The 143529-nt window shown below is 48.4% G+C and overlaps 1 protein-coding gene and 1 non-coding gene across 2 annotated transcripts; one reads left to right on the top strand and one right to left on the bottom strand.

The window, feature by feature from the left end:
• Positions 1-27440: 27440 nt before the first annotated feature.
• SIAH3 (siah E3 ubiquitin protein ligase family member 3) lies at positions 27441-94674 on the bottom strand. The gene is made up of 2 exons (XM_047080431.1): positions 94531-94674; positions 27441-28109 (listed from the first exon to the last, which is right to left on the bottom strand). Exons 1-2 carry the CDS (start codon positions 94663-94665, stop codon positions 27441-27443), a joined length of 804 nt encoding a protein of 267 aa, XP_046936387.1. The 5' UTR covers positions 94666-94674.
• Positions 94675-127038: 32364 nt separating this feature from the next.
• On the top strand, positions 127039-127123 carry TRNAR-UCG (transfer RNA arginine (anticodon UCG)). The gene has a single exon. It is a non-coding gene; the product is annotated as a tRNA-Arg (tRNA).
• The last annotated feature ends 16406 nt before the right edge of the window (positions 127124-143529 follow it).

The raw sequence follows: 143529 nt of genomic DNA, 5'->3' as shown, positions 1-143529 counted from the left end.
TTCCCAAAACACTGACATTTGAAAACCATTGATGGAACGTCCACACGTGAAATGATTCCTAAACTCCATCCTCACACCTTTTAAGGATTATGAAAACTGGAGGAGGAATGTTCCAGAGCCTAACTGTCGGCAGGGAACTTCCTGAAACCCAAGCAGTTATCCGCTTCTCCCCATTTCCTACTCACATCCCCAGGAAATGGGCTCAGTAAGAGACCGTTTGCTGGGGATTTTCCTACTTTTATTTTACATTATTGATATTCTTGTGACATTTCACAGATTGCTCCTTAAGTTTTCACAGCTTCTGTCTTGCCCTTTTGACTATAGATGGCTCTCTTGGCTGTGTTTTGTGTTCCCTTTTGACTATAGATGGCTCTCTTGGCTGTGTCGTGTGTTCCCCTTTGTGTTCCCTTCTGTGCCCGGCGCATCATCTGTGCCCTATAGATATCTATAAATTCATTGATTTGGGCGCAGCTCAGGTGTCACTTCAGCTGGGGGGTTAAAGATACCCTGAAGGGAACGTCTGCATCTGAGTCTCCTGCTGCATCCCTCATGTGCTTGGAACAGAGCTACCACATGGCGGGTGCCCAGCAAATTGCACACTGATTGATTGACCTTGGACTTGCCATCTTATTTTGACCAATGCCTGCATATCTTTTGGAAAATCGGCTCCTGTTAGCAGTCACCTGTGACCATCCAGGCGCCACTCCAGAAATGGCTGCTTCTCAGACAGCTACTCCGGAAGTTAATGCTAACACCCTCCAACTGCCTACTTGACATCCCCTCCTGGCTGTCTAGCGGACATCTCTAACATCGTACACCCGAAACCGAACCCCTCGTCCTCTCTCCGTTCTGCTCCATTCCCAATCTTCACCGTCTTGGGCAATGGCAACCCCATGCTTCCAGATGCTCAGGTCCAAACCTTTGGAGTCACCTTTCATGCCGCTCTTCCTCTTACGTCCCATATCCCATCTGCAGTAAATGCTGCTCTATCTTCAAGATTCGTTGAGGATCTGACCGCATCGCAGCACCTGCACTGTTACCTCCCTGGTCTCAGCCCCCATCATCTGTCCCCGTCGGTTCTGTAATGGTCCCCTTGGTCCCATCCTCACCTCCCCCTGGTTTACTCTCAATATAGCTGCCAGGGTATACATTTAAATCCTCTGGAAAGTTAAGTTAGATAGTGTGATTCTGCTGCTACAGACCCTACAATTCCTTCTCCCATTTCTCCTAGAATAAAATCCAAATCCATAGTACGGGCCCTTCCGTATCTCCGTGGCCTCGTTTGTAATCACATCTTGCTCAGTCTGCTTCAGTGACACTGCTGTTTGGCAATCCTGCCAGGCACCCCCGCCCCTCACCAGGAGGTGGCTGTTCTCTCTTAATGTGCCCCGTGGAGAACTCCCCCGTTTCATTCACATCTTCGCTCAGATGCCATCTTCACAGTGATTCTGTCCCTCACCACTCAGTTTAAAACTTCACCATCCCGTCAGCACACGTAATCTTCTAACCCGGCCCTAATTTTCCCATTGCATTTACCACATTTCCACACAATGTACACATTACTTGATTATTGTGCTTGTTGGTCATGTATTTTCCCAACCAGCGTGAAACCTGGGCGGGGCTTTTGTCTGTTTTGTTCCCTAATGTTTCCCTAGTGCCTAGACTATCTAGTAAATTGTTAAGCAGGAAGGGAAGGAGGGAAGGGAGGACTAAAGGGAGGGAAGAGGGGAAAGAGGAAGGAAGGAAGGACGGACGGACTCCATTTTGTTGGAAGACCTCAATATGAAAAACTTACAGTGGTGAAGGCAAAATCAACGTAAATCCACATTGAACGGAGAGAAGAGCACCACATTTTTGAGAACTAGCAGAGGAGGCATTTCTCACATGTCAGTTGTTTCTGATTGAACTCTGAGTGGTCTGCAGCACCTGCTCGGATTGATTAAATGGCTCCCTGTCTAATCAACTCTCCATCAGTTATTATCTGTGCTCTCACTGTCGGCCATATTGAATGGTGAATGGCTTCCTCTGGCTCTTTGTCAGGCTTCCAAAGCTATGGGGTTCGTGACGTAAGGTTCTGAGGAGGGTGGAAGAAGTCCCCAGGCTAAACAGAGGTTGAGAGCATCTCCCCGGGGGGTAGTCAGAGGTCCCCACTGTAAGTGCCCCTTGGGAACCAAGGCTTTTGTGAGGACACTGGCTTCTGTGAGCCCGAAGCGGAAGCTTCATCCCTTTGCATTTGATCTAGGAGCTGCTGCTGCCTGTGGGGAGGAGGCGGATCCAAGAAAGGTGTGGATAGGTCAAAAACCATTTCTGGGGGTGCCTGGGTGGCGCAGTCGGTTAAGCGTCCAACTTCAGCCAGGTCACGATCTCGCGGTCCGTGAGTTCGAGCCCCGCGTCAGGCTCTGGGCTGATGGCTCGGAGCCTGGAGCCTGTTTCCGATTCTGTGTCTCCCTCTCTCTCTGCCCCTCCCCCGTTCATGCTCTGTCTCTCTCTGTCCCAAAAATAAATAAACGTTGAAAAAAAAATTAAAAAAAACCATTTCTGCTCATTAGCAATACCCTCTGTTAGCATTCAACAGCAGCACTGGTGTTAATGGGGCTTGTCAGTTCCATGATTCCTTACGAATATGGTCCTGGGGACACTCCCACAGGTGGGGTGGAGGTGAGCTCACCCTACTGCTATCTTCCAGCCACTCAGCAACTCACCCGAGTACACCTGTGTTGTACTGGTTGCGGTCCTCATGGGTTGAGTTATCAAAAGGCTTCCGTGTGGGTCCCCAAGGCCAGGACCGCATATGAGGGTGGTTCGTCCGGGTGAGAGTGGCGATTTTAAAATGTGGTCGCAAGTTCTTTGACACGTCTTGCGTTGAGAGGTTGGGGTCAACGTCCTTCAGTCCGGGTGGGTTCTGTGATTACGACGTACCAACAGAGAAAGGTGAAGTGATGCTACGTGACTTCCAAAGTTAGGTCATTAAATGTCATGCCGCCTCCACCTTTTTTTGTGGAAACACTCGCTCTTGGAGCCCCAATCCACCGTGTAAAGAGTCTGACCATGCTGAGGCTGTCGTGCTGGAGAGGCCACAGGGAGAGACTCCAATTGACAATCCCAGCTGAGCAATCTCATCCTTACTCCTTCCTGACCCACACACCAGACCCGTGAGTAAAGAAGGTTCTTCAAGATTGGGTTCTGCAGGCATCGTGGAGCAGCTGTGCCCTCTCCCAATTTCTGACCTATAGACCCCTCGAGCACAATCAGATAGGTGCTGTTTTATGCCACTAAATTTTGGGGTCGTTCTGCAGCCATACCTAACCGGAACAGCAGCATATGGGGAAGATACCAGTTTTGGAATCAGTGATAGGTCAGTTCGAATGTCGGCTCCTACTTGGCCAGTTCTGTGACATTGGACGGGGTCTGATGCAGCTTTCGAGTGGGGAAAATATCACCTGTGTTTCAGGTTGCTGTAAGGGTTAAATGAGGTAATAGATGTGCAAGGCTTATCAGGTAGTAGGCATTTGAAAAAAATCTTAGCTTCCCTTTTCTTCCCTTCCCTCCCACCTTAGGAAAAAGAAAACAATCTCCTGGCTGTGTCCGTATTGGAAGTGTGAGTAGGGCCAATGCATCCCGTGGTCCCAGGGTGGGCACTCTGTGTTAGAGCTTTCAGCTCGCTTGTCCCAGGGTCTCACCCGTTTGCCCCAGCTCCGTTAAGCAGGGCCTGGTCTCCACGAACTTAGAGCTTAGCACAGGGTCTGGGCCAAAGTAGTTGCTCCAGAAGTGTTGTTCAATAAATAATGTGTTAAGAAGTGTATGCAAGCAGAAATCTGAACCTGTAGGTATGGCTTCATAGTGACTAGGGGTGTACAAAGAGTTATAGCTCTAAGAATTGAACCTGATTTTTAGAAGTCAGCTGTCAAAGAGATCCAGACTCTGGCACTTAACTGCCAAGGGTCAAATCCTGGCTCTATTCCTTATTGGCTGTGTGACCTTAGGCTAGTTACATACCCTCTCTGTTTCTCCGTCTACAAAAGGGGAGACAAGGGATGGTACCTACCTAAGCGGTTTGTTGTAACAAGAAAACACTGTGTGTAAAGCACCTATAACAGGACCTAGCTCATGGTCACCTTATCGTGTTTCTCAAAGTAAGGTGCATAGGACCAGGGACATCCATATCACCTATGAACTTGTTAGTGTTGCAAGAATCTCAGGCCACACCCCGGACAAATCCGATCAGGATTTGTGTTTTAACGAGATCCACAGGTGATTCATATGCCCGTTAAAACTCGAGAACTGCTAGGGCACCTGGGCGGTGCAGTCGGTCGAGTGGCTCTTGATTTCAGCTCAGGTCATGATCTCACGGTTTGGTTTCTCACGGAACTTCTGAGATCTCACGGATCTCGCAGGGATCGAGCCCTGTGTGTGAGACTGCGCCGACAGCACGGAGCCTGCTTGGGATTCTCTCTGTCTTTCTCTCTCCCCATCTCTCTCTCTCTCTCTCAAAATAAATAAGACATATAAGCTTTAAGAAAAATAGAACTTGGGAACCACTGCTCTAATAAGCTCAGGTAGATTTACGATGTAAAGGAGAACTGTCCTGCATTTGGGAAAACATCTTCCTAAAAATTTTGTGCGGCCCCAACAGGCAGGGTTTTACAAAATGGGGTGGCCTGGGGATTAGGCCAAAGGAGGGGCCGTGCCAAGGGCCACCACGCACCCGTCCAGCAGCGTCCTCCTCCTCTCCTCCTGCCACTCTGCTTCAAGCTTCAGCGTTTCTTCTTTCTTGCCCGTAGGCAAGTGCACGCCTTGCCAGGGGTCTCGTGCTTTATTCCTGGGCCTGATCATTCCCTGTGGTTCCACTGTGGTTCACTGTCCGGGGCTTAGTCCAGGTCAAGGGACACGGTGTCATCTGCGGTGTCCCATGCCATGGAAGGTGGCTCTCCATTTGTCAGAGGCCTCCTCTTGTGTTACACGGGTAAGTGCCCCTGTAATTTTGCCTCAGACTAAGAACACGTTAGAAAAGCGTATGCCTTTGTGCAAAGCCTTAGCTTCCCAGTTAACCCCTCTGCCGCTCTTATGCAAAAATAACCGTTGTGGCCTATTTGTGGCCCGGTTCTTTTAGTAATAATATACCTCTGTGACCGCGTGCATCACTGCGGAGACGGCTCTTCAGAAACGGTTTTCGGAATAAAGATAATCATTACTTTTAAAATTACTGCAGTCTGACTTCTCATTAAAATTTCATTAATGCCTTTCCCGGGTGTATTAAATCGGACACTTTTAAAAGCATATCACTCTATCATATTTCCATTAATATTGCCCACCATTTTCATAGCCCTGGAATGCGTTAATACCTCTGTGCGCTTAACGCAAGAAAAGCAATGTAGAATGACCGAACTAGAGTCAACATCCTTACACAGTGTTCGGCCCAGCCCTGTTTCACTCCCGCACCTCTGTAGAACCGCCTCGATAGAACTCAGCAATCAAAGTAGCAGTTCTAGGAAGATGTCAGTTAGGAAATGAGTGGATTCTGCACTAGGGGTCCTTGGGCCCCTGCGTTGTGATTTGAGCGATAAGGGCCCCCCAGGGCTGGGAATGCAGTTTTTCAGTGGCGTGCCGGCAACAGATGGGTCTACTGCGGCCACGACACAGCTCTCCGGACTCCGTGCCCGGGTTGGGGGGGCATCTTCCCCTTCTGCTTCGAGGTACTCCAACCCCCCCCCCCCACCTCCTCTGCCTCACACAGCCATAGCCTCTCCGATCACGCCGCAGACGCCAGATATGAAATGGCTCGGAACAAAAAGGGAGGAAAAAGCCATCGCCTCACCGAGGCGCCCGTGTCCATGCCGCCTCCTGCTGTGGTTTAATGATTCAGTTGTGGGCGAGGAAAGCGGCATGCCTTTATGTCCCCAAAGGGAGTCACTCAAATTTGCAAAGCCTCCATCCCAACCTGCAGGAGCCCAAAGGTTTTCTGGACCAAATGATCTCTCCCAGTACAGATGTTATTGTTTTAATATAATGAAAAATGCAGTGACATCAAGGGCTTACAATAGCCCCCATCCTTCATCCTTTCAAGCCATACAAGTATATTGAGTGAACGGATGGAGTAATCAGGGAGCACAAGGCAGGCTGATCTATTATTCAGGTTATTACGGAATCGGCAATGTTTACTTTCTTATTATAGTTTTCCAATTAGCGGGAGAGCAATGGCAGTAGCCCAGCTTGGGGTCTCCAGGGAGATGCCTGAAATTTTATGTGCAACTTAAAGGGAATAGAAGAAGTTATCAGGGCTGCGACTTGGGCTAATCTTTGCTTTTCACCGAGGGATTAGGTGGAGGGCTGCGGATTTGCAGTTTTAATCAGAGGAACTGCTGGAGCTTTCATCACGGCCTCTGAAGGATGCCCGTGGCTCCTTCCACCTCTGATGGAGCAGGTCACTGGATCCTTTGTGTGCAAGAATTATCAGGGCTTTTTGGAATTGGCAGCCGTGTGGTCAGCTGTTTCGGGCTCGATTCCTGGGTGCGCCCCTGTCCGTTGGCCATGAGTGCGGTTGAGGATGCCATACTTAGATGGGCATTTCTCCTGTTCTGCCCCCTCCCCCCCTTCACCAGTGCCCATGGCCTTTCCTGGAATGCTCTCCTCCCTTCTCTCGGGCCAGCACACCCCCGAGGACAGCATTCTGCGTACATGTCCTTCCTCTTAAGGCTCTACTGGTCTGTAAATAGGCCCTTCCTCCTTAAAAACATATACTATGCAGGGGCGCCTGGGTGGCTCAGTCGGTTGAGTGACCGACTTTGGCTCAGGTCATGATCTCACAGTTGTGAGTTCGAGCCCCGCGTCGGGCTCTGTGCTGACCGCTCAGAGCCCGGAGCCTGCTTCGGATTCTGTGTCTCCCTCTCTTTCTGCCCCTCCCCCACTCATGCTTTCTCTGTCTCAGAAATAAATAAATATTTAAAAAAATTAAAAAAAATACATACCAAAAATCTAATTCTAAGAGCAGCTCGTTTTAGAAACTGTTGATAATAAAGAATGTAACATAAAGTGACATCTAATCCCACTGCCCCGAAAGGTAATCATTTTTAGCTTCTTAGCGATGATTTTTATGGTTACACACTCAGTTACTTTTGTCACTTGACAGTGTGTCGTGAGCGCTTTCTCATGCCAGTGACAATTTTTCTAACAGTGTCATTTTAAATGACAGAATAGTAGTTTATTTAAAGAGGTATCTTGTGTTCAAAAACAACTCCTATATTTTTGGCCATTTAAGTGGTTTCTAAAATTTCTCTCACGTAAACCGTGCCGTGATGAATGTGTCTGTGCACATCTGTTATTATTGCCTTAAGATATGTTCCTAGAAGTGAGATTGCCGAATTAAAGCGTATACGCCGGCTTGAAGGGTTTGACCAATACTGACATTTTATTCGCCGTAAATATTGTTCCAACTTCTTTTGGCCCAGCAAGCAAGTGTATTGTTAAAGACTGCTTCCTTGTTTGACGGGGGTGGGGGGGCGCGGGGGTAAACGTGTAAGTTCCCGAAGGGTGGGAAGCACATCTCCTCACTTTGTCCCTATACCAAATACGGGGGATGAAGTCTCTTATCCATGGCCAGCTCACCAAGGCTGAATCAGGTGAGAAGCTCACACTCAGGGTTGTGCCGAGTACAGGGTCAGATCGGGTCTTTATTTACAATTCTGGATTTGTTGGCACCCATCTTTTAAAAAATATTGCCAGAAAACATTTATTTTCATCCTTGACTTGGGGGCCCCTTCTTCAATCTTACACCTGAAGTGAATGCCTCGCTGTCCTCACCCTACCCCTGGCCCTGTGCCAGCTTCTCTAACCCACTGCGGCCTGCCCTGAGGGGCCTGGCCCGTGTGGCCCGTGTCCCATCCCTTGTTGATGCAGGCAATCGAAATGATGGCTCTGAGGTTGAGGTCACCCTTTTCCCCATGTGTTGTTTCCCTGGGGGTGGCTGAGGCTTGAGGAGGAGGAATAACAGATTCAGGGCCAGAGAACGGGGCGGGGGCGGGGGTGGGGCCGTGCTTCCCCGTCCAGGGCTTTCCAGGATCAGAGGTTTAATTCTGGCCAGGAGGTTCTGCAGCCGCCCTGTAATCCTCCCTTCGTCCTCCCACTTTCTACATCCCAAGCGTTTCCTGCCTCACGGTCTTAACAATTTAATGGTCATAATAATAGACTCTGTTATCATGTCCTTACTGTTTGCCCAAGAGAACGCAGCCGGGAGGAGATGGAATCCTCACGTAAGCTCCCGTCACCCGGCCAAGGCAACGCGCTTACGAGCTGTGGCTCAGCGTCCAGCCCTACTGCTTTCAAAGTCTAGTTTGGCCGTTTTCAAACTGGGCGACTGGGCAAAATCCTTAAGCCTCCCTACGTAAGCCTCAGTTTCTTCAGCTGTGATGTGGGACTAACAGGGGTGGCCGTTTTGTAGGTAATGCGTTGCTACCCCGTGCTTTGTACGGGTAAAGTGGAAAGCCCGGTGCTCAGCGCGCAGTCAGTGATGCTTCAGCGTTAGCGTGGCGGAGGCCCAGAAGCTGTTCTCTGCTGCTCCTATGGCACTAGAAGCTCCCGGGCTTTCTGGGCTTAGGGTCATACGGAGTATTGACTCTTCTTCCCAGCCTGCACGAGGCAAGGAGCTCACCGAGGCCCAGCCCTACAGAGGATCATAGGCTGAGCCCGTGTCGAAGGGGGTCTTGGAGATCATCTCATCCTTTATTACACAGTGTGTGGCCTGACGTCCAGCAGCATGGCTGTCCCTGAGGCCTTGTCAGGAGCACAGAATCTGAGACTCCACCCAGCCCTGTGGAGTCGAGCCTGAATTTTTCCAAGACTCCGCAGGTGATGCCCAGGTACCCTAAGGTTTGAGAGCGCTGATCTGGTCTAATTCTCAACTCCGCCTCTCCTTCCTCAGGTCTCCCCCTCTTCCATCTAGCCTGTCGTGCCCCTGCCGGGGCTCGGAGTGTTGATAGTGGGGACTGTTCCTCCCTCTCCTTTCTCTCTGGCACCCCCCTCCCGCCATGGGGCAGAGAAATAGGACAACTTGATTCCGCGCATGCTTGCAAAGTCCCTCTCCTTCTACTCTAGGCTCTCCAGATGCTCCTGCTTTGCCTCACGTTCTGGATGTCCCCAGTCGGTCAGGCTTGACTGTGACTTATAGAGGCATGGTGACAGCGTGTGTAGAGCCACCGTTACCAGCTTCTGTGGTGACTGCAGCATTCCCAAACCTGCGTGAGTAGGGAGCATGCCCCTGATAGGCCCTGGAGGGAGTTATTGTCAGCATGGGTGGTGCGTCTGGGGGTAAGCACGGACAGGGAGCACAGTGAACCAAAGAGCTAGGATAGTTGAGTGACAACACAATTGCACCGGTGTCACACCCGCCAATCCTCCAATCTGCTGACCGGGACCCAGTGTCAGAAAGCCCAGGCGGTGACTCACGGGGAATTAGCTTTTCCGGGTTTGCAAAAGTTGCGTGGCTCTTTGCTCTCTGTATTTCTCGGGACTTGCCTTTTGGCAAGCTAGCCTTCACATTCAGCTTTGTCAAAAGTAGCAAAAGGACACTTATTGAGCTCCTACTCTACGTTGGGCCTCGTGCAGGGGTTGAGGAAGTGGTGGTCCTTGCCTTGCTGTTAAGACATGGAGACGGAGACATTTGTGAATAACTGGAATCCAAGAGCAGCTGGCTGGAGCTATGATACAGACGCAGAACTGACAGGAGAGGAGTCCGGCATGGGGGAGGGGCAGACACCCTGACTGTCGAGCCAAAGGCCATCAGTCTTACTTCCTCCCAGCTACAGTCACCCTAACTTCATGACCCCCCCCCTTGTTGGGGGACCATGGGCTTCAAGGGAACTGGGTCTTATGTAACTTTGACAACCGACACAGATTAACGAAGAGCGGGAGGATTTTATCTTTTTCAAAAGCATCATCATTGGAAGCGATCACATCCCTCTGATACGCGTTTATGTCTTCTTAAAATGTGTCTCCTTCCACTGTAATAACGTGAGGCCCTTGACACCAGAGATTCTGCCTCCTTGTTCAGGGCTCTCTTCCAGCGCTTGGGGAACAGTGTCAGGCAGTGGTAGACATTCACATGAAATATACAGACCCACCCAGGCAGGCAGCTCGTTTGGATTCAACAAAGAGTGATGGACTTTTCTCTAGTGGGCCAGACCCTGTGTTGGGACTCAGGGACGCTATGAACAGACACAGATCAGGGAGGAGACGCAAAACAAGGTACTGCGAGCGCGATGTGTATCATACAGCAGAGGGGTTTAAAGCAGGGCGGGCCTTGCGTTAAAGCGGGGGTGTCAAGAAAGAACGCCCCCACCCCGAGGCCCGGGAAGGAGAGTTACCCAGACAGGGGTGGGTGGTGAGCGGGAGGGAGAGCATTCCGGGCAGAGGCAGTAGCACGGGGACCCTGAAGAGCGAGGGTGCCGCACACGTCCTGGGAGAACAGCGTGCAGGAAGGTGGGCGAATGAGGCTGATGAGAAAGCGGGATCTGAGCAGGACAGAGCTGACAGACAGAAGCGACCGTAGGCTGGGGGAGCGCCCAGGCCAGGATTCAGACCGGGGTTGGGGGGCCGTGGAGGCCCACAAAGGGGGGAATGGCGGTGTATGTGCGGGGCACTGCCGAGGCGCCTGAGTCATTCCTGGTGACAGCTGACTGTGGCGAGCATTTTCCCCAGGGACACCCAGGTCCCTAACCCCCCTGCTGACTGAGTTCTGTGGATCCCACTCTTAGCCCGACGAACATTGGCAGTAGAGTCACCCCGACTCTGACAGGACCCCTGGGAGGGACCACGAGGGCAGAAATGGGGGTGGGGGTGGGGTGGCTATGGAGCAGCGCTCTGGAAATCAACTTGGCATTACAACATGGCCTCTTAGGAAGGTGATACGTTTATTCTTCCTTGTTTTACTGATGTGCGCTTTTAATTTCTGTTAAAATAACAGAATGGAAATGTCTGCAGCCTCTCCTGGGGGAACTCTAAGCCCTGAATTTAGCTCCATTAATAAGGCTATCAAGACTTCCCTTCCCTTGGGCTCACCCAACTGGTCTTTTCCCAGAACTATTTTGAGCTTAGCAGGATTTGCTGTTTCAACTCCAATCAGCAAGCATTTCTTGAGCAGGCACTGTGTCAAAGTGCTCGGCACTGAGGGGGATCCAGAGGTAAACGGAACAGTCCTGGCTCAGAGGACACACACATTAGGGGAGAGGCACATAAACAGCTAAACTATGGTACGAGGAGGGATGAACCGGGCCCTTGAATGGCGTTTGAATAAAGCATTCAAGGAGTAGGGGATCTGGGGGCAGGGAGGAGTCACTGAGGGCTGACTGAAGCTTGCAGGCTTCATAGGAGAGAAAGGGAGTTCAAGGGTAGGAAACAGCGTAGAGCAAAGGGCTAGAGGAGTAAACTCATCCCATGTACTGATGCGTAGGATGTGTGATGGACACGTGGAAGAGAAGTTTGAAAGATAGCAGGAACCCACTTGCGACGGTTTTACATGCCACACTCAAGCGTTAGAATTGCCTCTCACAACGGTGGGGACCCTGAAGGAGGAGAGGGACACGGCCTGATGTGTGCTGTATAAAGATCATCTTTCTGGCGGTGCAAAGGACAGATTGGAGAGACAAGCAGTCGGACCCACAGGGAGTGGAGTAGGGAAGGGACGATAATTTTAGTATCCAGGTAAGAACTTGGAAAGAAGTGGTGGGCCTGGAAAGGAAACCTTAAGCACAAGCTCTAAGGGAGCGGTATTTTTCAACCCCGTCTGAAATGAAGTTCATAAATAATATAACCAACCTCCTCTCATGACTTCAGAAATTATCAGACACTAAGTATAATATAAAGGAGAAACAGCAAGAAATTTCTTTACAGTCAAAGAACGTGCATTTCAGTATGAACTGGTCAGATATTTTCACCCGTACTAAGACCTCTGTGAAGGCGCCACCTGAAAAATAGAACTTGACATAGTGTGTGGAGCATCTTACGTAGCAGTCTGAGTCTCTTGAGCGATACCGCCATTTGTGATGTAATTTTCTGAAAGGTGGGATGAGACGTGGGGAGCCAGTGGTATAGGGGAAGGATCAAGGGGATGCCGAGGTGGACTGGAAAAGCCAGCTGAGGAAAAGGGAAGGGTTTAAGATGCCCCCGGGGCTTCTAGACCAGGTAACTGAGAGGAGAGTGTGGCCTTTCCCAAGGCAGGGAACTGAAGGAGGAGGCAAGGTTTGTTAGGGGTGGCCCCTGGCAGGCAGAGGCTTCAGGTCCGTGTCGACCTGGGTAAACTGAGTTTCAGGCGCCTAGCGGAGCTCTCTGTGTGGTGTTTAGGAATTTCCTGGAAGTCCACGGCATCAAACGTGGCGGAGAGTTTGGGGGACGACGAAGTCTGGAAAGCGGCTACTGTATCTGGCAATAAGGCGGTAGCTTGTGACTTGAGAAAGCTGAGGCGGTAGTTGTGAGGGATGAAGCTGAAACACGGAAAGGAAGACACTGGAAGTGAATGAAGTAGAAGCAGCAGACTTCAAGAGTCTGGACTGTTGGAAGGAGGGGGGGGTGGGAGATGCGTGTGCACGCAGGCTGTGTGTGTGCGTGCACGCACGGGCACACGCACAGAGAAATGGATGGGGAGAGCCAGGGATAGAAGAGAGTGAGGTACGAAGCATTTGGCTTGAGTTCTACCTAGAACTTAAGAATTAGAGCAACAAAACTGGTTGGATTAATAAAAGCGCTATCCAGGTTTTGTTTGGTTTTGTTTTTTTAAAGAAATTTACAAGGCATGTAGCCCAGTGTTCCTGGTACGCATCGTGGCCACTTTAATCTTTCAGTCAAATCTAGGAGTTGGTTGGCCTTCCAGTAAAATGGAGGCAAGCTCATTAAAGGATTCAGTGGCAATTTAATTCTTGTTTTCTGACAACCAGGCCAAAGGATCTGGTGGCAGAGGAGGCCTCTCTTGGGCTAAGGCTCCTAGAGGAGGCAGTGGGCAGATTGCAAATATCGTGTCTCCATTTGGATATGGACAAAGAAAAATGTTGTTTTTTTTAAAAAAAAAGGTCCATCACAGGGTACCAGCATGGAGACCCATGTGGGGGTGAGCCCTGAGATTCAGATACTTACAGGCTCCCATCCTGAGCTCAGTCACGGGCAGCGTAGCCCCTCAGTCCCTCCCTTGGGCCCACTGTGGAGAAATTCATCTAATTCCATTTTACATCTCTGACCTGCAGGGCTTATTACATCACCTTTCCTCCATTCACCCAGTTGTCTCGTGCAACTGAATCAAGCTGACATTTTGATAGGAAACTCCAAGATGGGGTGAGTCTCAAATTTGGTGTCTTTTCCCCTAACATGGTTTTCATTGATTCCGAGAGTTACTCTTTCACAATTCCCAGGCAGGGACTGAGGCGTTCTTCTTGGCGAGCAGGTGTGTGTGTGGGTTGGGGGCGGGGGAGGGGGGGCGGTGGAGGGGGGGGGTAGTGGTGGGGAGCACTCTCTTTGTACCAAGATGGCTTAGATTTCTTCCCAGCTTCCTCTCCTGCAACAGCTCAGGAAGCATAAATGGGTTGGGGGATGGGCGGTGTGTCGAATGGAAACGTTTTGTAATTTCAAAGCAACCAAACAAAATAGGTCCTTCAGAATGGTTTTATTTTCTGTGGCGACATAGTCGTGGGCACAGAAATCTCCTCCTCTTCTTTAACCTGCGTCCGCAGCCTTTTGCATTACCTAGTCAATAGCAGAAAATAGGATTTCTCACCTACAGATGGTGAAGAGAGAAGAGGCTAGCCTGAACATTAGGTAGAAATTACTTGTCAAGTTTGATCAATTCAGAGAAAATCCAAATCCCCTTTGAAAGGGCACCGTTGATGTTCCAAGATTAGTGGGCATGTCCTTATAGATCTATTGTTTGGCTAAATTGTCTGCATATGCAGCGTGTTTGCTAAATGAATGATACATTTGCATCTAAATGGTCCATAAATAATTTCATTCTGCTGCAGACAGGATAATAAACAAGCCCCCTCCCCACTGTTGGACTGGTGAGTTGCCTGTGAGTGTGGACTTCTCTCTTACTGCTTTGCGCTATTATTTGACAAGGCACCGGGGAAGGAGTGCACCAATCTATTAACGAGCACCAATCTCCATCATGAGCTGAGGTCTGAGTGAGCCGGCAGCAAAATCTTTCATAATGTGCAGCTTTTGGCCTCCAGCTTCATGGGCAAAAATTTTTAAAAAGAAATCAGAAATCAGAGCCGCTGCCACTGTAGAAATTCTGCTTTGCGCATTGGGGACGGTGTGAGGCATTAATTACCATCTGCAAGCTGCTTTTTACGAGAGCATTAAGCACCTATGCCTCCTATCCAACACGCCGGTATTTATAGCACACATGCGGATGTGGGGCCCGAGATCTACATTCGAGTTGGTACTCGGAGCATTTTAGCTACTAAGTGGACACGGCCAGGTATTAAGGTCGTGCCGAGCTCTCCCTCCGTGTCCAAGCTGATGAGTTCCAGCTCTTAATTTGGGAGACAGGGAGCTTACGATGGCATTGACAGTTGCCAGTTTCCAGCTGCCATTATGTCATGCCTGTTATGTCAAAACCGTGACTTTTTATGGCCTCCTTTCATGAGATTTGTGATGTTCCGTTCTTTTAAAGGCTCCAAGGGGATGGTATACCTTGATTTAAGAAAGCTCAATATATTAAATCTAGCTTCACGCGAAAGAAATATAGAAGCACAGTTATTCACTTTGCAAAAGGATTCACAATGGGATTCTTTCAGTAATAAATATCATATGCGGCACTTAGAATGTGATTTCGTTCATTGTTTCAGGAATGGGTCTATTGGCAAAATGCAGCCTACTTAAAGGATTTTGGTGCTTTTTACTTCAGGTTATTAACCCTCTGTTCCCCAGACCCCACCGGCATTGGGAACAATCTAGAGCTCAGGTGGCATTTCCAGGGGTAGCCGCTTCTCATCACCAGTTTTGTTCCTGGAGCTCTGTTGTGCTTTACCACAACTCCACGAAAGCTTAAGTGGACTTGCTTAGGGCAGATGGCAGTCCCCTTTCAGTTTGCCCTCTTGACCAAATCTAAGACTGAAACGCTAAGTAACACCTGTACTTTGCAGTTTCCCTGGCATTTAAGGCTCTTCATATAATTTAGGGACTTGATTTTTAGGCACGCGTGGTGGATGGGACATCTGGCTTTTGTAGGGGAAGAGAGATCATTTGCCCTCTACCCTTAGGAGTTCTTATCTGAGACCCATAGAATAAGAGATGAACAAGAGAAAAAGTTTATTAATAGGTACACCTCCTGGGTACCTGGGACACACGGGAGAAATGAGTAAGCTGAAGAAGGACTTGAGAATTCAGGATTAAATACCATCTTAATGGGAGAGGGGGAAAGGAGGGATTTAGGCCTCTCAGGGGAGAGTAACTGATTTTTCAGAAAGGTGAAGGAGCCATTAGAAAAACAGGAGGGAGGTATAGTTTGTGACAAAGTTTGTCTGAGTGTGATGTTGCCTTGAAGTCTCCTCTCCATGGTCAAAGTCAGTCTGCCCCCATTGATGACATTCTGGGGGGGGGGCATTTATGACAACCGAGTTCCTGTTGGAGGACGTATCTTTAGACAGATCAAGGGAGTTCAGAGAAAGCCTCTCCCTGCGTTTGCTCTTTTTTGAGCACCTACAGCTCAAAATGTCAGTATATCAAAGTGGCATATTTTGGGGGGGGGTGCTTCTCCTGAACTCCCACAGCATGTTTTGCTACCCTTCCTTCTTCCGGGGCAGCTGTGATAGAGTTTCCGAGCCTAGTGTTTGGTCTCTGGCATCAAGGTGTCAAGCAGCAGAAGGCAACAACAGTGGTATTTCTTCCAGAAGAATGCTGTACATAGCCGAGAGTTTTCTCTGGCTGGCTCTGTTTCTGACTATATGACTCTTTGGATCTCCTGTGAATTTCCTAATACACTTCTGTTTAAACTAGCTCACGGAGATTTTATAGTCTACAACTCGGCTGATGTACCCTCCCTTCCCTGTGTGCCCTGGGTGGTTCACACTCAAGGCTACTGTGTACAGCTGTTCAGATTGTGCACTGCACAACTCCAGAGGGCACCATTCACATAGGCTGAACAACTTTGCGTTATGAATTGCTGTCTTCTTGAAAGCCTGTTGCCTGTCCCTGAACTCTGCAGCTCCCGCTGCCTCAGTTTGGATCTCACTCCACAACTTGTGCATTAGCTGCCTCCCCAGCGTGAAGGGAGAATTCTCTATAGAGATCACAACTCTCTCAGCCCACATGACCTTCTTCAAGAGATTAAAACTCTTTTAGGCTGGACATATTAATCATGTTCTGGTTTTTTTTGCAATTTATGATGCCTTGAGGCCTTGACCACCTGGTGAGGGACTGTTCCTCCCCACGTTAGCTAATTCCTAGAGATAGCAAACAACTTGCCTAGGAACACGCCTTCGACATGCAAACCTGCCAATCCTGAATCCACACCCCTATGCTATTTCTTTTATCTGGCACTTTCAGTCTAGCACTGTCTCCCTGCCCTAAATCGCCCCAGTGCCAAGTACCAGATAAATTCAAGACCACCTTGGGAGCATAGGGCCCGCTGAAGTGATTCAAACTATCCAGTTCTATACCTGCTCCAATGTTTACTCGGCCACACCCATTCATTTCCCTTAAAACCACATTAAAAGCTTTTGCCCATGCTTTCCCTAATCCTTCTGCCTCCTGGTCAACCCTGGTGCCACCTTGTGCGACCCTGCATGGCCTGGTGTGCCCCCTTCTCTTGGGAATTGTGAGTAATAATTTTTTCTTTCAAAGGAAGTTGTTCCCATGCTGTTACTTTACCATACCCAATTAACAAAAAATCCTGGTACATCTTTAAAAACTGGGAAAGAGGATATTTGAGCAGTACTACATACTATAATATTTCATACTCTTTTCTTTTATGATGAACTGGATTTCCCAAGACAGAACCTTTGTATTTTGACTGATTTCTGCTTCGGGGAAGTTCCTTGCAGAAGTATCCGTCCATGCAGTCCCCCTCATTGTTAGAATGAAGCCGAATCCCAGTGTTAGGGACAGATTACTGACCATCATATTCAAAGTCTCGTTTGTCACTTATTTCAGGGAACCCAGCAGCTATCATATCATATGAGCAAGGCTGCCTGTGGCTTTCTAGAATCTTCTAGGTCTTCTAGAATCTTAGAGATGAATATATATATACAGATTCTAACAGCTCTCTAACTTTATCCTTACATTTGGAAGAAAGCTCAAAACGCCTGTATAGTTTCTAGTTATTCTACCAAATCCCCAAACAGGGAATTGCTGAGTGATAAAGAACCCTACGAGTTACTTTATGTGCTTATTTCCTCTACTATTCTTTTCCTCATTCAGTACTTCATCCAACTCTTTTCCCTTTGAATGAATCCCTTCTACCATTTCCAACAATTGATCATCCCACTGCATCTGTCTGAATGTTAATTGTCGTGTGTTCTCGTGTAGAAATCAACAGACCATAGCCCCTGGGACAAAGTCATTCTGCTGCCTGTTTTTGTAAATAAAGTTTTATTAGAACACAGCCACACTCAGTTGTTTAGGTATTGTCTGTGGCTGCTTTCACATTACGATGGCAGAATTGAATAGTTGCAGTAGAGGGTATATGGTGTGCGAAACCTGAAATATCTGTTATTTGGCCCTTTCTAGAAAGAGTTTGCCAACCCTTTTTTCTGGTAGATAAAATGGGCTGGTGGTCTTGGATATTAGCTATAAGTTCTTCAGGGACTGTTTCAAGTTCTTTTTCCACGAAGCATTCTTTAATCATTTTAGCTGCCATCAAACTCTTCCTCAAACCACACCAGTTTAAACCTTAATCATTTCATTGACTCTTCATTATATAAAGCTGCGTGTTGCTGTTGGTAAACTGTCTATGAATCTCTCGTGTTTTTACAAGTCTAGGTGTGAACAACCAATTTGCTCCAGAACCGTCTTTTCAGGAATTTCAGTAAAGCATGGAGAGAGGAACTCCTTCTAGAGCAAATTTGTTTACATTCCTGGATAGTAAAGAAAGAGGTATTCCCTTCTAAGAGAGATTTGCTTGCATTCCAGGGTAATGCAAATAATCTCTCTCTCCAGAGGGGAGGATGGTCTCCTAATCTCAGGGTTTCTCTCCTATGATGTACCCACCACTCTGTGTGCAGGCAACACCTGGCCCTCATTGCACCGTCTTTTTGGAATTTGGTCAGGGAACCTGGACCAAAAGGTTGCTATTGCTGTGAATAATAAACTGTCCAAACCCAGCCCTGTGGCCAGAGAGAATTGGTCACAGACTTGACTCCCCAGATCAGGGGCAAAGTTACCAAAGGGAACCCTCCCTCCCGAGTGCTTGCTGTAGATACCATCCTCCCCCCAGAAAAAAATGCATGCCGTTGATTCAGGAGGGCTCTTTCCCTCCTAGGCTGGCCGGACTTAGCAAATAAAAATCCAGGCCACCCAGTTATATTTGATTTTCAGATAAACAACAAGGACTTTTTTAGTATAAGTATGTACATCATATGTTGCGAGGATTCTAAAAGAGATACTAAATTGTTTTGTCGCTGTTGTTTATCTGGAATTCAAATGTAACTGGGTGGTCTGTATTTTATTAAACAGCCCTACTCTCTGCTGTCTCCCCACTGGAGCCCATTCTGCAACCCAGCCTCTTCCTCAGGGTGTGGCCCCTTCTCTAAACCAGCCCCAGTGATCAGAGTTTTTCTGAGTCTCCTTATCTACAGAGCGACTTTCCTGGGTTGGTGAATACGCAGAGCTGGACGGTTAGGGAAAGAACCAGCCTTTGGGTTTTGCCCGGCAGCCTGGTCCTCCTGTCACTGTTTGCAGAAAGCAGGACCACGGGGTGGCAGGTGGCCTTGCCTTTCGAATGATCTGGAAGCATTTCGATATTTTGGGGGTGCTTGATTTCCTGTTTGATTGTTTCATTTTTAACCTCTGTCATCCCCAGAATTGTCTGTCGGGTCCAGTGTGAAAAAATCACAATGTGTCCCTCTGCTGTGTATTAATGAAAGCTGAACTGGGGCCCTGGAGGGGGCAGAGAGAGTGGGAGATACACTCACCCCCCAGACGGGTGGTAATCCACACCCCCAACTCTGATCCTTAATAGAGGCTTTTCCCATCGACTCCCCTGGAGAGGGCGTGCAGAGTATATCTTGTCTTGCTCTAGGCTAATAAGAAACCAGTTCAGTGATTTCCTTTTCTCTCACCCCACAGGCAAGGCTTACATGGGGCTTAGCTCTGAGCTGCCCCAGAAAGCGTCCCGATAATCCACATTCCCCCGGGAGGACCCTGAAATGGTGACCCTTCTCTGGCATGTTGGGGAGATTTGCAGGATAAATAAACGCCTCCCTGGGGATTTGCTAGGTAACTCCCTGTCAGCGCTGGGGGCAGAGATTTAAAAATGAGTTACCATTCCAACCTGGCAGGGATTCACAGATGAGCCCCTTCGGTGTTCATGGGAAGATGTGCACAGTCCTTTCACCGGGCGCCACGCTGCGGGGGTTGTCGCTGGGTGCCCCTCAGCGCTAGGGATCGGTCTGCGCTGGCTTCCAGCAGCGGCCCTGGCCATGGGTGATGGCTGGGGAGCTCTGGTGTCTGTGGCACAGCTGCTTCTCTCCCTCCTCTGTCCCCGCAGCCCCCTGTTTCCATCCCAGAGTGATAGAAGAGTAGTTCCCTCTACTACTTGCTTACAGGGAACTCCTACCTAATTCTCTTCTCATATCCTTTTTGATCTCCACTTTGTGTTTCCTTGCTTCTCCATCCAAATGGAACTGTGGCCACTTCCCCAGCACCTCTTTTCCTGCCTTCCTCCTTTTTGTTTCCCCAATAAAAATTTTTTTTAGTGTTTGTTTATTTTTGAGAGAAAGAGCACAAGTGGGGAAGGGCCAGAGAGAGGAGAGGGAGACACAGAATCCAAGGCAGGCTCCCGGCTCTGAGCTGTCAGCACAGAGCCGGATGCGGGGCTTGAACCCATGAACAGGGAGATCGTGCCCTGAGCTGAAGGCGGACGCTTGACTGACTGAGCCGCCCAGGTGCCCGCTGCCTTCCTCCTTCTTACAGAAGGACCAGCTTCTTCAGGTCACTTCATCTGCTCCTTTGTTTTCTGTGGCTCTCTTTCTCACCAGTGAGCTCTGCTCTGGATTTGAGAACTGAATGATCAGCCACTCCCTTCACCGAATCCCATGGAAGAGAGTGTTAAAAAAAACAGAATCCTGGGGCACCTGGGTGGCTCAGTCAGTTAAGCGTCCAACTCTTGATTCCAGTTTGGGTAATTGTCTCCCAGTTCATGGGTTCGGGCTCCACGTGGGGCTCCATTCTGACATGGAGACCCTGCTTGGGATTCTCTCTCCCTCCCTCTGTCCCTCCCTCTCTACCCCTCCCCTACACACTCTCTCTATCAAAATAAAGGAACTTAAAAAAAAAAAAAATCAGAATCCTCGGCTTCACTCTGGACCTTTCTAATCAGAATCTCTGGTTCTGGGGCCCAGAAATTAAGTTCTCCAGATTATTTCCTGAGGACGCTGAAGTTTGGGAATTAAAACTCCAGATCCCAGAGTGGGGCCAGGGTTGGGCCTGTCGGATCTCCCCACAATGCCAGAGCAGGGTCACCATTTCAGGGTCCTCCCTGGGGAATGTGGATTATCGGGACGCCTTCTGGGGCAGCTCAGAGCTCAGATGCATGGAAGCCTTGTCTGTGGGGTGAGAGCAAAGGCCAGGTGGCTGAGCTTCTCCTTCCTTTTGGTGGAGTCTCGCCCTAGCACTGAGAAAACTTACTGCATATGGCTTTGAGGGTATTTGGAGGGAAGGGGCAAACATCTGGGACACCGTGGGATGCGGGAATGTCCCAAGAGGGGACGTGACCTGAGATGAATTAGGGCCTGGCTTCTGAATATTCATGCTGGCCACGGGGTCAGTTTGATCACTTAGATCAATCAAGGCGGTGTCTGTAAGCCCATGTGGGAGCAGGAAACAGGTTCTGGGAATAAGGAGGTAGGGAAGAAGATAGAAGTTAACATGAATTGACAGGCAATAGGATTAGTACTCTTGCTCAATCCTGATCTTGGGAGTAACTAACAGTGGCCTGAAATTAAAGAATCAAACCCCGAAGGCTCCCTTGACAACCGATCTGATAGGCCCAGAAGTAAATTTCAGGAACACTGTTGTCAGGCAGAAGGAGGGAAGAGCTAAGAGAAGGGGCCCTGGGTGGAAGGGAAGGGGAGTGAAAGCCTGTCTCTTTCTTTGGAGTCCAGTGAGGGAGGCTTTGGTCCACCTCAGGGCTGCCCGATACATTGAAATAGCATTGGGGGCAACTTTGTTGCCAGGGCTTTTATTCACCTCTAGTAGCGCTGTCTTCCTTACATCCAATTATGACTTTAAAATCGAGGCAAAAATGAAAAGGGGGGGGGAGATCATGAAACATAAGTCAAATATGGCAGCTGGTGAATTTCTGATAATTACTTTCCCTTGTAGCATTTCGTTTCTGTCCCCGCATGTTGCACAGTAGCCTGTGGGGAGAGAAAAAAAAAAACAAAAAAACAACCCACCACCACCAACAAAAAACAACTCCAAAGGATCAAGGAAACAGTATCAAATGCAATTTAATGACACGTTTCATGGGAGACAGGGTAGAGATAAAGTAACGTTCATTCTACGTTTGCTTCTTGCTGTCTTTAACACCATAAGAAAGCCTAGAAAAGTATATGTATACATCCATTCAGGATAAGTAAAATGATTCTCAATTTCTCTTTCTTATCTCAATGCCTTAAAAAAAGGTTAAAAAAAAAGAGAGGGAAGTGTGTATTGTATAGTACTCAAGGTAAAATATTTTCATACAGTATTGGAAAAGACAAACTCTAACCCATGTAGATAACCCATGTGATAACCTGATGTGGGAAGGAATATAAAATCAATGCTTATCTACAACAGATGTCTTGGATCTCTTTTCAGTGAGGTTTTTCTTGGCTGGCCATTCTCCAGGTGAGCACAACAGAGAACTCACTAGTTCTTGGAGCAGATCTTCAGAACAAATAATCTGAAATCCTAGCAATCATTGGGAGACTCTACTTTCGATGCTATTTGTAGCTGACCTTTTAATCGAAGCATAGTTTTGCGATGTTTGGTCCATAGTCCCTTCCCTTTCCACCAGAAGTTGGATCCAGGTGGAAGCTGCAGCAACCCTCATTTCTTCCATCCCTTACGCCGAAATCACTGGAATCAGTGTAACTGACTCCCTGTTGACCTTGACATTCTGCCTGCTTCCAGACACTCAGCCTGGAGTTCCCTGTGACTTTTATCCTAGCGGGAACCATGCCTTTAATTTGGAAAGAGTATTGGTTAGAGTAGGCTGTAGATTGTGAACAGGATCCTTTGTTGGGATGCAGTGGAGAGAAACAGCCAGAGCAGGAAAGTAAGGTGCTGGGGGCTCTCTGTTCTTCACGTGGTATCCCTTGACTCGTTACCTTTTCTGTCTCTCAGCTTTGTGCTATGCTGTGCAAGGGTCCTATTTTGATGGGAACAGACTTTATGTGACGTTTGAAACCACTGCTCACGGTGCCCATCTCAGATGTGGGATATTTCCAATCACTCATTTCAATATGTGTGTGTGTGTGTGTGTGTGTGTGTGTGTGTGTGTGTGTGTTTCAAAGCAAACTATTGCTTTCGATGAGGTTTTAGTCTACAGGTAGAGATAAGAAACATGACCCGTAAGAACAAGCAACAGGATATCCCAGTCTCTTAGAGCTTGATTTCATTTTGCAGATTGGGGCGGCCAATAGGCTAGTTCTGTGGAGCCATGACTTTTCCATGAAATTCATCAGGTAGGACTTCCTGCACCAAGAGCAATAGTGCAAGGTCTGGAGTAGGTAGGGCAGGGAATGTGCTTGAAGTTGCTTAGAAGCCCCAGACTCCCTTCTACAGAATATTTTGTGTTTTCCCAATAATTGGCTGTTCGGCTAGCTTGACCATAACCTGTGTCTCTGTCGGTGTGGCCAATAGGATTTTGCTTCTCCTTGCAAAGCCCCCTCTCCTCCACAATGCCGTGTGCACCCGAGATGTCTTGGCAGTGGTGGGCTGGTAAACGTTTAACGTCTAGTTCTCCTAGGGGGAAAGGTCCTGGCTTACAGCTCTTGACAGTTGCCAGTGGTGTAAACACTACCACCACGGCCAATTTCAAGCTATGGCTGTGACGTCACTTGGTTGAAGGGGGGTTGGTAGCCCGTCAGCGTGTACTGTGTTCACCATACAATTACGATAGATGTCAAGAATCTATACATCTACATATCTAAAGAGCGCAGAAAATAAGAGTCCTGAAATAATTAGGAAGTGCTGAGTTTTTAGTATTTGTTAACTTTTGTTTTTAATATAACCAATTATACGTTGACGATTTAATTTTTAGTAACGGCCGTGCTTAATCAGCTCGCAGAATTCCTAAAACGTGTAACAACTGGTATCCAAAGCAGCTCTAGCACACCAGCCTGTCTTGGGCTGGGAAAAGCAGGGGGGAAAAGGAGAAATCAAAGGGCACAATTAGTACTAAAAGGCCTCTCTGCCATTCAGAGTTTCTGACCCTTGGGTCCGAGAATTCCTAGAAATAACACAAGTTGTTATTGATCAGAAGCAGCCTGGACTTGGGAGCAAGACCCGTGGGCTCCAGACCCAGCTCTACCATTTGCTAGCCGTGTGGCCTTAAACAAGGTCCTAACTCTCTCAGCTTTAAATTTCTCATGGGTGCAATAACGGTACCCATTTCATAAGGCTGTTATGGGATGAAATGAGATACTATATTCAACATAGTCAACCTACTGGGTGACAAACCCCCAATAAATGGTAGCCATGGGTACTGTTATTGTTATTAACCTGGCCCCTTTCTAAAATATCCCAGGTAGGCGCCTGGGTGGCTCAGTCCGTTGAGCGTCCGGCTTCGGCTCAGGTCATGATCTCACAGTCTGTGGGTTCGAGCCCCGCCTCAGGCTCTGTGCTGACAGCTCAGAGCCTGGAGCCTGCTTCCGATTCTGTGTCTCCCTCTCTCTCTGTTCCTCCCCCGTTCATGCTCTGTCTCTCTCTCTCTCTCCTTCAAAAATAAATAAAAACATTTAAAATGTCCCAGGTAGCCATGGGTAGTGATGGGATCTATCTCAGTTGCAGGTTCAGGCAAAGACTGTGAAAGACAATCTGCTTTGTATGGCCTGACCTCCATTTCAGCATCCACCATTTATGTAGGCCTCCCTCAAGGGGAGGAATGTCCACACCTCCTGAAAAATATCATTCTCACAAATGCCTGAAATTGAAATACTGGTAACTCATTTCTCGCTGTAAGTGTGGCTTTCTCCCTAGGCTTTTAACATGCAGACACTCCTTAGCAGGTTGAGTCATTAAGTCAGCACCTGGGTGTCAATGAGGCAACGGGATCCCTGGGCTATTCACTGGACAGATTCCTGGAAATCCAAGAAAGAGGACCCTGGAGTAGGTAATGATCCCGAAGACTCCACAGCCAGTTCTCACTCCCACCACCCCATCCCCTGCTTCCAGGTTGACCACTTCTTCAAGTTGGGCTGCCATCTAAAAGCAAATCCACTCCAGTCTCTCTCTCTCCCTGATCCCTCAGGTATCCCAGAACCAAGACCCAGTTGACCCTCAGGCCCACAGTCCACTGATGAGGCGGGAATACTGCTGAATATTTGGGGTCGGTGTTCCTTTTTCAAGAATACCAAATCTGTAGGCAGTTGGCTAGGTTCTAGTCATGGTCCCACCCACTTGACGTGTGACCTTGGGAAGGTCATTTCGTGTCTCAGGATCTCTAATTTTTTCTAGTCTGTCAAGGATGCCAATAAGGATTAACCCGAGATTCAAACGAGGGGGCCCTTTGCGGTTATAAAGCTCAACACCACACACTTTGTTCGTATCGTTTTCAATTCTCTATTATCTTTTTGTTTGCTCTCTTTTCTTCAATTCCTCAACATCTGGATATGGAGAGGCAGGCCTTCTTGGGAGCACCATAGATGGATGCAGATAAAACATTTCTACCCTTAATTCTAAACATTCCTAGGAACCCAAATACCAGTTCCTATGTGGGGTCACTTATTCATAATACAGTCTTGTGTGCAGTAATAATCACCTGAAGTTATTCCTAGTCTGGCTCAGGTAACAGCACGACAAGAAGGCAGAGGTGATGTTTGCAGGAATCCTAAGGCCCCTGTGAACTGTAATTATATTCTTGTTGAGGTTTTGTTTGTTTGTGTACCTGGGGCACCTGTGAGGCTACAATAAATGTTTCAGAGTAGTTGACTATCGGAAACCCGGGGAGGGACCGTGGCTTCCCGAGGTGTCAAACTTACAGGCAAGGGGATCTGAGGTTTGGAGGAAGGACCTGGGAATAAAGGAAGGAGCCAAGCGGGCTAGTGTCTCCCAGCACCGGCCAACCAGTCTCAGCTTGATTCCTGGGCTGTGTGGCACGAGGGGAGAGCTGGTGTCCTGGGAGGATCTTCTGATAGAGCAAACAGGTTACAACCCTTTCCTTGGGACTGTGACCTGATGTTTGCCTCAGTCAGCGACATGATGTTTACGGGTCCCCTTAGGGTCTAACCTAACAAAAGTTTGGCCCCAGGGTCTGAGTGATTGCTGTGTGACTAGAGGGGGTTGCATTATGAAATCTGACCGGTGCTCGCGGTGTGGGTTGGCAGAATAGGTGACTGGAGGAATACCGACTTGGGGGGAGAAGGGTGTTGTGTCTCAGGATCCAACACTTTTGGTGAGGGAAAGAGTTGCTGATGCCAGGCCAAGCCGTCTGAAACTAAGGACTCGTTTGGAGGCCTGCTCGGATGCAGCCAAGACGCCGAGGGAATAGGGCAAAGAGCAACCTCTGGGCGGCCAAAGGCCCACTCAGTTCTAATGAGCGTTGTGTGGGGTTTGGGCGCCATGTTTTTCAGCGACTGGAGAGTAGCCAAGGAGAGAACAAAACAGCAAACAGCGGGGAGAAGAGGCCCACTGGGAAGGCTGAAAGGCATTCACCTTTGGACAGAAGAGACAAAGTCGATTAAACACGCGTACTTTCTTCAACTACACGAGAGAGACTTCCACAAGAAGGTGCTGAATTGCTGCGACAGCCAAATAAGAGAAAGCAGTCTACAAGCAAGCAAGAAGAGAAAGCAAATAAGAGAAAGCAAATAAGAGAAAGCAATAACAAGCAAGATGGATTTTGTCACCTTTTCATTCACGCTGCAACAGGGCGCTGAATAATAGTTGACCAGCGACAACGTTTGTGTGCTGAATGGGGCCCTCGGAGCACTTTGAAAGTAAGGAAAGAGGACCCCTTTCCCCCTGCCCTAGGTGTACGAGTGACCTCTGCCCCCCGGAAGTCAGAGGTCCCCTGCACACCCTCCAAATTCCTTATGGTTGATGCTAAGTCGTGGTTCCGCCTTACTATCAAGAGTCAAGTGGGTCCTTTGCACGACACCAAAGTGTTCTACCCTAGCGAAAGGATCCATGGATTTTACAATTTGATAATAAAACTCTCTACAGAGAGAACGCCCTCCCAGAGCTGGGAGATTAATTTTATCTTTTGTTTTCTCAGCTGCTTCCCTTCCCTTGCATCTCGCCTATTCTTCTTTCCTACTCGCTCCACAGAGGGCAAAGAGGTTTTCACGAAATCACAAAAAACAAGAGGACTTTGATTCCGGAGCAAGAAACCATGGCCCAGGCCGGCAGGAAGCCCACAGCAGCCCGCCCAACAGAGGGTTCAGCATCTGTGCACCCCCTCGAGCCCCAGGATCAAACCGGAGGGCTCATGGCGTCGTGGTACCTCCAGCCCGGGTTCCCTGGCCTTCAGAGGTGATGCCACGTCCTCGTGTGGCCTGACCCTAAGGTTCCTGGGAAGCTGTCAGAGTTGCGTCGGGTTGGTCTGGAATACACCTCAGAGCTGGCCGGGTCCCCTTCCCCAACCTGCTGTCCTCACACAGTTCAGGGTTGGCTTGGTCCGAAATAGACTGAAAAGAGAAGGAAGAAATGATTGGGACACCAAATCTCCTCTCAACCCCAACGGTCCGCTTTGCGGTCTCGGTGGCTCTCGCTCATTGGGGGAGCAGCGGAGGAGGGACCTGGGGGTGGCAGGAAATAACCCTCCCGATCAAAGTGGATTAGAAATGCTCTAGAAAACTCTACCGACAAATCAGGACAAACATCACACCAAGGTCTTGAATCACAGGATGTTTACCTACTAAAATGCCCATGGCAGACAAAGACTAAGTACCACAAAGTACCTGAGACAAAAAAAAGAAGGGAGGGAAGGAGGGAGAAGAATAAAAAGGAGCCTGGAGTCCCGGCAACCGGGGATCCCAGGGCCACAGGCGGAGTGTCTCGGCGGAGGGGGGCCGTGCGGGAACGTCCGTTGGCCTCTGGCTTCACACCTCGGCTTCTGCGGAGCAGACCTCGGCGGCGGTGATGGCGATGCCGATGGCGAGGCTGCCGTTGTCGGAGAAGAGCTGGGCCAGGGAGGTGTTGAGGACGAGGCAGTCCCCATCGGTGATCACCGAGTCCACGCACTCGAGAACGGACCGGGGGGTGGCCTCCCACTTGAGACGCCGGTGGTTTCTGTTGAGCTCCAGGCGGTAGGTGAAGCAGTCGGCCTGGGTGGGGGTCCCGATCAGCATCATGGTGGCAAAGAACTGGGGGTGCCCTTCGTGCCTCTCCTGTTTCCTGAGCACCAGCAGGAAGTGGTGGCCGAGGCAGGAGTGCACGATGATCCAGTCGGCTGGGGCGGGGAGGTGCATGTCCGTGGCCAGGAAGACTATCTCCGCTCCCTGGAGGATGTCAACCCTGTGCATCTGCCGCAGGTGGGGCACCACCACCTCCAGGTGGCCTTCCCACTGGCAGGAGAACAAGGGGCACGTGCAGGGTGTCCCCTGGGCGGCGTGCAGCCCCGCCTCCTGGTGGCGGAGGTGGTGGGGGCGGGCGTGGTGGCGGAGGTGGTGGTGGGGGCGGTGGGGGCGGTGGTGGTGGGTGAGGTGGTGAGGGGGGAAGCCGCCTTGCTCTGGTGCGCTCTGAGTGACGGCGCGTCGGCTGGACACATACTGCGGGAGAGAGGAGAGTGTTAGTGGCTGAGGCCAGTCCCTCAGCCTGGCTGAGACTCCCCAGGTGTGCCAAGAGTGGAAAGCAGGCGGCGAAAGCTTTGTTTCTTAAAAACAAAACAAAACCAAACCAAACCAAGGGGCCGGGGCTACCCGGGTGGCTCGGTCGGTCGAACATCCGACTCTTGATTTCGGCTCCGGTCACCATCTCACGGTTCGTGAGTTCGAGCCCCACGTTGGGCTGACCCGTGCAGCGCCTGCTGGGGATTCCCTGTCTCCCTCTCTGCATGCCTTCGCTGCTCCCCTGAGCACACCATGCGTTCTCTCTCTTTCTCTCTTTCTCTCTTTCTCAAAATAAATATTAAAGCCACCACCCCACCAGAAACGAGGGGAAACTGCCAGACTGTTCTCCAAAGTGGCAGCACCATTTTGTATTCCCGTCGGCCGGGTAAGAGGATTCCAGTGTCTCCCCGTCCTCGCCAACACTTGTGACTATCCGATTTGACAGATGCTTTCATGAGACACAATTAAATTGTCCTGAAGGTCTTGCCGGATCTAGGTGCTGAGACACTGTTAAATCTTCTCCACGTCATGTCATTTTGGTATAGGATCTAAATTGTGCCAATTAAAAACGGAAGCTCCTGCAAAAAATTCCTTTCGCGAAGAAGATATTTTCCAAAGCTAACAGCATGTTAAAAAAAAAACCCAAAAACAAACCCCTAAAAAAAATTGAGGTAGATGCCTTGGATGGTTGAGATTCTGAAACTTGAGTCCAAGAAAAGACAATATTTATGTCTTTCTGATTCCTTAACAAAATACTGAAACAAATAGGCAATTTCCCCCTTCAACGTGCATTATGATGGTCATTAGTCATAAAGACAAAAAGCAATTTTTTTTTTGCTTTTTTAATACCGCTAATATTTTTGTGCAGGCATTAGAAGCCAATGGAATTCCTCCCCTCCCTTTCTTATCATTGATATTATTATATTTTTTTACGTTTAATTATTTATTTTGAGAGAGAGAGAGAGCGCGAGAGAGAGAGGGAGAGAGACAATCCCAAGCGACTCCGCACTGTCAGCACAGAGCCCGACGCGGGGCTCGAACTCACAAACTGTGAGATCATGACCAGAGCTGAAATCAAGAGCCGGCCGCCTAACCGACTGAGCCACCCAGGCGACCCCACTGCTATTCTTATTAGAACAACGCTGCGGTAAGTGCCTGTTTGTCCTTCCAGTGCTGCCAGGGGTTGTGCCGTCTTGGGTGCCCTCCCCTGGGTCCTCAGGAGGGATGCAGAGCTGATGATGTGCAACTTGGGCCACAGTTCCCAGGCAGGGAGCCTCATCTGTGACTCCCGGGACTTCGCCCTTACCCCCGACCGCCCCCCCCCACCGGGCACATTTCTGCCCTGTTCCAGGCTCACTGCTCCAAAGCAGCTTCCCAGGGGCTCAATGAGAGGAAGCCTCCACCCTGAGACTCTCCCGATCCTTTGTTCCCCGTGGCAGTGTGTCCACAAACACCCCCCCCCCCCCCCCCGCCCCAGGAGCTGTGATGGCTCTTGCTGTCTCTGGCCCGGACCGTGAGGGTGCTTAGGGGGATCGGCTGTGAGCAGGATGAACCGTGTTTCTGGCTGTGGGTGGCACAGACATCAGCGTGCGCCTCATTAATTGTGATTTTTGCAAGGCTCCTCCCTGTGACCCGAGGACTACGGTTCCTATTTTTTCAGTTGAAGAAACAGGCTTCCGTGGTTGCGTGCCCAAGGTTACAAAGCTTGGCCGTTTTGACACCCCCCTGACTCTGAACACGGCAGCCCCGCTCCCCCCCTTCTCCCTCCCTGAAGCTCTCCCTGCCTCCAGTTCCTCCTCCATTCCTGGAGTTCCAGCTCGGGTTCCTTGAACTAGCCTTGTGGGACCGGGGCCGTGCAGTGAGGTGGCACCTCGCGGGGCGCTCGGGGCACGAGGCCATCCCGGGGCAGCCGGCCTCTGGGCGGAACTCAGGCACCGTGTCCCTTGTGCCCCGGCTCTCCAAGCCCTATCAGGACTGCAGGTGCCTTTGGACCCTTGCCTCCTCCTCTCGGTTCCTTTCGTCCCCAACGTGGAGAGTTTGAGGGTGAAGGTCTGCCTTCTGACTCGTGCCACTGTGGCTGCCAGGGTGCCCGTCTCCCTGGGCTCGAGGCTGGCTAATGGTGGAGGCCTGGCTGGCTTCCCTTTCTTTAGGGTATCCTGGGCCCCACCCCCCCCTCCGCTGCGTACACACCCCCCACATGGTGTGCGGGTCGCCCTGTGGCCCGGGTGACCTAGAGGCAGGCGGGCGTCGCACCAGCTCTGCTCTGGGGTTGTTCGCTCCAGGTGCCAGTTTCTGCGCCCTGCCCGGGGACGGCAGCCGACCTGGGGGGTGAGCCACAGGGGCCTTTCCGTGGTTCCTGCGCTGTTCCTGGGCGGAAGCGGAGGGGCAGCGTGCCGTCACCCATCCTGCACCCCTGCCAGGCCCATGAGGGAGGCTGTGTTCCAGAATCCTGCTAGTGATGGGTCTGACTTCCCCTCTCGTGTTAAATACAGGAAAGGGGACTGACTAGTAGGTAACCTCTGCTAGGAATTAGGCACTGTGGAAAGTTGGTATTACTTCATTTAATTTTTCACAGGAAAGATCAATTCCTCTTTATTTTTTTAACGTTTATTTATTTTTGAGACAGAGAGAGACAGAGCATGAACGGGGGAGGGGCAGAGAGAGAGGGAGACACAGAATCGGAAGCAGGCTCCAGGCTCTGAGCGGTCAGCACAGAGCCCGACGCGGGGCTCGAACTCACGGACCGTGAGATCGTGACCTGAGCCGAAGGTGGACGCTTAACCGACCGAGCCACCCAGGCGCCCGATCAATTCCTCTTTAAAAGACAGATGAAAAACTTAAATCTGGCTTAGCTCCTACCTGCCTGCTGGTGGCATGTACCATTCAGTCAGTGGGAGAGGGGGAGTTTCTCGTATCCCTTGGGAACGTACAAAAGCCCAGGGCTCGCACACTGTCGGCCACATGCCAGGGTCCCCCCACGTCTTTCCAACAGACTCAGGCCTGGCAGTGGGGTTCGTCTGCTGGGCTCAAGAGGACCGGTCTCGGCCTCTCACGGAAAGCCCCAAACGCGGTCCCCTCTCCCAGCCTCTGAGAAGCTCCTCTCTCTCACTTTGTCTTTACAACAATCACTAGAGAAACATATTATATTAGTCTTGCAGATGAAGAAACCTGGAGATGTTGAGTCCCTTGCCCAAGGTGACGTGGCTCATAAGGGGTGCCGCTGGGAACAGAGCCCAGATCAGTCAAAGGTGACAGAGATCAGAGTCTGTGATGATCACAGGCTGGATGTCTGCAGACTCTATTCTGTTTCACTGTTTATTTGTCCGTAGCCCTGATTAAGTCAGTTTCCCTATCAACAAAATACGTATCTCAAAGGGTTGTTTGGGGATCGAAGGAAATAATGCTTGTGAGACAGCTTTAATAACTACATCAAATTATTACAAGTATTGCAATACTTGTTAGTAAGTATTACATCAAGATGGCATTTCCCTTTAGATGTGGATTTGGGTGATTACTTCCGGTGGCCTTCTGCCTCAGTCCATGCCTGCCTGTGTCTGTCCTGGCCAGATGATCTTTGCACTTGGGCAGCACTCTGGACTGAACACAGGCCAACGTAAGGGCCTGGAAACCCCAGCATTGCACTTGGCCTGGGGCCTCCTGTCCCCACACAGACCCATGATGGCAGAACATCCTGAAATTCCCGTCGCAGAAATGGGTCTCTGGGGGTCCTGGTAGAGATGGAGAAGAGGTGGCAAGATATCACCGGTGCTCAGGGGAAGTCATTAAGGGGCCCAAGAGACACAGCTTCCTGCGGTAGAGCGAGCGCTCCTGCGCGCTCAGGATGGGGCCGGTGGTAAGTCCCACTCTTGTCCAACCAGGGGACCTTAGCAACGGCCCTTCCACCTTGCTTCCTTGCTTCCTTCGGCCTCATCTTCCACTAGCCTTTTCATTTTTTAATTGCTGCTGGGTGACAAAGCCCAGGGCACAATCTGAAGCCACTGAAGTGAATGACTATGCAAATAGAGCGGGACACTATCAACTCAGGGAGCCCCTGCGATCGCTGTGCCCCAAGAAGGCTCTAGGAATAAACCCAGCCTTAATTCTTCCCCTTCTTCCTGCTCCATTTTCTGATGCAAAATATGTTTCGTTTAGACGATCTTCGGGTGAGTGAGGTCACAGGGTTTCTGGCAGGGAGAAAGGATTCTTTTAATTGGCAAAATGCTAATCGTTTTGGAAAATGAATTCTAATCTTCCCATCTAATACAGCGGATGTGTGAGTAATTACTTTCCTTCACTAAACTGTTAATGCAACATTAGTGATTACGCTAATTAAAACTAATGAACTCTTACAGGCTGATAAACTCCTCAGTCAGTCAGCAGATGCCTTCCTCCCATTGGCTGTATTTAACTTCCCATTTGGAAGAGAGATCTTGAATTAACCTTTAGAATAATGTGCAAAATTGGGTTTAGAAGTGTTAGGCTTTATGGACTGGGTATAATTCTTTCCCCAAGCATTAGTGAGACCATTTCCACTGAGGGTGTAATTGAATTTAAAAAACGCCTTCCTTAATTTGATCAGCCACACTCCTATGGTTGGTAATGGCTCTCTCTCCAAATCCTGGCCTCCAAAGAGGACAACTGCCCCTGGAAAATCTCAGAAAAACCTTTCTGCTCTCTGTGGCCAGCAAGCCCTGCTTGCTACTGTATTTCAGCTGGGGGAGGGTTTGCACCCAATTTCAAATGATAGGCATTTGCTTAGACTTTGCTCACCCAAAGTCTCTTTAGTGAGAGCGACTTAAGGGGGGGTGTGGGGGAGGGGAGAGCAACATGCTTATCAGTGCATTTCACACCCAGGGCTGAAAAGCAGGTGGGGAGGGGGTAAAATTTCAGGGTAGGTGTCAGAGTTTGGGGATAACGTCAAGGCCTGCACCAAGTTTGTAATCAGGGCTGCTAAGAAGAGGGAATAATTGTTAGCTACCCTAGGTCCCACTCTGCGGTGCCTAAAAATTCTCACTCTTTCGAGGAGGGATGGTCAAGGCTGAAGGCTGAGCTTTGCCTGGTCTATTTTCCCCGGACACCTTGGCCCTTCCCCTCTTTTCGTCAAAACCTACCGTGACTGTAGACGTGCCCACAAAACCCAGGAGGACTCTGGAATGCCTTCCAAGCAGTCAAAAAATACGCTGAGAGCAGAAAACAACAGTGGGACTCTTGTCACCTGGGATAGAACATCTTCATTAGAGAATGTGTCCCATGCTCCATTTCCCCCAGACTTAGTTATACTTGGGACACAGATGGATGAGATCTTCCTGTGGACAGCATGGTAATGTCCATGATTTTCTTTGAAATATTTTAGTGGGAGGGATGTGGTATAAACGTGAACCTTTTTAACCAGACTGTAGAGGCTATCAGTTCCCTAATCAGAAGTCACTCTTTGAGGTGATTATCTGACACGTTAGCAGGAAGGCCACACTCCAGAGATGACAACTGCCATTGCCTCAGTATCCATATTTCTGATCCACACCAGATGCTGCTAATTAACATTTCGCAGAGGCTTTCGTTGGTGAAATTGGGGGTTAGTTAGTCAGAATAACGAAGGCTAGAAATGGACTTGCCTGTATGAAATTCATGGTTTTCAAGCCATGAAGATCGGTTTAAGTATTGCAGAGAGATCCTTCATTGTAGGGGTGGGCCTGGAAGCTTATTCCCCAAACATTGCTGTATCTGGCCACCGAGTCAAGGCCCATCTCTAAGAATACCAGATTCTTGCCTCCGTTACATCATTGCACACACAGTTTCTTTTACCGATGAGCAAAATTATGTAAATTCAGCAGGGAGATATGGGTTAGCAGACACACAGAAGGCTTGGGCCTTGGGATATATGTATGCCGTTAACTAATTGGAAAAGAGGACAATGAAAACGAAAATTTTGGTGAACCAAACTTTTTTTTTTTAATTTTTTTTTTTTTAACATTTATTTATTTTTGAGACAGAGAGAGACAGAGCATGAACGGGGGAGGGGCAGAGAGAGAGGGAGACACAGAATCTGAAACAGGCTCCAGGCTCTGAGCCGTCAGCACAGAGCCCGACGCGGGGCTGGAACCCACAGACCGCGAGATCATGACCTGAGCCGAAGTCGGACGCTCAACCAACTGAGCCACCCAGGCGCCCCTGAACCAAACTTTTTAAGAACCAAGATCCATGGGCAAAGAGCAGTGAGAGGAGTCCATACACGTGTCTGTACGCACACCAGTCCTATGATTTCGAAAGCCTCTTGACCCGCCTGGTCAGGTATACATCCAGGACAGTCTCACTCTGTGAGGAGCGGGCAAGGAATATGTGGGTGACATTCTGAGAACAAAACCTAGGACTCAGATCTTGAGCTCTCAGGGCCCTTGTTTAGTTCCTAGGCCCTGGCTCTTGGCTGCCCGGGGCTGGTTGATTTATACATAGTTTCCTGCCTTTTGAGAGCCTTCAGGATGGGGACTTGTTGCCCACACGTCCTCACTGCTCACATGGTGCCTGACACGCGATAGATGCTTGATACGTATTTGTGCCATCCATCGGGCTATTAGTGACACCTTCACGTATGAGGATCATGTTGGCTCTTGTCCTTTATAGCATTTAGGTGGCTCAGCCACAGTCCCGACTGATGTTGTCTGAGACCAATAAGCCTCCATAATATGGATGCCGCCTCTCTCTCTCTGCCCTGTGGAGTCAAACGGCAGTTAAGACCTGTCCGGCTCACGCTGAAATTACTAGCTCGCGGCCTTCTCTCCTCAGCTAGGGTGGACGCCATTGAGGGCAGGGGCCGTATTTAGTTTGCCCAGTGCCTAGCCCAGTGATGGGCAAATCCAGCACTTGGAAGAATCTGGCATCGGGTAAACTCTCCATCAGCTTTTGTTGCTGGAGTAAACGAATGCGTGAATGATGTATAAATGGAACCCTGTTCTGGACCGTATCCTTGGAAAGGCTGTTTGTTTTCAGGTGGAGGCCCTGTCCTGCGCCTTTTATTTTCGGCTGCTACATTCTCAGGAGTGCGTAGGGGTGTGTGTGTGTCCTTGTGAGTCCATGGCCGTGGGCTTATCAGGAAGGTCTCCTGGCAGCCCCTTACCCAGAACCCAGCGGTGATGGGACACAGAGTAGGCGCGGGGCTCTGGCCAGGAGGAGGACACCGAGGACAGTGCTCAGCTGCTGTCGTAGGCCATGAAATAAAAGCCTTGAGGAACAAACTTTTCATGTCAGAGGGGTACTTTATTTGCTTTTACTTTTTTTACAGAGGTTACTCTAAGCCTCAGACATTCCTTTTATTAATAGCAGATTGCTCTTTACAAGTTGTTTGAGAAGGACAGGCCGCTCGATCGACCCAGGAAATCTGTCCGCTTGCTAGACTGATCTAGACCCACTTTCCCCTCCCATACCTCGGCAAGACCGCTGACGTAGCAAAAGGCTGAATGCACCCATATACTCTTCTGGCTATACCCCTCCTCTTGAGGTGAGGCACTGATGGGTTGTGCCTGCCCGGAGCCCTTGAACCGACCCTTGGAGACCACATTCCAGATAACGGAGATCCTGTATTCCCTACCCAATGGCTCTAAGTCAACGTCCTGTAGCTGTGCTATTTCTGGGACCCAACATCCAGAAGGTGGACCATTAGACATGAGATATGGCCCATGGATGACTATTTTGGGGGGATATGCACAGAGTTGGGATGTGTGGCCTGTGGAGGTTCATTTGCCTTTGCCTGGGACCTGTCACAGTGCCAGACTAAGCCTCATGACGAAGAACGCAAGACAGGCCACTGGCTGGGGGTCGTGGCCATGCAGATCATTCCGGAAGGGGGAATTCCTAAAGGGGGAGGATAGAACATATTTTAAGAGTCTCTTACCTTGATTTGTACTCATAAGTATCTGAACTTGGAAGCGTGTGAACCTCCATCTGCAGTTTGGCCTTGAGCCCTGCAAACGTCAGGGGCGGGCCTGCAGTCCCACCACGTAGTCAGAGGAGTGCCTGTCCGTCTTCATTTACTCTCTGGCTCTGCCTTTCATCTGCGAGATTTTGAGCCTGCTGATGAGTATTATGAATCTTGCAGATGAAAGGACTTTTTCTTAAAAGCAACTTTTCGCGTACTGACATTTTTATATCTGCATTTGGCAAGCGAAACCCGGTGCCTGGGTGAGCCGTTCAAAGGTTAAAAATAGGGGCGCCTGGGTGGCTCAGTCGGTTAAGCGGCCGACTTCCGCTCAGGTCATGATCTCGCGGTTTGTGGGTTCGAGCCCCGCGTCGGGCTCTGTGCTGACAGCTCGGAGCCTGGAGCCTGCTTCCGATTCTGTGTCTCCCTCTCTCTCTGCCCGTCCCCTGCTCATGCTCTGTCTCTGTCGCAAAAATAAATAAACATTAAAATAATAATAATAAAAATAAAGGTTAAAAATAGATGAATCGAAGCCCCGTTAACGTGAGCATCTCCTTAGGAGGAAGGAGAGAGTGACGCAAGGGGGGTGTGCCCAGCCTGCTGCGAGAACCACCTCGCCCAGTCTGCACAGGCTCAGGCTGCGGGCCTCGGTGCCGCTCAGGGTTATGGGTACGGTAGGAGCCGGTGCCGGAACCTGGGACGGGGGCCTCTTGCTGAAAATGGCTACGTGCCCACAGGCCGACGTCACAAGTTGTGAGGGGCAGAGGTGTGTCCTCGGTGTTCTGGGACCTTCTGGTGGCCAGGCTGCTCCCCCGGTCTCCAGGGACTCCACAGATTCAGCCTGCTCTGCCAGAGCTCCGTACCTTCCTCAGCCTTTTCGCCTGGAGCACCCTTTGTCCTGGCTAAGTTGTATTCCTCCTCGGCGCGTTCCAAACTCTCAACGGGTTGGTCTGTGGCTGGTATATTTCCTTTGTAACACACAACACGCTTATTCGAGGTCCAGGTTTCCTGTTAGACCGTGAGGTGAGCTCCAGGTGGGCGAGCATTATATCTGTGTTAACCCCGCTGTATCCCCAGTGACAGTAGCGTAGGAACGTGGTAGGTTCCCCAGAAACATTTTTGGAGAAGACGAATGAACGACCCCTCCCCATTGACCTGTTATACTAGCATAATCTGACCACTTTTCACCGTCTGGCTGCTACTCCCCTAGGGCAAATCTCCCTCATCACCTCTCTGGGCTTTACCAGAGCCTCCTGACTAGTTGTCGTGGGGCTGAAAGGTGGACCCCCGAAATAGGTCAACCTCCTAAGTTCTGGAACCTGTGAATGTGACTTTATCTGAGCAAAAGGGGGCTTTGCTGATGTAAATAAGTTCAAGATCTTGAGATGAAATCATCCTCGATTATCCAGATAGGCCCTCAGTCTAACGGCAAGCATTCTTAGAAGCGACGGAAGAGGAGACATAGGCGGAAGAGAAAGCCGCAGAGGGGAAGACCATGTAAAGATCAAGGAAGAAGTTGGAATGATGTGGCCGCAAGTCAAGGAATGCCTGGAGCCACCAGAACCAGAAGAAGCAGTGAAGGATTTTCTCTTAGAGCCTTCAGAGAGGATGTGGCCCTTCAGAGGGGAAGTGACCAGGTCATTTCACCCAAAAGACCAAAACACCTTCCTTCAGAATTTTGGCCTCCAGAACGGTGTGAGAAATTTTCTGTTATTTTGAGCCATCAAGCCGGTGATAATTGTATGGTAGCCCTGGGAAACTAATACATGAGTCTCCCTGTGTCCGTTCTTGCCTCATACGGACTGTAATTTGTCTCACCAAGTATTTTAATGGATTTCCATCCCATTCCGAATAAAGCCAAAGATCCCTATCATGGCCACCAAGAGCTGACACACTCTGGCTCCCAGCTAACTCCCTGGCCTCGCCTTTTTTCCCACCCATATCCTCCTTGCTCCCTTTGCTCTAAAGAATTTACCACCTTTTGTGCGTTAAACGTGCTGTCTACACCTGTCGCAGGGCCTTTGCACGCTCTCTTTGCTTAGGACACTATCAGATACCCATGCTGGGTCTCTCTCCCACTTCATTTGCAGTGCTGCTTCGCAAATACCTTCAATCTGAGGCTGCCTTCCCTCCCCTTCACTTACAAAAAACCTCTCTCCATCCTCTTACTCTAATTTATTTTACTCCATGGCATTTATCGACACTATGGAACTATAATGTACATATAGTATATCTATGCATGTGTACTGTACTGTCTTCTCTACTGTAATGTAAGTTTCTTGGGACTAGGAACTTGGCTATCTTGGTTAACTACTGTATCTCTAGAACATTATCTGGTACCTAAAAGAGAACAGCGATTTTTTTTTTTTTTTTCAAATGAATGAATAATTTCCTCTTGGTCTTAAGCTCTTCCATCTTAGAGGACCCGAGCGAAGCGTCCCTGTCACTGGAATGTCGATGTGACTGTCCTCATTCCTGACACCCTGCCCCGGTCTCCCCATCAGAGTTTTGGGCAGCTGTGACTTGCTGGGTTTCTCCCAGCCTGTGACTGCTGAAACCATGGAACTTCTCGTGTCTGCAGGGAACTAGGAAGGCAATGGAGAGAGGCATTCGTTCGTGTGTGTCCTTGATCCCTGCATCAGTAGTATCTCTGAACTACTGATTTGCAGATTCAGCGTTAAGATGTACCAGAAGCATTCCTGAGCTCACTCTGACTAGCTTTCAAAGTGGGCTCATGCTTAGGGTCAGGCCTACCTTACTGTGCATAATGTTAGGCCTGTCCTCCAGAACTTTCTGGCCCGTCCATCCTGGCTCCCAGCCTCCAGATTTCCCACCCCTGATGAATTCACGCCTGCACGCTGTCCTCCTCAAAGGCTTCTAGGCCCATCATGTCCAGGCTGTGAGAGAAGCAAAGGTTCTCTGCATGCCTAGGACCCCCAGAACTAGGAATTCTGGTTTCCTCCCTGAGAACTCGCCTCTTTCCTGGATGATTAAGACTGGGAACTGCTTCACTGTCAGGGAACACTGTCTACACACAGGCATGGATATGGCCTCTAGTCCTTCCGGGATGATCGTCAACTCACAATCCATACGCTAATACCAGAAATGCACAGACCTAGAGCAGAGGACCAGGTTGTTTCACACAAAAGACCATCTTTTGACAGCAGGCTAAATTCCCAAATAATGATCTTTAGCAGATTAGGAGGCCTCCCTAGAAGCTTGTCCTTAAAATAGGAAGTGTGTCATTTGATCAAGAGTAGATGGCAAGTTGGTGCTACAGAGTGGAAAGAAAACATATTTGGGGCGCCTGGGTGGCGCAGTCGGTTAAGCGTCCGACTTCAGCCAGGTCACCATCTCGCGGTCCGTGAGTTCGAGCCCCGCGTCGGGCTCTGGGCTGATGGCTCGGAGCCTGGAGTCTGTTTCCGATTCTGTGTCTCCCTCTCTCTCTGCCCCTCCCCTGTTCATGCTCTGTCTCTCTCTGTCCCAAAAATAAATAAACGTTGAAAAAAAAATTTTTTTTAAATAAAAAAAAAAAAAAGAAAGAAAACATATTTGAAGTCTGACAAACTTGGAAATGAATCCTGGCTTTGCTACTAAAACCCGTGAGACTGTGGACTCGTTAATTAACCTCCCTGTCCTTCAGTTTCTTTATAAGGTGGGGATTATGATGCCATAGGGTTGAAGTGAGGACTGAATGAGATGCAAAGTACATTGTATAGTATCTGGCCCCAAGTAAGGAGATATTCTTACCGAAGTTATCATTGCGTTCACTACTATTATCTTTATCTGGCTAGTGGATGGAGATGTGAGCTAAGGAAATTCACCCTGCGTAATTTCTAGGCCCATAGCTGAGTTAGATGAAGTCGTAAAAACACCAAAGCCCTTCCAAATCTCCCGTAAAGCTCCCTGAAAATTCTCACCCGAGACCGGTGTTTTCACTAGCAAAAGCCTTTTACTATTTCCATCTCATCACTGGCCAACGGATGCTGGTTGCAACGGAGAGAGAGGCTTAATGTATGTAAAGAGCCCGGCTTAGTGCTTGGAACATCGGTGGCCCTCAGTAAATGATTACTGTCACCTTCATCATCGTCGTCACCCGCTAGCATTTTGGTCAGTGCAATGCTGCTACGAAGTTTAATCCTACGAGCAGGTCTGGCCCTTGGTCCTCCCACCTTTCCCACCTGCTCCTCCCTCTTTGCTCCACTGAGGGTCTCTTTTGGAGGCCCGTCACCATGCTGGCACGGCCTGAATGGCACTGCGTAGGTAGTGCCTTCCCTTGAGACCAGCTCTCCCTGCCTAGGAGCGATCTCATACTTTCTATACCTTTAAAGCATGTTTCCTGAGGGAAGTTTGCCCTGTGTGTCTTTCTGTTTCCCCAGAGCCTCCGATCCACGCTGCCCATGGCAGTGATATTCCTGATGGTTTGTACCATCATTATAACACCTAAGCAGGCCTGACATGTGGAAGAGTCCCTGAAAGGGACAAAGGTATGGCCACACCACAATGGCTCAAATGAAACAGACCAACAGTACCAAGTGTTGGCAAGGGTGTGGAGCAATTGAAACTCTCATACGCCTGCTCATGGGCGTGTAAAATGATACAATTACTTGGGGAATTTTTTTTTTTTTCAGTATCCGTTGAAGCTAAATCTGTGCCAGCTCCTTTGACTCAGCAATCCCACCCCTGGGCATATACGTGTGGGGAAACAATTCTTCGTTGATCTCTTCCATTTTTTGCATATCTTGCAAGCATAGCACTGAATGTCCATTATTCCAGACTAGGTTTTCAAGGATGTTTTTATAGTGAACAGCCTTGAAATATAGAGTTAGTGATTCTTTGGAGCAAAGGGCCAGTTTGCTTATAGCCTTGGGACACATACCATATCTGCTTTCGGGATTGAGGGCAGGAGTGCTTGCTGTACATTTTAAGAGATTTGGGTTCCCTAAGCTTTTGTAATAATGCAACATACTGTGTGTGCAGACCTCATCTGGCCCTCTCTGCATAACCCTGTGGGAATTGAGTTTCAAAGAACTGGTGCAAAAATGTGAATGCCTTAAGACAGTCTCTTCAGCAAGTGGTGCTGGGAAAACTGGACAGCGACATGCGGAACAATGAACCTGAACCACTTTCTTACACCATACACAAAAGTAAACTCAAAATGGTTGAAAGATCTCAATGTAAGACAGGAAGCCATCAAAATCCTCGAGGATAAAGCAGGCAAAAACCTCTTTGATCTTGCCCGCAGCAACTTCCTACTCAGCACGTCTCCGGAGGCAAGGGAAACAAAAGTAAGAATGAACTACTGGGACCTCATCAAAATAAAAAGCTTCTGCACAGCGAAGGAAACAATCAGCAAAACTAAAAGGCAACCGACAGAATGGGAGAAGATATTTGCAAACGACATATCAGATAAAGGGTTAGTATCCAAAATCTGTAAAGAACTTCTCAAACTCAACACCCAAAAAACAAATAATCCAGTGAAGAAATGGGCAAAAGACATGAATAGACACTTCTCCAATGAAGACGTCCAGATGGCCAACCGACACATGAAAAAAATGCTCAACATCACTCATCATCAGGGAAATACCAATCAAAACCACAATGAGATACCACCTCACACCTGTCAGAATGGCTAACATTAACAAGTTAGGCAACAACAGATGTTGGGGAGGATGCGGAGAAAGAGGATCTCTTTTGCACTGCTGGTGGGAATGCAAGCTGGTGCAGCCACTCTGGAAAACAGGATGGAGGTTCCTCAAAAAACTAAAAATAGAACTACCCTATGACCCAGCAATTGCACTATCCATGGGATACAGGTGTGCTGTTTCAAAGGGACACATGCACCCCCATGTTTATAGCAGCACTATCAACAATAGCCAAAGTATGGAAAGAGCCCAAATATGTCCATCGATGGATGAATGGATAAAGAAGATGTGGTATATATATACACACACACACACACACACACACACACAATGGAGTATTACTTGGCAATCAAAAAGAGTGAGATCTTGCCATTTGCAACTATGTGGATGGAACTGGAGTGTATTATGCTAAGTGAAGTTAGTCAGAGAAAGACAAAAATCATATGACTTCACTCATATGAGGACTTTAAGAGACAAAACAGATGAACATAAGGGAAGGGAAGCAAAAATAATATAAACACAGGGAGGGGGACAAAACAGAAGAGACTCATAAATATGGAGAACAAACTGAGGGTTACTGGAGGGGAGGGGGGATGGGCTGAATGGGTAAGGGGCATTAAGGAATCTACTCCTGAAATCATTGTTGCACTCTATGCTAACTAACTTGGATGTAAGTTTAAAAAACCAATTAAATGAAAATTAAAAATAAAATAAAATAAAAACCACCTAAATGCCCTTTAAATGGCTACATTATGGTACATTCACACAATGGAATGCTACACAGCTATAGCAAGACAATGATTTCCGCAGCACACACAATAGGAATAAACTTCAAAAATAAGTTGGATAAAGAAAAACTAGACACAGAAGAGGACACACGTAATAATTCTATTTGTATGAAGTTCAAAAGTGTGCAAAACTATGGTGACAGAGGCTTGAACAGCGGTTAGCTTTGTGTGCGGGCATATTGACTGGGAACAGACATGCGGGACACTTTCTTGGGCTGCGCACATTTTAGCTCTCGATCTAGGCGGTGGTTCTATGGATGCGCGCACACACACACACACACACACACACACACACACACACACACGTATAAATCCACCGAGATATTGCTAAGGGTCTGTGCACTTCGCTGTATACTATACGTGGACAAACGAACAAAAGAAAGGAGTGGTGTATGTGGCCATTGTCTCTAGGTCACTGTTAAACGGGCACGTTGTGCAAAGCTTAAGGAAGAACGCTAGAAACCTTTTCTTTCATTTCTCCAGGTGCTCATTTGACCCCTGGATTGATCTGGTTGCCCGTGAGGCTAATAGCTAGGGGATTGGAAGCTGGGGATGGGAGTCACAGCAGGGACGGGCCCTGGACTCAGCAGGTGGGCTTGCGGCTGCCATTCCTAGGGCGACGCAGGGCCCCGAACCCGGAGGAAAAGCAGTTGAAGGTATTCACAGTCATGCCTGGAGTGGTGCAGGCCCAGCCCTTTGGTTCTAGGGGCAGAAGCCCCCCTCTCTGAGCCTAGATTAAGGGGCTGAGGACTGAAACTTGTACCACAGCATGTCAGTGGGTTAGCGGAGGCTAACTGTGGGCTGAATACAGGCTCCCTCCCTCCCTCTCTGCAGTGTGGTTCTCCTCACCCCAGTTGAGGACCAGCACCACCGCCCCGTTGAGAAGCGGCTGACAGCTCTGAGTAAATCCCCGTAAGCGAGGGGGCAGGTGTTTTATTGACTCTAAAGCTTTCTCAGTAGCTGGGTACATATTTAATAAAAATCTTAGGCTTCGGGGGAAGACATGGGAAGGCAGAAGGGAGAACAGTTGCCCTCTGGGCTTGGGAGGTTAGCAGTCTGGCCAGTCCCTAATAACTCATTCATCCAATATTCATCTTTTAAGTTATTACAGTCACCATGTGTCTCTAAGGAACACGTTTATTAGTGTCCACTAAGATAATTAGCCCAATGTACTTCAAGGCAACTGACATTGTTCCCGTAAGTGCATTTCTTTCCAGATTTCTCCATGGCTGCCTTTCAACGTTGGGCCTGTTGTGTTCGTATTTCTCCCATAGTCCCCAGTGGAGGGTGCTCACTTTCTACTGTTGTCCCAGACTCTCCAGCTGGCCCAAGGGGAAGGAGACTGGGAATCCACCTGCGGCCTAGGATTCTTGCAACCTGCACAACGCCTGCAGCTTGGGTTACATCTAGGATCACCCCAGGGGCTGGGCTTGCCTCCCATCAGTCTGCTTTTCCCCATGCTCTAGGGGAATGTTGTAGAAGGGAAGGCATTTGTGGAGCTCTGAGCGATCCAAAGCACCTGCTTTTGTGCCCTGCACGCGTATAAATCCCAGAGCATCTCTCGTAGTTTCACAAACTGCAAAGGTCCTTTCACAGCGGGCTAGACCGGCGCGCCTGAAACACTGCAGTGTGCACACGACCCCCCTGGGCATCCTGTGCAAGCGCAGACTCTGATTCAGCAGGTCTGGGCCGGGGCTGACGTGCTGCATTTCTAACCAGCCTGCGTGTCAGCGCTGCTGGGGCAGACTCCTCTTGGAGGAGGCGGGGAGCCAGACCGGCTCTTCTCTGCCCACTTACGGCCTGCCGGGCATCCCTCTTGGAATCAGATAGAGGATTCTTAATGACCGCAGACATTCCTCTTAACTCTGACACTTTAACAACCTCCAGCCCTCGCAGGTTCCAGAGTACCTTCCCGGAATCGGCTGCCCGATTCCACACAAGACACTGTTTCGTTTGTCAGTCCTCAGGGTCCCCGTGCCCAGAGCTTGGAGCACAGACTGACTTCACAGGCGGGGAAGGAAGGAAGCAAAACTCCGAGGGAATTTTTAAGCACAGAATGGGAAGGTGGTTTATCTTCTTTCTTTTCACTGTATTTAGAGTCATTCTTTCAGAGAGCTCAGCTTTAATTAATAAGTCCTTTACTTTTACGGCTGCCTGCAGTTTCCTACTATTTAGTTAAATTGGGTTTTCACGTTCACAAGTTCAAAGCAGCTTCCTCCTCTTCGTTTTAAGGAGTAATACATAAACAAACATCACTCTCTTCAGCGGCATCCTTCGAGTCCCACACTGTTCTGCTGTTACATGGTGAATTCATTCGTTCATTCGCTCATTCGTTTATTTCACAAATATGTATTGAGCAGCAACTATGTGCTGTGTGTGTTGGGGGGGGTGGGGATAAAATGTTGAACAAAGCAAACAGGGTCCCTGTTGTCACAAAGCAGGTTTTTCTAGTAAGGACAGCAGATGCTTTCAGAGGTCAGGAAGGCGTTTGTAGAGAATGGTCAGGATGGCTTCCTCTCCAGTTTCTGGCAGAGGATTGAGTGCAAATTGCCCTGTCCTTTTTTGCTTTCTCTTCTATTTCTTAAAAAATGTTTGTTTAGGGGCGCCTGGGTGGCGCAGTCGGTTAAGCGTCCGACTTCAGCCAGGTCACGATCTCGCGGTCCGTGAGTTCGAGCCCCACGTCGGGCTCTGGGCTGATGGCTCAGAGCCTGGAGCCTGTTTCCGATTCTGTGTCTCCCTCTCTCTCTGCCCCTCCCCCGTTCATGCTCTGTCTCTCTCTGTTCCAAAAATAAATAAACGTTTGAAAAAAAAAATGTTTGTTTATTTTGAGGGAGAGAGAGGGAGAGAAAATCCCACGCAGACTCTTCACTGTCAGTGCCGAGCCTCATAGGGGGCTTGATCTCACAACTCTGAGGTCATGACCTGAACTGAAATCAGAGTTGGACACTTAACCCACTGAGCCACCCAGGTGCCCCTCGCTTTCTCTTCTCTTAATGTCGAACCCAGCGGGAGGAGAGGGAAGGGCAGAGGGAAAAGAAGGAAGCCTTGGATGGGAGGTGAGGAAGGAGCTAGGATCTACTTTAGAGTCAGGAAAGTGACTGAGCTCTGTGTAAATTACCTGTAAGGGGAGCGGAGTTTGGAAGGAACTTTATCTTCCTCCCCATCCCTTCCCCTATGCCACCACTGTCAAAAGATTCTTCCATGAATCCAATAGTGGAGAATATTTCAGAAGGAAGATAAATTGCTAATGGCACGAAAGCGTTCCTCCATAAAACACAGGAGTGACAAGTCCTCAATCCTCGCCCTGCTAATATACCAACCTCACGACAAGAAGCCAAAATGAGAGGAATTTTCCTCAATTTCTCCGCATTACTAGAATTCAGTATTTGCACAGCACTTGATCTTGGCCAAGCGCTTAACAGTCATTCCCTGGCTCATCGTCGCAAGTCTTGATGAACAGACCTCAGGATAAAACCTACATTGCCTCGTGTTGGCTAAGAAAGGGAGTGGAGGCAGAGAGTGTGTGTGACGGGGACAGGGCAGGGGCACATGGAAAGGAGGCTCATGGAGAAAGGAGATGTGGTCTCTCTCCTTCTTATGAAACCAAGAGCAGCTCTTTTCACCTTTCCAGGACTTTGTGTTCATAACTGTAAAATGAGAACACGAATACTTGCCTCCCCTCCTACGGGAGACTGAGGAGCATGTTAAAATATGCTGTAAAGAGTGAAGTGCATTTGGAGGGAGGTATTATATGGATGCAAATCATGGAAAGGCATGCCCCCAAACACACAGCTGTCCTGACTCACACCTGCTGAGGGCCTGTGCTAACCCCATCACACACATCGTGTCATTTAATCCTCCTCTGGGCTCCCGGAGGTGGATGCCACGGTCACCAGCAGTTTGCAAATGAAGAAATGAGAGCACAGAAAAGGATAAGGGTCTTTCCCAAGACCTTGGGGTTAGCGATAGCGGAACTGGGGTTTGACCCTCAGGAGTCTGGCTTTTGAGCATGGGAACCGAGCCCCTCCCACCCCCCTTGGGCTTCCCACCCCCTCTCTGTGCGCGCAGCCAAAGCTCAATTATCTGCCTGTGGATTATCTGTAGCTATTTCGTTCCATTCCAAGCTGACTTTTCCTGCCATGCAGTCCAGCTCATTGGTTGGCAGGGGGCTTGGGGACTTAGAACTAATCCTAATATTAAGTAAAGAGCAAAGCATAATTAGGAAGATAAATCTTCTGGGGGGAAAAATGGATGTAACAGACTCCAAAGTCAAGCATGGGTAATTTTTCCCATCTTCTAGATGATCTACACCACTGTTCTCCTTTTCTAGCAGATAACTATGGGATGGTGATAGATTTAAAAAAAAAAAACACAACTTTTTTTTTTCTAATTAGAAGGGAATGTGTTCTCATCGCACAACTTTTAGGAAATTGTGCATACTATGAAGAAGAGAAAACTCACAACGCCAGCATGCTAACAAAGAACACTCTTACCATTTCGGTGGGTACTTTTTTCAGTGCCTTTTAAACACAAATACCTAAATACTATACGTGAATTCTTATAAGCTGCTTTTTTCCACTTCATATCATATGGAAAAATGCGTGTCAGAAACGTTGATGAGCACCATCATTTTAATTGGCCCCATTTGGCCTTCGAGAACTCAAGGAGAACTCATAGGGATGTGGCGTAATTGGTTTCATTCAGACCCGGCTACGAGAGTCACGATTGCCACCTACCTCCCATCATTTCCTAGCTCATTCATTCAGCAAACCTGCCAGATGTTGGGATGAAAAGAAAAATGAGATTCAGTTCGGATCCCTGAAGAGTCCACGGTCTTGTGTCAGAGACTCTGCATCGATGTTTTTGTCTGGCCCAATTTCATTGTCTTCTGCGGTCCCCTCCTCTCTTGCCTACACAGGCTAAGAGGTAGCTTTGTCACTGGAAGTGGTCAGGTCTTATTTGCTAACCCCTCCCCCACTTCCAGTCCCTTCCCTTTTTTTTTTTTTTTTTTTTTTTTTTGGCCTCTGGGTTTAACAGTAGCATAAAACTAATTTATAGCTCTTGCCAGGAAGAGGACAAATTTTCATCTCAGCCCGTCATGCGAAAAGCACTAGAACAAATGAATAATTGTTGACCCGCGCTACCTATTAGAGACGGTGCTGGGGTCACCTCGTTTGTTGTTTTAACACATGAAATTAAGGGCCCTGGTGAGGCTTTCCACGGGGACTGAATTGGTAATGAGAACATCGTCTTTGTGGGTGACCTCTCCTAGCGCCACGTTCCTGGCGGGGAGGGGGATGGAGCCTCACCCACGACTGTCCCCCCATCCCCTGAGAAGGGCAGCTTCTGCCTGTGTCCACTTTTGATTGTAGGTTCAGAGCCATTTTAGCCCAGGGTCCTTAATAATTAGCATATGCCTGTAGAGCAATTAGAATAGGCTGGATTCTGTGTGACGTGTTGAGGGGACATGGCCATTGACTTTGCCGTTTTGGCCATCAGGGAGCTCACCAGAACCTGCCATATGTGAAGCCATATGTTTCTGCAATAGAAGAGTTCATGGAGAGAAGCAGGCTGTGCTCTCTTCAGTTGTAGAGAGTTGTAGGAAAAGGCTTGTGTAGGGGGTGACTCTTGAAATGGGCCAGAAACAATAGATGAGGACTGGGTGGTGGACAGATGAGAGGAAACTGCTCCTGGAGGATGGAGAACAGCTTGACCACGGACAGGGGCTAGTCTTCGCCAACTGATGAGGCCTCAGCAGAGGAACGAGAAATAAGGCCGGGCAGGAACCGTACAATCTGATTACTGAGAGCTCTGAAAGCAAGACCGGGGTGGGGGGCAGACGTGGTGGCCGAGGGTTTCACAACACTTTCAATCTGTTCCACATCCTGGATATATGACCATGATACCAAGGCTCTATTGAATGCCTTTTAATACGAGTATCTAAAATGATGACAAATTGTCTTAATTGTCATATGTGTGTGTATAGAGCAGATGCACACAACAGGGGCTCAACGGGTATTTTAGTAACATGTTAAACTAGTCATTCTTATGCCCTCTTTCCAGTCAAGAGCTATGGCCTCGAATCATCACTAGCATTTTTAAAAGTGTTCTCATACCTAGTGTTTCGGGTAATCCTGAGCATAGGTAAGGTCACCCAGTCGCCCAGTCGATGACATTTGCTGGCCGGTATTCCCTATGTTCCAGGCATTGGTCTAGGCCAGCAGATGAAAACGTTAAAGGACAGCAAGGCTGAGTTTCAGTGGAAATTGTGCCTGTCCATGCTGACTCTGGAAGATACAGGTAGCAGGAAGGGAAAATGCTTTTCCTAGGGATTGGGATATCATGCAGGAGAATCAACCAGAGAATTAGTACAAAGAGTAAGAAAATTCAATAAAGTGGCAGGGTTATAGGAGCCTACTTTCTTCCAGCCACTGGGCCCTGACCTGATGACAGTCAGGTTTATAGGGCTAGATCTTTTGGATTGTTGAGTACAGTCCTTGGGCAGAAAGAAGAGTAGCGAAAGCTTCCGGACCGTTAGGGTAATTCTCAACAAAGGCATTCGTACTCTAGCCAGGGAAGCCACTTTCGCTGTTACGAGGAGCCACAGTTCATGTCTTGAAATAGGCAGGGGAAGGGGGGCTAATTAGCTGTGGGCTAATGCAGTATTCTAAAACGGAGATCAGAAGCCTTGGTGAGCCTCGCGAAAGCCTCCGGGTCCTTCCCGTTCCGTATTCAGCACGTTGCCCATCCCACAGACCGACTGGAGCCACTACTAAAGGACAGTGTGAAAATGTGAAATGAGAATCAGCTCGGACAGAGGGGAAATTGGTAGAAACTATAAGCAGTACTTTGCTTCAGCCCGTGTGAATATGTGTCTGCTGTCTCTAAAAACGATGAACGAACAAAAGGAATCTCAGAAAAGATAGAAAATCTGAACACATGAGTTGCTAAGAAGCAACAGACATCGTGGTCACTCCCTCCTCTCCCAGAGCTCTCCCAGGATGCAACCACTAGGCCAGATGGTTTCAGAGGGATTCTTTACCAAGATCTTTACCAAACGAATGACCTTCATCCTGCTTAAATAAAATAATAAAATTTAATGAAGTAACACAAAAAGAAAACCCTAGGCTGATCTCATGAGTATCATTGTAAAAATCTGAATAAAATGGTAGCAGGTCGTATATAGCAGCAGCACGTGGAAAGAATTATATCCCTAGGCCAGAAAGGGTTCATATCAGGAATGTAAGGATGTTTCAATATTTAGAAAGCTATTAAATGATTCACCATTTAAATAGGTCAAAAAGATCTTCCTTGATGTTGAAAAGACATTTGATAAAGTGGAAAATGAGAGAAAAGTATCCAAATCATATATCTGGTTAAGGGACTCGTATCCAGAATACGTAAAGAACTCTTACGACTCATGAACAAAAAGACAGCTAACCCAATTTAAAAATGGGCAAAGGAGAAGTGTTGAATCACTATATGGTACGGCTGAAACTAATGTTACACTGTATGCTAATCAAGCAGAATTTACATAGAGACTTAAAAAAATGGGTAAAGGAATTGAAGGTGCATCCCTCAAGAGAAGATATATAAATGGCCAACAGGCACGTAAAAAGATGCTCAGCATCACTAGCTCTTAGGGAAATGCAATTCAAAACCACAATAAGAAACCACACCCCCTAGGATGGGTAAAGTAAAAAAAGATGATAAGCATTGGTGAGGATACGGAGAAATTGGAACCCTCATACACTGCTGGTGGAAATATAAAATGGTGCAATTGCTTTGGATGACATTCTGACAGAAGGTTAAACACGGAGTTACCCTATAACCCACTAGGTACATACCCAAGAGAAGTGAAAACTTATGTTCACACAAAGACTTTTACAAAAATGGTTATCGCAGTATCATTCATAATAGCTGAAGGCTGGAAAAAAACAAGTGCCCATCAACTGACAAATAAATACACGAAATGTCGTCTATATCCACTCAAGGAATATTATTTGGCAACAAAAGGAATGGAGTATTAACACGTTCCAACATAGATGAATCTTGAAAACATTATCCTAACTGAAAGATTCCAGTCACCAAAGACACAACTTGTATGATTCCATTTGTATGAAATGTCCAGAGTAGGCAAATCCTACAAAGTCGATTAGTGGCTTCCGGGGGCTGGGGGGCTGGGGGGCTGGGGGAAGGAGGGAATTCAGGGCTCTCTAATGGGTATGGGGTTTCTTTTGAGGGTGATGAGAATGTTCTAAAATTAGCTTGTGGTAATGGTTGTGCAACTCTCTGAAGATATGAAAACCAACTGAATTACACACTTTCGAAGGTGTATGAAGTCTATCTTAATAAGACTTATAAGCAATAGAACCAGACAGAAACTTTCTTAACAAGTAGGCCGGTATCATTTATAATGGGCAACCTCGGGAAACATCACTGAAACCTGGAGCAGATCAAGAATGCTCACTGTACTCTTATTCTTTAAGATTCCACAGCAAGTAGCCGAAGCAATTTGACAGGAGAAAAAGTGAGAGGTATAAAGATTCAGAAAGGAAGGGACTAACTGGAAAATTACCATAAACAGTAAAGAACTCAGTAAAGCACAGGTTTAATAAATATAAATTAATAGTTTTCATAAGTTCAAACACAAACTAGTTATACACATTAAAAACAATACCTAGGAATACAGTTTACGAGAAACATTCACAAGCTATAAGAAAAAAAAAGTTTAAAATGCTACTGAAGAACGCAAAGAATTGAATAAATAAAAAATATGATCTATTCAATAGGATGGTTCAATTTGATAAACATGTTGACATTCCATAAATTTAAGAAGACCATCACAAATGCGTGATTGGGTTAAAATAGGCTAAACACAACCAAACAAGTTGATTTAAAAAGTTTATACATATAAAAAAAAAAAAAAGCACGCGATTATAGTCAGGACATTACGGAAAAGTGAGTGGCAGTGAACGAGACTAGCTGACCGACTTGTTTTAAAACCAAGAATGAGTTACAGTAATGAAAGCAATGTGGTTCTGCTGTGTGACAAAACAAACAGGCCAGCGGAACAGCACAGAGTTCAAAAATACACTCACATAGATATGGGTCTATTTAGTACACTTAGTAGAGCAGAAAGTCACCACTGCATATCATTAGAGAAAAGACTCTCCAGCTCTCCTAAAATGTGCATCTCCGTTGATCCACAGAAGTGAGCTGAGAGAGAGCTTATGGACCTGGGGAAGATAGTGTGTGTAGAAAAGTCAGGACACAGCAGTGACCTGCTTAGGCCGTTGGCCAGACGCCACATGGCAGCAAGAATTCTTTTTATTTTTATTAAAAAAAAATTTTTTTTTAACGTTTATTTACTTTTGAGACAGAGAGAGACAGAGCATGAACGGGGGAGGGGCAGAGAGAGAGGGAGACACAGAGTCGGAAGCAGGCTCCAGGCTCCGAGCCGTCAGCCCAGAGCCCGACGCGGGGCTCGAACTCACGGATCGCGAGATCGTGACCTGAGCTGAAGTCGGACGCTTAACCGACTGAGCCACCCAGGCGCCCCGGCAGCAAGAATTCTTAATAGTTGTGTCATTATGGATAGATGAAAACAGCTAGAAAGCATGCCCGCCAGATCCAACCATCGACGGCACACAGGCTCTCTGTGTATCAGCTCACAAAGGCTAATTATTAAAATTTCAAGAATCTTGTGAGCTGATTATGAAGTGCACCCATTGTTAAAATTAAATTATGTAAAATAATTAGATAAATTATATTAAGGACAATGGTAATACGGGACAGTTGGGTGGCTCAGTTGGTTAAGCATCCGCCTCTGATTTTGGCTCAGGTCGTGATCTCGCGGTTCCTGAGATCAACCCTGCATTGGGCTCTGTGCTGGCGGTGTGGAACCTGGTTGGGGTTCTCTCCCTCCCTCTCTCTCTCTCTCTCTCTCTGCTCCTCCCCCCCACGCTCTCTCTCTCTCTCAAAATAAATAAAACTTAAGAAAAAAAAAAAAAGAACAAAGGTAATAAATACTCCAAACTCATCACTTCCTGATTATTTTGCTTACATGTATTCTTGAGGTCATTCACATATCAATAAATCTGTATTTGTATCTTTGTATGGTGGAAATACGAAATACTGGTAAGCATCTTCTCCCAGCTTCATGAAAAATGACACATTGTAGCTTGAAATTAACTACGGCGGGGGCATTTATACCATGGAAATTGGCAAATGCTGGAAACCAGGGCTCAATTTTCTGGGTTTTTGATTGTCTAGACTAAAGAAAGCGATGGGGAAAATGTTAGTAAGGCACAGTAAACTTAAAAGTGTGTTGTGTGTGTACCTGTTACTATTTGTGGGATAGCACACAGTGTTGGGAAGTTTAGTATTCTAAAATCGTTATTCAGTTCAGCCAAGAGGTCGTTCGCGTCACTGATGAGTGAGTGATATTCTGACATTTACCTTTGTGGTTTCACTTGCGTCTCATTAGCATAAAAGCAACTGTCAACTAACAGTCATATGGAAATCACACGTATTCATCAGTGGTGTGGTGGCTTCTCGTTGTAATCTGATTTTATTAAGCAGTGGCTGAATTGCACCCATAGGTTGCCTAGGGGTACAAGAATTCAGCAAACCCTGCGAAGGCATTCTGCGCGGCTGTGTGGAATTTACAACTAAAAACTATTGCATATTTTATTAATTGTATTAAAATTGTGTCACGCATCCTTTATGTTACTGAACCTGTGTACATATGTGTATGCAGGCTTCTCCCCGCCCCCCCACAAGAGCTGCTTGTTAAATATCTACCAGAATATCACTTCGTTGGCCCCTCAAAACTTGGACACAATTGTGGGCAAAGGCAGGGAATCTTTAGGTTGGCTAATGTTAACTCTCCACTCTTGATGGAATGGGAACCGAAAATATGTATTAAGTTCAGTTATAGTTATTACACACCTCAAGTTATGGATATGTTTAAGATTTCTAACCGTTTCTCATCTGAAAGAGCCTAGTTGAGTAAGGGTCCTCTGAAGCCAGAGTGTCCTCTGTCTACACCTCCAGTGGTATGTCCCACATGGTGAATGAGGGGGCTTCCAACCCACTTGTGACAATATTGATGGTCCCTTCCTGCTCCTGACTCATAAAAGAAGTCGATGAGGGTCAGTGAGTCCTGAAGTGGACATAAGTCCTGAGACTACCCTGTATAACCTCTGACCTTTTAGTGGCTGTTGCCTTAAAATAATTGGCTGAGCTACCGGGCATTAGGGTGGGGGAATGGGCATGTTGGGGGCTCCACAGAACCGAGACCTTTAAATGGACCCCATCATTCTCATTCCACACTTAAGGCTACACTGGAAATTTATAGACTATGGTCTGGGAATCTTTGCAGGCCCTAGACATGTTTTTTTGCGCCTGTAGATCTAGGAAATGAGGATCTCTTGACATTGTAACAAACACCCCAGATAAATAGTGTATGCCCGCTGCAGATTGAGAGCTGTGCCTCATGGAGATATTTCCAGGCCTGAGTCCTGACCAAGGGCAGAATCAGCGGCTTCGTGATTGTGAGGAGAGGATCAGTAATTTGGCCCATCTTCTTGTAGCCTGGCTGAGACTTGAATCAGGGAATACGGGGGCTGAAAGGTGCCCAAACTGCTTACGCAGGAAGGTCATACCTGTGGACTGATCTTGTAAACTGTTTATGTTATTAAAAAAATCAGGGGTGCCTGGGTGGTTCAGTTGGTTGAGCATCTGACTCTTGATTTCAGCGTGGGTCAGGATCCCAGGGTGGTGGGATCCAGCCCTGTGTTGGCTCTGTGCTGAGTGCGGAGCCTGATTGAGACTCACTCTCTCTGTCTCTCTCTGTCTCTGTCTCTCTCCCTGATTCATGCATGCTGTATGTGAAAAAAAAAAACAAAACAAAACAGGTAAGACTGTATATGCATATCACTATTTAATGCTCTTCTTATAGAAAAATAGAGTCACATATATTGCATTGAAAATGTACTAGAAGTACAGATACCAGAATATTAATTGTGGCTATCTCTGGGTGGGATTATGGGTAACCTTTTTCTTAGTGGTTTTCTATATGTACTGGGTTTGTAATTAGAAAAATGTTATTTTAAAAATAATGTGTGTGTGTGAGAGAGAGAGAGAGAGAGAGAGAGAGAGAAGGAGGGAGGGATAGAGGGGAAGTACAGCAAGAACAAAACCAAAAGCACTTCCATTTACAGCTTCTGTCGGCAGCCAGGGCTCCCTACCTGAGCTGGTCCTGACCCACAGCACCCAAAGTTCTCAAGCCAGCGCGGAATCCTGGGGCAGCAGCTGAAGGCATAATTCAGCAGGGGCGGCTGAGAAGCCTTCAGCTTAGCTCATGATGGCTAGTGTTCTGGACCTTCCCAGGAGACTGAGCTGTGCGTCCTCCCGGGAGACGCCGGGGTCCCCCACTTGCTAGCCCCATGTCCACCTTCCAGGGGAGGTGAGAGACGGGCAGGCCCAGCCCTGTCTAGGGTGCGTGGGGTTGCTCCCTAACGGCCAGTCGGCCGAATGGATGGATGAACTTCTGCTTTGCTCCGGAGTCAGCTTTCACACAGCGCCTGGGTGAGGAATGGTTTGCACCAGGAGCTCCCATCTATCTCGACTCTTGTGTGTGTTACCGAGCTGATATAGTGCTGCCACAAACCACTCTGGATACTTAAAATCTGGGAGGCATTTTTCAGACTCTGCCGCCAGCAGCTGGTGTTTAGTGGCTTAGACGTGGGGTTTTGATGTGCTCTGGAATCAGAGCAAATCACCGTCTGGAAATAGAAAAATGCTGTGACATGGGCCAATGAAGGACTGGAATTTGAGCCCAGCATTTGCCTGGAGCTAGTTGATTTCTCCATTCCTAAGCTTGAAGTCAGAGGCAGCCCCTTAGAGAAATAATATGCTGCTATACTCTGTGACTGCTGGGAGTCTAGAATTGATAGTCGGCGAGAATGGTTGCTTTGAACAAATTCTACTGCTGAAATTTGGCCATCATTGTCACTGGTGATTCAGTTGCAGGCAGCTCTGGAGATAAGAGGCAACACATTTCCCCTGGGCCCTCCGGTCCATGGTCTCTATGGAACTTTTAGTTAAAACGAGGGTCTGCACGGACAGCACCTGAAAGGGCCTGGGAAAGACTTTCCAGAAATCAGGCACGGAGTCAGAAAGAAAGGGAATGCACGACTGGCGTGCTCATATCCTTCTGGCTGGCTTCCACGAGAATATGGGTAAAGAACTATTCTGGATATGCCCAAGAGAAGTAAGATCGGGAAGAAGTTAAGAGCATGGGGGTTTGAATCCCAGTGGAGCTGCTCGTATGCTGTGCCACCTTGGGCAAGCTGCTTAACCTCTCTGAGCTTCACCTGTAAAATTAGGCCAATAATAAAACTTCTGTCATAGGGCAATTTTAATAATTAAAAGAGAGATTCAGGTACCTTAGCACCTTGCCTGGTAGAGTCGTTGCTAATCAGTGTTCGTGGTAGTGATGATGATGCTGATTCTCTGAACTTAGTGAAGCAGCATAGTTGGAAGGGATGGAGGTAGGACTGTAATCTGACCATGGCGGGGGGGGGGGGGGCAGTGACCATTTCTTAAGGGAAATGAATGTTTTCAGCCTAACTAGATCTTGAAAACTGTGATAGGCTCTGTCGATAGGACAGACAGACGTTCCGGAAAAGTACTTCTAATGTCCTTTAAGTGAAACCTTATGGGGGACATTTTCTTTGTGCCTCGGGAAACGGCTTGGGGATCTCAGGGCTGTGAAGCCACCGCGTGGGACAGGAGATGACTGCTTCTGTTGTCACGCAGGTTTCTCTTCCCAAGGGCTCCCAAGCCTTTCCTCTCCGGGAGCTGGCTGCTTTGGGGTTTTACTCCTGCTCCTCGTGGGCATCAACCCCTACTGACCTCAGAAGGGCTCAGAAGTCATCTTGGAGAAAGTCTTCCAAAGGGCAGCCGATTCTGTGTCTGGGGGACCAGAGGGCGTTCAGCCTGTCCCGCTGCGAGAGGCCTCGGGGCCCGAGGGCGCCTCCACACTAGAGCCCTGTGGGAAGGTACCATCTGGACTTTCAGGCGAGTTCTTAGCTATCAACGGGGGAGGGACACATCACCCGGGCGTGGACGCCGAGGACACATTCAGAGAACAGGGCCACACTCTCCCCATGTGCTCCTTTTAGCCCAAAGCTTCTCCAGAGCTCACCTCCCGTCACCCGTGCAGACGGAGACAGAAGTGAGTCATGTGTGAGCCAACATAGGCGCTTGTGAGACGGAGCTGCTGGCAGATCCCCAAGCTGGCCGAGGTAGAAACTTGGCCTGAGAGCTCACGAGGCAGGACCAAGCCTGGGAATCTGTGCCGCTTGCTGGTTTCCATAGGGTGTTCGCTCGCGTGATCTCGTTTTCGTTCTCCCCCAGCCCCCGGAGAGAGGTCTAAGCCCTGCGAGGCTATGTGATGGATGAGAAAACAGAATCGGAGAGGTGGTAAGACTGGCCTAAGGCCCCACAGCTAAGACAGGGCAGGGTGGTGGCCAAGTTGTGGCTCTGTTCCTAGTTTATACTTTTCTCTCCCCCCCCCCCACCACCCCAGAAACAAGTTCAAACCAGTACTTGCTAAAGAGCTTTCCCCAAGAACCCGTGGCACTTTGTTCACAGCCTGCCATTAATCCTTACAGGCATTCTGGAGCAGCGGGTGGCTAACATTATAATGATTATACCGATCGTTATCATGATACGGGATCACTAGGACCGGGGTATGACTTCCTTAATGCCACGCTTCTCTGTGGCACGCATGCATACGTACATACGCATACATACATACATACCCGCGTGCACCCACACCCCCCTCACCACCACACATACACCCGTACGCTAAAGAGGAACCTGGCGAGACAGCTAAGTGCTAAGAACGAGGCCTGAGGCCCCAGGACTCGGAAGCAGGAATGCCCTGGGATTTTTCTGATGCTCCAGTGATACAAAAGCCTTTGCAGATGACACACACAGGGCGTGGACACAATCAGAGAAAGTTCTGGGGATCGTCACAGGCTCGACTGCAGGTAGCAAATAAAGGTGCTGCGCCTCTCCCCGGCGGGAAATGTAAGGCCACAGACTGTTCTGGGGAGGAGAAGGAAAACTGTGTACGGAGGCCCACCCATGCCTTCCAGGCTCCTGTAGGGGCGGCTGGGAAGTAAGAGAGCCTCCGGGCCTTGCTGTCGGTACCTTCCGCTCTCAGAAGCAGATTGGCTAGACCCAGACGGAGCATGTGAGCCTGCCCCCCCCCCCCCCCCCGGCCCCCAGGACCAGGTCCTGGCACACTGCTGGCCACACTCAGCTCTTTACGTGGTGACGCTGTCATGCAGATGAGAAGGGCAGAGGTGGAGTGTGGGAAGGAGGCTGTTTGGGAGCAAGAGACAAAGCCCCAGACCTGGTGCCAGGGAACCCGAATGTTATGGTCTGAATGTTTTTGTCCCCTCCAAATTCATATGTTGAAATCCTAATGCTCAGCGTGACGGTGTTAGGAGGTGGGGCCTTTGGGAGGCGTTTAAGTCGCGAGTGGAACCGTCATGTGTGGGATTACTGTCTTATGAAGGAGGCTCTGAAGAGCTCCCGTGCCCCCTATGCCACGTGAGGACGCATGACCCAGAAGAGGGCCCTCATCTGATCACGCTGGCACCCCGACCTTGGCTTCCAGCCTCTAGAACTGTAATAAGTTGCTGCTGTTGCTCAGATGCCCTGTCTGTCGTACTCTGTTATAGGAGCCCGAATAGACTAAGACACCGGAGCGCAGTGTTCCTGGGTCTTGCATCGGAGGCCCCTTCCGCCAGCTTCCTGACGACAAGCCCTTCTCCTCAGCCTTACAGAGCCACTGCTCTCATTTGCTTATCGTGGTTCGTTCAGGCTGCCTCACAGGATGCCATAAACTTAAGTGGCTTAAGCAGCAATCTGTTTCTCAACAGTCCCGGAGCCTGAGACGTCCGCGATCCAGGTGTGGCAGGACTGGTGTCTGGTGAGAGCCCTCTTGCTGGTTTGCGGGTGGCCGTCTTGTTGTATCCTCATATGGCAGCGGGGGCGCTACACTCTCCCCTGTGAGGACACTAATCCCATCGTGGGGGCTCCACCCCAAAGGCCCCGCCTCCCGATGCCACCCCATTGGAGGTTAGGGTTTCAATGTGCAAGTTTGGGGTGGAGGTACAACCGTGCATTCCCTAACACTCATCCATCCGTGCAGAAGTGAACTGAGAGTTCAGTGGGAGAAACCGACAAGTTGTTAAGCAAGTACGTTACACGGGGGAGGTGCCATGGCATGGGGGAAGCGCTGGGGGCCAGAGGATATTTGACAGGAAAACCAACATCATCTTGGGGTGGTAGGGAAGGCTTCCCAGAAGAAGTGACCTCCCTGAGAATGAGCAAGAACTGGGAAAGCAAGGAGAAACAGGGGAGCAGACTTGGCGGCATGGGGAATAGCAGGTGCAAAGGTAGGGTTGCAATGTGTAGCCTTCATTCTCTCTCACCTCCCCAGATCTCAGCTTCTCCCCACAGCACCATGCTGCTCAGAGTGTTCCAGGCTGCTGGAGGAAGTTCCAAGTGTATTTGCTCACAAAGATCTAGCAGAAATAAAAATCTGTCACCGTGGGTGCTTGCCGGGGAGGGGTTGTACTGATGTATTTCATCTTTTTGGATGTAATGGTTGTAATGGTTGATTTCAGGTGTCAACTTGGCTAGGCCAGAGTACTCAGATGTTTGGTCAAATACCAGTGCAGATATTGCTGGGAAAGTGTTTAGGGGTTTTTTTTGTTTGTTTTTAGTTTTTTAATGTTTATTTTTGAGAGAGAGAGAGAGAGGGAGAGAGAGAGAGAGGGAGAGAGAGGGAGAGAGAGAGAGAGACACAGAGCCTGAGTGGGAGAGGGCAGAGAAGGAGGGAGACACAGAAGCCGAAGCAGGCTCCAGGCTCTGAGCTGTCAGCACAGAGCCCGACGCGGGGCTCGAACTCACGGACTGTGAAATCATGACCTGAGTTGAAGTCGGATGCTCAACCAACTGAGCCACCGAGGAGCCTCTTCTTTTCTTTCTTTTTGGATAAGATTAAAATTTAAATCGATAGACTTTGAGAAGGGCAGATTACTCTTCATAATGTGAGTGGGCCTCATCCAATCAGTTGAAGGTCTTAAATGAAAACTGACTGACCTCCCATGAGGAGGAGGGAATTCTGCCTGCAAATTGTCTTTAGATTCAAGCCACAACATCAATTCTTTCCTGGGTTTCCAGCCTGCCACCTGCCTTGCAGACTTTGGACTTGACAGCTCCCACAATTGCATGAGCCAGTTGCTTAAAATAAATCTCTCTCTTTCTCTCTCTCTTTTGGAAAATAGATCCTATTGGTTCTGTCCTCAAAGAACCCTGACTAATACACTGGGTAAGCCCTGGCATCTTAGGTCGCCTGATTCATTTGAAAGCATTACATCTTATCCACCAGGAAAGACCAAACTTTCTGGCTTTTCCCACTGATTACAGGTATTCATACTATGATCTCAAAGGGCTGAGTAGAAAAAACACCCCTGAATTCCATTCTTGCCCCAGTTTGGAGTGAGACTCCAGAGCCCAGACAAGCTGATTAACTTCCTAGGAGTCATTTCTTCATCTGTCACACAACCGACAGAGGCTGTTAAGGTGACATGGCAGTGTGGGGGGGGGGGATGCTTGTAGTAAAAGGATAACAGATACTATTCAGGTAACATTTTCAAAAACCAGGACTCACATTACACGCACTGTCTCATTGAATCCTCACAGCACCGTCGTATGTGAGGAATTAGCAGCAGCCCCACTCTAGAGATGAGAAAACTGAGGCACAGAGAAGCTTAGCTGCATTGCCCAGGTTCTCATGAAGCTGAGGCAGCCAGGCTGGGCTCTCCTGCTCTCCCAGTGTGCGGGGCCTGGACTGAGACCAGAAGCTCCATCTAATTTGTTTCTCTTCCATGCCATGCCATTGCACAACTCCAGGGGGCCCTCTGCTTTCACACAGACTGCAGGGACTGGTGCCCTGTGGTCTGGCAAACCGGTGGCCCTGTTTCTGCTGGCCTCCTCACTTTAGGATCCTGATGCCGAGACTGGAATAAAGACAGTGAAGTGAGGTTCAACCAGGGACACCTGTTCATATCCCAGCTAAAGAAGAGAGGTGTTTACAGCCGCTTATTTCCACTAACACGTGGCCTGGAAAACTATGCATATGCACCTGTCTTTGAAAGTCTCATTATAAATTAGAACTTTGAGTCCCAAAACCCTTGAGGATTTAGCATTCATCTGAATGTAAATATCAGCACGGCCCTAGGCAAGCAGCCCCTCTCGTGGCCACGCCCCGGAACTACTCTGCTCCTTTGCTCGCGCGCTCCAGGGTAGAGCACCAACAAAGTGCACTGCTCACTTTCGCGTGCCTGGCCTCCAGGAAGGCGAAGGGTCAGGGGGACTGCTCTCTGACATCACGTGAGTTCCTGAGTTCCGCAGGGGGCTCTTTTCACTTTGGGCCATGTTGAACTGCTTCTCACCTGCCCTGGGACAGCCAACCCGATGTGGCTGGAGAAGATCGCCGAGTGTCTGTGGGAACCACCTGTGCCTTTAGGTAGCAGCAGTAGGCACTGGGGATCACAACAACAACAACAACAACAATGTTGTGAGAGCTTATTACCGACCAGGTAATCATTGCATTGGATCAGGTAATATAAATCCGTTGAAAGAAGGCAGTACTATCTGATGATTAGGATTTGCACTGAATTCGCACTAGACGACCAAATCCCCTTCCCGGCCACTTCCTAGCTAGTGCCTTAGTTTCCTCATAGGCAAATAGGAATAATAATCCCACCAGCCTCTTAGTATTACTGAGGATTAAATGAGTCATTTACAGAAGACACTTAAAATAGCGTCTGGATCACGGTTAGCCCTTTAATAGATAGATAGATAGTATATTAATATTTTATATGTGGCTTTGTGTTTATATGTATTTTTTACTCCTCCTATGGCGTGAGTCAGGCAGCATCGCTATTCCCATGTTAGAGATGAGAACACGATGTGGGGGCGGTCAGAGCCCCGAGCCCCCGCTCTCACGCGCTGTGCCCCGTGGGCGTCTCCTGTGTGTGTGTGTAGGGAACACAGCATGTGCGTTACTCACCTGCTGCAGGTGCCCAGCCCGCGTTCCCTGGCCACGCACCCTTCCCACACACGCTGGTGCCTCACCCGGCGAGTGTCTGCGACCCTGCCCCAGGGGCAGCTGTTGACACGTGATGACCAGAAACTGGGGGGAAATACCCAGATTCCTCCTTCTTAACGGGTAACTCTGAGGCGTGTCCCACGTCTCCCAGTGGGTCCCCAGGGCGACTGCGCCCCAGGTGCCGACGGCGGTAACTTGCTCATCTGTGCACCTTATGTGGCTGCCTTCCGTTTGTGGCTCATGGTCTCACTTCCCTCAGTTTACCTCCCAGATAAACTACCTGTGTTCGTGTCCTTGTCTCAGGGTTGGTTTCTGGGGATCCTCAACTAAGACACATATACACACGTAGATGTATCTGTTATGTTTATGTCTGTAGTTACATTAAATGACGATGTTTTTTTAAAGCGGCAAATAAGTGTATTATTTTCCCAAGGCTAGTGTAACAAATTTAAACTACCACAGTGGTTTAAAACAGCAGAAGCTTATTCTCTCACGGTCCTGGAGGTCAGAAACCTGGAGTTAGTGACACTAGGCCGAGCTGTCAGCAGGGCCGTGTCCCTCCGGAGGCTCTGGCGGAGAATCTGTCCTTCTTCCAGCTTCTGGTGGCTGCTGGCGTCCCTTGGCTTGGAGCTGGGTCACTCCAGTCTCCAAAGCCAGTGTGTTCGACTCTCTCCTCGCTTTGCCTTTGTATCATCTTCTCCTCTGTGTGTCTGTGCCGAATCTCTCCTGGCCTCTGTCTTCTAAAGATACATGTGATTGCATCTAGGGCCTCCCCAGTAACGCCAGACAATTTCCCCATCTCAGGAGCCTTAATCTAATCACACCGGAAAGACTTTGCCATACAGGATCCAGGGATTAGGACACAGACACCTCTGGGGTCCGTTATCAGCCTACCACAATAAAATAGTAATTCGTGCAAAAGAGTTTTACTCTTAGTCCCTGTCAGGTGCAGGTACTAGGGATGCAGAGATGAATAAAGCACAGCCTTTCCCCCTGGGTGCTCATATTCCAAGGAGAGATGGACAAGAAACCCCACCTTTCCAGGCCACTAGGTAAATGCTAAACCAGAGCCGTGAAAAGGGCATGGGGAGATCAAAGAGAAGGGCACATGACTGAGCCTGCTGCAAGGCGTGGAGGGCTTCTTGGAGGATGTGCCCCTGGAGCCAAACCCTGAGGATAGGCACCCGCAGAACAGAAACTGCCAGTGACCATTCAGCACCCAATCTCCCTGTTTTCCTTCAGAAGTGCGCCTGAGTTTCGTCGGGGGCCGTCAAGTGCATGGCCAAATAGTACATATTTCCTGCCTACCATATAGATGGGGGTGGCCATCGAGATGTAAGTGGAGGCTGATGGTTGGGCTTTCTGGAAAGCTCTTTAAGGGAAAGCAGCCTCAGTGCATGTGCCCTTAACCCTTGTCCTTCCTTCTTACTGCCGTGTGCATGTGATGGCTCAGGCTGCCAGGGCCAGCTGGTGATCTTCTGCAACGCTGAGAAAGGAAGTGAGAGGCCGGCGTGGAAAGGCTTAGAAGGCTGGCCCCCGAGGGCCTGTGTGGTCACCATGCTATCGTGGGCCTGCCTGCCTGCCTCCTGCCTGCTTTAACATAGCACCACGACCAGTCGTACGTGAGCCGCTGTTTTGTTGTTGTTACCATTTGCTGTTTGCACTTGATTTCCAACAGACGCAAGGTGGGAAGAGCATGTCAGGAAGAAAGGAAGGACAGTGGGCACCAATTCACAGAGGCAGGAGGAAGTGGGCGTGTCTGGGAGGCATGGCTGGGATGGGGGCGTGTGTGGGGAGAGGTGGCCGTCGGGGAAGAGTTGGGCGACCAAGGGCCTCTACAGGAAATCCATAATTCCAAATTTAAGAAAAAAGTAGCAAAAGGGAAGTCAGACTTTGGAGGGGGGGGGACTGAGGAAAATTAGATAAGAGAGAATTTCCCAGAAGTTAGTATTCAGGAGAAAGTTATTTCTCAGGTGGCCACACAGTTGGCCGCTGTGTGTTCAAGGGTGAAACAGGCCTTATATCCGGTCAGCAGAGCCCCTGCCCGGGCCTGCATTTCAGAGGCCCGCCCTGGGCTGTGCCCACCCACAGGGCAGAGTCCACAGGGCCTGCACCCTGCAGGACCCCCACTCAAGAACGTATCATGTCACCAGTACAAACCTTAAGCCAAAGGGGGTGGTCAGGAGGCTCTGTTTGTGGGGGCAGAGGGGAGGGGTGGATGAAGCTTCCATGTGTGGGCTGGGCGTCCACACCTACGCAGGAGTGGCCCCTGCGGTATGGGATGAAGCCGGGGGTAGGTTGAGAAGGGGTGTGGGCTTTGGGCCAGCGGCGGGCTCCCCTCCCTCCCGCAACTACATTCTGGTGAGGAGCTCCTCGGAGTCCAGGAATCGTGAACTTGAGCTTGGCCTTTCAGGTTGTCACAAGGTCATGTGTGGAAAGGTGGGAAAATAGAACATATTTTGTCTAACAGCGTGATAGCTTGATTTACGACTTCAAAGTGCACAGACAAATGATATGAGGGCTTCCCTATGCCCCGGGCCTCACAAATATCGGGGGCTGGCCTGCTCAAGATGACAGCGTGAACGATTCCAGAGTACTTCTGAGCGGCAACAGTGCCCTGCCCCCACTACCTCCTCCATCCCCTCTGCCAATATCAAAATTACCCTGCTGCAGAGAGCAGACTCCGCCTGGGAGTCTCTGGGTTTCCTGGGGCTTCTTGCCCTGATGCTGGGGCCCTTGGAGTAGACTTAGCAGGGAACGGCTCAGCTGTGGGGCTTATTCCTGTCATGTGATTGCTGGTCTAGTTTTCTAGGAGGCTCACCCCTCCCTCCGGGCCTTCTCTCTCTCCTCCTGGGACTCTCCCACCACGATCTGTGGTCCCTCCCCTGTGGTCCCCTCTCTGCTTCGTAAATATATACGCGTGCAATTATGGGTTGAATTGTGTTCCTGAAAAAGATGTTGAAGTTCTAACCCCAGGTGCCTGTGAGTGTGACCTTATTGGAAATAGGGTTTTGGAAGGTGATCGAGTTAAAACGTGGTCATTAAGATGGGCCCTAATCCAATATGACTTGGGGTCCTTATAAAAAGGGGAATTTTTGGACACAGAGACAGACCTCTACAGAGGAAAGATGATGTGAAGACACAGGGAAAGCACCATTTACAGGCCAAGGAACTCCTGAGGCCACCAGAAACTAGGAGAGAGGCATAGGACAGATCCTCCCTCACAGCCCTCGGGAAAAACCAGCCCTGGGGACCTCTTGATCTGGGACTCCCAGCCTCCAGAACTGTGAGACCACACATTTCTGCTGCCAAAGCCACCCGATTTGTCGTACTTTGTTCTGGTGGCCCCAGGAAACGAATACAGGGACTAGTCGCCCAAACACAGCATGCGACATCGATTTGATTTCGTGTCTCCCCGTCTAAACTGTCAGCTTTCTAAGGGCCCAAACCACAGTGTCCCAGGACCTAGCACAGTGCCTGGCATATAGTAGGCAGTCAAAAATACACTGGTGCCACAAGAACAATTCGACTTCAAAGTGCAAAAGTACTGGAGAGAACTTTAACCGTCATCCTGATTAACCACAACAGATGCAAATTAGAAGCGAGTGTTCTTCCAATGACTCTGTGGCCCTCTTAATCGTCTCATCACCTAGTTACGGCCCCCGGGAAATACCTGTTCCTGAGTTTTGCTTTGCCGATCAACGAGTGTGAGGCAGAAAAGCAGTGAGGCGGGGGTGAGGGGGAGGAATTCCATTCTGCAAGCTGGGTGGGAAGAGAGAGCCCCGACCCTCGTTCACTGTGATACACCCGGACGTTCTTTTCCACGCACTGAATCGATTTCGGGTGCTTATCTCGCAGCACCACCCGCCACGAAGCGGGGCCGAGGGCCTGGGGAAGAGCCAGGAGTGATTTATGGGGCCCTCGGCGGCGGTTCCGGGGAATGCATCATAGCCGTGTGTTCCTGGCTCAGACTACACGCCTTTGCTCTGGGGGCACGTGTTCCCCACCGCAAGCGACAAGCGGAACCCAGGGCGTCTCAGAGGAGTCCGGCTCCGGGGGCTCCCGGTCCAAACTCCCAGGGCTAGTCCTGAGACCTGTTCAGCACTCTCTGGAGACCCGGGGATCTCAGCTCAGCCCTGTATACTATCCCACTCGCATAATTTGGGAGCAGTCGGCAGAAAAACTGCAGTCCTCCAGAAATGTGATTTGGGTGCTTGTTCCCCAGCTCCACCGTAACTGTCTTAGAGGTGAATATATTTCCCCAGTAATTCATTATTTTTTTAAAGTATAGTAGGCAGCATACTGGGTCATGTAAAAAACACACTGTGCTAAAAGGAATTATCTTGTAATTAAATAAGCTGCATTTGAATTTGAATCTTTTCTGAGCTAAGCTACAGCTCTGAATTATTACTCAACAGTGATCAGTGCCTTGAGAAAGCGAGCTTCAGTTTTCATTGCCAAATGTACGTATGATAACTAGGGAAAAAGGCAAAAATAACAAATAACAAATAAATAATAAAATAATAAATGGTAAATAATAAATTAAAATAATAATACATTTTAAAAGGCAATCAGTAATGATTACCCCTGGACCGTGAGATTATGGGTGATACAAATTTTTTTATATTTTTATTTTCCAAATTTTGAAAATTAACATGGTTTTAAAAAAAATTTTTTTAATGTTTATTTATTTTTCAAAGAGAGAGAGAAGGCAGTGGAGAGGCAGAGAGAGAGAGGAAGACACAGAATCTAAAGCAGGCTCCAGGCTCTGAGCTGTCAGCACAGAGTCTGATGCAGGACTTGAACTCGTGATCTGCGAGATCATGACCTGAGTCAAAGTCAGACACTCAAGTGACTGAGTCACCCAGGCGCCCCTATTTATTTCCTTTATAAAAGTACAGATGAAGACTGGAGGTCATGGGTCCTCCATGGCAGTCTACACTTGGGTCACCCTGGAGAGAGGCAAACACTGGGGACTCTCTTAATCCCCCTCTGGACAGTCAGCTCCTTTGGTTCAACTGGTCCCTTCTGCTATAGATTAAAGTGGTTAGTCCTGGGGCACCTGGGTGGCTCAGCCAGTTAAGCATCTGACTTCAGCTCAGGTCATGATCTTAGGGTTCCTGAGTTCGAGCCCCGCATGGGGCTCTGTGCTGACAGCTCAGAGCCTGGAGCCTGCTTTGGATTCTGTGTCTCCCTCTCTCTCTGCCTCTCCCCTGCTCACACTCTGTCTCTGTCTCTCTCAAAAATAAATAAGCATTAAAAAAAAAAATTACAGCGGTCAGTCCTTATTTGAACCTCAGTAGACTGCGGGTACCTTATTCCATAGTAGCCCTGGGTCTACTTGCATAATAGAATGACAACTCATATTTGCATGATGCTTCAGAGTGGCGGTTTCTCAGCTCAAACTGCACAATTGAATTGTCTGAGGAGCTTTGCCAGCCCAGTCCTAACCCCAGAGTACTGACTTAATTGGTCTGGGGTGGGCGCCGCTTTTGGAATCGTGCAAAAGCTCCCCAGCGACTCTGATACGCAGCCACTGCTGAGAATCACTGCTTCCGAGTTTTTAAATCACTTGTCCACCATTTCAGCTGATTCTTGGGGCCGCTCTCGGCAAGGCGAGTCCTCTCTAGTTTCCCTGGCAAGTCTTTTTATAGGCACTACTTGAGAAACCTTAAATCTCATTCTACCTCTGGAGTTTTTCCAATTTTCTTTCTTTCTTTTTTTTTTTCTTTTCCGCGGAAGCTATGATTGATATGCCTTCCAGCTTTAAAATTCTTCAATTATCTGAATGTAAACTCTTGACTCTAGAGAGCTTGGTCTCTTCTGTGATTCCCAAAGCCCTGGAAACATTTTGGTCTCAAAATCTTCGCTACCCAAAGACAATGGGAAACCTTTCCAGCTTCTGGCCACCCAGAATTGTCCTACCGTCCCTTTTAGGCAGAGGCCAAAAGACGTGAATGCGTTCTGGGGAGGCAGGGACTGTGAAAGTGACCCTCTGGTGGCTTCCTCCTAGAGACATCCTACAGACGGTATAGTGAGTGGTGCTGAATCATAACAGAAGGAGTGGGCCTGTCTCACCCGAGGCCTGGGTCCCGACCTGTGACCTTGGGCAAATTGCTTACTGGTGTTGAGCTTCAGTTTTCTCCTCCGTCGTAACACGGGGATGATGTTTTATGGCTCACAGAGTAAACTCTACAAAGTTCAAAGGTATACTTTCATCCCTGTGGTCGTCACACAACCTAAGTCGGGGCAAATTTTTACATCCCATTTTACCAACTAGGCAAATTTGACTTAAGGACATTTAAGTGACTCGTTCAAAATCACACAAATAGCAAGCGACAGACCTTGGTTTTGAAGTCAATTCCTATTAGTTCCAAACCCTTTATTTGTTTCACTACGCCATGTTAAGTTCCCTAAAAGTGTCAATAATGTCCCCAGCCCTACAGGGTTGTTAGTAGGATTGAATGTGATAAGGCCAGGCAGCAGGCAGGGGACCTGCCTGTCGTTTTGTCAATAAAGTGTTGCTATTAATAAAAAAAGAGTAAGCACAGGCCCCCTGCCACTCACCTGTCTCTTACCATATTCTTCCTTCTCTCTGTAAATCTTGAGTGTTGGTTTTTGGTTTGTATTTTGTAATGCGAGCACCTGACTGTAGCTTTCATTGCCTAAGCATCCACTTCAAAGATGACTATTTCAGATAAACACATTGCCAGCCAAACAACCAGATAACTGGCTGGGCCACCTGCCCCTTTGTTTTAGAAATCTTGATTTTTTTTTTTTTTTAATTTTAGTTAACATACAGGGCAATACTGGTTTCGCGAGTAGAATTCAGTGACTCCTCACATACACACAATACCTAGTGCTCATCACAAGTGCCCACCTTAGTACCCATCCCCCATCTAGCCCATCCTCCACCCACCTTTCTCCGTCAAACCCTCAGTTTGTTCTCTATCATTAAAAGTTGTTGATTTTGATGACTGACCATTTGGACCACTTGTTTTTTTGTCTTCCCATGCTTTAAGTTCCTGCTTTTGTGTTTTAAAATCAGTAATTGAGTCCTGAAACCCTAGACCCCACGGGAGCAACCTCAGTAAAAGCAGGACCCAAGCAGACCTTGGGCTAAGGTCTCTCTCCTTCCTCCCTCCTCCCTCCACCTCCCTCTCTCCCTCTACGTGACCCGCTGTGTGGTCCCAGAGTGCTATGTAATTTCCAGGTCCTATAGGTGACAAACCTTTAGTTTTTCAGTTTCCTGATGGTTATAGCTACGGGCATCTTGCAGTCCTAGTAGGACCACAAAGGCCAGTCCGATCACAACCTTGGTTATTGATAGGCTGAGATTGGCACACCGCACTCTCCCACACTCTAGAAGCTCCAAAGGTCTAAGCCTGCTCTCATGTGACTAGAGCAGAGTCTCTGGGGGAGGGACCCAGGTTTGGCATTTTTTACTTTTTTTTTTTTCTTTTTTTAAAGCTTCTTAGATGGGCCCAACGGGCGGGCAGAGCTGAGAACCACTGTCAGAGCAGGCGCTGGCTTTCTCTGCAGCCCCCGCCCACCCCACCCACGCCACGGAGCCTGGCGCACAAAGAGGTGCTCCGTGGTTTGTGGACACAGTGGGCTGGAATTGGCCAATCCGGACTTAGATCCTGAGAGACAGGGATGTATTCTCTCTGTGCCTCGGATTCCTCATTTATTAGGAAACAAAAATAGGAAAGCAGGCCATGCTGTGCTGTCTCAGGGGAGGGCTGAGAGGCGAGTAAGAGAGCTACCGTGCGGGCTCGTGTGCTCACGTGCGTGAGGCTGGAACGTTGTGCAGACAGGTAAGGTGGTAGGACCGTGTTCTGGGCGCTTAATAAATATTTATTGATTTTTCACAAGCTCTTACTTACCCATCTTTTCTTCACCCTTAAATATGAAGCCGGGGGAAATAAAGAAGAAATATAATTGCACCTCACACGTCAGGACTCCCCGGGCATCTCGCATTAATAGGGCCTCTTCCGCCATCCTCTAAGTGCTAATAATTCCCGGGCGTTTTGATGGTAGCACTTTCTCCCCGAGATGAATTGACCCCAGCTAAGAGCCCAGCTCCTTCCCCAATCTCATTACAATCAGGCTTGATGGCAGGCAGGCTTCAGGATGTAACAAAATTAGAGCTTTTAAATCATCATCTCGACGCCGGGAGCATCACACTAATAAACGGGAGTGAAGATGCAGGAGAAAACGCAGGGAAGGCACAGCGGCCTCCACGCCCGGAGCCTCCCTCCTGCCACACTCCCCACCACAAATCACCGGGAGGGAAACTGATGGCCCCAAACCAAAGCCGGGGCGGGGGCGGGGGGGGGGGGGAGCCGCTCCCAACCGGGAAGGGATGTGCTCAGCATCGCCTCATCACCAGGGAGGGCCTTAAATCTGAACTGACCTTTTCACTTCTTTGTGAATTAGTGCTCCAGATGACCCACTTCTCCCAGCTCGCTTTTCTGCCGAAGGTACCAGTTGGGGAAAGTAAGAAAGCCCATGTCTCTTAGGACACGTCTTGGTGACCGAGAGGTGACACGGGGAGGCAGTGCTCTCTGCGGCCGCACCTGCCTGCCTGCGTGCTGCTTTCCCGGGCTTCCGAGCGGTCTCGTGTGTTCGTTTGTTCCGCAAACATGGGTACTCACCTGGCACCCGTCAGTGGCAAGGCGCCAGGTGGACCCTGTGGAGCAACCAGAGATAGAAGCCTGGTCCTATCCGGGCTAGAAGCTTCTAGATAGAAGCTTCTCCATCCTGCCTGTCTCCCCCGTCACCTCTGTGTTTCCCACCGCCCAGCCCCCTCCGCAGCGTGGATCCTGGTCATTTCTGGATGTCGTGACACCTCTAATGGGCCTCCCATCCATCCTTCCCCAAGGCGGTCATAGCTACTAACACATTGAAGACACCTCTCCCTCTTAATCCCCCACCGAGGAGTTCCCAGGGGTCGAGCACAGGGACCCTTCTCCTTCTCCGATGTCACACCTGCTCCGGTGACAGACGCTCTCTGGACCTTTGTCATTATCCTGCTTTGGCTGCAGGATGGCCCTTCTTCCTGCTCTCTTCTCGCTCCCCGGATTCATCCTGGAAGTCCCCACCTTGCTTCTAGACACCCCCCTACGCCCGCAACGCACACAGAGGAAGCCCAGGACCCTCAGCATTCATGAGGCTCTGACTTCCTCCCTCTGGCCCTCAGTGCCCCAGCCCTGCAGCTTTGTTTCTTGGTTTCTCCTTAGCCCCTGCCCAGCAGATGTTTTCCCCTGAGCCTTGAAGGGCTCGGCCTGGGAATGTTCTTTTCCTGCAGATTCTAGGTCACGTGTCGCTTTTTTAAGAGAAGGCTTTCCTAGATGACCCAGTCCACAGAAGCCTGTTTTAATTCTCTGTAAAGCATTTAACATTACCTGACATATTTACTTGGGTTTTTTTTTTTTTTTTTTTTTTTTACTTCCTGTCTGGACTAGATGGAGATCAAGCCTGTGAGGCCAGGGACCTGTTTACCTCATTCACTAATGCATCCCCAGTGCCTAGGACAGTGTTTGGCATAGAGTAGGTGCTAAATAAATATTTGAATGATTGAATGATTTTTTTTTAACGTTTATTTATTTTTGAGACAGAGAGAGGCAGAGCATGAACGGGGGAGGGTCAGAGAGAGGGAGACACAGGATCTGAAACAGGCTCCAGGCTCCGAGCTGTCCGCACAGAGCCCGACGCGGGGCTCGAACTCACGGACCGCGAGATCGTGACCTGAGCCGAAGTCGGATGCTTAACCGACTGAGCCACTCAGGCGCCCCTCTTATTCTTAATTGATGGGGAATTATGCTGACATGGCAAGTCCCAGGCCTGGAGCTGAACCAGAAGCCACAGAGTTCATGGAGGGACTGAGAAAGTTCCAGACAGCAGAGAATGAAGCTAAGGACTGGATTCCTTCCCACCCTCAGTACAGGCGGCTTGTGCCCGGGACAGACTCCTCGGTCCCATAGGTTTCAGGAGATACCTGGGCTCCTGGCTGCATCTGGTTCTGGTTAGAAAGGTCACTAAGGTAGCCTTGTGTCCATCTATAGGAAACCAGGGTAGCAACCAACCTGTGCAGCTGCACAGGGCCCCGAGCTTGGAAGGGTCCCAGGCTTGGTTTAATGGATTACTGACACCACCATGAAATTCTTGATTTTTTCAACCAAGGCCCCTTATTTTCACTTTGCACTGTTGCCCACAAATGATGTGGCCAGTCCTGCCTCCATTTGTGAACTTTGTGACTTCAGGCCATGTCTTGGCTTCTCTGAGCCTCAGTGTCCTCGTCTGTAAAATGAGAATAATGAAAATGGCTCGGCGGGGTTGTTGGGAGGGCTACATGAGGGGTCATGAGCAAAGCAGCCCCACTGTGCGCACTCTGTTCAGCCGCCTTCCCTCGAGTACGTATTTCTGCCCGATTCATAATGAGATTAGCATCTGCATGGCTGAAGCTCACGTTCTCAGAGCCTCATCTAGAGGAGGGCCAGTTAAGCTCTCTGGGGCCCAAGACCCTCTTTATTTCTCCCAGGTGCCTGGGATGGCCCCTTGTCCTTGGTGGGCACTAGGAAAGGTTTGGTGAATGTACAAATACTACTCTTGAAGCTCCTAGAACTCTCTCAAAGCCCACTTCTCCTCGTGAGGGTGAACTTAGGGAACAGCATACTTTAATAGCAGTATAATAAGGAGGGCGTGTTCAACATTTTGGAGACTCAAAAATGGCCATCCCAGCTTACCTAATCTAAGAACAACCAAAATCTCCCCGCCACCCACGCTGAGCTTCCAGTGTGGAATGAGACAAGAGCGAGGACATTACACATGGGGAATCAGCTGGAGCCAGGATGAGGGCTCTCCCCGGGGCCAAGGTGAAGTCCCCCGTGACAGCAGTAAAGGTCTTTTTCAATAAGCCAGTCTCAGCAGCCTGCTTTCGTTTCCCTTCGGATTGAATTCTGTCGCATTGTAATGCCTGATGGTGAAGGGAAACCTGCTTACCATGCAGTAAAGTCCGACACCCAGACCGAGTGTGGTTTACAAGAAATCAGGCAGTGAAAATGAGTGGTATCGACAAACTAGTTAGAAGAGAGAAGAGTTTTGGATAGAGCCAACTCATGTTTGTTGTTGTTTTGCTAAGAAAAACTACCTTAAAAAACCCATACGTCTCAAAGTTTCAAGCCTTTAAAGGAGCAACAGCTTACATCGCTAATGCAATAGTAGTTAATGCAGCTAATATAATAAAGTAGCACGGCTGACTGCGTTCTCGCTGCTTCTGCCTTTCCCGCAGCGCCGCGAGGTAGACGTGTTGATCTTACCCACTATGTATTAAGTAAATTGAGGTTTAAGAGGACAAGTAACTCGCTCAAGGGCATTGAGCTGGCAAGCCCAAGCTGACTTGTGTGTAAAGTGCATTGCTCTCAGGTGTGCAGCTTGGTGAATTTTCAGTCTGCGTGACCCAGTAACCGCCACTCCGATCAAGACAGTGGACACTTCCTGCATCCTGGGAACGTCTTTCAAGCCCCTTCTCAGTCAGTCCCCCTGCCTGTACCCGCCTCCAGGTAACCCTTTTCCTGACATCTGGGAGATAGTTCGAGACAAAACAATCTTGCTTGTCCCTTCCTCCTCTCTCTCAGGCCTGTGAATAAATCACACACACACACACACACACACACACACACACACACACACACGTCTTTAAGGTTTTCCCTTCACCATCAGACAGTACAATGTAACCGAAGGGAAACGAGAGCACAAACTCGCGTATTGAAAAAGACCTATTTAGGGTAGCAATTTCCTTGTATTTTTCCTTGAACCATATCTCACGATCCCCTCTCCTTGTGATAGGGACGCCCTTCTTTCCGGCTGAGGTCCAGGCCCACCCTCAGCATTAGCAAGACCCAGGGCAAGGGTCAGATAGAGGCTCACAAGCCGTTTAGATAGATGTTTCAGAGTTACATACTAAGCCAGAGACTGTTAAATAAAATACGTGTTTTCAGGGCGCCTGGGTGGCTCAGTCGGTTAGGCGTCCGACTTCGGCTCAGGTCACGATCTCGCGGTCCGTGGGTTCGAGCCCCGCATCGGGCTCTGTGCTGACTGCTCAGAGCCTGGAGCCTGTTTCAGATTCTGTGTCTCCCTCTCTCTCTGACCCTCCCCCGTTCATGCTCTCTCTCTGTCTCAAAAATAAATACACGTTAAAAAATAAATAAAATAAAATACGTGTTTTCTTCCTATCTTAATAGATAAACACCTTCATAACACATCAGAAGGCCAGCCTTAAATTTAGAGGGCCCAGACTCCTCAGAGTTCCAGAACGTGGTGGTGGAGAGAGAGAGTTGGCCATGGGCAGCCCGCCTCTCTTTTCTTCCCATCTCCGTCCCTGTCCCATACCTGATGTACGTCCATGGCCACCCCGGCCTGTACATCTTGGTTCTGTCCACGGTCTCCACAAAAAGGAAGCCGGGCCTAGGGGCATGCATACTGGTGGCACGGTGTGCCCTTGGGAGGGTAGATCCGTAGAAGACAAGCTCTGGATACCCAGGGAGAGGCCTGGAAGGGAAGGTGCAAGCTCCAGGAGGGAACATTCACTTGTGGCTGCAGGTTCCTCAGCCCACAGGTGGGACTCGGCCTGAGGAGGGCCAGGAGAGACTTGCAGACCACAGGGTTTAGGGAGCCATCTTGTCAGGTCTCAGGGTGGTGACTCCACGGAACTGAGATCCTGTGTCTCCATCAAGAGACCATCCTCTTTATTCTCAGATTCATTCTGAAGAGCTCAGTTTGGTTAAACTCCTCTTCAGTGAGCGCTTGCCATATGTCAGGCAATGAGCCACGCACCGCACTGAGATGGATAGAACTTGCTCCCAGCTCTCTGGGGCAGCAAGTCTAGTGGGAGAGCCCGGCAGTTAACAGTTTTGCATCACAATAGGAACACACACTTTCAGGGAAGGGCTTCTGGAAGGGGATGACATCTGAGCAGTCTTGAAGGGTGAGAAAGTACTAACCAGACAAGGAAGTGGGGGAGGGTATTCTGGGGAGGCATGAGTTAAGAATGGTCTATCTAGTGAGTGTGGAAGGGTTTGAGGGGTGGCATGGGGAGTGTCAGGAGAGGCCAGCATAGGCTCTACCAGGAACATGGACTATTCCTCCAGGCCCTGGGGGAGCGGTGGAGGCTTAGAGCAGAAACGGGACAAGGACAAATTGCCAATTTGTCCGTGTAGTGACATGACTGGAGCACCTATGGAGACAATGAAATTGAGTAGAAGATAATCCGGGCAGGAGTTAATGAGGTCTGCTTATTCATTGATTCGATAGATACCTACTGAGCCCTATAATATGCCAGGCATTGTTGTATACTGGGGGTACCACAGGGGGGAGGGCAGAAAAAGTCCCTGTTCTCAAGGGGTTTACCGTATAATGAGAAGGCAAGGACACTGTGGATACATAAAGAAATAAATACTTCAAATTATTTCAACAGATGCAAATGCTATGGTTAATGAATATTGGGATAGAGATAGAGGGGAGATGGCGGGGGGGAAAGATGGAGTAGCTCATTTGTACATGTGTTTCTTCATCCAGAATGGATGTATGGACGTATGTATTAAAGCCTATTTATTTGAGAGAGAGAGAGAGAGAGAGCGAGAGCGCGCACATGCGTGCAAGCTAGGGAGGGGCAGAGAGAGAGGGGAGGAGAGCATCCCAAGCAGGCTCCGCATCGTCAGCACGGAGCCCAGTGTAGGGCTTGAACTCATGAACTATGAGATCGTGACCTGAGCCAAAGTCCGACACTTAACCTACTGAGCCACCCAGGCGCCCCTAGAATGTATTTATTTACCGAGGACCTCCGAGGGGCAGTAGCACTAACATGGAGAGAGTAAACAGACACGGTCCCTGTTACCACGGCATTTATGTCTCATGGGAGAGCCAGACGTGATTCGAATATTCCATCATTGGAGCTTGTACTTTGAAGAAGGAGCATGGGTCTCTGAGAGTGTAACCAAGGAACCTGACCTGGCACGCGGTGAGAAAAGGCTTGCTGTGGGGGGGGGGGGGCAAGGTGAGCGCTATGGCTGAACTGATGCCAAGTGGCTAGAGAGGCAGGGAAGACAGGCTTGAGGGGGGAACCCCGCCCTAGGCAAGCAAGGGCTCTGCCCTGCCCAACTTTGTCCAGGAACTTTGCCTTCATTTTTAAGCGAATTATATATTTTTACTATGATAAAATCTTAAAACACAAAATTTGCCATTTTTGCTAATTTAAGTGTACAATCCAGTGGCATTAATTACAGTCATAATGTTGTATGACCACCACCACTATCTATTTCCAGAACTTTTTTTTGCCATTCCAGACAGAAAGTGTGACCCTTAAGCAGTAACTCTCCACTTCCCCTCAGACCCTGGTGATCTTGAATCTACCTTTTGTCTCTGTCAACTTGCCTATGTGAGATAGTTCGTATGAGTGGAATCATGCAATCTTTGTCCTTCTGTGCCTGGCTTATTGCACTTAGCACCGTGTCTTCAAGGTTCATCCATGTTGTAGCTTGTGTCAGAATTTTATTGATTTTTGTAGCCGAGTAATATTCCATTGTAGGTACAGACCGTATTTTGCTTATCCATTCATCTGTTGATGGATTCTTGGGTTGTTTCCACCTTTTGGCTATTGCAAATAATGCTGCTGTGAACATTGGGGTACAAATACCTGTTTGAGCCCATTTTCAACTCTTTGACATGGAATTGCGGGGCCACACGGTAATTCTATATTAAATGCTATAAGGGACCTCCATACAAAAAACTCCTGTTTGGTTTTTTTTTGTTTTTTATAGGAGCTGCACCATTTCACATTCTCACCAACAGTGTGCAAGGTTTCTGGTTTCTCCACGTCCTTGGCCAACACTTGCGACTTTCCAATGCCTTTGCCTTTACCCTAAGAGCATCACGTCTAAATCGTCTCTGAGAACCTTCTCTGACCTCACGTTGGGCAGGCAGTCTGAGGAGTCCTCACTTATGGTAGGACTTTGATGAGGGTGCTTTCCAGTGGAAAGAATTCCTGGGAATACTGCTCAGCATCTCTGTTACCAACGTCAGCTAGAAGGCAGGGATGGAGATGGGAGGAAACTGGGAAAGAAAACTGGGTAAGAGTTGGACACTGGTGGAGAATTGGCGGCCTCTCTCATGAGTCAAGTAGGTCTTGTGAGGGTCCTTTTAATCCCTTTATCATGATGCCACTCCCCTAACAGTCCCTCAGTAAATAAATATATCTTCATAGCCAGAACCCAACAAATAGACACTTGAATGAGTGGGCCACTCCCATTTCCTTTTCTCCCTCACCTCTTATCTGTAGTGCCTTTTGAAGAGCCAGCAAGGGTTCTACTCCCTCAGGGGCCCTTCAGGCTCCTGTCCCGTGGAGCCTACCAACCTTCCTGGGTCTCTTCTGGTCTTTTCTGGCACTGAACCACTGCCTGCCTTGATAGTTATTCAACACGCTGCTCACAGCGATGCTAGAAATTAGAAAAGAATAGGCAGGTTGCCTTGAGTCCCTTTTAGGGCTAAGCAAACAAATAAAAGAAGGAGGAAGGGGTAACTTATCCAAATAACACTCTCCACCCACATTGTGATACAAAGATCGCAGTGCACTTTGCTAGCTATTTTCTCACCCGAGCCTCACCATAAGCCACTGAAGTTGGCAGGGCGAGTGCTGTTTGCAGGAGGACAGATTCGGAAAGGACAGGTGACCTGCTGAAGGTCAGAGCGGAAGTGGCAGGGACGGGTGGGACTCCATGCCCAGTGCCCGCTCCCCCCGCCCCCGCCCAGCGCAGTCCGTGACTCACCCCTGCCTTGCTGCCCCCGCACCTGCTCAGGGCCCCAAGGAAAAGCTCAGCCAGGCTTTTAATAATCAATCAAGAATTTTCCTGAGGCGTCTGCACAGACTTTTGGCCAGTCTTCTCAGAAGCTGTTCTTGCAAAATGCTTTCTTATTTTTTTGCCCAATCAGAACTGAGGTCAAAAAAAAAAAAAAAAAAAAAAAGCCCTTCCATTCTCTTTTCCTGCACCAGCCAGGCCGGCAAAGCCGATTTCATTCCTGAAATTCAAATTGGAAGCCGCCTTCTGTTCTCATTAGTTTGGGTTGTAGCAGTCATTACATTCTAAACAATTAATCCCCGAATGCCAATTTCTTACTAGAATTATCCTGGACCCAACAACTGGTTTTCTTAGCAGGAAGGCTGAAGCAATTATTCCTGGCTTTTGTAACTAAACATGCTGTGCTTGGCACTTTACAATGTTTTCATCATCATTGAGTTATCAACATTTATCTCTATCAGGGGAAAGAAAAGGCTGTCCAATTGTGAAGGCCCAGCGATCACACAGACCTGTTTACTGACATCCGCAGCCTCCCTGGGGCTTCTTCCCTTTGCTTGGAAAAGGGGGAAGAAGTCCCCCAGGCCCCAGGCCCTACCTGTTCTCAGACCGGGGGGGGGGGGGGTGTCTGAGAAGTAATAGAAAACCGAGGGGAAGAGGCGGTGGAGGGGTCTCAGGCTAGACAGTGTCCTCGGCCATATGGGAGGAGTCTTTGGGGCACAAAACCTTCCTTCCGAAGCTGGGCTCCCAGAGTCAGCAGGAATCTGGGACTCTGGTGGAGTCTGGGGGATTTCTCTTTCCTTCCATCAGGGAAGGCAGGGCTGCTCTGAGTGGGAGACTCTGGGGTGACTGGCAGTTGAACTCACCCTGGGCTGGGAAAGGCCAGTTTACCTTCTCGTGCATTTACCCAAACTTAGGCCTTCCAGCGAGGTGGCATAATAGGAGACACACGACCAGCTCTGGGACCGGGCGCCTGTGTTCATGAGCCTGGCCTCATTGGTCCCTGCTGTGAGCTTGTGAGCACATTGCTTACCCTCTCCGTGCCTCCTTCCTCACCTGTAAAGTAGTGACAAAGATTGCTCTATTTTACAGGGTTATGTTGGAGATTGTGTTAGTATTTGTAATTAGAATAGTGTGCCTGGCACATAGTGAGTGCTTTACAAGTATGTGTTTAAAAACAAATAAGCAAGAACTTCCCTTAAGAACTGAACGGGTTTTAATGTTCTTTCGCCCCCTTTAGGCCCAAGAGCCCACAAGACAGCATAAAGACAGAAAGAGAAAGCTTGGTCCCCCATCCCTCAAGCCACAAAAACCCCTGATTCACTTGAGTACACCGGCAAACAAATCTCACACCCGTGTTCTTTTTTCAAAGTCAACCTGTGGCACCGCGGGGGTAGGGACTGTCCCAGGTCTCAAAAGGCGGAACCTGAAACATTTCCCAGCAGCACGTAGAGAACTAATCTTCAGATGATCAACCCCTCACCGGTTAAGGTGGGGGCAGTTGTAATACAGTAGATGGAAGCCAGGACCCATGAGATTCCTCTCTCCTCTTACTGTATCACCGTCAGGACCTATGGACCGTGCACGCCCCCCCGCCCCAACCCCCTCAACGTCTGGTAATGACGACACCATCACCAATGGCAATAATAGTAGCTGGCACCTGTGTAACATTCACTCTGTGCCAAGCACTTTATCATATCAACTCATTTAGTCCTTACAGCAACCCTACAATGCAGGTACTATTGTTATTCCCATTTTGCAGGTGGGAAAACTGAGGTATAAGATAAACTAGGTTAGAAGTCCAAAGTCACAGGGCTGATAGCTGTGGAGACAGTCATTGAACCCAGGTAGTGTGGCTCCGGAGTGCATCACTTAGCATCACACTACATTTTCCTGTATCATCGACCTCAACCATGAGCCTAGATCCAGCCCAGGCTCAGAAACCCAATCCCATCCGTAGGCAGGAAGGATCTGGGAGGTTGGACCAGGTCTCGCTGTTTGTCTAGCTCTGGCCTTATGACTGCCCTCTTCATACTGAGTTCATAGCGTAGAGCAGGCTTCAGGATACAGGCTCTATCTTTTTTTACGAATATTTTATTTTTGAGAGAGAGTGTGAGTGGGGGAGGCGCAGAGAGAGAGAGGGACAGAGGATCCGCAGCAGGCTCCGCGCTGACAGCAGAGAGCCCGGCGCGGGGCTCGAACTCACGAACCACGAGATCATGACCTGAGCCGAAGTTGGACGCTCAACGGACTGAGCCACCCAGGCGCCCATCTTGAATCTCTGTCTTGGTAACACTCTCAGTTCTCCTGCTTCCTTGCCTTGTTCTTACCATCCTGAGCCTTCTACTTATTAATTAGAGCTACATTTACTAAGCACCTACTATGTGCCATTCATTCATTTATGCTAAGGCTGAGGACACGGGGCTCACCATCTGATAGGGACACAGACATGCAGACAGCTGCACGGAGCGAACGAGTCTGAGGGCTGTGATTAAAACCAGCGCAGCATCCGTGAGATAGATGGGGAAAGCGGTTACCAGGAAAGGCTTCACAGAACAGGTAGCAGGGGCTCCTTCCTGCTGCCACACCCCGCTGATGCCAGCCCCCGCTGCCTGGCCCCGCTGATGCCTAGAATTCTCACTGCCTGTCTCTTTGCAGGCTGTCTCTTCATCCTGCCTGCCTGGACATACCCATGTGACCTCAGAGGGTAAGAAGGAATTGCATTTGTCACCTCTATTTTCTAATTGGTTGGAGGAAAATGTGCAGACATCTGCTGTCCCAGCACCTGCTCCAGGCAGGGGGATGGTAGGTTCTAGCGCCCCCTGGACCACCTGGCCATCCTGCTGTTGTGAGGCTTGACGTCTGTCTGGAGTCGTGCCCTCCATAAGGGCAGCCCCGTCCGTCCCTGGTCTTCCCAACTCCATGTGGAATGAACGTCCTCCCAGCATACCTCCTACTCTAGATCCCTTGGAGAGATCTGGGGCACCTGAGGGGACCCCTCCTACTAATTCCTCACCCAGATAGCAAAAATTAGATGCAAAAGTAAGTCACCTGGTGACTTTGGATAAGTTCAGTGAATCATACCCCATCTTTAAAATTTTCTCTTCCTTGCACGTCAGGGATTTCTTTCCTTCATAATTCCAAATTCTTTCCCATCCCCACACAGTCCCTTCTCACCCATTAGTCCGATTATGACAGAATCATTTCCTGGAGACTTTCTTATTTAACGTGGAAAGACAAATGAAGAGAAACAAGCAAGGAAGGAGAAAGGAAGGAAGGAAGGAATAGAGGAAGGAAGGAGAGACGGCAGGCAAGAAAAAGAAACCAGTGTTTATAAGGGCACCACTATGTGCTTGGCATTGGTCAAAGTGCTTTTCTGTATATTTGCCGCATTTAATCCTCCATTAGCCTTACACTGCCTGCCTTATTTTAGACAAGGAAAACGAAGCTCAAAGTGGTTAAGTCCCTTGCCAAGGGTCACCCAGGAACATTGGAGCTGAAGCCACATCTGAGTCCAAAGGCCACGATCCTTATAACTTCTGCCACTCACTCTGAACGGGTACAATGGGTACAAATCATACAACGAACCCGCGTGCATTCACCGTCTTCCTTCCAGTTTCTTTCCCCTGTCACCGTATCATGTGGTTCTAAACTGCCTCAAACCTCCTTTGAAAAGAGGCAGCATGTAGATGGGGTCAATGAGGAAGGGCCAACCTCTAGCCAAGGTCACTTTGGAGGGAGGCACAGAGCAAGTGTCACCGTCTCACCTGACAGATGGAGAAGCCAAGGTGAAATGACTTGCTCAAGACCCGGTGGGACCGAAGCCAGGCTCTCGGTTCTGAGAAAACCTCCTCAGCCAAGGATTCTCAAGAAGTGGGTGGTAAGTGGCTGGGAGCTCGCTTTCCCGCCTCTGATTTCTCTCGGATTCTTGGAGAGCCTCGTGAATCTGGGACGTGCTTCAGTAAGCACGCCGAGGAGGGTCCAGCTGGCATTTATTTAATTACCATAAACAGATGTATCTCTTTGGCTTCAGTGAGGTTGGTTCTTGATGTGCTCATCAGCCCTCCTGCTTACGGGGAGGCCGGGCGGGCACGGAGGCGGCACAGGGTCCCCGGGGCGCCAGCCACCCCCCACCCCCACCCCGAGGGGCGCTGGGGCGAGCAGGTGTCACGGGGGCTGGATGGTCATGACACTGGTGCCAGGGGCACTTTCCTCACAGACGCGCCATCATCCCTTCCTTCCACGTCAGGGTCCCCCGTGAGCCCTGTGTGGCTCTCCGGGACTGTCCCCAGATGTCAGGGCTGCTGGAGGAGGCGCCTGGGATTTACTTTGGTGATCTGCCCTCGGCAGCTCCCGGCTGAGCGTTTTGCTCCCGCCCTCCAAAGTCAGTGCAAACACTCCTCTGCATTTCTCCAGCTTGCACACTGGACACAAGGCTCGTCCACGTCGTTCCACTTTTCTCTGACAAGCTCACCTCGCAGATGGATGTCTCCCTCCCTCCCTCCCTCAGTTCTTCCCACAGCCGTTTGGGAAAGAGAAAATGTTTGAAAGGAATAAGGGGGAAGGTTTACCAGAGATCCAGGTGGACGCTGAGTTAGATTAGGTAGAAAATGGTCATTGATATTTCATTTCTCGTTGATTTTAGAAAAAAAAAAATTTAGCGATCAATGTAGCTGCCGACTCAGACATCCCTTCGCCTGACAACACCTGTAACCAATTATTTATTTACTTATATCGAAGTAAAACCGGCATATAACATTATATTAGCTTCAGGTGCACAACATAGTAATTCGGTATTTGTATACACTGCAGGGCGATTGCCACAATGAGCCCAGTAACGTCTGTCCCCACACAATTGACCCCGATCACCCTTTCGCCCGCCCCCTCCCTTCTGGTAACCACCAGTCTGTTCTCTGTATCCGGGAGTTTTGTTTTGTTTTGTTTTGTTTTGTTTTGTTTTGTTTTTTAGATTCCACATATAAGTAACATCGTACAATATCTGTCTTTCTCTGTCTGATTTATTTCATTTAGCATGAGGCCCTCAGAGCGCATCCATGTTTTCACAAATGACAAGATTTCCCTCTTTTTTTTATGACTGGGTAATATTCCGTTGTATGATATCTATCTCTCTCTATATCTGTCTAAAGATGTGTAGATATATATCACATTTTCTTTATCTACTCCTCCGTTGATGGGTACTTAGGCTGTTTCCTTATCTTGGCTATTGTAAATAATGCTGCGGTGAACAGAGGAGCCCATATATCTGTTTGAATTAGGGTTTTCATTTTCTTCAGATAAATACCCAGAAGTGGAATAGCCGGGTCAGGTAGTAGATCTACTTTCAATTTTTTTAAGATTTTTTTTTTTCTTATTGATTTATTTGAGAAAGAGAGAGAGCGCGCGAGCAAAGGGCAGAGAGAGAGAGAGACGGAGAAAATCTTAAGCAGACGGTGCATTCAGCACAGAGACTGATGCGGGGTTCGATCTCACAACCCTGAGATCGTGAGCTGAGTCGAAATCAAGAGTCTGTTGCTTAACCGACTGAGCCATCCGGGTGCCCCTGGCTTTTAATCTTTTGAGACACTTCCATACTATCTTCCATAGTGGCTGTACTAATTTACATTCCCACCAATAGTGCACAGATGTTCCTTTTTCACCATATCCTTGCCAACGCTTGTTATTACTTGTCTTTTTGATAATAGCTGTTCTGACAGGTGTGAGATCGTATCTCGTTGTGGTTTTGGTTTGGGCGATGAGTGATGTGGAACATTTATTTGTGAGCCTGTCTTCTTTAGAACAATGTCTGTTTAGATCCTCTCCCCATTTTTGAATCGGATTTGTTGTTATTTTTTCTGAGTCAAGTTCTTTATATGTTTGGATGTTAACCTCTCATCAGATGTATGATTTGCAAATATTTTCTCCCCTTCAGGAGGTTGCCTTTTCTTTTCTTTTCTTTTCCCTTTTTTCTTTGTCTTTTTTTTTTCTTTTTGCCAGTTTCCTTTGCTATGTACCCATTTTTAAACAAAAGGGGTCACGGAGCACAGATTTCCTTTTATGCAGAGTTATTTGGAGTTGAGCGTGTAGGTAAAGTGGTTGCAAAGTTTCCCCTGAAGCATCTTATGCAAATCATAGTTTTTATTGAGCCTGAATTTGGAAGGCTATGCTCTTTGTAGAAGTTTCCAGACAAGCAATTGTGTTATCAAGAGGGAGACACAGCTTTAGATAGAGGTTAAAAGCACCAGCTAACCTGTATTGCTCATTGAACGCATCCTTGGACAGGTTACTTAATCTCTCTGTGCCTTAGTTCCTCTTGTGTGAATTGGGGATACACTGATGGCATTGTTCCGAGGACGGTCAAACAGGCAATTCAGGTAAATCGCTTGGCACAGCAGTTGGCAGTTTGTAAGTGCTCAATAAACATCAGCCAATAATAATTTTAAAAAGCACGTACGTATCCATAGTCTTAACTTGGGTTCTCCAAAAATAGAGCCTGAGAGAAAGATTTGGATGCAGGAGTTTATTTGGAAGGTGGTTCCAGGAAGCAGGAGGAAGGAGGAAAGTCACTGCTGTAGGCCACAGGGGCTTGATTCTACCAGGCGGCACAGAGAAGCCTGGAGAATGCCTCCCAGGACCGCCCGCCAAGAGCTGGGGCAGCTACGTGTGTGTTTGACGTATATACACAAGGGTGAATAAGACAGGATCCCACCTCGGCGTGTTTAAATGAAATCTAGTCCACTCGGTCCTCGTCCTCTGGCTCAGTTGTTGTGAAAAGAGAGCACTAATGGACGACATGTCAAGAAGTGCTTAAAGGCACAGGATTTGAGTTTAAGAAGGCTCCACCCCAGTGAACAAGCTCTTCCAGCGTTTTCTGCTTTGTTATTCTGTAGCACAGAGGAGGAGAGTCGCATACCATTTCCCGGCGAGAACTAAACGCACAGCATTTCCCACAGTTCCTGGACATAGATGCCTTCCACAAATGGCAGCCACCGTGTGGCTGTCATTGTCATTATTGTTATCACCGTGTGCGTACCCGACAGTGGAAAACAATTGTCTGATGGTTGCAGGATGTGTAGCTGGCTTAGCTTCGTGCAAGTCATAATACACCCCGGACTTACAGAAAGGAAACCCGAGGTTCCTGGTGGCTACCTGCGTTGGCCTTCCTGGTTGACCTTTGGTGAGGTCGTAGGAGTTAGATCTGGGGGGCCCTGGTGTCTGGCTGCAAAGCTGGGCAGATGATGAGACTGCCCGGCCAGTCTCACAAAATCTGTTATTGACCTGCCTGCGGTTCTGCCTTCCTAATGCCCAGCGAACCCCCTCTTCCCTTTCCAAATGTGGTCTGTAATGGCCTTGCTCCTCCCATAGAAGACATTCTCCAGTCTTGTGCTGGGAGGCCCAGCCTTGCTCCTTCCCCAGGCCACTCTCTCCTAGCTGGAGTTCCTGGGGCCTCGGCTGGAGACAGCCCTGCAGCACACAGCTCCCTCCTCATCACAAATTTGTGATTAAAAATACATTAAAGGACCGAGAAATTATTAAGAGATACGGCATCTTGCAAGTCAAACTGACATTTCCGGTTAGATCACAATTCTCACTTAGCCCCAAGGACCCTGTTCGATGGCTAAAAACATTAGGCTCGTTTCAGATCTGCTTTCTGAGGGCATTTTCACCTGGGGCCCCGGGGGTAAGATGCAAATGTAGCTTTTTGTACCAGAACTTGATCCGTCTACTATCTGAAAGTCTGGGGTTATAGCTTCGTGGCTTTAGCGAAGCCATTTGGAGCCTCATCTTCCGTCTGCTGTGTATTTGAGCCAGTACCAGAGACCCAAGGAACATTGACCTTTTTAATGCCCCGCTGTTGCCTGGCTGGTTTACACCTGGCACCTTGTCCTGAGGACAAGGACCCCCTGGGAAGACATCCGGCATTGCCACAGGGTCCTATTATTAGAGAGGCAGTGTCCTTAACCAGCGCTCTCCTCCTCCAGCAGTGTGGGGTCACAGAGCAGTGGGCTGTGCCCGTCATCGGCTCTGACCTTGAGCAAGTCCCTTCATCCCTTTATCATCCTTGTTTCTCAGACCAGGACCTGAAACTACAGCATCACTCTAGCTCTCTTATCTTGAACAGACTGTGCTTCAAAATCTTGGCCACTGGACAGACAGGTCACGTTACTGCTGCCCCCTCCCTCCGTTCATTTGGAGCAAGAGGAGTTCGGTCACCCACACAAGTTGGGCAAGAGAAGCTTGCTCACCTCTTGTGCCCCGAGTAATATCCCTACGGGACACAGCTTAAGAGTAATGATGGCTCCCTTGGGGCGCGTGGGTGGCTCACTCGGTTGAGCGTCCCACTTCGGCTCAGGTCACGATCCCACGGTCCGTGGGTTCGAGCCCCGCGTCGGGCTCTGTGCTGACAGCTCGGAGCCTGGAGCCTGCCTCGGATTCTGTGACGCCCTCTCTCTCTGCCCCTCCCCTGCTCATGCTCTGTCTGTGTCTCTCAAAAATAAATAAATGTTAAAAAAATTTTTAAAAGAGTAATGGTAGCTCCCATTTATGGAGTATTTACTACGGGCTAGGTGCTGTGCTAAGCACTTGACGTACGTGACATTATTCCATCCTCGCAACAGTCATTTTACAGGTGAGGAAATTCAGGCTCGGGGAGGCCAGAGAAATTAGTCAAGGAACAACAGAAGAACAGCATTGGATACAAACCCAGATCTGTACTTTAAGGCCTCAACTAGAATGTTGCTCCTTTCTTTCCCAACACTTTCTTTCTCCCTTGACCTCCTTCCTGAGGCTGCAGTGGTCAGTCACAGATTGGACAGGAGAGACGTGTCTTGTCCATCTCCCTCTTATTCTTTCTTCCGCGGTCCTGGGGGTCGGCTCTCCCCCTCCACTGGGCTTTCTTGCACTGCTATTCAGAGACCACGCAGGGTCCCCAGAGGTCGGCATCCTCAGAATTACCATCGATTGTGCGAGTGAGCATGAGTGAGTGTGTGTTTAAAAAAATTTTTTTAATGTTTATATATTTTTGAGACAGAGAGAGACAGAGCATGAGCGGGGGAGGGGCAGAGAGAGAGGGAGACACAGAATCCGAAGCAGGCTCCGGGCTCCGAGCTGTCAGCACAGAGCCCGACGCGGGGCTCGAACTCACGGACCGTGAGATCATGACCTGAGCTGAAGCCGGACGCTTCACCGACTGAGCCACCCAGGTGCCCCTGTGAGTGTGCGTTTAGAAACTCAGGCTGGAGGGCGGGAGACCCAGGTCTGTGGACTCGCTTAGTACGTTTAGAAAGTTCTCTGAGAACAGTGGGATCCAGGAATTCTTTCCCGGCTCAGAAAGGTCAGAGCATCTCTCTTGCCGCCCCCTCCCTTGCAGGGCCTGGACCCAGCCACACCCCCCTTCATCCTTGCCCTGCTGAGAGGGAGGCTGCTTCTCAAGGCAGAGTGAACCGAAGGGCAGAGAGAAAACGTCCAGTCTCCCAGGGAGCGGGCAGCGTTTGCGCACGGACGTCTCCCCACCCCGCTGAATCTCTCAGTGGAGTCACCCAGCTCGGATCCACACCCTCCAGATCCGATGCCCCTCACAGAGACAGAGCCACTTACCCATGTGCTTACTCAGCTGCTGCTAATGAAAAGACGTCGTGCATAAGTCATGAGGGGCACGTTTCAGGATGGGTGGAGATGGGGACGTATCTGCACGCCTCCTGGCTCTGTGAATGACAGGGCACCCGGCTGATCAGCCCCTGTCCCGTGACAGGCACCTGTGTCCTGAGACCCGGGCCCTGTCCCATTGGATGAACGGCCTCAGGACCCAGGCAGCATCCAGTGTTGTATGGAAGCGATGCCTTAAGGACAAATCTTACTTTTATATAAGGCGAGAAATTGTGCTACTCAAAATTCCCTTCAAGGCCAAGGGCGATTCACGAATACCAAACAGCAGCAAGCAGGAGGCTTGCAGAGAGGGCGGGAGGGCAGAGAAAGACAGCCCGGTGGGGCTGCAGGGAGTGGACGCGGGCTTCCAAGGAGGTGCTTTCATCGTAATGACCATTGTTGACAGTAACTGCTGCCGACGCTCCTCCGCGGCAGACATTTTCCTCGTAGGCGCTCAGTTCAGCCTCAAGGCCACCCTAGCAGGTGGGCACTGTTTTCTCGCTTTTAAAGATGAGGAAATAGGGGCGCCTGGGTGGCGCAGTCGGTTAAGCGTCCGACTTCAGCCAGGTCACGATCTCGCGGTCCGTGAGTTCGAGCCCCGCTCTGGGCTGATGGCTCAGAGCCTGGAGCCTGTTTCCGATTCTGTGTCTCCCTCTCTCTCTGCCCCTCCCCCGTTCATGCTCTGTCTCTCTCTGTTCCAAAAATAAATAAACATTGAAAAAAAAAATTTTTTTTTTAAAAAAAATAAATAAAGATGAGGAAATGGAGCCTCTGGGGGGCTCAGCCATTTGTTCAAAGTCACACGTCTACACGTGGCACACTCTGGATTTGACTTCAGGCCTGGCTCCCCCAAAGCCCGTGTTTTTTTTCCCCCCACCCCGACACCCACTACTTCTCCCCGTATTGACCTGGTGGGTGTAAAGGGCTATGCTTTTGACTATGTGTCTCTTTACTACTTGATTTAAAAAACACAATGTGCACGCAGAATGCAGGTTTGGTGAAGGGGGATGATAGGTGCGTGGTGCAACCCGCGGGGTCATACTGCTGGCCCAGGGCTGATGGGGTGCAGGACGGGGGTCCCTGTAATTTTCTGCTCTGACGGCACGCACCTGCACGAGGGACATTTCGTTGGGGGCTAACTTCAAGGCAGCCTGGGACAGCGCAGGGGATATGGGTCTGGGATTAGGGGACGTAACTTAACACTTCCATTTCTGTCGCCAGATGGGTTGACATTTGCAAAAGTTGTGTAGAGGGTTGAATGGCGGCTCACACGATGACATGTTCACATCCCTTGGAACCTATGAGTATCACTTTACGTGGCAAGAGAGTGAATATGACATGACCCAAAGGTAGGATTGAATTAAGGGTCTCGAGAGGAGAAGCTTATCCTGGATGAACCAGGGAGGCCTTAAATGCAATCCCACGTATCCTTGTAAGATAGCCACACAGAGGAGAGGACACGCGGAGGAGAGAAAGGGATGGTGGGACACCACAGAGGCAGACATTGGAGGGATGTGGCCACAAGCCAAGGAACACATGGAGCCACCAGAAGCTGGATGAGGCAAGGAGCAGAGTCTTCCCTGGCGAGCCTTAGAGCGGGCAGGGTGCTGCTGACACCTTGATTTTGGACGTCTCACCTCCCCGAACCGTGAGGGAATGCGTTTCTGTTTAAGCCCCCAGTTTGTGGCAGTGTGTTACAGCAATGCTGGGAAATGGATGTACATCACTTCCCCCTCTCTGGCCTCAGTTTCCTCAACTATAAAATAAGAAGCTTTAGGGGCACCTGGGTGGCTCAGTCGGTTAAGCGTCCAACTCTTGGTTTCAGCTCAGGTCACGATCTCACGGTTGGTGAGTTCGAGTCCCGCATCTGGCTCTGTGCCGACAGTGGGGAGCCTGCTTGGGATTCTCTCTCCTTCTCTCTCTCTCTCTCTCTCTCTCTCTCTGCCCCTCTCCAGCTCATGTGTGCACTCTCGTTCTCTCTCTCTCTCTCAAAATAAATGAACTTTAAAAAAAAGAAGGTTTGACCTTCCATTTCATTTAATGACTCCCTGTCATTCCCTGAGTCCCAGGCCCCTGTGGAGGACAGGTCTCCGTTCCCCAGACTGACCCCTTCCGTGTAACAATTAGCATCTAAACAGGTCAACTTTTGCCTTTGAGAAACAGAGCTATTTGATTCAAGATGACTTTCAGGGTAAAATACCTTCACAGACGGTTATTTCCCCCCCCTCCCCCATTGTTAATTGCTAGAAAAATACTCTGCCTCACCCTGGGGAAGTCATCCAAATAGCTCTGACCTCTCTGTGGACTTCAAGGAAAGCTTGCAGCACCGGTTTTCTCATTTCTGTCACAGAGTCTGCAGCTCGAGGGACCGTGGTTAAGAGAGTTACATGAAATCTGCTCTGGCGCCTCCGGATACGTGGGGGACAGAGGTAATCGGCTCACCTCGCCTCGGTGCCAGCTTCGGCCTCCCTGCAACTCCATCACCAGCTCGCCAAATGACTGCTCGGGGCCCCGGGCCTTTACTTATGGGACTCGGGAGCCTCGTTTGCAATCACCATTAACCAGAAAAGCTGCACAGCCGCTCGGTGCCCGTGGAGTTGAGTGTCCTACAATATCCACGGGAACCGAGGGCTGGAAGAGTCTGCACAGGGAGCTTTTAGAATAAGGCCCAGAGAGCGACCCCCACCAGTTTCAGCTCCTCTCTTATCCTCTCCGGGCCCCTCCAAGGTGCTCGTGAACTGTGCGGAGGCACAAGAGAGGCCAGCAAAAGGAAGATGGTGACACTTCCAGAGGATGGGGCCCGGGGTTCCTCAGGGGTGGGTTATGTCAACCAGAGCCGGGTAACCCACACTCTGGCTATTAACCAGTCTTGGCGGAAGCCTTCAAGTGCTTTAAAACAGGTATTCAGGCTGAACGCTCCAACGGCCGCCTCTAAATCCCTAAAAACAATGTTCAGGTCTTTAGCTCTCTTTAGCCGAGCCACGTCAGGCAGAGTTAGGGAAAGCCCCGGGGTGAGAACGGGATTTCCAAAGATTACCCAGAAACAGGAGAGGTGATGTCTGGCTTTGCCACACATATCTCCTCGGTCCCCTCCTTTGGTGATCCCCCTCCTCCACCTTGCAGTCCCCCCCCACCCCCCCATCACCTGTCACTCAACACACATTCATCCACACCGGCTCAGGTTGGTCTTAGAATAAAAGGCGTGTGGATGCTTCAAGTAATGGTGCGGAAATGCCCAGATTTTAGATTAGTGTTAGTCAGGCCCTGAAATTAAAGCCATCATTGTCCCATACGCCCCTCCCATCTCGTGCATGCGTGTGTGTGTGTGTGTGTGTGTGTGTGTGTATTTCAGTCTGTAAGCCCAAGGTTAACAGGTTAAAATAAAGAGGTTTAGGACCAGCTAGATGGAGGTATGAGTGGCCTTCCAGGACAAGCGGGGACGTTACACCCTCTGTTCTAGATGCTGGTGAGGGCACTGGGGTATTCAGCAGGGACTCTGGTACCGGCCAGGGCCTTCAGAAGTTTGCCAGAAAGCTCTCTGCTGGTCTTTCCGAAACCAGTTTATCAAGGGCTGTGGTTAAGAGGAGGAAGTCGTCCAGCCAGCCTCAGCTCAGGTACTGTCTGCTTGGAAAGCTCTGAGGACTGGCCTTAGAGGGGCCCTGGCATCTCCAGAGACAGGGCGGGAGAGGGGAAGGCTACCCAGGACAGGGCATTATAGAAGTGGCCGGTGCCAATGGGAGAGGAGCCAGAGCAGAAAGGCTTTCCTGGTTTGGAAACAAGCAAAAAGCACGAGGGCGGAAGGAGTGCCGAGTCAGGACCAGGAGCTGGCGCCCTCACCAGGGCCGGCCCGAAGCCTGCTGACCACATTTCTGTAACCTCTGTGAATGAAGACGGAGAGGGCAGCAAGCCAAGAACGCTGGCTTCTTGCTGGTGACCCTTTATAAAGTGGGAAGGAGAAATGTGGGGGCATCATCTGGAATCCTTATACGTGCAAGGAGACAGACACAGGGACACACAGAGTGTCATTGGCGCCCCATGGAGAGGGCGCTGCAACGGATTCTTCCTCTGCTTGCCCCTTGCTTAAAGCAGAGGTCCCCCGGGTTCTGGTCTCCTGTGTTCCAGTACAGCTTCTCTGAATGCCCCCTTTTAATTAGGGTGGGCTTAAGGGGTGTCGTGGCTTTATCCAGGGTGTCTGCATTGCCAGGAAGGCTTCTGCCTCCCATGTAGAAGGAGAGGAACCCGCTTGCTTGAAGGAATCCCAGATTACTGAGTAATCGCCTTAATAAGATTGAGGATGAAGGTGACCTAGGGAAGCATGGTAAATACACGATTTTCTCTGCTCAGTAAGTGAATTTTGATTATAACTCAGCACTTGCCTCAGGTCCTAAAATACTGTTAAGCATTCTCTGGAAAGCCCGGGAAGGGACGAAGTGCAAAAAATGCTTCCACAAAGAGAAACACAGGCTTCCCAGCCCTCTTTGTAGCTACACACAACCTAGAAAATTGAAAGCGAGGTTGCAGTCTCTCTGTCCTTGGTCACCATTTCACGTTCCAGCCTGTCATACAAAGTGCACGGAAGCACCACAGATCAATAGCTATTCTGGGTTAACGTTGCCACAGCCCCCCCCCTTTTTTTTCCCTTTAAAAAAAGAATTTTTTCCTCCGTGTAGATCACAGCTGATTATATCCAAGACATATTTCTGCGGTCTATGGAAATTCATGCTTAGTAGGAGCACCTTTTCTTTGAGGTTTTGTTCATTCACTTTTTAATGTAAGTGAAGCGGCCAGCAGTGCTCCGATCGAACTGTCCCTTCAAAAGCTCTGCAAATGGCTGTTAGCCCCCAGGTTTGCAAAGCAGGTAAAACTTACCTGATGGGCCACCTGGACCTCCATAAAGGTGGTCTGGGCTGTAGAGGTCTTTCTGGCTGGCACAGCCCCTGTGACTCCTGTCTTCTCTGCCGGACCCCCCTGGTGGCATTCACAGCCCTCAACTTGCTTTGTTTACCTCCGGGGATGCTTGCGTGGGCAAAATCCCGAAGTGGTTTTTTTATGGGAAATTAAAAAAGCCAAGTGAGAACGGAAAAGCAAGCCATGGAAAATAGTCTCCCAAAGCATATGTCAGAGATTTTTTATGTTACTGCTTATATGGTTTCTAAGTGGGCTAAAGGCTTTGAGTGACAACTTTTAAAGTTCCTACCGGAACCCCCCCACATTATGTGCCATAACAGAATTCTTTTTGGGGGAGAGTGCCACGAGGCACGGCCACCCCTTGGAACTCTTTTTAGCCTCACAGAGCCATGGATATACTCATTCATATGTCCATTTCGAAGGTGGAGAAGGGAAGGCTCAGAGAGGTTGAATCTTTTGAGGGCGCACAGCTGGTCAGAGCCGACCCAGAGCCTCCAACCCTGACTCTGAACTCCTGGGTTTCAGGCAGCAGGACTACTTACTAACCAATGTCCAGGCAGACCTCGCTAAAAAATACACACAGATGCGTCTCACCCCAGCCCACCCCACCCCACCCCAGATCTGAGCCGTCTCCTCCCGTCATCAGCTGCAGCCAGCGAACCATATAAATGCAAACTTTGGTCTCAGACACAATTTTTAAAGGCATTAAAATGCAAAACAGAAGTAAACAAAACGTCTCGCCACGGGGAAGTAACTAATGTAAAGTGACAAAATAATGGGAGTTTGAACGCGGTCTCCAAAGTGGCGGTAACGTGGAATTCAGAATCACGTTTTAGTATGTCCGCCATGCACTTGCTTTGCCAAGGATGACTGGCAGTGGACTGTCATTTGTATAACTAAGCCACGAATGCAAAAGGAGCCAGTGGAACGAGGGGCAGGAGAGCTAGAGCCAGAAAGAGAGAGCATAGGACGGAGAGAGCAAATGCAGTTCATGGAGCTGGTGCTAGTCACAGACTGGGTACTTCCGAGAGCTAGTTCCTAGGTCTGTGCACCGTAGCGATCCTGGAGCAGTCCAGCACCCCTCTGCCCAGGACTGACCGCCTCTACTGCCACAGGCACTCCAGGCAGCTGTCCCTCCTAGGGACTTCCAGGAATCGGGGCGGCGGGAGGGGAGAGGCTACCCATCAGTCCTGACCTGCAGGGCCGAGGAGAGTCTGACTCTTTATAGGAGTTTATACAGTGATGAGGGACGAGCAACGCTTTCCCTACCCAAGAGCAGTGGTCAGGATGAGAGATCTATCCTGCCAGGCTGTTCCAGCACTCTCCTGCAGACCTGCCCTCCTCCCTGTCACTCAGCCCTGCGCGTGGTGAGGTAGACAGGAAAGCAACTCCCAGTGAGTTCATCGTTTATCTTAAAACAGAGCCAAGGTGGCTCGGAGTTTCGTATCGGGGACTTCAGCTGAGCCCCCCCACCCTCCCACTCTCTACTGCCCTGTCTTGTCTCTGCCCCCACCACCCCTAGCCAACGGTTCTTCGTTCATTTCCCTGTGGATCGCGGCTGTGATGTGGAGCAGTCTTCCCAGACCCCAGATTTGGGCTGTTCTTGTAAAGGGCTTTGGCCCGAAGACACAAATGCAGAGGCGGTGGCGCCAGACGCGGCCCCGGGCAGCCGGTGGTGATTCACACACCCGCAGCTCCCAGCCGGTTTCATTATTATACAACTGAAGCAAATCCCGCCCCCCTCCGGTCCCCAGCGCAAGGGGCGCAGCAGCTCACAGGGAGCAAAGACTAACTCCTCCTGATCTTTCAATCTCTCTCTTACACACACACACACACACGCACACGCACACGCACACACACGCCGAGTCTGAGCAAAAGGCAAACCACTTTGCAGAGAGAGCCCCCCTCATCCGCTCCCAGGTCAGGCTCGGGGGTTGCGCGCCCCCGCCCGTGGCCACTTCAGCGGCAGCCAGCAGAAGGGGGCTTCCGCAATCCATGTGCCTGCCTGCCTTTCCAAACACATGGGGCAGTGTGCAATTTGGGTAACTTTCACATCCTGTCTCCTGAACGCTTGCCCACAAATATTTGGGAGCTAGAAGAGGACGCCCCCTTCCCCCTCCGCCACCCTCCCTTCCGACCCCGCTCTTAGGCTGACAGCTCCGGGGAAAGAGACTGGACTCTCACTCCAGCTGTTCTGCCAGTCGGGGAGACAACACGCTGTCACCGAGAGCACGAGAGACACCTAGAAAGCCAGAAGGAGCCGAGGCAACCCCTCCGGGTACCAAGCGCGTCCTAGCGCTAGCCAGAGAGCCTTTGCCGGGAGCTCCAGGAGCACGCGCGGAGGGTCACCGACCAGCCGGGAGAAAGGACCGGAACCCGAGCCGCGGGAATAGAAAATGATAGCAACTCACCTTTAGGTTGTGCGTGGGGTTTACAACGCAGACAAGTTGCCCAGCGGCGGAGAAAACCCGTTTAGCCTTGTAGTGCTGAAAGCGGAGGTGAATGAGATCTAACACAGCCCCAAAGCACTGGGTAAAGAAAAGCATCACAACTTTTGGGGGGGTTGTTGGCACAGGAAGGCAGCGGGAAGAAGCTGGTAAGTCCTTGGGCTCTGGAAGGAGCACAGCCTCTGAGACACTCCGCTCCAGCCCGGCTTAGCGTGCCTTCATATTCATCATCAAAATAAGACGGTTAGAATCTTGCAGCAGTGAGGCGGCCAATCAAAAGGACAGAAATGTTATCCTTGAGGTGCAGAGACAGCCAATAACAAATGCCTCCCCTACCGAAACTCCCTGATGAATTGAGCCTGGCGGAGAATGTATTATTGAACATTACCATAGATCAGCACATTGCATTTATCTTGTGATTACAGCCAACCATCCATAATGCTGGGGAGATAGGCTGACAAAATTGATTGCTTAATGTGTCTCCATTTATTAATTGACTTAATTTAACACGAGAGCCTTTCTCAACGCGCTGGCAAAAACGTAAAGCATTTAAACCGCCAAATAGTAAAGCGCCCGGCTCCAAAGTAGGCAGATGGATAACGCAGATCGTGGCTCGACGCACCAGAGCTGCTTGGGAGAAAATCAAACATTACAAGACTCCGATTCCAGATAAGGATTTGGCAGCATGGAAACGTGCATCTTTCAATCTTGTGCTCTCTGCGATTTGGATTTCAGCCCCCTGATAAATCTTACTTTCCAATCGTTATCAAAGAAAAGAATCCCTAACAAATAAAAGCATTTGCAGTTGGGAGGTGGGGGGATACATATATATACCGTAATTACTGAAGCCTGAAAATATTAAAGCATAAAGATGCACGGGATCTGCTGCTAAAAATAATGAAATCCCTGATGCGTGAATGCACACACACACACACACACACACACACACACAGAAAAACCTACACAGAGAGGAAAGTGGCTTGTAAATCAGCAAAATAATTACAGATGTGGAGGGTCTTTGCTTGTCATTCATTTGCATATTGGTGGGCAGCAAATTGCTAATTAACCACTAGATTGTTGGAGACATTAAAATAGGGATTAGGAAGTGCACATACCACATTGTTTGCTGGTCTCCGGGAATGCCAGCGGCACATTTCTGCGGGAGCAGGCAGAGGGCATTCTAGGCTCCTGACGGCACTCCCTCTCCAGAGTGGGGCTGGCGGGGGCACTAAGCCCACTCCCGGGTTCCGGAGAAGAGGTTCATGAACGGCACACCCAAGTGTCCTAGGGTATCTGGGGACTAGTTCCGATGGCTTAGTCAAGTCTTTGTGACTAACACAGCAGAGTTAGGTGTGTTTTGTCTCCTTTCGTCTTTTGTTGTTTCAGCACCTGGGGGTGAGTTGGATCAGCCTTGTATGCGAATTGCACCCGGAGTGTGAGCCCAAGTTCCTTCCTGATTGGCCCTCACTCTGCTGGGGCGACAGTGCTTGTGTTGTAACGTAGGCAAAGCCTACACACGCCTGGGACACCCACGTCTGTGACCTGGTCAGACCAGGTCAGCCAACAACAGATTAAACTCTAGGGGGGAGAAGGTACAGGTTTACTGAAACCAGGACAAAGGCAGGGATTCGTTTTGCCCCGAATTTAAAACCACACCGATGCTTCAAGAAACACGCCAAACACTGAATTGTTGCTTCCATTTTCATTAGTGGAAACTTTGTACTTTCTAAAAATGACTGCACTCACACAAAACTAGAAGGCGACAGCATTTGAACCGGTTAGAAACTCACACGCCGTGATGCGTGCTATAGGACATGAGTTCCTAGACCCTCTCATTATATGGTTCATAAATCAGGGTTGCTAGACCACGACCCTGGAATTTGCTTTCTGAAGTTTTCATTCTCCAGAAGCAGCTTTCGGGAGTTCAGCAGGAAAGCATTCAGTGTTCTTGTACTGCCTCACTTAAACAAACAAACAGAGATTATATAACCTCCGACAGGTTTCTTAATCTCACTGAGGCTTGGTTCCCACACTTGTAACGTGGGGATAACAGAAATTTATTTGCTTCTCAGGGTCGTTGTGAAGACTAAGTTGATGTATCTGTAAGTACCCTGCACAGTGCCCGATTCAAAGCAGCCTCCCAAGTCTCGAGTCTACTGCATAGCTCTGGCAGAAGGGTGATTATTTGCAGGTATGTATTTTCTTCCTGCTCCCTGAAATATTTTTCCCTGTGGAGATTCACCCTACCCCTGAGGGCCACACAAGCAGAGGGCACGGAAACAGTGGACTTTGCTCCTGCTCTGTTCTTAAGCATAGGTATTCCCGATATGAGCTGGAGGCCACCATTGAGGGCTGGAGACCAGGCTAGGAGTCAGGACCCAGGGGCTGAGGAACGCATGTTGACATGAGCAGTGAGGGCAGCACCCCAGACCTGCTCTGTTGGACGTTTTTCTTTAGTTCCGGACGTGAGCCCTTGCTCTAGCTCTCTACCCGAAAACTGGTTTCCGTGACTCTAGTTTAGGGTATTAAGCACATCATCTGTCCTCAGAATCAGTTCTCACAAAACTCATCTGTTGGAAAACGTTTGGAGTTAACCCTAACAGCGGATGTTCATGCTTAATGTCTCCAAAATAGGGTGGCATAAACCAACCTTCAAATAGAGATTTCGAGCTGTGTCACCGTTTACCACTAAGTCGGGTCCTCTGCAATAGCCATGCCAACCCCCCCCACCCCTACCCCCCCTGCTGCCTCATGTTACACCGTAATGTTCAGGGCTTCCCTTCACCTCCAGAGCAACCAGATTTATATTTTATCTGGACTAGAACGTCCTGACAAATTTTAATTCAAACCCTATATTGCTACTTCCTGTTACTTTGGGCAAATTGCTTTATTTCACTGATGCTTGGTTTTGTTGTCTTGTGAAATGAAGCTAATAATTTCCCCCTAAAAAGTAGCTTACAGATTAAATGAGATAATAGAGGTCAAATGACCAGCCCAGTGCCTGGTTTTCATAATAACTTCAATGAGAAGCTATTCTCCTCCTCCTCCTCCTCTTCTCATCAAAAATATTTTTGTCACTGGGGCGCCTGGGTGGCTCAGTCGGTTGGGCATCCGACTTCGGCTCAGGTCATGATCTCGTGGTTCGTGAGTTTGAGCCCCGCATCGGGCTCTGTGCTGACAGCTCAGAGCCTGGAGCCCGCTTCAGATTCTGTGTTTCCCTCTCTCTCTGCCCCTCCCCTGCTCATGCTCTGTCTCTCTCTCTCTCTCTCTCTCTGTCAAAAATAAATAAAACATTAAAAACATTTTTTTTGTCCAAGTCACCCCAAAGCGTTAGTGAAGATGTGGAACAACGAAAAAATTTCGTGCACGGCTGGAAACCACTTTGGAAACTGTTGGGGATCATCTACTAAAGCTAAGCGTATCGATAGCCTGTCTGCGACCCAGAAAGCCCGCTCCACGTGCCCAACAGCAGTGTGAACACGTGCTGAGCAGAAGACTTGCGCCAGGATTTTCGCTGCAACATTGCACCTATATCCACAGCGGTTAAAAACTGGGCACGCCTAAATATCAACAAGAAACTGGGCAAATTACCCCATTTTGTCCTCCTTCTGCAAATAACTACCTAGACACGAAGACGTGAATTCTTTGCTACCTGCAGCCATGCGGTAACGTGGATCTCACAGATACGATTTTGAGGCACAGATGTGATACAGAAGAGTACATGTCGTGTGATTCCGTTCATGTGTCGTTGAAGAACACAGAAAAGGTAATCTACGGCGTCGGAGACGGGGCTGCGGTAACCTTGGCAAGGGGCTTGTGGCTGAAGAGAACGCATGGTAGGTTTTAGAAAGCTAGGTGTGCTCTGTTTCTTGATCCGTGCTCTAGTTTTGTGACTGTTGTGGGTTGAATTGTTTCCCTAGAAACAGATTTGCCGAAGCCCTGACGGCCAGTACCTCAGAATGTGACCTTAGGTGGAAATAGGGTCATTACAGCGGTAATCGAGTTAACGTGAGGTCATTAGTGCGAGCCGTAATCCGCTATCACCAGAGTTCTTATAAAAAGGGAGAATTTGGATACAGAGGCATGCACACAGGGAGAATACCGTGAGGAGGTCAACGGCAGAGACTGGGGCGATGTATCTCCAAGACAAGGAGCGCATAGGCTGACCAGCAAACCCCCAGAAGCTTGGGGGAGGGCATGGAACAGATTCTCCCTCACAGCCTCCAGAAGGAACCAATCCTGCTGACATTTTGATCTCAGATCTCTCGTTTCCAGAACTGTGACCCTGTTGATTTCTGTTGTTTAAGCCACCCGGGTTGTCGTACTTCTAGCTAACGATCCTAGCTAACTAACGATTACGACTATTTCGTGGAAATTCTTCAGGCCCTGAACTTACCATCAAGGCACCTTTCTTGCATGTAAGATAAATGCTCCAACTAATACTAAAGTAACATGTGGATGAGCACATAATTGCATTTTGAAATAGTAAAGAACTCCATTAAGATTTAAAAAGCCTATTGAAGTAATAAGGGAAATACTTGATTATGTAAAATGTTAAACTCTGTGAAATAATGTCTAACAACTGAAATTGAAAACAAAAACCAGAGCAACCAACACGCTGGGGGATATATTTGCATCCCCCAACAGCAAAAGATTTGTATTCCTGATAAAGAAGCCTTGTATACACATTCTAAAGAACAAAAATCATATAGAAAACATAGATGCAAAATATAAACAGATTACACAAAAGAAAAAAAAATATTAATAAGTGGAAAATGTTTAATAGAACTAGAACTCCAAGAAATGCCAATTAAGACAAGGTAGCATCTTTTACTCGTCAAATTAGCACTTTTTTATTTTTAAACAATACTATCCAGCGCTGATGGATCTTCCATGAGACTGACATTCTCATCTGTTGGTGGCGGTAAGACTAATAATGACAAACGTATAAATGCGAAACCTCCACATTATCCCTCTGTAGGGGACTGGTTGAAATAAACTATATGCATCTATATAATAGTGGCTATTAGCCTTAAAAAGAAATGACAGTTATCTCTAAATACTGTTATGGAATGAATTCAGGTGGTATTAATGTGAAGAGTCTTATGCATAAAATGCAGATGTTTATCTTCGAATGGGGGATTTGTATTTGTTACTTATGTTTTAAAAGTGGAAGAATAAATAATAAACTAAAAACAAGGATAGTGATAGGGGAGAGAAGGGAAGAGAGAGAAGGCAGAAATGAAGCCACACGTCTCTGAATTCACTTATTCTATGGTTTGACTTTGAAACCTTGAGGTTATTTTGTAAAACTGTGAAACAAAAACTAAAAAGAAATCCCCAAAAGTTAGAAGCGAGATGAGATAGATCAACAGTTTTTCAAGTTGGGGGGATAGGCACCCAGAAAGGACAATTTTAGGGGACTTTGGAACATGATCATGTGACTGTAAATCTTTAGTGAGATACACCCTAAGGACAAAAATAAGTTAAACGTTCAGCTACACTTAGTAATCATATTGTTGACGATAGTGTTTGTAGTGGTTTAAAAATATAATACCGCCTACAGAAAGACCCTGATCTCCCTCCGCACGAACGTGAGACGCTCATTAGTGACTTGCTTCTAATGAAAAGTGTGGGAATGTTGATGGGTGACTTCTGAAGCTAGATCATCAAAGGAATGGCGTTTTCTCCATGGTTCTGGTGGATCTCCTGCTCTGGGGCCAGCCTTCATGCCATGAGGACATTCCATTAGCCTTCCCGAGAGACCCATACAGAGAGGCACTTATGTCTCCCCCAGCAGCCAGTACTACTTTGCCAACCGTGAAAACGAGATACCTTGGAAGCAGATCCCTCAGCCTGGGCCACACCTTCAGGTAACCTCAGCCCAGGACACATTCCTTCCTGCAGCTTTATGGGAAAATCCCCACCAGAACTAGTCAGCAGAGTCGCTCTCAAATTCTTACCCTACAGAAACTGTGGCATAATCCCCGTGTAGTGTTGCTTTAAGCCACCAAGTTTTAGAATAATTGATCATGCAGCAATAGATGACTACGGAATTTGTGCCAGGAGTAGGGTGCTGCCGTTACAAAACCCTCAAGTTTAGGAGTGGCTTCGGAATTGGGCCGTGGACGGAGGCGGAACGTATTAAAAAGGCTTAGAGGTTCTTGAAAGGACTGTTTGTAGAAGCCCACGATCAAGGAGGGCTGATTTTTGGAAGAGTTCGTGAGTGTGGTCTTGTCCGAGTGGGCCACCACCAGAATCACAGGAGATCCAAGAGGTTTTTAAGAGAAGTAAATTGGCAGAAGTCCCACAAGGTTGGATTGAAAGGTGGCAGAAACGGTATAAAATGATAAGGGGCCTTAACCCTGAAGCTTCTGCAGGCAGGAAGCAAGCTAAAACTCTTCTGCAAAAGACCTGGGCTGCCTTTCTCAATGAGACGAGGGTGACCTAGAGGGTGGAGTAAAGAGAAGAGAGGCTGGAGCTGAGAGCTAGGGAGACTCACTTTCAGGCATTGAGTCCTAGTCAAGGAACTTCCACCATTTGCCCCTGTGGGTTTTGCTATGGATCAGAGGCTTCTACGTGTCTCCTGTTTTCCTCTATGGTGTGTGTGTGTGTGTGTGTGTGTGTGTGTGTGTGTTGGGGGGTGGGGGTGGTCCATAGTAGTTACCCTATGCCTGTCCCACTGTTAAGTGTGTGTATGTGCAAAGAGGTGGCAAATATTTTCTCTTCTATTTATTTATTTGTTTGTTTACTTCTTTATTTATTTTTAATGTTATTTAAATCCAAGCTGGTTAACATACAGTGTAGTAATGGTTTCAGGAGTAGAATGTAGTGAACAATGACTTACATATAACACCCAGTCCTCATGCCAACAAGTGCCCTCCTTAGTACCTATTGCCCATTTAGCCCCAGCCCCCAACAAACTCCCCCCCCCCCAGAAACCCTCAGTGTGTTCTCTGTATTTAAGAGTCTCTTATGGTTGCCTCCCTCTCTGTTTTTATCTTACTTTTCCTTCCCTTTCCCTATGTTCATCTACTTGGTTTCTTAAATTCCACATATGAGTGAAATCGTATGGTTTTTATCTTTCTGTGACTGACTTATTTCACTTAGCATAATACACTCTAGTTCCATTCACGTTGTTGCAAATGACACGATTTTGTTCTTCTTGATTGTTGAGTAATATTCCACACCTTCTTTATCCATCTCCTTTATCCATCCAGTGGATGGACATTTTGGGCTCTTTCCATAATCTCCTATTGTTGCTAATGCTGCCATAAACATTGGGGTGCATGTGTCCCTTTGAATCAGCAGTTTTGTGTCCTTTGGCTGAATGCCTTGTGGTGCAGTTGCTAGATTGTAGGATGTAACTTTTCTTTCTGGGTCGTAGGACTTCATGTTTTGAGAAACTGTACTCGAGGAGCTATACTCTAGGAATCCTGAGGTGTTTTCTCCACACCTGGACCTGATTTAGGTAACAAGATCCTAGACTTCAAGCTGATGCCGTAAAAGAATGAGTTTTGGGGAGTCTTTGGAAAGGTAAGTGTACTTTAACATTTGCAGTGTAAATCAGTAAGCCAGAGACTAGAAAGAAACATGCCTACACATACTTTGACATAGCTCTTTCAATGGGTGGAGAGTCATTTTCCTCCCTTTGAATATGAGCAGACATGGTGATTCACTTATAACAATAGAATGTGATAGACATGACAATGTATGATTTTTGAGCCGAGACCGTGAAAGTCATTGCCATTTACACCTTGCTGTCTTGAGTACTCACTTTAGGGGAAGCCAGAAATCATGCTGTGAGGACCCTCCAACCGCCCTCCGAGAACAACTGAAGCCTTCTGTCAACGTCCAGCGTCAGCTTGGTGGCCATGTAAGTAGGTCCCCTTGGAAACCGTTCTCTCAGCCCCAGTCGTGCCTTCACATGACCACAGCCCTGGCTAACGTTCTTCTGCAATATCGTGAGAGACTCTGACCCAGAACTGGGCAGCCAAGCTGCTTCTGATTTGCTGCTTCCTTGACACTGTGACATCGCTAGTGTTTATTGTGGCTTCGCGCCATTAAGTTTTGGAGTAGATTGATGTGTGTGCATTGTTGATGAAACAAATAGATAATTGTGTTGGTGTCATTGGGGTAAGAGAAAGGACCCACAGGCTTAAGATTGATAAGGTTTAAAAAATACTGTAGGCTTAAAGTCAAATGGCAGTAATTGCAATGGGATGTTTTATGTTAAGGAGGATGCAGAGGAGGAGGAGGAAGAAGAGGAGGAAAGGGAGAGCAAAAGCAAAGTTTGTTAATTCCATCCACAGAAAAGACCTTGAAAAATGAGTACCTTAAAACCCAGGTTGCGGCTTCCATATAAATTTTCCCCCTTGAACACCAACAAGCTAGATATTTATGAAGAAATGGCTAGTTCCAGATCTGGAGCAGAAAATGTTTAAGATGAGCCCGGAGCATTTCATCACACCAAAACGTAACGAGGCGATAAAAAATACCCAAAAAACAAAAAACTAGAAAAAACGCTAGAGTCTTCTTAAGGATTCAGAAAGCAATGCAAAGAGGCCCCTACTGGCCAAAGATGGGACAATTGAAGCATGATTAAGAATAATAACTATAATGGATTAAAACATATCAAATATGTTTAAATGAATTCAGAATGATACTAGAAAAACTAATTAGTTCCCTTTGGATCGTACTTGGCACTCAGTTCATTATCGTGATAGCTAGTGAATACAAGGAATAAATTAGGCCTTTATCCTACCTTTCTTCTATGAACTGTACCTGAGTATAATTAAATAGGCAACGAGAAGTTGTTTCTGTCTGTAGAAGGACTCCAGTTCACAGATGAAGAAATAATGGTGAAATGAGAATATACTTTTTTGAAATTCCTAATGAATCTGGATATCACAGGAAGATAGCCAGGCAGGCACTGCGTGCCATCGGGGTGGTCTACGGCACTGTCTGCAAAGCATTCTTGCCAAAGTGACAAATGCTCATTGATCGCACTTCCAGGTTGACCTACCAATTTTTAGGAAACGTAGGGGACAGAGGAACGTGCTAAATGGCAACATGGGGACCTGAGTAGGAAATTCCAGGTTGGATAAATGACCGGGTTCTTTAACCAATAACACAGACATTGCAGAGACTGGGAGAGAGAGAGAGAAGGATGGGAGAGAGAGAGAGAGAGCATGTTTCAAATAGTTTTTATAACATGCAGAGGCGCCCGGTGTATATTGAATTAGGCAAATCAGGATATAAAATTGCATTTATAAAATAAATCCATCTTATGTTTTAAAAGTAACATACGGCACAAAAGAAAAAAATGTAAAAAATCGTAACGGTGTCTGGGGGCAGCAGGGTTGCTGGTGATATTTAAATATTGTTCTATATTTTCCCAATCTGCTTTAAGATACAAATGTTATTTTTATAATCGCTACATTATCTCCTTTTTGGAATAGGACAAATAGATAAAGTCAGCAAAAACGCTTATAAATCTAAAGTACTTGTTTTTTCACACTGTAGCCCTGTGATTCCATCCATGGAGATTCTGTTTTCTGCCATAACATGGACTAACCCCGTTGGGATGTAATGTGCTTGGGGGGGGGGGTCCTGACTCCCTAGCAGCCGCACATGTTTGACTAAGGGTCCTACGGGAAAACCCGAAACCGGAGGAATGAATTGGCCCTTCTAGCTTTGAGACAGGTCTGTAATTCAGCGTCTGAATTACAAAGTCTGACTTTTGGTGGGTGACGAACAGGAAGAGGAAACAAACAGCCTCAACGTAGCTCAGGTTGGGTACAGATGGTCCAAAAGCAACAAGTTTATTCTGTAACGTTGCCAAGGCAACAGCAGCTGCTTCTGTGGCGGCGGGTGGGGGAGGGGAAAAGCAGTGGAAATGAAGAAGCGGAATGATTCCGTAAATCTTTCCTAGGGAAATAGGGACGGATGCTATAAAATATTGAATATTCTCTGGGTGAACGTACTGCCATAACACACGAAGCGTCGTCAGTAAAAGGAAGGGCAAATGGTGTGTTTCATATTATAATCTGCCTCGACCCCAATAGGAGTCCGGTGCCTGTTGTCATCCTGTCATTTTCCCTTCCATGGCTCCAAACAGCGGTAGACGGGGCCTTCTTACAGCTCCGTCCCCTTGAGTGTTAAAACACATTGACGTTTTCTTGTGACAGTTACGGCGGCATCTATTCACAAGGCTGAAAGATGCTTATTAGGTTTTCACTATGTCTGGACTTGAGTGGGAAGAAGAGAGGAAAGGGATACTTCGGTCTTCCCCCTCCTCTTCTCCTCCCCCTCACTCCTGCTTCCGTTCTTTTTAGCTGCAGAGGAAGAAGATCAAGGAAGGAGAGTGTGGCAGTGAGAAGAGAGCGAGAACAGCAGGTCCGGGGAATGTGCTAGAGATATTTTCAGCCAACCAGCAGGCTACCTGGCCAGAAGGCGGCCCCCTGGGGTCACCGGGAGCCTGGGAGGAGCTGAGTCAGGAGCCCATCTCTGCAGGTAATGAGGGAGGGGTCAGAGTTGGACATGAAGACAGAGGTTTGGAAACGATCAGTGGGACACGTGGAGCATCTCAGTCGTTCTCCAAGTGGAGACGCTCTGAACGCACCGGCTCAGGGAAAGACTCTCTTCCCTCCAGAACCTCATTTCGTGTGTTCAGAACCTGGGACAGAGTTTGGTTGGTTTTCACGTGCGCTCAAGTAAAGAGAATTTAGAGCCCTGCTCCTGCCCAGTTGGTACTGAATGTTTTTTCAAATGCCAAACCACTTTTACAACGATGCAGGGTGGCATAGAGGTCGAAAGCCTGAACTTGGGAGTCAGGCAGGCCAGCCGAACCTGGATCTGAACCCCAGGCCCGCCACCTGGAGCCGCTCATACTATTTAGTTGGAGTCACGTTGACAAGGTTAACCGCAGGGAACTCAGCCTCCCCAGGCCTCAGCTTCCTCTTCTGTCAATGTGGGCCCAAGGCCAACCCGCTAGTGTTGGGTTGTGAATTTGGCACAGCACCTGGGACGTTACTATTTCATCATTGTCTTTGAACTTGTCTTTGAAAAGTAGGATGGAATGGAGTTAGTTTATCTATGCTTGCTTCTTGACTTTGGGAGTGACACTAGATAAGGTAGAAACCCTGACCAGAAAGCTCTGTCACGAGTTGACGATGGGCCTATAAATAGGGTTCTCCAAAGAAACAGAAGCAAGGATCTATATGTATATTTATAACTGTATCTATATCGTCTCTCTGCCTATCTATCTATCTATCTATCTGAGAAAATAGAACTTATTTTAAGCAATTGGCTCACATAGTTGTAGAGGCTGCAAGTTCAAAATCTGCAGGGCAGACCAGCAGCCTGCAGGTGCAGGGAAGATTTGACGCAGTTCAAGTCCAAACGCAGTCCGGAGGCAGAATTTCCTCATTCTCCGGGGAGGTCGGTTTTTTCCTATTAAGCCCTTTGGTTGGGTAGATGATGCCTGCCCACCTTGTGAAGAGTAATTTGCTTCACTCAGAGTCTGCCGATATAAATGTTAACTCACTGGGGAAAAAAATCACTTTCACAGAAATATCTAGAATAACGTTTGACCAAATATCTGAGTACCGTGGCCTAGCCAAGTTGACAGAAAAATTAACCATCGCAGGGCCCTTAGAGCCCTGTCCGAACTTTGGTATCTCCTCACGAATCAGTAACCGTGACCCTAGAGAGTCATTCACACAGTGAAGAGGGTCCCATTAATGCAGTTAATGTCATGGCATCTGTAGAATAGCTGGGGCCAGATTTCACTGTTTTCATGATCTGTGCTGTACCCTTCCTCAGGAAAAAGTCAAAGCGTGACCAAAGTTGGTAGCAGGAAATATGTAAAAATGGCAATTTTTGCCATAGATCCTGGGGCTAATAATATGTATTTATTCCAATGTCTTAAATCTTAAGTGAAAGAGTGGAATATTTAAAGGGAACACTGGGGGCGCCTGGGTGGCTCAGTCAGTTAAATGTCTGACTTCGGCTCAAGTCTTGATCTCACGGTTCATGAGTTGAAGCCCCGCATTGGGCTCGCCCTGGTGGTGCAGAGCCTGCTTTGGGTCCTTTCTCTCTCTCTCTCTCTGTCTCTCAAAATAAATAATAAAAACTTAGAAAAGTAAAATAAAAAATAAAGGGAGCACTAGACTGGGGACCAGAGGTTCTAAACCCTAGCAAAGTGGATGATCAAAAATGTAGCCGTAGGGAGGATTTGCTATAATAATCTATGTAAAAGCACACAGATATCAACTCTACTCAAATCTGGAAAAGGGTTGAAAGCTGAAACCTTGCCGGGGGTAATCTAACTTTCTCAGAAGAGCTGTATAAACAGAAAGCATTGCTGCTTTTAAAACAGAAGGGAAGGCAAGAGGGAACCAAGCCACATACCTCAGGCTGACACCTTGTTCTTCTCTTTCTTCTTTCTCTTAAGCAAAATTTCACTATGTTTTGACAGCGCTTCTCAGTTAGTCCTCCAGTTTATGGCTTCCTGCCCATCTTCCTTTGTTTGGTGCACATGAGTGGTGCAGAGCTCTTTCTGTAAGCTGTTATCAGGGAGTGTTGGGAGTCCAAGGGCAAAGATGACCTACAGGACTTTAAAAGGTGCCTTTCATGGGTCTAGGGAAAGAGGATTTCTTAGACGCTGTTGCTAAAAGTGTAAATCAGTATAATGTCCTGGAGTACAGTTGGGAAATACAGAGTAACTGCCTCAAAAGTGTATATGTACCTAGCATTTCTGGTCTAAGAAGTTTATCCTAAGAAAGTAACAGATAAGTATGCGAAACATACGTACAAAGATACTCATTAGGGTCTTTTAACAATGAACGGCTGCAACTAACCTAAATGTCCAAAGGTATACAGGATTGAATAAATGAATTACAGTTCACCTTGAAAATAGAATTATTTGGGGCAGTGGGTGGCTCAGTTGGTTAAGGGGCCAACTTTGGCTCAGGTCATATCTCACAGCTTCTGGGTTCAAGCCCTGCGTCGGGCTCTGTGCTGACAGCTTAGAGCTTGGAGCCTGCTTCAGATTCTGTGTATGTGTGTGTGTGTGTGTGTGTGTGTGTGTGTGTGTCCCTCCCCTACCTCAAAAATAAAGAAACATTAAAAAATTTAAAAAAAGAAAAAGAAAAAGAAAATAGAAATATTTAGGGGCACCTGGGTGGCTTAGTCAGCTAAGTGTCCAACTTCGGCTCAGGTCATGATCTCACAGCTCATGGGTTTGAGCCCCACGTCAGGCTCTATGCTGACAGCTTAGAGCCTGGAGCCTGCTTCAGATTCTGAGTCTCCCTCTCTCTCTGCCCCTCCCTCTGCTTGTGCTCTGTCTCTCTCTCTCCCTCAAAAATAAATAAACATACAAAATTTTTTTGAAAAGAAAGAAAATAGAATTATTTAACCATTAAAGATAATAAAATGATGTACATGTGTGCACATAAAAATATATAAAGATATTCATAATATATTAGGACAAGTAGATCACTAGTATTTTTTAATGTTTTTATTTATTTTTGAGACACACAGACAGAGACAGAGTGTGAGCAGGAAAGGGGCAGAGAGAGAGGGAGACACAGAATCTGAAGCAGGCTCCAGGCTCTGAGCTGTCAGCATGGAACACAACTTGGGGCTCTAAACTCGTGAACCATGAGATCATGATCTGAGCCAAAGTCGGAAGCTTAACCCGACAGAGCCACGCAGGTGCCCCAGTGAATCAGTAAGTATTAAATATAGCATTAATTCCGTTAAAAAATAAACACACACAAACATATGGAAAAGTTTTGATGAGATGTCTTAGTACATTTGGGCTTCTGTGGTAGAATACCATAGACAAGGTGACTTATCAACCACAGAAATGTTTTTCTCATAGTTCTGAAGGCTGGGAAGTCCAAGATCAAGGCATGAGCAAGTTCATTGTCTAGCAAGGACCCACTTCCTGATTCATAGATGGTAGTCTTTTCCGGTGTCCTCACATGGGGGAAGAGAGGAGGGAGCTCTGGGGTCTGTTCTATAAGGGCGCTAATCTCATTCATGAGGGTTCCACCCTCATGGCCTTATCATTTCCCAAAGGCCCTACCTCCTAATCACACTGGAGGTTAGGGTTTCAACATATGAATTTGGACCTGGAGTGGGGGTGGGGGGGACATAAATTTTCGATTGATAGCAGTGGATATACACCAAAATATTTACAGTGATTTTCTCTGGGTAGTAGAATTTTGGTTGGTTGTTTTATTTCTTCTTACTTATCTGTGTTTTCTATTTTTCTACACCGAACATATGATTACTTGTATACCTGAAAAAATAAGGGGGGAAATGCCTTCCTTAGATAATATTTACCGCTCTGCAACTTGCCCGTTCTTGATTAGAAGGGGGAGTGCTGTGAATTCTAGAGGACCATCATGACATCTGGGGAGGAAAATTGTCCTCAACATTACTTCTGTTATTTTTCACCTTCCATTGGCATTTTGACATCAGTGCTGAATGTATCCCCTCAGATTGATTTTCTCTCTTCTGTAAAAAAGAAACTATTAGCAGACGCCAACCCTGGACAGCTCTTTCTGAAGAATCTAGATTGTGAGCCATTGCAAGGTAAAGCAGCCATTTACCTGATACCCCCAAAGACACCCTGGCACCTGTATTATCATAAGGACTGTAATTCTTGGAGGTTTGCTAACATGAACTCATCAAGAAGGTTCTGGGGTTAATGCTAAAACCTGAAGTCAGAAATAGAACCCAAGGTAACACTGAGAAAACCTTGACAGGTGGGTATGTACTTCCATAAGGAGGGCTGATAGTTTCCTTCCTTTGGGCGGATCATGAGATCTGATATTTTTAGTGTATGCCGTGGCAGGGCTTGAAACGATGTTACTTCTCGATAACGCGGGGACACTTCACCCTGAGTGCCTGTGTAGGTAACCCAGAAAACACTTAGCAGGTTGGATACTGTGGCAGAAAATCAGCATGTAATCATGTTACCCTGCCCTTCTTTTGGGCTGTTGAGCTGTAATGAGAGATTTTTGTCTCCTGACTGCACAAATGTTAAGATCCCTTGAGGTAGCCTCCGGCTTCTAGATCCCGAAACGCAAAGCAGGATCACAAAAGCCACTCTGTTTCGCAAAAAGGCAACAACTAGTGAGTCAGGATGGGTAGACAAGGAGTCTGTGGGGAGGAAAGCCGACATGCCATCCATTTATCTGCAGTGTCAGGTTGGCTCCAGCTTCCTGAAGGGCCTCTTCCCTGTCCCCACTCTCATACAACAATGGAGGTCATAGAGTGTTCTCTTGCCGTATCTCTACCCTCCCAGAGCATCGACTAGCCTTTATTGTCTCTCTCAAGACGGTCACCTTATCTTGCCTCGTGTTGTAGTTATATATGAATACTTCTTAAACTCTTACTAGCTTGCGAGTTCCCCGAGGGCACTGACAGTTTCTCAATTGGGTTGGCATTGATCATGGACAGTACCCAGCAGATGTTCAGTATATATTAAAAAAAAAAAATCATTGAATGAACAAATGCATGAATGGATGAATGAACAGTAGGCATTCCACATTTACTCATTTCTACTGACAGAGAGAACAAGAAGTTGGAGCTCTCAAAAAAGAAAGTTGATTTTCAATCTCCCAATGGTTTAATGGATGTGTGTGATTCCCCCTTCTCAAGGAAGGAGTTGGCTCTGGTATCCTTGATGTCACTGCTTTGATGCTTTACTCTTCCCCTCATGGTAGAAAAGGTGAATTTAGCTAGGAATCCAATGGACTCATTCAAGGACCTGCCATTATTCTGGGACTCTGCCTAGTCAGTTTCTCTCTGACCCTCACTGGTAATAAGCTGACAGTGGAGCAGACTTAATCTTTCCACTTACAACCTATTAAATGGATTCATAAGACCAACCCATAGGTATTTGTTATTCAACTATTACACTCCCAACACTGCAAGGTACAATACTCCTAGAGTTTTTGGACTGAACAGTAAAGTGTTTTTTCATAGATTACAATATCTAGCATAGATCATTTAATCCCTCCCTTTTACAGAAGATTGCACCAAGCCGTTCCAAGGCATCGTCATCATCATCAACATCTCTTCCTCCCCTTTCTCCTTCTCCTCTTCCTCCAATCATCAGCCAAAGGCCCTGTGTACATAGTACAATGCTGAGTGTGTAAAATATATACAAGGAAGGGGCGCCTGGGTGACTCAGCCGGTTAAGCGTCCGACTTCGGCCCGGGTCATGATCTCACAACTCGTGAGTTCAAGCCCCACGTCAGGCTGTGTGCTGACAGCTCAGAGCCTGGAGCCTGCTTCGGATTCCGTGTCTCCCTCTCTCTCTGCCCCTCCCCAGTACACGCTCTGTCTCTCTCTCAAAAATAAACAAAGATTAAAAAAAGAAGAAAAAAAAAACCACAAGAGAGAATAAGAGGAGTGGATTATATCAAGAATCTTGTGATCTCAAAAGTAGTCAGGCTAGGGGCATGTGAGTGGCTCAGTCGGTTAAGCCTCTGACTCTTGATTTCAGCTCAGGTCATGATGTTGCAGCTTCGTGAGTTCAAGCCCCGTGTCAGGTTCCGTGCTGCCAGCTCAGAGCCTGGAGCCTGCTTCGGATTCCTTGTCTCCCTCTCTTTCTGCCCCTCCCCCATTCGCTCTCTGTCTCTCTCTCTCCTTCAAAAATAAACAAACATTAAAAAATTTTTAAAATGAATACAGGGAACTGTTAGATCAATATATGCATATCCATAGAACTGTTTTCATAGTATAGTTTTACATTGTGGACTCAAACAGAAACTACGCCTTCCATTTCTAATGATATCCTGGTGCTCTGTCCCTCCTTTGAAGGACATGCTAGTAACATTAATAGAATATACAATAATTTGCTGGCCCCATGCCTCTTTCCCTCTTGTAGGCTCCCAAGGAGCACAGGCACAGGTAAGTTCTAGGTGTTTTTATTAAAAGGGCCATGGTCTCCCTGCTGGCAGCTCCTGGGAGAGGGAGGCTGGCCCTGTGATTAGGTAGGACCCCCTCCTTGGGTTCCCCCAACAAGCGTGAGCCACGCATTCCATCACATGTCCGGGCTATGCCTTCCCAACTCGCAGACTCCCTGTAGATCTTTCTTTAGTGAAGGAACTCCACTCTCCCTTACCTCAGATTCAAATGGAGCCTCAGACATGCCCCAAATCATCGGGCCAAATCTGCCAGGAATCATAAAGGAAAAAAAAGAAAAAATTTCCGGGAGTGAGTTATATATGGCGGTGAATTCATACACTTTGTGTAGCTCATTTCCTTCCATTATGCTAATTCTTCTAACCCAATAACTTAATTCCACCACCGCCCCTTCCCCCTGCCATACACACACTTTTTTTTTTTTTTTTTTTTAATCCGGGGAAGAAGCTGATTGATGCTGAAGTCAGAAGCCATCCAATTTTGTGATGGTCTAAGTACTCCAGGCAATTGCCCTGCAGCTGCCAGTGGCTGTCTTAAGCCCACGCGAAAACAAGCACGTTTTCAGCAGGCTCACTTAGAGCTGCAAGGAGGTCGGCGGCGTGTGCTACGTGTGCATTTAGGAGTTTGTTTGCAGCTGCGCGTCCTGGACAAATGCCAAGGTCAGGAAATCTATAGAGGGCTGTCCTAACACTTCCTCCTTGATCTGTATCAACCTGCCTGTGTGCCACGCGGGGAAGCCACGCGGGGAAGTGCTGCTCCAGCCCGTTGGCCTCGCTCCCTCACACAGTCTGTGCTGACTCGATGCTTATTTATTATGCAATTATTAGAGTTATTGGATGTGCTCATGGCTTATTACCCTCTGGACGCATTTACAAGTAGGATAAGAAAAACCCACAGCAGCTTAATTTCTGTGGTGATCAAGAAATGTGTACTTACTGTGAAACATTGTCTTTGTTCCATAAAGCCTCTCAAACCTTAATTTTCCTTTGTAGGGGCCACCTAAAATGTATATATGTGTCTTTTATATGAAGTAGGTTAGAAGCAGGCATGACTGATCAAGAGACTGGGCGAAGAGCCAAGAGCTGGAGCTGTTGGGGAGAGGGCCCCCGTGAGCTAAAAGCTGCAAGGTGATTTCTGGCTCTTGGTTATGTCAACATTTGCTTAACAGACTATGTTTCCATTCCTTTCTGGTCTTTCTCAGAAGCTTACTCTCTCTGTCTCCAGTTTGTGGACAAACACGTGCATGCAAGCAGATGCACACACACACACACACACACACACACACAGCTGCAATATTGCAGCCTTCTATCCACCACACAAACAAAGAAGCATTAACAATTTTCTAGGGATGGAGGCGATACTTTTCCAAGCATCTCAGCAGATCCTCCCTCATGGTTTCTTTCAGAGGACAGAAGGTTCTGAAGTTCCTGCATTGCCATATACCCTGATGCAAAAGGAAGGCCCTGAGTACATGTGGACTGACTTCACCTGGGGATGGTCTTGTCCTCTGCACGTAAGATGATACAGTGTGCATAGAGCGCCAATAATATGCAGAACATTTCTCCTTCCTACTTAGGGAGAGAAGTGCTGGGATGAAAAGGATCTGGGAACCTAAGTTTTATTGTTCTGGCTAGCACTTTTCAGTGATTGTCAAGAAAAGAGAGGAACGTGAGAGTTCTGTCATTTCTTCTTTCTCATTTTCTCTCATTCCTGCCCTCGTCTTACCGCAACCCACCCCTATGATTAGGGGGGACTCCGACCACCCTGACAGCACTACAGAGATCATTTGGAGCCCACATGATTTCCTTGCCTCCTGGCAGTTCTGATCCTCTCTCTCAGGCAGGTATTTATCAGAATCTCTGCTCTGGTTTCTCGAGGTTCAGGGCGGGGACAGGGCAGCAGTCAACTTTGACCTCTCCCGTAGTAACACCTATATGTTCCATCCACTTACCTTCTCAAGGCTTAAACGGAATGTCCCAAAGAACTTACATGCCCCCGGAGCCTAACCAACTCTGGTCAATCTCTGGAGAAGGGGCCTGATACTAGCCCACGGCAGAGGCCATCTGAAATAGCCCATATGGGATTTTGCTAGATGGGATGGGCCCCCCGGGGGCAGCACCCCGTTGGCTCCCAGCTCCCACTCTAGTCTGGGTTCTAGAACCTGCGAGGACGTCACCATTTGCTGAGCTTCGGAGTCTCCAGGAAAGCCAGAAGGCGGAACCCTTTCAGGGGTCCCGAAAAGCGTGAGCTCTTCGAAGCAGGTGTTTGGTCTCTTAGAGCAAATGCTTGATTCACGTGGATCTGAGCTGTGAGCGCTGGCTGGTTCTGTCCAGGGTCACGCTCAACCTTAAAAGCAGCGCTGACGCTGAAGCACTGGAGAGGAACATTCCGAGTCATTCGGACCCTAAAGGAGTGCTCACCGGTTGTCTGTCGATTGTTCCTACTGCCGCTCTGTTATCTGGCCAGCGAGCAGCTCCCTCACCCGCAAGCTGCTCCCTCCACATGATTTGCCAGCCACCACAGGGCAGCGACTGAACAAAATGCTCTTCTAGGGGATGCCCTGTTCCACTCCATTTTTATCTCAGCATTCCTGTCCTTTAGATGCGCTGCTGCAATTCTCACTCCCCGCTGCCTAGGTACGTAGCGTCCATTGTGTATTTCCTGATGATGCGCTTTGGTTTGTCTCTTGGAAACACTGTTATTGCACCCCAGGGACGCAGCCTCCAAACTGTTGCATTCAGCCTTCTCCTTCCTCAGCTGTTCGAATCCCATGACAAGGGTGACTGATTTGGCAGCACCATAACCAGCAGTCACTTCCCTGCCCTCCCCCCACCCCCAAGGCTTCCCAGAGGAAAAGCTGTGCCCTTGAAATGCAAATGGCTGATCAAAAGCGGTAAATCCCTTCCAAGAACAAGGTCTGTCTTTGCCACTTTGGGCTTTGCCAAATATTTCAAACGGCCTTTCGCATCTGGGCAAGGGGGAATGTTGGTATGTATCATCAGGCTGAGGCAATGTTCTTGAACTGTGGTCATGATCCACTAGGGGCTTCTGAAATCAGTTTAGTAGGTTACGACTGCATTAGAAAATAGAATCGAACCAAAGAGAATAGAGTAGACGTACAGGAGTACACAGTCCGTAACAAAGGTTGGTTTCTTTGTGAAATTTTCATTTTGGTATAAACACACGCACATAGATACATAAACGTGTGTACTGATGTGGGGGCACAAATGTATTTCTGTTTATTTTTTAACCTTTATTTTAACTATGATGTATTATTAAACCCCCAGCAGCGTATATACAATTTCTATTTTAAAGACTCATTAGACCAACTCCTAAGTTTCCCCCACTATGACTGAGAACGAGGACAGAGCTGAGACCTTAGAAACCGTCTGTCTGGGGGCACCTGGGCGGCTCAGTCGGTTAAGCGTCCAACTTGGCTCACGTCGTGATCTTGCGGTCTGTGAGTTCAAGCCCCGTGTCGGGCTCTGTGCTGACAGCTCAGGGCTTGGAGCCTGTTTCAGATTCTGTCTCCCTCTCTCTCTCTGCCCCTCCCCCGCTCGTGCTCTGTCTCTCTTGCTCTCAAAAATAAATAAAACATAAAAAACTTAAAAAGAAACTGTCTGACCCTCCTCACCTCATTCCCCTTCCCGGCCCCCAGAAGCAGCCGCCCTCCTGACTTTTACAGTAATCATCCCCTGGCTTTGGTCACAGTTTTGCCCCCCACATCTACATCAGGAAGAACACTGAGTTTGGTCTGCCTCTGAGCTCTTCCTAAGGATTCTCCTGGGATTTGCTTCTTCCCCTCAAGGCTGTGTTCCTGAGATTTTTCTCTGGTCGGCACGTTCACCTGTAGCTCAAGCATTTCACTGGCGTGTAGCTTTCTTCGTAGGATTGCACCATGATACCGGCACCATCCTGGGGCTGGTGGACACGAGAGTCATTCCAGATTGGGTGTTTACAAACAGTGCTGCTCCGGAACCTTCTCCCTCATTTCCCCGGCATGCCTACAGAGGGGTTTCTCTGGCACGCAGGAGAGGGCTGTTGGATCTGTGATTCCTGCATGTTCTACGTGACGGGGTGCAGCTCGGTGCTTGCACCCATTCTCCACCACCAGCCCACACGTGGTTTTGTTCAGATGTATTTCTGACTGTGGTCTGTAACCAAAAAAGTTGGAAGACATGTCTAAAGGCTCCTAAGGTAAGAATGGTACTTCTTTAAAACTAAGAATTTTTTCATTGCCGTGTGTGTGTGTGTGTGTGTGTGTGTGTGTGTGTAGGTGAGCCTGGAGGAAATCAGAGCAGGAGAAAGGATGAAAGGACACTCACGTTGTGAGCACTTGTTACCCACCATGCACCGAGCACAGCGCTTTACCAATTTGCACGTATTTGCTCCTAAATCTTCACATCAGCCTTGTGAGACGTGGTTAAATCCCACTCGGTAGAACAGAGGTTCAAAGAAAGTAAGGAACGCACCCAGAGCCACATGGCAAGAGATATGCTGGAACTGGAATTTGAACCCAGGCCTATCGGTCTCCAAAGCCACCTGACCACTTTTCCCACCTCGGGTGCTCTTCCCAAGGCCCCTGCCTCTGCAGGTTGTACTTCCCTGCCTCACTGGCACATGACCTTGGCCCAGGATTGCCTCCAAATCACTGTGAGAGAGGCGCAGTTCATCCCAGGACTTCAGATCTTCCACAGAGTGTCCTTGGCCCCCTGCCCAGCTCACACCTGCCCTCCAGATGCCAGGACCTGAACAGCTCACCATTCCGCCCGATGCTTAGACGGCTCTTGCCAGTCACTGGCTCCTTGGTCTCTCACTGTCTCTCTCTGTCTCTAGATGGTGCCCTCTCGCTGGAGGACGGGCTCGACCTTTCCTCTCTCAAAGTTTTCATGTGTCTGCTCCCACCCAGGGAGGTGAGTTTTAGCTCCCCCTCAAACTGCTCCTAATGGCGAAGGCTCCATCACTTGAACGTTTGCAAGGAAGAACTCCTGTTCTGACCTTGGCCACAGATTGCCAGGGCGGCACGGGGCGGGGTTTTCAGTTGGCAAAATGGGGTGTCTGGGTGGCTGCCCCAGCAGGAGTTCTTCCGGACTCTATCTTAAACGGCTCCCCCAAACTTTTCTCACAAGACCTAAGGGCACTACCTGTAGCCAAGGAGCTATTCCCCTTCATTCAAAACAAAATCAAGGGTGGAGGGGAGGGGAGAGGAAGGACGTTCGTTTGTTCATTCACTGGACATTCACCGGGCACTTTTGGGGATTGGGGGAGGTCACTGCTGTAAGACACCCCAGCCAGTCCTCACAGAGACAAATACGAAAGCACACCCATGCATTCTGTTTTTGATACGCTTGTGTTGATACAGGTGGAGGCTTTCTTTTGGGTATGATACGTTCTTCTGACCATGAAAAGGGCAATCACGGAGGAGATGTTTCATTATCAAGGTATTCTTAGGATGTTTTTAGACTGTTCTCACAGCTCTAGCAGTTCACGCAACAATTAATATATTCAGGCAGATTAGTCACTTACCTGTTCAGTGAGCTACTCTGGAGAGTCAACATTGGCCCACATTCAGCCCCAGTCCATTCTTCCCTGAGTTATATACCGCATACGTGTGAGATAGGTAGGTAGGTAGGTAGATAGATCGAGACAGACAGACATAAAGAGATTGGATTTAAGGAATTGGTTTATGGGATTGTAGGGGCTGGTAAGTCCAAAATTTGCAGCACAGGATGGAAGGCTGGAAACTGAGGCAGGATTGCTATGTTGTAGTCTGGAGGCAAAATTCCATCTTCTTCGAGAATCCTCCATATTTCCTCTTAAGGCCTTCAACTGACTGGGGGAGAATGACGTGGACTGAATTGTGTCCTCCCAGAATGCTTCTGTTTAGGGTCTAACTGTATTTGGAAATAGGATCTCTCAAGACGTAATTCAGATTAGATGAGGTCACAGGGTTGGGGCCCTCATCCAACCGGACTGGCATCCTTGTTGGAAAAGGAAGGAACACCAGGGAGGGATGCGCAGAGAAAAGGCCATGTGAGGACTCAGGAAGAGGGAGGCCATCTGCGAGCCAAGGAGAGAGGCCTCAGGAGAAACCAAACCTACTGACCCCTCGATCTTGGGTTTCGAGCCTTGAGAAATAAATTTCTGCTGCTGAAGCTCCCCGGTCTGTGGTCTTTTACTGTGACAGCCTGAGCACAACAGTTCAGAGGCCCACCCGTATTATTGATTGCCATCTCCTTGATTTAAAGTCAGCTGAGGGGTGCCTGGCCGGCTCAGTCAGTAGAGCATATGACTCTTGATCTCGGGGTTGTGAGTTCGAGCCCCACATGTGGCATGGAGTTTACTTAAAATGAAAATCTTAGGGGCACCAGGGTGGCTCAGTTGGTTAAGCGCCTGACTTCGGCTCTAGTTGCGATCTCACAGTTTGTGGGTTTGGGCCCTGCATCGGGCTCTGTGCTGATGGCTCAGAGCCTGGAGCCGGCTTCGGATTCTGTGTCTCCCTCTTTCTCTCTAACCCCTCTCCTGCTCACGTTCTGTCTCTCTCTCTCGCTCTCTCATTCCCTCTCTCAAAAACAAAATTAAAAACAAAAAAAGAAAAATTTAAAATAAGTAATTAAAAATAACGGGGCGCCTGGGTGGCTCAGTGTGTTAAGCATCTGACTTTAGGCTCAGATCATGATCTCATGGTTCATGAGTTCGAGAGCCCCGCATCAGGCTCTCTGCCGTGAGCGCAGAGCCTGCTTCGGATCCTCTGCCCCCTCTCTCTGCCCTTCCCCCACTCTCTCTCTCTCTCAAAAATAGATACACATTAAATAAATAAATAAGTAAATAGAAAAAAGCAGCTGATTGCCGGCATTAATCATATTAAATTTACCTTCACAGCAACTTCGAGACTAGTGATTGACCAAACACCTGGGCACCTAGGCCCCCACATCACACACATGGAACTTGAGCAGCAACATTGGATGAGTTTCACACTCAGATGAAGTCTGTTGCTAGGCTCCCTTGACTTCAGGTCCCATTTTGCCACCAAATGAGTTTTGGGAGCTTGGGGGTCTGGGGGGAAGGTGTGGAAAGGACCAAAGGTTAATTTCACTTACTTTACGGTTTCCATTCTGATCAGGCCTGCTTGCCAAAGTGCAAAGGGCTGCTATCTATGTGTAAGAGCGATAATAACGGCAGTCAGTTATTAAATGTGTATCATGCTGCCAAGTGTTAAATAACTTTATTCTCCTGTATCTTTCACGGCAGTCCTGTGAAGCATGTCTTATTTTTCCCATTTTCTAGAAGAGGAAAGTAAACCCAGAGAAGGGAAGGACTTTGCTCCAACTCACACAGCAAAAAAGAGGCCGAGCTTGTGACCAGCTCGCTATGCTGCCTCCTTCTCTGGAGGGATGTGTGCAGAAGGGAGAAAGTGTAACCGCTCAGAAAACATTGGGGCGCCTGGGTGGCTCAGTCGGTTGAGCGTCCGACTTGGGCTCAGGTCACGATCTCGCGGTCCGTGAGTTCGAGCCCCGTGTCAGGCTCTGGGCTGACAGCTCAGAGCCTGGAGCCTGCTTCGGATTCTGTGTCTCCCTCTCTCTCTGCCCCTCCCCCGCTCATGCTCTGCCTTTCTCCCTGTCAAAAATAAATAAACATTGGGGCGCCTGGGTGGCGCAGTCGGTTAAGCGTCCGACTTCAGCCAGGTCACGATCTCGCGGTCCGTGAGTTCGAGCCCCGCGTCGGGCTCTGGGCTGATGGCTCAGAGCCTGGAGCCTGTTTCCGACTCTGTGTCTCCCTCTCTCTCTGCCCCTCCCCCGTTCATGCTCTGTCTCTCTCTGTCCCAAAAATAAATAAACGTTGAAAAAAAAAATAAATAAACATTAAAAAAAATTAAAAAAAAAAAAGAAAACAGAGAAAGTCCACACCCTGAAGCCAACTCACCGCCAAACCACTGACATCCTTCTGAAGTCCTTCCATGTGAGTCTGCCCCCTAGACTGTGGCTGGAGGAACCTCCTGAAGATCTGGCATGGGCACTCCCTTTCTCATACATCCTCAGTGGCTCCCCATTAATTAATTACTCAACACAAGCAGGAAGCCTCACCCTAAACTCAAGCCCCTCCTCCCCCCGCCCAAACTTGGCCTTCATGGGGTTCTTGCTTTTTTTTTTTTTTTTTTTTTAGCAGCACTGCATCTCCTTGCTGCTTTCTGCCCCATACCGCCCTCCCTAAACTGAACACCCCCTCCTCCCAGGTTGCAGAACGGACCTTCTTGTCTGATGGAAGGAGGGAGCGCTCTGGAGTCCTCCCGGTCCCAAAGTCTGCCATGCGGAATCACCACTTCGGTACGTTGCTCGCTCACTCTGAGCCATTTTCTATTTGTGGGTACCTTCTGCCCGAGGCTGATGTGAAAACTCACAGGTAAGGTACAAGGACGACGCGTCACGCATAGGACGCGGAGAAGTGCTCTTTCCTCCCCCCTTCCAGGGAGCCGCTGAGCCAGGGGGCAGGAACAGCCTCACCCTTGCTCACAGGGTCAGTGTTCACCGTCCCTTTCCGTGCCCATGAGTGGCCTCAAACATCTGGCCTCTTTGGCTCCCAGAACAGCAGAAACCCCTTTGGTGACTGCCAGCACCTGTCCGCACGCCTTGGGTCAGAGCCGCTCTGGAAAGCTCGTCCCCTTTCAGCTCCTGAGTCTGTGATTGACATGCTTGTTTCTGGGGGTGGAGGTGTCAGTGAAATTCCACAGGCTTGAAAAACATTGAGCAGCGTCTCACTGAAATTGCTTTTTCCGCCCCGCCCCCCCCCTTCATTTTTAATTTGAAGAAAACAAAAGCCCAAACGCTGCAGCGGAAGATTCATTAAATAATTTACTGCACCTGCCATTTTAAGGGGTAATTTAATACAGCCACCCTTCGAGCCACCTTTATGACAGAAATTTTCCGCCTTCTTTGGGAAGGTGGCTGCGTTCCCTGGAGTGGATGCCTGGGTAGCAGGAGAAGCCAAAAGCCCTCGAATGTTTTCCAGCCCCGACAGAAGCCAACCCCATCAGACACACGGCTGGTAATGACTGCAATTTTATGCAGATTAAATTTACCTTTGGGGGCGAAATATGGACACAGAAAGGAAACCAAACCCCGTGTTTTCAAGGTAGCCTAAGATCCAAGTTCAAAGGGATCAGAAAAGAGGTTTGTGATTTGGGGGATTTAATAACTTTTCATTCTTTCACTGGCTTTTCAAAGTTTACAGTGCCTTTTTCTTTGTGAATCCATCTGCATTAAGGATACCACTGCTGTCATTAACCACAAAAAAAAAAAAAAAAAAACAACCTAAATGGATTTTTTTTCCCCTTAGCTTAATGCGTTAATTGCATTACTTAAAAAAAAAAAAAAACAACCAAGTCTGGAATAAAACGCTCAGGAAATCACTTGTGACACATCTTTTTAAAATTATGGTTAAAAATACACATGACATGAAATTTGCCAGCTTCATCATTTTTAAGCATACAGTCCAGTGGCCTCTGGTGCATTCACGTTGTTGTGTTACCGGGGACACTTGCACTTCCTCCTACCCCCACCCCCAGCGCCCCAGACTCACTAGAAAGGGTCATAGCAAGATTTTGTTCAGTGATATATATATATTTTTTTAAGTTCATTTCTTTCTGAGAGCGAGCACACGCACATGTCTGCATGCGAGAGGAGGTGACGGGCAGAGAGAGAGGGAGAGAGAGAATCCCAAGCAGGTTCCATGCGGTCAGCGCAAGCCTGAGGGGGTGGGGGGGCGTGAGGGGCTCAATCTCACAAACCGAGAGACCACGACCTGAGCCAAAATCAAGTGTCGGACACTCAAGCAACAGGGCCACCCCGGTGCCCCTGTTGAGTGTTATTTCTGCCTGTCCCTTTCCAGCTTTCTCGGGATGTTGTGCCTTTATCCTAGGAGAGTCTCTCCTCCAACTGAAAAGTAACTACCATCGAACTCGTCTATCTTAGCCAAGTACCCACAGAACTAGAGGGACATATTCTTCTCTAATTTAGAGTCACTCTTCTTCGCACAAAGACTAAGGAAAAGTTGTAAGAGGAGAAGCAGCCGTTTGTTGGGTAGCTCTGTGCTCCTTTTGTGTTAAGCCGTTTACAGATGTCTCCCTATTCGCTGTTTACAATAGTGTCCACCACCACGGGCGCAGAAGTTGTGGCCCAGAGGGGTGAGCGGACAAGGTCCCGCGGCTAGGACTGAACTCCATGGCCAAATGCATCCGAAATCCGATATGGCAGATCAGCCAAGAGAGAAAGAACCTGGAAAGGCAGGAAGATTTCTGGGAGGGAGACGGGGAGGGTAAGCGAGTCAGGAAAAGAAAGACCATGCTGGCCTCCCTGGCCGGGAAGAACATTATCGACTTGGGCTCTTCAACAGTACTTGCAGAGGCTATAGCTGGCTGGGCTTCACTCTTGTGGAGAGACCTCCCCCAGAGGGCTTCCAGACAGCGCCCTCCCCGCTTTGGGGGTCTGATTACAGACAGGACAGATTACTTTGATCACTTGCCTTCTCCTGCTCAGAGGGTCACTCCGAGCTGCAGGCAGAGTTTCTGACTCTGCCTCAAATTAAAACGCCAACTCGATGTCACGATAGATTTTCTTAACCACCCGTCTCTGCGTGTTGGAATGTCTCTGTCTGGTTGAAAGTGCCCCCTGGAGAGTTACCATGGCAACCCTTGTCTGCAGCATGGCAGGATCAGATCTCTAAAAGAGACTTCCAAATCGGTGTGGCCACTTTCAGCCACAGGCCCACACAGGGTTTTGCTTTGGGTACCCAGCTGATGACTCCGGCCTAGGGGGCGAAAGTCCGGGAGAAAAACTCAGTGGTACCAAAACACACGAGGCGCTCCCCCCTCCTTCTCCCGGAGCCTCAGGAGTGGGTTTGCATCGTCTCTGTCAGGCTGTACTTATTTCCCTCTGTGCTTCCTCCATCTTCCAGGCTCAAGGTCAAACCCTTAGAGGTAGATTTATTTCTTACAGAAAAAGACTGACATGCAAGTTAGGGAGGAGGCAGCTGGCTCAATAAAGGGGGATAAAAGAAGATAGAAACCTCTGAAGGTTTGAAAACTGGAATTGGGTTTTGATAAAAGATTGAGATAATTTTCAAGAGACTCAGTGACTTGCTCTTTCTTTCTTCCTTCCTCCTTCCCTCCCTCCCTTTCTTTCTTTCTTTTCTTTCTTTCTTTCCTTTTTCTTTCTTCTTTTTCTTTCCTTCCTTCCTTCTTCTTTCCTTCTTTCCTTCCCTCTTTCTTTTTCTTTCTTTCTTCTCTTTCCTTCCTTCCTTCTTCCTTTCCTTCCTTTTTTCTTTCTTTCTTTCCTTTTTTCTTCTCTTTCCTTCCTTCCTTCCTTCTTTCTTTTTCTTTCTTTCCTTTTTTCTTTTTCTTTCTTTCCTTCCTTCCTTCTTTCTTCCTTCTTTTTTCTTTCTTTTTCTTCCTTTCTTTCTTTCTTCTCCTTCCTTCCTTCCTTCCTTCTTTCTTTCCTTCCTTCCTTCTTTCTTTTTTTCTTTCTTTCCTTTTTTCTTTCTCTTTATTTTCTTCCTTCCTTCCTTCTTCTTTCTTTCCTTCCTTCTTTCTTTTTTCTTTCATTCTTCTCTTTCCTTCCTTCCTTCCTTCTTTCTTCTTTCTTTCTCTCTCTCTCTCTCTCTCTCTCTTTCTTTTTCTTTCTAGAAATGGAATAGAAATGCACACAGCCAGAAGATTTGGAATGTATAATTTGTGACAAGCAAGTTCAAAGTTATACAGACTCCTATGCCAGTATTTAATTAGTGCTGTGATCCGCCTAAAGATGGGGAACAACATACCTTAGCACTTAAAAGCTGTGCAAGCTTGATTGTGTGAGTGGGTAGAGGAGATCCACGAATGTTGCAGAAGCACCAGCCATTTCCAGATCTGTCTGGTTGTAAAATATGATCACATTATTATTTTCAGTGGCTGTAATCACCCAGGAGGACTCAGAAGAGTCCATTCATCCCTTTCTTCCATTCCTATCTGCCCGATCTCTCCTGACATCACAGTCTGACCCCCTGACCAGGAACAGCGTGGATTCCTGCAGTAAGAGACTCTGAAGCACATAGCCAAAGAGCCCCAGACTCGTAGAAAATCCAGAAGAAGGAAACATTCACTTTTATCATGGGTCAGTGTATTAGTTTCCTAGGGAGCTCTAACAGAAGACCACAAACCGGATGTATTAAATGAACAGGAATTTATTCTCTCATAGTTCACAAGGCCAGAAGTCCAAACTTGGGGTGTTGGCAGAACTGGTTCCTTGGGGGAAATCCTCAGAGAATCCTGTGTGTGCATTTATTGTAGTTTCTGATGACTACTGACAATCCTTAGCGTTCCCGGGCACACGCATGCATCCGGTCTCTGTCTCTGTCTTCTCACGGCCGTCTCCCTGTGTGTGTCTGTGACTCTTCTCTTCTTGTAAGGAGCCAGTCATGAGGGCCCTACCCTGATCTAGGGTGACCTCAGCGTAACTTGATTTCATTTGCAAAGATCCTATTTCCAAAAAAGGTCACGTGCAGAGATGGGGGAGCAGAGATCAGAACTTCAGCATGCGATTTGGGGAGACACAGTTCAATCCGCAACATGGGAGTCCCTCCCGAAACAGACCCTGAGACAAAGATTTGAATGCAGATAGGTTACGTTTGAGGGGATCGCAGGAGGTAAGTGGAGAAGTGAGGAAGAGAGAGGAAGGAGGCCAATACAGAGGGCATTAGTGAGCAAGATGCTGTTGTGGGCAGTTGGGGGTCAATCTTGTTGGGGGACTCCAGGAGACAGTGTCAAATGCATCTCCGAGCTGTCATACCCGAGGAAGTTAGGGGATTTATCCCCTGTTTTCTTTCATTGGCTGAAAGCCCACCAGCAGAGCCGTAGAAGGGACGGTGGGAAATGGCTAAGTGCAGGAATGGGGAGGGCCGTGGCTGGACTGCCAACAGCTTCTGCTGCTACATCAGATAATGACACCTTCTCTGACGCCGAGAATAAAGACTTCGCATTGTAAATCACTCCAATTACTTTTTGAGCATTGGCCGAGAACTACTGTATTATAAATTAGAAGGAAAAAAAAAGATATTTACTCCAGAAGCACTCTGTTCAAATACTGCCCAAGTATAGATCATCTCAAATGTTTAAAAAAAATGTGTAACGTATTTATTTTTGAGAGACAGAGTGCGAATGGGGGAGGGGCAGAGAGCAAGGGAGACACGGAATCCGAAGCAGGCTCCAGGCCCTGAGCTGTCAGCACAGAGCCCGACGTGGGGCTTGAACCCATAAAGCGAGAGATCATGACCTGAGCCGAAGTCGGAAGCGTAACTGCCTGAATGAGGTGCTCCATCTGAAATGTTTTAAAATTAATAACTGCGTTATCTGAACTTTGAAGATCCTTGTGCTTCTGTCATATCTTTCCGTCTCTTCAGAGTTTGACTTTCAGTCCTGTGCCTTCCTCTCCCCAACTCATGTCTATCTGGTAAAGTCCTATTCAATCTTTAAGACCAAATTGCGTCCCTCCCCCCCGTATCCCCCCCCCCCCCATTGACTTTAAGCTCCTCTTAGTATTCCTGTACTATGGAGCACAGCGCCTCACATGGTTGATGAATGAATGCATGAACGTGAGATCACTGGTTCTCGGAAGCTCTCCATAGCACACACCCAGAAAGTCACACTCTAACAACAGAACCGTGCAATCCGTTATACTTCGGAAGATGTCACCAGCCAGAACATACTTTAGAGTCCCACAAACACCTTGAAAATTGTTACAGTTTGTTCAGGTACCATGGACAAGGCCAGCGCTCGCCCAGCTTTTCTCCCCGCGGTGACGGCCCCGGCGGTGCTCTTGTTCCAGGGCCGGCGGGTGTTCTGTTCACAGCTTCCGGTCCCTGACTCCACGTCAGCTTGCTGCCCCCTCCCCCTGCCCCCGAAAGAGCCAGCCCAATGCCCGTCGCTGCCAGCAGACCTGACTCAGTGGCACTGGCATCCCGGCACGTTCGGGCCCTGCTCTCTGGGCTCTTGGTGCAGGCGTGCGGCCAACGCGAAGGTCTTTTCCCGTCTTAGACCTTCTGGGTTTTTTTTCCTGGATTTCTATAGGAGCTGAGGAACATCTACAACACAGGCAGCCCAGTCTCTCGGGGCACCTGGGTGGCTCAGCCAGTTGAGCGTCTGGCTCTGAATTTTGGCTCCGATCATGATCCCGGGGGCGTGGGATTGAGCCCTCCATCCTGAGTGTGGAGCTTGGTTGAGAGTCTCTCTCTCTCCTCTGCCCCTCTCTCTGGTTCGTGCATACACTCTCTCTCTCTCTCTCTCTCTCTCTCTGTCAAATAAATAAATACCCAGTTCCTATTCCTCACAGTCCCTGATTTCCAAAGTTTCATGTTGAAAGTTTTATGGGCACCCAAGGAATCTATAATGTAATGAGGAAGGCAGATGATAATCTGACACTGGAGGCAATCACTGATATCACGGAGAGCTTCCAAGTGGAGGAGGACAGGAAAACTATCAGTGGACAACGGCTAGAGTGGGATTGGGAGAGAATGTGGGTATGACGGTGTTAATGCACCTTGGCCCAGGCTTCAATTAGTAGCTTCTTGTTTCTGGAGGGGTGTGTTTTTTGTTGTTGTTGTTTGTTTGTTTGTTTGTTTTCGCATGACCACGTGGCAGCCACGGGGCAGGCTGATGAGGAGGAAGGAGGTCCAAGGATGAGCCAGATGATGGTCTGCCCGCTGTCCAGCCAGCGTACATTCTAACGTCTGCAGACAACTGTGAGCTGAGGCGGAACAATGTGCGCCATGGGAAAGGGTCCCGTCAAGCTCTCTGGTGCAAGCCCAGCAGGCAGAAAGGAAACAGTCTCCACCCAAGAGAAGGAATCACTTGATGCCCACACAGGGCCCGACGGTTATGGGGGCTCCATGCCCCAGACTTTGGCGTCGTAAGCGTATTTGATCCCGTCGGTAAAAGAGGCCAGTAAGGCACGTGGCAAATTGTTTCTAGGTTCAATCAGCAATCCGCTGAGCATTGTGGATGTGCCCCAAATGCCGGCTGATTCTGGCCTTTTACTTTTCGCTCTCCAAGGGTCGTCCACCTGGCTTTCCGCACGCCCTGGGGTTGTGCGTTAGGAGCAGGAGGCACCGAGGACATGGAGATCCTGTAGCCGGGGTTTCACTCTGCCGGACAGGTGCTCGGTGCTTTACCTACAAGTATTTCTCATAGTTGCCCTTTGAAATAGGGTTGGTAGCCATCCCTCATTTGCCCACGAGGCCCAGAAAGGTTCAGTGATTTGTCCAGATCACACGGCCAAGAAGTGACGGGTCGGGATTTGACCCCAGACCTGTGGCACTGCACAGGCTCCGTGTGTGGTCTCAACCACAGTCTTCCTGTCTGGCGAAGGAAGTCGCGCCATAGAGCACCATAGAGCACAAGCCTGAATTGGGACAAGCCCAACGACTGAAAACATTAAAGGAAGAATTATGTGAAGCTGAAAATGCTAAGAAGCAGTAGTTTAAAATATGCACAGAGGTGCCTGGGTGGCTCAGTCGGTTGAGCGCCCGACTTCGGCTCAGGTCGTGATCTCACGGTTTGTGGGTTCGAGCCCCACGTCGGGCTCTGTGCTGACAGCTCAGAGCCTGGAGCCTGCTTCGGATTCTGTGTCTCCCTCTCTCTCTCTCTGCCTCTCTCCCACTCACACTCTCTCTCTCTCAAAAATAAACATTAAAAAAATTAAAAAATAAAATAAAATATGCACAGCACAGACCTTGCCCTCCCCTGGGTGGCCAAGGCTCACTTCCTCGAGACCATAGCTCTCCTTCCAGCAATCCGGTCCAAGTGCTGAACCGGACATTAGGGCAAAGTTGCTGTAGCTCAGAAGCCAGCTGGCAGGGGGAGTGGGAGGAGAGTGAACCTGCCCCTCTGATGTGTCATGTTAGGGCCTCACGGTGTTCTTTTTTAACTGTTGAATTGGAGGCCGATATTTAACATTCAGGACATTTTACACAAAATACAGATTTTTCTGCTTTTTCTTGACAAGCCATGCTGGACGAATATTCCTGGGCATTCCCAGGAGTTGGGTGGCTGCGTGGGCTCCATCATTCACAGGATGTCCCTGATCCCCCCTGGGCCTCGACCGCTGCACAAAGTCACATCCTCGGCGTGGAGCTGAGACCCGTGAGATTTCTGGCGAAGAAGGAGCCAAGTGTATGCAGACCTGAGTCACACTCTGTCACGGCGAAAAGGCCAGAATTGGCATTTTAAAAATTCATCATCTTCTAATAATAAAACTCTGTATTTACAGAGAGCCGTGCTTCCGAGAGCATTCGGGCTTGTGCAAACATCACTTCTGGAAGGATCATCACAGGGGCTCAGGGAAGTGAGAAGGTGACTCGGAGTGGGGTCTCTGCAGTTACGGCAAGAGGCATGAAGGAAAAGTGGCCTGTTCCAGGCGGCCAGAGGGATGTGATGTGGGTCCAAAGAACAAATATTTGCTGGGCAGCCACCTGTGACAGGCGCCAGTCTTTGCCCCGCGGAGCACCTGCCTTCAGGGTCCTGTGCTCAGTTCCTTAGTCCTTGACTGCAAGCCAGATGGAGGTGGAGGAAGCTGGTCCTGAGGGCCAGAGGGACAAAGTGCACCTTGGTGGCTTTCTGCAAGTCTGCCTGGCCTCGCAGTCACCCTCTTTCTATTAGGCTCCGGGCCCTGGCGTATCCTGGTCCTTCCGCCACTCGTCCAGCTGGCAAGGGCCCTGCTCGTCCTGGCCTCAGCTCAGAGACCACCTGCTCTGGAAAGCACTTACTGTTTTACAATTCCTCTCTGGTCTCCCTACCGCAGGGCCGCCCTTTCTGTGAGGGGAGGGAATGTGTCCCTTAGGGGGCATCTCTAGTCCCCTGTCGCGTGCTGGCAGGTGGAGGGCTCCAGTCAGCACACCCCTCCTGGCCCCGTTCCCATCCTCACTCATTGCTTCTCTGCAGAGGGGTAACGGGCATGGGGAACCAGGGTGCTCGGTAAACCAGCCCAGAGTCCTCTGGGCTCTCCCCTTCCTTTCTCTCTCCGTCTGGTCCCCGTGGGGGAGCTGGGGATGCCTACCCGCTCTCAGCCTGGCAGTGAGCCCCTGGGGGCATGCTCCACCCTTTGGGGGAGGCTGCCGTAGTCCGGCTCTGCAGTGGTGGGCTGGACACGTGTGGAAAGTAATAGGAACCTTCGTATCTACGCTGTGCCCTCCAGTCTGGCTTTTGCCGGTGCTAAAGCTGATATTTTCATCTCCACCTGTCTCACTCTTGAGTATGTCTATCCACTGGTTTTGAACTTAGAAACTGGAAACAGAAGGATAATATCTTTCTTTTGTAGACCCACGGCAGTGTCTGTTTTCTATCCCTGCGCCTAGTACATGCCTGGCACAGAGGAGGTGCTCTCCATGTTGAGCAATGAATTTCTCAAAGATTCTGGGGTAGGAGGCCTCTGCTTTTCCTCCCTCAAGACAGGAGAAGTGCAAAGCACGCCCATTGTCCCGGCCCCTGAGTGAAAGTGCTTTCAGGCAGGAGGCCGGTGAAGCCTCCCAATTCGATTGGCTGAGGGTCTCCTATCTTTGAGGAAGTTATGTCTGAAATGGCATCGGCTTCAGTTTGAAATGCCCGGGGCAAAACTGCCCAGACCTATCTATTGAGAGAACAAAACACAATGTGAATTTGACGAAGTTGAATTCTTTTTCAGGACAGGAAAATAACTGCTGAAGTTTTTGTTTGAAAAGCACCACAGCTGTCTGACAAAAAGGCAGTGAACGAACGTTGAACTCATCTCAGCCAAGCTGCCCCTCTGCGCTCAGATCGAGACCGGGCTTCGGAGGTTAAGTCTCCCCGCTTGTGTCTTCCCCAAAAAGTAGCAGATTTTGTGGGTGGATTTGGGGAAAGAGAGGGAAGAGGAGGTGTTCCCAGGCTTGGCTGTGAGGAGAGGAGAAACGCCATGGCAGAGGTCAGGTGAGGCTCAGAACTCAGGTGTCACCTTTAATGCCACCGGGGCGCTAACTGAGGCTCTGGGCTGCACGCAAGCCCCAAGGAATGACAAAGTGAAAAAAAATGTCTTTTCAGAGAGCATAAAAGCAAAATTAATAAGAGGGACATGAGAGCGATCCCAAGACATCCACCCACGGGACAGAGAAGGAGACTGTAGAATTCTTCCTAAGAAAGTAAATGACAAATAAGGTGAAATTAAAAATCCATTGACAAAGGTACCCAGTAATCATCGCGTATTTCTGTTGTCTTGGTGCTGAAGCAGGAGTAATGCCTCAGGCTAAGTCTTCCAGGCCACACAAAGGATATTTTTCTTTCCCCTGTCATTTTGTGTTGTGTGTGGGGTGGGGGTGAGGCGGGGGGGGGGGGCGGGGGGGGGGAAATGGAGCGCCCACCCGGCGGGAGGTGCGCCTGCAGAGCAGGTGGGCGGGGCTTCATGCCAGGATGTGCAGTTTCAGGAGCGGGAGGCAGCAGGTTTGCCTGGTGGGAAAAACAGAACCAGACCCAAAAGACCGGAGGCCCTTTGAGCAAATGCAGATCCCGGTAGGGTACATTCCCGTCCGGCAAGGCTCTTTCCTTGCTGAGAGATGGGGAAGCTACTGGTGCGGGGCCAGGTTGGAATGTTGGCTCTTCCATTCACCCGATTTTGATGTCGGGCAAGTTGATGAATCTCATTGTGTCTGTTCCCCCACCTTTTACAGGAGGATGAGAGCGTCTATTATTTCAGGAGTGGTGCAAATTTTTTTTAAAATTTTTTTTTCAACATTTATTTATTTTTGGGACAGAGAGAGACAGAGCATGAACGGGGGAGGGGCAGAGAGAGAGGGAGACACAGAATCGGAAACAGGCTCCAGGCTCCGAGCCATCAGCCCAGAGCCCGACGCGGGGCTCGAACTCACGGACCGCGAGATCGTGACCTGGCTGAAGTCGGACGCTTAACCGACTGCGCCACCCAGGCGCCCCAGGAGTGGTGCAAATTAAATAAACGAGCGTTCTGCGCCACAACCTGCTTTGTCACCTTGTGGTAGGTCCAGAAATCCCACCCTTAGAAAGCATCCCTCTTGTACATCTCTTTGGAAATCAACCATTTAGATGGCTTCCCGCTACGGTAGTCGCCCCAGGAAGGAAGGCCCTTCCGGGAGGGGCCACAGATAACCCCGGGGTGGGGAGTGCTAACATGATGGCAATACTTAAAACCTCCATTCGTGGAAATGTTCGTTCATTCGAGGTGTGAGTTAATGTCTCCCAGCCTGGGAGGAGCACAGAAGTTAAGTGGAGGTCTGCCTGGGTGGCATCCTCCTGCCGGGGCTGTGACTTTGGGCAGGCTAAAGTCTGTTTCATTTTTTTTTTAAGAGTTTTATTTATTTATTTATCATTATTTTTTTTAAATATGAAATTTACTGTCAAATTGGTTTCCATACAACACCCAGTGCTCATCCCAACAGGTGCCTTCCTCAATACCCCTCACCCACCCTCCCGCCCCTCCCACCCCCACCCCCCAAAAAAGGTTGCCTGCTCTGTTTCAGAAGCCCCCTCTGAAGATGGAGCCTATCTGTAAATTAAAGATACATGCATGGCGCCCTCCTCAAAAGGCTGTCGTGAGAATTCAGTGAGGTAATTATGGGATGGGCTCACAAGGGTGCCTGGGACATATTAAGCATTCAGTAGACATTGGCTCTTATGATCATGATTGGATTCGTCCTCCCAGCTGGAGCATTCCCGAAGGGAGACAGAGAAAGAAGCTCCTGGAGCCCGGGGGAGGGGGCCGTGCCACCCTCCAACCCCCAGCCCCACCCCGTGATCGTTAGCACCCCGTAATCAAATCTTAGCAGACTCTTTTCTCAGAGATACAGGAGGGCCATTGCCTGAATCTGCTAAAAGAAAGGACTAGCGCTTCTGGTCACCAGATTGAGCAGCTAATCAGGGCTCTCCATCTGTGATTATAAAGTCGTGAGAGACGTGAGAACGGGGAGCTTGTTAAGAACTGAACCAGCGTTAGCCACTTCTAAGAGGCAAAGCTTGCAATGAGCATCAGAAACTGCTGTGTCTTAGGCATTAATCAGGCAATAGCTTATGATGTTTTTTTTTTCTTTCTTTAAATATCCAAAGCCAAACCTCAAATGCCTTAAAGATGAGGACCCAAGACAGACCAGGAGTCTAAAATACCGGAGGACCCAATGAACTCGGAGGTTCTAATGAGGTGTTGAGCGTATCACTCCATTCAGAAGACTGTCCTCTGGCTTCAGCTGCTCATCAGGGGGTTTAAAATACTTGCTTTCCCCCCTTCTTTCTCCCTTGTGTAGTGTTTTTAGTGTTTGTTCCCAACCAATCTGCGATCGCCTGCAATTACTTCATTTTCCCCCCTCGACTCTCCTGCAGTGCGCCAGAGTCTGGACACCTAGATGAATTAGTCACCCCCAGCTTCTGGTTGCTGCGTTTCTCTCGCTGCTCTGACAGGGAGCAGAGGCCTCCCCCGAGCCCTGTCCCTAGCTGCAGGGTCCTCACGGAGGGCAGGCAGCAATGCTCCGCAGGTGTGCGGTGGTCCCTGACCGACGGTTTCCAGGGCACACACCCACAGGTGCACACGTGTCCCTGCACCCTGGCCCTGGGACCCGGAGGGAGGCGCCTGACCCAAGAACTATAGTCATCTGGCTTCCAGGGATGGCTGAACCAATCAAATTCCTTTGTTCAGAAATCCACACTAAAACAGACCAAAACAAAACAAAACAAAAACTACAGACAGCACATTTACCCACTGTTCGCAACTGCTACCACTGAAGGGTCACACGGCGGAGGTGGCCGTGGGGGCAACCGGCCAGGATGGAGGGGCCGCTGGCGGCCCAGCAGAAAGGAGCAGATGGGAGGTGCGTGTGGCCAGGCCTGACCAGAGTGGAGGGCCAAGGTGAAGGTCCAGGCTCCAGGTGCGTCCTCAGAGGTTTGACCTGATTACAGCTCCACGTAGATCCTCAAGATGAAGCCTGTTTTAATAGTGCCGGCTGAGCAGGATGGTCTTTATTGCAAACAGATGATCCCAATCCGGCTCATCGGTACCCTCCCATAAGATGCCGTCCGAGCGCAGCTCCCTGATCTCAGAACGAGTCGTCCTGGCCGTGGCTCTGGGCTGGCTGGTGGGACCTGAGGCCAGTTGCCAGGCGTGGCTTCTGAGTAGCTGTGACTTTAAGAGCTGCCTCTAAAACAAGTCCTTGTGGCTCACTTATAGGTAAGTGACAACTGCTTCCTAGTTCTAAAATTGCTTTTTGGAGTCGGCATGTACATAACTACTCAAAACATATTTATTGGGTCCCTCGGATGTTCAAGTCATTGCAGTAGGTGCTGAGCATGATTCAAAGATAAAACATTCAGGCTCTAGACTCATAATTTTGAAAACTAAAACGCGCCTCTGTAGGAGTCAAGATAAAAAGTGATAACTTTCCTACAAAAGTCCAGATAAAATGCTATAGGCGTTCAGAGCTGAAACCAGCTACTTCCTTCCAGAAGGATTAAGTGACATGGTGAGGCAGAGATGACATTATGTCTGGTCCCTGACCGTCCGGTAGGACTTGAAGGCTGGTTAGTAGGAGGCATAAACAGGAAATAGCTCATGGTTAGCCGGAGGGGAAGAAGCAAGAAAAGGGGGGGGGGAACCTAAATCAAATTGTGGAGGCAGATTGTATATTCGTCATCTAAGATCTGTCCTCACATGGAACCTGGGGGTTCAACTGGGGGGAGGGTGCTCACCCCACTGAGGTCCAAGCAGCCCTGACCACAGGAGCTTTTCCCTCGTCAACAAATTTCTTTTCTCTTCCTGATGGGCCCCACCTCCCTCCATGGTAAAACGTTGCCAGATGGATTTAATTCAAATGCTACGTAATAAAAACATAAAGTAAAGAGAAATAAATGGGAGTGCTTTAAGTAACGCGCTCTGGCATCTCATAAAAGCCTCTTAAATTGATCACATCAGAGCGCATGGTGTAGACTCAAGAAAAAGGAGGGTTTTATGGGAGCTCTGGCAGAGCCCCAAAGTGGAGTCGCGCTATGCTTGCTCCAATCATAACCCTTCCTCATCACGTTTTGTGCTTGAAATGCTGCTTCCTGCACAATGGGCTTTCCTTCCCTGACCACGGCATGTATTTAAAAACAAAAACCTGCGGTCGTTAGCAATTCTGGTCCGTTCTGACGAGACTAATCATACCGGGCCTCTTGGCTGCTAAAATCCTGAGGCCTGTTTTCCAGCGATCAGGAAAACCAGAACGTTAAAAGCGTTCTTCCAGAGGTTGAGAAGGATCTGGGGTTTTTTTGCCCCAGTCTGGCAGCCTTGGGATGGGAGTGGGGGGCTGATTTTTGCATGGTGCTTAACCCCATTTCCTGGTATTCAGTGTAGAGAAAACTAGCGGCAGTGTTCTTTGCAGCTGGAAAACTCCCCATGAGGTGCGAAGATCTCTTTCCAACTCCACTCCAGGGTGTCCTCTTGCCTGTCTAATCCTCTTCTACAAAATGCCATCCAAGTGCAGATCTCTTGACATCAGAATGAGTCCGCCAGGCTGGGGCTGGGGGCTGGGACAGGGCGGGTGGAGGGGCGGGGGTTGTTGGCCAGTGGATTAGAACGCTGATCCCAGCATTCTGCGGAACAGCATGAGGCAGCCTGGTTGCCAAAAACTTGGCTTGAGCAGAGGAACACCCGGCAAGGCTTGGGAGTAATTTGTGTATCACAGAAGTGGAAGATCCTTTAAGCTGGATCTCAGACTACCAGAGACCTGAGGTACCGCAGGCAAAGTTCAAGAGATGTGTTTTCTATGGATGGTTGACATTGGTGCTTATAAGACCAGGAATAACTTCCGTGGTTTTTCTGTGCCCACACACTTCCCGGGTACCAGTGCGTCTTTCTCAGTATATCGACCTCCTGGCTCCTATCTTCTTGAGAAGCAGATCTGATCCTTAGAGCTAAATCAGGAAGTTTCTTTTCACAAAACTCCCGTATTGCAGTATTTTCCCCCACAGGGTACCATTCTCCCAAGAAGCCTAGAAGATCTGTGCTTTGCCCCTCTGCCCACCCCCCCACTCTGTTTTTTTTCTTTTTCTCATTGCATATTGACTGAAAGTCTAAATGCCATTCTGCTGTAGGTCAGAGATCAACAAGCTCCAGTCCTGGCCTGCCCAGAACTCACAGTTCGGTGGTGTGGGGATTCTCAGACAGGCACATCAGAATCGCCTGGAGCACTTAAAAAAAAAAAAAAATTCCTGGGGCTTTCCCCACCCATTAAATTAGAATCTTCAAGGATTCAAGGATGCAACATAACAATAGGTATCCTCTTCCCAGTTGACCTTTGTGTAATCAAGGAGGGAATTGCTCGCCTGTTCCAGAAAAATAGTTACAACCCTATGTGGTTAAGTGCTGGAATAGAGGCCTGAGCACTGAGCTGTGTCTGCAAGGAGGGAACTCTGAACTGAGTTGTTGGAAGGGGGTTGGTGGTCAGGGAAAGCCTGAGCAAGGTAATGCTTGAACCGGGTCTTGAACGGTGGAATAGGAGTTGGCTACGGGGCTTCCGGGCCAGGTAAAAGCTGGATGGGATGGGAGATTCCTTGAGACCGAAATGGACGCCTTAAAGGTCAAATGGCTCGTGGCTGGGGCTCCATGCAGTTCCGCGCGGCTGGAATGAAATGGACAAATGGGAAGTGTATGGAGATGTGGCCAGAGGCCAAATGATGCTAGCTTTAGAGGTCTTGCCAGCTCATTTGTATGTTTTCCCTGCAAGCCATAGAAAAACTTTGAAGAGTTTCAAAGGGGATGGAATAGGATTACATTTACATTTGAGAAGGATAAAGGAGGGGCGGTGCTATGAAGTTGAAGCTGGCAGGATTAGCTAGGGTATTCTTAGATTAATTTAAAAGACAGACCCGGCATCTCTGAAGGCGCAATACTGGAAGGCAAGATGACTTTGGCAGACACACAGGCTGGACTCATCAGACCCTTTACAAATGTGTCCAAATCCTTCAGTTTGCATTTATTCCCCCTGGAAACTTCGTGCTCTTTCTAGTGCCTATTGTTCCATCAACCACACTCACTCAGTGTGAAGAGGGGTTTATAAGCCTCAGTTAATACAATGACGGCTTTTCAAGGCCCCCATCCTCACGATCCCATGGTGGATGAAGACCTGACTCTGGAGCCAGTGTGCTTAGTATGTACCAAGTATTTGTTGATCAACTTTGGCAGGTGATAACGATAGAAAGAATCAACACCTTTACTTCATACAAAAGATGTTTTCAAGGAAGCACAAGCTTTCATTTCACGGTTAAATCAAAAACAGCTTGTCGGGGTGCCTATGTGGCTCAGTCTGTTTGAGCGTCCAACTTTGGCTCAGGTCATGACTTCACGGTTCGAGCCCTGTGTCAGGCTCTGTGCTGACAGCTCAGAGCCTGGAATCTGCTTCGGATTCTGTGTCTCCCTTTTTCTCTTGCCCCTCCCCTGCTTGTATTCTCTCTCTCAAAAATTAAGAAATAGACCTAAAAAAAAAAACATGTTAAATTTATTGTCTTGAACACATTCTCTATGATCCCCAAATATACAGAACTGATAAACACAAGTGAATGAAAAACTCTTCTGAGTTCCTGTAGAATAGCATACAGTGCTCACACATAGTTACTAAACAGCTCAAAGATCATTTTTAAATCAAATGCTTACTTAGACCTAAGAAATTTGAGTCTGCTTCAAACAGCTTTGTGACTTTAAAAAGTAGGTAAATATAGATATAGCAGTTTCAAAACCCCAAATGAATGCAGTTAAAGCACCCTCTAGGAAAAACATTATAAATGGAAAAGCAGATTGGCTTGAGAGCCAAATACTGAATGAAACCACCAAAAATGATATGATCGCATGTCACGAACAAATACTTTCAAGTGTGAAAATAGATGACAGTTGTGTTTATAATATATGCTGGGGTTAAAAACTGGTGTCTCCATTATTTTGTACTCCATTTGCTTGTAACCTAACTTGGTTTGAGAAAGGCATTGGTAAGTCTCAATACACTCCCTGCTTTTCAAGCACCAGTCCTCTAGCTTGAAGAATATCGAAAAGCGGCAAAAACCGACTGGAAAAAAATGCCTGGAGATTTACATTAGGCTCATGAGCCTAAATCATGATTTTTATATGCATAAACAATGATGAAATCATCAAAGAGGTCAGAAAAAGCCACAAAGCCCTAGCGAAGCTATTAACAATTCAGCATCTTCAGATCATGTGGAAATTTTAATTCTGTCTACCAAAGATGCGTGCAGAAATGGTATTCGTGATGATTAAGACCTGTAACTGTAAAAATGTGAAATTTATAGCCTCATAAAATGGTTTGTATAAAATGCAAATATCCCAGCTGGGTGGGTTGGCCACGGAGGTCTCAGTTGGGTTCTTGCCTGATCTGATTACCATTCTGAGTTCAGCATGGGCATTGGTTTTTGAAAAAGGCAGCATGTTATTCTTAAGTAGCTTCTTTGATTATCTTTTGAGCACTGTGATGGCCTCTTCAAATGGTGAACAGCTGTGCAAGGCAAACACATAAGCAAAAGTATGTTAATTTGGGGGGTAAATTAGGGCATTCTGTTCTTAGGCCTACAAAATAGTTCATTCAAGTCTAAGTAAATTAATGTTGTGTTATCTGGTATGCAAGAGAAGCCAGAACCACTAAGATCACATGTTTGTGGACCTAAATGGTTGTAGGAGATGTAGAGAAAATAAAAAGTGGGAGTAAAGTGGCATTCAAGGGAGAAGGAAAGGGAAATTAGATGACCTGTAGGCATTGCGTCCAAAAGCATGGCAAGATCCTGAGCACTATGGTGGGGCCCCCTGAGCAAATGTAATTATCTCGGAGAACTCTTGCCATTGGTCCCATGCTTTAGTCAATTTAGACTATTAGTTCCTTAGTCATAGTCCCCTCTCTGGGATTATCCCTGCCCTTAGCTCCCCTGGAAGAAGCAGGTCTTGGCAGACTTGGGTGTATCCTGTGATTGTGATGGACTGAAATTCACACTTCTAGTCATGGCTGAGTGGACTGGGGCCCAATGTAATGGCTGTAGACTGATCAATCGATTTCTCTCCTGGGAATGGGAGTTAAGACACGGTGTTGCAAGCTCACCTCTATTATCACATAGTTGGGGACATTGGAAAATGCATGGAGGTATTTTAGGTTGTGACAATGAATTTGTGAGGAGACCTTACTAGCATTCGTTGGGCAAGGGAAGAGCGTGCTGAATCTCCAGCTATGCACAAGACCATAGCTCAATGAATGCCCCATCCAAGTTGCCAATGATGTTTTCACTGGAAAAACATGATCTCCAAGGAAGAATTTCTTAGCGTGTTGGGGGCACAGGCATGGTTAGTAAGCCCGCGCAGTGACAGGAGATAGAAACACCGTGATGAAGGGGACCACTGGCCTTGAGGGATGGCAAGCCTTGTACCTCCATGCCTCATACCTTCCCCATGGCACTCAGGCCTGGCTAGAATTCCTCCACTTGGTTCTGTGAGCTGTCCCTATAACCTCTCAAGAAAACCCTTTTTTTTTTAATTTAATTTTTAATTTTTTTTCAACGTTTATTTATTTTTGGGACAGAGAGAGACAGGGCATGAACGGGGGAGGGGCAGAGAGGGAGACACAGAATCGGAAACAGGCTCCAGGCTCTGAGCCCTCAGCCCAGAGCCTGACGCGGGGCTCGAACTCACGGATCGCGAGATCGTGACCTGGCTGAAGTCGGACGCTTAACCGACTGCACCACCCAGGTGCCCCAAGAAAACACTTTTTAACTTGACCTCATTTCAATCGGATTGGTTTTTTTTTTTTTTAATTTTACAATCAAATGGTTCCACACGGAGGCAAAAAATCTATGACCTGATCCCCTCCGTAGCAAGCTTAGAACTCAGTTAAGGGTCAGGATCGTGTATGTTAACAACACCAAGCATCATGTAATATATTTATTAAGGCAGATGGTGTGCTCCAGTGACAGGATTCTTTGTCAGCCTTCGTTTTCCTGAAGGGAACATAATACAGGTATCTCTTTCACGGCAGCTTGTTAAACACGCATGGGAAAAAAATGTGCTTCCTTCAAAACAAATTCTGTTTATGTATTTGGGACTTGGGAGGGAAGGAAGGAAAGGAATGTTGGGGGCACATTGTTGGTTTTGATTTTTATTTTGAGACCGAGGCCCAGGCTGTGTTTGGGTAAGAAACACAAGGGAAATCTGAGGGGCCGGCCTCCCACCACACACCCCTTTGCACTTTTGCACTGGCTGGTTTCTTGCAGCATTGGGATACACAACGTTTTCTGCAGAAAAGCCAGTTTGGGAAAAATACACGTTTACATTTGCCCTCTTTGAAACAAAAAGTAGCATCATTGCACTCCACAGAAACAAAAATACAAGTTGACAATCTAGATGACCTACTTTATTTCATAGGGGAATGTCAGTGGGAAATGTGGCACTATGTTGCCACAAATTATTACTATCTGAGTGTATTTGAGAAGAACTCGCATGGAGACAGCTTTCCAATCCATCTTCCTGGAGCTGGATTGTAGAGAACAAAGTGGGTCCCATAAGTAAGACCCCAGCTTCTTGAGACGGTCCTCACGTACGCCTGTTGTACCTGCAGGTTCATCCCACCCTCCTGTAATCTCCAAGGCATTCCAGTTTGAATGACCTTGTCCTTCTGCACATGGGGTATGGAGACTCTAGGTTTCTCTTCACTGAGTTGAAACAAAAAGTCAGGCTGGAAGTCTTACACGAGCGAAGGGTCTTTGGGCCCTGGAAGCAGCCAGACATTTATTTCTTCTTCCAATTATTTTTTATTTATTTTAATTTTAGGGAGAGAGTGAGCACATGAGGGGGAGCAAAGGTGGGGGGGGCGAGAGAGAGCGAGCAAGCATCTCAAGCAGGCTCCCACTAAGTGTGGAGCCTGATGGGGAGCTCCATCCCACGACCCTGGGATCATGACCTGAGCTGAAATCGGGAGTTGGACGCTCAACCAACTGAGCCACCCAGGTGCCCCTTTTCCTCCAATTGTTAAGAAAGATTCTTTCTGTACTTAACCTCTGGCTGAGCTGGGGGCTAGAGGAGCATCAGAAGTATCCCTGCCGCTGCAGAACTCAAATCTGTAACGCTTGGAGTATATTAGTGAGCAAAGCAGACAAAAATCCCTTCCTTTATGGACTTCAATTCTAGCAGGAGACAGTGTGAACAACATAAACGACAAAGGTATAATATAACATGTTAGAAGGTGGTAAGTGTCACGGGGAAAAATAGATCAGGGTAAGGAGATTATGTGGGCCATTGGGGTAAGGGATTCACATTGTAGAAGTAAATGGCGTCAGGGTAGTCCTTTTTTCCTCTAGCTTTATTGAGCTATAATTGACATAACACTGTATAAGTTTAAAGTGTAAAACAAAATGACTTGATGTCTGTATAGGGTAGACCTTATTAAGATTGTTTATATTGTCCAGAAATTCTATCTCTTGACCATCCTACATGACCAGCGGGATCCTAGAGATTTCTACAGTGCTTCTCAAACATTGTGGCCTTTCCAATCACCCGGGCATCTTGTTAAACTGGGGGTTCTAATTCCAGAGGTCTGGGGTGGGGTATGAGATCCTACAAGCTCCCAGAGGTTGCTGCTGCTGTGTTGTGTCCTTATCAAATTAACATTTGTTAAGTAGAGCACTGAGGTGTGGGATGGTGAGCAGAAGTTCAAGGAAAGACCACAGAGGAAATTGAAATAGGTCTATTACAGGTCCTGGCAGGAGGTGCACAGTATGCCTTGAGGGGACAGGTGGGGAGGTCAAGGCAGGGTGCAGGCAGAGAGAGCCCCAGGACCTTGGGCACAAGCCTTTTGTCTGTTTGTTGTTTTTTAAGTATAATTTATTGTCAAATTGGTGTCCATAAGACACCCAGTGCTCATCCCAACAGGTGCCCTCCACAATGCCCATCACCCACTTTCCCCTCTTCCCCACCCCCATCAATCCTCAGTTTGTTCTCTGTGTTTAAGAGTCTCTTATGGTTTGCCTCCCTCCCTCTCTGTAACTTTTCCCCCCCATTCCTCTCCCCCATGGTCTTGTGTTAAGTTTCTCAGGATCTACGTATGAATGAAAACAAATGGTATCAGTCTTTCTCTGCCCGACTTATTTCACCTAGCATAATACCCTCCAGTTCCATCCATGTTGCTGCAAATGGCCGGATTTCATTCTTTATCCTTGCCAAGTAGTATTCCAATGTATATGTAAACCACATCTTCTTTATCCATTCATCAGTCAATGGACATTTAGGCTCTTTCCATCATTTGGCTGTTGTCGAAAGTGCTGCTATAAACATTGGGGATACGTGTGCCCCTATGCATCAGCACTCCTGTATCCCTTGGGTAAATTCCTAGCAGTGCTATTGCTGGGTCATAGGGTAGATCTATTTTTAACTTTTTGAGGAACCTCCACACTGTTTTCCAAGCCTTTTGGATTGGTGGATGGAGTGCTTTGGGCTTCCTGTGGTAAGTCTATTCAAATGAAGAGAGTGGAATTTCGGTAAGCTTCTTGGAAGTTTTGTCTTCAGGGACATCCAAGGGGAAGGCCCTGGGCGGCAGGGGAGAACGTTGATCACAAGGGCTGTTGGAGAAGTCGTATCAGGAACTTGAATTTACCTGTGCCTCTGTGGGCTGTTATCCAGGGCACGTGCTTGTGCGAGGAGATATTACCTGTCCCTCGTCCCTGTGGACTGCTTGGCCACACCAAACGGATGCTGAGGCAGCAAATATCATGGAGTAGTTTGGTTAAAGTCTCCACATGCTGGTTCTCAGACCACACCTGGCACAGGCAAGTACCCACCTTCCACTTCTGTTGAATTTTCCAAGTTCCCTGCGTTGTTTGAACAAGTGCTCTATACATAGGTATTGAATAACTGAACGGGAAAAAAATGACCTAACACAGAAGATGTCCAGCAGTACTAAAGAATAGCTAAGCTATGGTGATTGAGTCTCTTAATGGATTCCTTTTCAGAAGCAATGCCTCGTCACCATTGTGTTTGTTTGCACTTCATTTTAATAACATTTAAACCATACAGAATTAATGTAGTCTTAAATGTGGATGTCATTAGTGTTCCTGAAAGATTTCTTGCCCTGGAATTTTTAATGAATTCATCATGAATTTAAATTTGTTTTAGCTACGTCCCCAGGGCTGGCCCCATGCTTAGAAAATGACCCATCTAGTATAATTTGATGGGTGCCAGAATGGGCCATCTGCTCAAAAATACTTCCTGCCCTGACTCCAGAAAATTCACCCTTACAGTTTCACTTAATAAGTCAACAAATAATTTGATTGATAATCAAGTCAGTAAATATTTACAAAATACCTACAACTTGCCAAGAACCAAAGGTTGTACAAAGATGAATATAACACAGTTCCTGCCTGTGGGGACCTCTTAGCTTGATGTCAAGTTAAGAAATAGATATTTAAAGATGCATGAATGACATAAGTTATTTGTTAGAATCCCTAAGCTATGCTAAGGAGTGACTTTCTAGTTCCCCAAGCTTTGCAATCACAAGGGCCTCTAATTGCGGGGCGAGGGGAGATGGAAGGTAATGATACGTAGCCCATGATTATAGGGACTTTGGAGCCAGTGGTGCAAACTAGGTGCTTTTGAGTAAACTCCTTTCCTCGCTCAGCCTGCTTCCTTGTCGGCAGCAGAGAAATTTGACTGAAATAGTACATTCAAAGCATTTGGGATACCGTATTTGGTGCAATGCCTGGCTGGAGTAGACCTAGCACAATGTTAGTTCTTGTCCCCTCGTCATTTAACTGGAGAAGACTAAGCAGTGAGAAACCCTCATTTCTTCAGCGCTTTCTTCATTAGACACTTACCAAGCACTTACTAAGTGTAGATACCAGGTTAGAGGTGGGGATAACAAGTAGAACAGCATTCCTGTCCTCACAACGGTCTGGTTGGGGCCAGGACGTAGGAGGGTCAGGGCTGAGTCTGGAGGATGAGTAGGAGTTGACCAAGAAAGGCAGTAGGGGCATTTCACTGGGAGAGAACAGCATTACTGAAGGCTTCTGAGCTAAGGAGAACAAGGTGTTGCAGGAGCCCGGGCAATGGGAATAGGCTGGAGGAAGATGGACCAGCTGATAAGTATTTTTGTCATCCGTCCAAGAGGTGATCAGGACCTGAGGCCGACAGTGGGGGTGCGAATATTCCTGAGACTGGCACAGGAGAAACCACTAGGAAGGATGGTTAAGAGGACACTTGAGGAGGAAGGTGTCATAGATGGGTCTGTTTTTCAGCCCCGTGTCTGGTCATCAATGCCTTTTAATAGAAGGCTTAATTCCTGTGAGAGGAAGCGGGCTTGGGCAGGTGGCAATGATCTCAGTTTCAGACCAGCTGAGTTGTAGTGGCTTTCAGGAGGAAATGCCATTCCTCTGTGTACGTACGTTTCAGAAGCCACCTGCCATGTGCAATATGCCTACAAGTAGTAACCTCCTGCATCCATATGTCTTGCTTGTGCAAGATTTTGTGGAAGGGAGAAAAGTAGGAGCACAGAGATGTGGGTGCTTGGAATGTAGTAAGAAGGAGAGAAGGATCCTGGTCCCAGGTGTGGAGATGCAGACAAAAGTGAGGTGTTTCTCTCTCTCCCCAAAACCAAGCCCAACACAAGTCACGGGCCCCATGCTCTGCATCAGATAAGAATATGGTCCTTATTGAGGCCACTCTGGGCTCCTCTCCCCTCCTTTCCTCTCTACTTTGGAACATCTCAGGAGTGAAGGGTCCCTTTTCCCTCTTAGACCATCTCTTCTCCAGATACCGATCTGTGCCTGTGGCCATGGTCATTCTCACTAATTACTCGTGCCCTGGACTCTTCAGTTTCACCAACCCTATTGTATTCATCTTTGCCTAAAAAGACTGGTCAATTGTACCTTGTCTTAAAAAGAATAAATGGAATCAATCCTTCCCAAACCTTGTTACTCCTTGAATTACCATTTTCTTTCTCCCCATCCCTTCAACT

Source organism: Lynx rufus, unplaced genomic scaffold, assembly GCF_022079265.1.
Source record: "Lynx rufus isolate CCGP_SWC_20201006 ecotype Redwood Valley unplaced genomic scaffold, mLynRuf1.p SCAF_1, whole genome shotgun sequence".
In the NCBI taxonomy this organism is placed as follows: Eukaryota; Metazoa; Chordata; class Mammalia; order Carnivora; family Felidae; genus Lynx; species Lynx rufus.
The sequence above is the reverse complement of the archived record's forward strand: the minus strand, read 5'-3'. Positions and strand labels throughout refer to the sequence as shown.

Coding starts and splice junctions, on each gene's coding strand:
- SIAH3 (XM_047080431.1), bottom strand. CDS start 94,665: ATGCTTTTCTTTACCCAGTGCTTTGGGGCTGTGTTAGATCTCATTCAC. Junction 28,110..94,530: donor ACCCCACGCACAACCTAAAG/GTGAGTTGCTAT, acceptor TCTCTCCCGCAG/TATGTGTCCAGCCGACGCGC.